The sequence below is a fragment of the Durio zibethinus genome, chromosome 22 (genome assembly GCF_047325235.1).
Source record: "Durio zibethinus cultivar Kanyao isolate XHJ-2024 chromosome 22, ASM4732523v1, whole genome shotgun sequence".
NCBI classification, from domain to species: domain Eukaryota; kingdom Viridiplantae; phylum Streptophyta; class Magnoliopsida; order Malvales; family Malvaceae; genus Durio; species Durio zibethinus.
In genome coordinates this window covers 7,362,038-7,506,216 of record NC_143183.1, presented here as the reverse complement: position 1 = coordinate 7,506,216, position 144,179 = coordinate 7,362,038, and the positions used below count along the sequence as shown (strand labels likewise).

Sequence of the window (144,179 nt, the reverse complement as noted above, 5' to 3'; positions counted from 1 at the left end):
ATATTGTCGTTTTATTCATAGTTGAAGATTTAATTTTATTGCAGCATCCGGCTGTTCATTTTTCTGAACAACTGGAGAGGAGCAAGAGAAAGCAGCAAAAGACTTACTACATCATCTGAAAGTAATAGAAGAACAAGGACCTGGAGATTAGAAATTTTTTGGTGGGGATGCTATAAATCTATTGGACATGTCATGTGGTTAGTTGGTCATTCAAGATTTGGAGGGAGTATAATTGCGGGAACCAACAACTATAACTCGATCGAATGAATGGGGCTAAGAATTATAATGAATTATAATGACTATATAGAAGTACCGTTTTTGGTAGGGGGAGTATAATAAAAATCTATCAGATATATATAAATGTTTAGATATTAAATAATGAAGAAGAAAAAAATTTTTCAATCTTTCATGCTATGTTATGTATAGTATTTTATATATTTTGACAAAAAAATATTAAAATTAATATATATATAGTATTTTGTATATTGTAATTATAATTCTTTTTTTAATTTTTTATGCTACCTTATGCATTGTATTTTTATTAATCATTTGATTATATATATTATTTTTCAATTTATTGTAAAATATAATTTTTTTGTGAAAATTATTTAAAACAAAAAATAAGAAAAGTAACTTAATTTTTATTTTTTTTATATATTCTTATATTTATATTTATTATATATTTTTATTTTTCATTTTATTATAGATAAAAAAATGATAAAAATTCAAATCTCATAATATCTCATCTAATTTCAAATCAATATCAAACAAACACTTACATTATTTCTTTTAAATCTAATTTAATCTCAACTCACTCTATCTCAATTCAATCAAAGCCCAATATTAGCTCCAAATCCAATAACTTATTTCACTTCTTTTATCAACCCATAGTTATTTGACAAATGAAAAACAATTTAACAACTTATAATTCAATTGAGAATTGTCCTTATTTAGAGATAATTTTTATTGTATGTTATTAATTAATTTACGTGTATAGAAAATGTTATTAGCCTCACAACATCCATCTAAAAATAATACTAATTAATTTTATATTACCTTAAAAGGATCCTAACTAAATGATATTTTATTTTTAATTAAATTTTATTAGTTAAAATATTAAAAAATTTTAGATATTCTCCAGCATTATAAAAAAATTATTAGAAACTTCTCTCATTTCAAAAAGTATTCAAAAAATTTATTTGATTTTTTAAAGAGGTTCCATTTTTAGATTAATTTAATATTTTATGAAAAAATTTTAATTATTTTTATTTTTATTTTACCAACATTTATGTTTACTAAATAATTTATTAAAAAATAAATAAAAATATTTATTGGAATATTTCCAAAATCTTTTCAACACTTTTGATAACAATTTTATTTTAATTTCTTCATAAATATTTATTTATTTTAAAATATTTATAAAATTTACATGATACAAATAAATAAAAATAATTATAAAAAATTATAAATTTATTTGTCTTAGTTATATTTTTAGTTTTTTATATTAGAAAATAATTAAAATAATACTTAATATAAATATTAAAATATTTATGTGAATAAAAAATAAACAAATAAATAAGAAAATCAACAAAAAACAAAAAATTAAAACTAAGAAGAAAATTGAAAAAAAGAATAAAAATAAAAAAATAAATTGATAACTTTCATCTATGACAAAAACAATTCTATGCTTAAATATAAGAAAATTTAATAAATATTTCTGTTAAAACGCACCCATTTTTTTAAAATTTTCCTTTTTTTGTTTAATTCATCAAAGCCATTAACCTTTCAAGGGGCCTAAAACGCATTTGAAATACCAAACAGACCCTGCTCAATTCATCAAAATATTTCTGTTAAAACATTCTTTGTTTTTTTTACAAGAGCCAAAATGTTGGTATTAATTAAAGGAAAGAAAAGGAAGTAAGAAAGTAGAAAATATTGAAAGAGCAAATCAAAATGCCTTTGAGGTTTCCTGGTGAAGAAGATTCAATTAACAAGAGCCTGAAAGGACAATCAGATAGAAAAGTCAAACTCGAAATCAAAATGTTTGAAAAAAATATAGGTTCACTTTCATGGGTATTAATTTAATTACTTGAAACTTATTGTCCAAGCAAGAATTCTCTGTTGATTGATATATATTGACTTTGGCCAGGCAACAGACTTTTCATCTTGAGCTCAACAAAACAAAGCAATGGCAGAAGTGAAGCTACACGGATTCTGGGCAAGTCCTTTTAGTCATAGAGTGATTTGGGCATTGAAAATTAAGGGGGTAGACTATGAATACATAGAGGAAGACCTTTCCAACAAGAGTGAACTGCTGTTGAAGTACAATCCTATTTACAAGAAGATCCCTGTCCTCGTTCATGGCGGCAACCCAATTGCTGAGTCCCCCATCATCCTCGAGTACATCGAAGAAACCTGGCCAGACAATCCATTGCTGCCAAGTGATCCTTATGAGAAAGCCATGGCTCGGTTTTGGATTCAATTTGGGGTAGAAAAGGTGATTTTGATTCCTTTCATCTTCGTTGACCCATCGTTCTTTTCCTTTCTATTTTTTTTGTTACCGTTTACACAGTTTTTCCCCCTCTAACACGTCTGACCTGAGGGGATCCATAAGTTCAGTTGTGATGACATTTTTAAAATTGAAAAATAAAAAAATTCAAAAGAAATTTTCTCTTAAATATGGTCAAAATTTTCCTTTAATATTTCTTTCACTAATAAAATTTGTAAACTCATTAACAATTTTTGTATATATGATAAGAGAACATAAATTCTAAATTCAATGGCTGACAGATTCAATGTGACAGAAGAGAAATATATAGTTACTCTTTCGTCTATTAATTTCTTGTTTAGAATAATCATATTGTATTATGATCTTAGGATCCGGTCTTCCGTGCATTTTTTCAATCAAGCGGTGGAGAGGAGCAAGAGAAAGCAACAAAGGAATTCTTGGAAGTACTGAAAATTATAGAAGAGAAAGCTCTTGGGGATAAGAAGTTCTTTGGTGGTGATACCATTAATTTAGTGGACATCACCTATGGGGTGCTGACCTATTGGTTCAAGAATGCGGAAGAAGTAGTTGGCGTCAAGGTGATGGACCCAAACACCTTACCTCGACTGTGTCAATGGGCTCAAAATTTCATGCAAGTTCCCGTCATTAAAGAAACCATTCCTGATCCTGACAAAATGGTGGCCTATATTAGACGCATCAGGGAGAAGATTGTAGTTGAACAGCTTAACAAATAGTAAAAATAAAAAATAAAAAAGCTTCATATACTAGCTAGCCTTCATGGAGAATCGATTTTCACTAGGCAACTTGGGATTGTTACCTATAGCTATATACGTAATGTGGTTGCTTATGTTCTATTGTACTTTCTTAGTTATCCACAGCTATATCCGTAATGTACTTACTTATGTTCTATTGTATTTTCTTTCTTCTATTCTTTCCTTTTTATTTGAAAAATTTAGGATTCTTACTTAACTATTAGATATCATGTGACTTTCATGGTCATTATACAATATATATCTTCTGATTTATTGAAAGATAATGGTTTAACACCCCATTTTGTTCATATTTTATTGATATTATTGGATTTCGAGTTTTAATTTACATTAGGTATTCAATTGTGTCTTGCATTTTAAGTCCAAATAAAAAAGGTTCAAAAGTGTTTATTTTATTTATATTTTGTTATTTGGTAAAAAAAATAACATAAATTTTGATTTTTAAAAAAATTATGATTTTATTTAAATTTGAAATTTAAAGGTTGAGTTTGATTTTGATAATGTTTAGGAATCAAGTTTTTATAAGACAAGAAATTTTGATAGGATTTTGATAGATTCAATTGGTATTAAAATTTTTCAAATTAAAAAAGAATTCAATCCTTATATAAAGAGTCCAATTCTTAATCAAAAGCACTAACAATTAAAGAATTAAGAAGCAATTGAGACAATCAGAATCATCAAGCAACATAGAATTTTAAGGGAGAAGTTTTTTGGCTAAAGAGAAAAAAGAGAAGGAAATTTTGAAGGCTTTAGTTTTTTTTACTTAAATATTCATAGCAAACAACAATGTTTGGAAGAGGCTTAACTTGTGCTTAAACTTGTTTGCCCCATGCGTTGACCTGCTTTTTGACTTGACTCATTTGCATGTTTTTTTGTTTCTATTTTTAGATTTTTAATTTCTTATTTTTTTGTTTTATTTTTATTTATTGTCCTTTTTTTCTATTTTTATTGTGATTGAATTAAAAGTTATGAGAAAAAAAAAAGAAAAAAAAAGAGAGGAAACTTTGGTAAGATTTTTATTATCATATTTATATGCATGATTTTTATTATATTTATTTGCATGAAATTTTTGCATTATTACTTGCATGATTTTTATTATATTTATTTGCATGATTTATTATGCTTTATTTTTTCATCATATTTGCATGTTTTGATTATAGTATTATTGTATGATATTTTTAATAAAATTATTGTATGAAAATATTTCGAAAATAAATAAAAGGAATTGATATTTGATTTTTTATAAAATATTTAATAAATTTGACAATAGAACCTCTTCAAATAAACAATGAGTTTATCTTGAATACTCTTAAGGTGAAAAAAAAAAATTTTTTTATGAAAGTCTAAAGATTTGACTTTTTTTGAATACTTTAAATATTGAAATTAATAAAAAAACAATCATATTTGATTAAGACTTAGAAAAGATAACACATAAGATTGACTTGATATGAATTTTGGGTGTAATAGGATGCTAATACTTTCCCTGCATATAATTAACTCCCGAACTTAGTTCTATTTATTTAAATTAGAACATATTCTTTTTAAAGATCTTTAGTCAAGTTTAAGATAATTTTAAAAAAAATGATTCACATAAGTGGCCAATCATACTTACTTAAAAAATTGGTGATGACTTCATATATTTTTATTCTAATTGGCAGAATGTTATGACACTACTTAATAAATGTTAAACCTTTTATTGATCAATTAAAAATAGAAAAGAGATTTTTGTTTAATAATTCATATGTTGAATTTGCATAATTAAGAAAATTTATCATATGGTGTCAAAGTTTTTGATTTAAAAACTTGCGATTTTCCTTTAAAGATTACTCAATATATATTATGATTGATTTTAATGTTATTGTTTGTCATCAATTCCATTTTGCAAGGAAAATTTAAAATTTCAATATTCTTTACAAGTTAATACTAGAATGCTACATGAAATCTCAAAAGCAACAATTAAAGTTTCCATTCTTTTTTTTTTTTATGTGTATCATTATTTTGAAACTACAATCCATTTAATTACAATGTGACTCATATCCTTACATGAATTTAATATGACAATAATAATATTCATTAGATTAATATATTAAAGAAATGTATAATATAAAAAGTTAATATTGAAATGTATAATTATGGAAATTATTTTATTAGATTAATATATATATTAAAATATATAATATATTGAAAGAGGAAATAACATAAAGAAAAGTTAATGAAGTTGGCATAATAAAGGTACGATAGAAGAAATGAATCTAACATAACAGTTATTAAATCATGAACAATATAATTAAATATTATGAATTTATTCCAATTATGAAAGTAAATGAATCTTTAACTATTTTATACCTATCTATTTATTATAATATTTATGTTGTATTGTACTATATATTAGGAATGCAATAATATGTGAAACTTATATATGATGGTTTTTAGGTATTTTGCTTACAAACAATATTAACAGCTTTCGCATACGTATATTTTGGGTTTTCATTATGCCTATTATTATTGAAATAATTGTTATAGCTTTTTTATTGGATATCTTTAATATGTATAATTTGTTAGTTATCAAAGTGATCAAATTAGAAAGTTTTCATAGATGCCAAAATAAATAAAATTATTTGATAACATGATTATGTGGTGCTATAAATGAAATAGCATGATTATATATATTTATGAATAACTTGAAGCTCATTGATTATAAAATATTTAAAGATCGCCCAAAAGTAGATTAATTAGTTTTATAGTGATGAACATGATCATGGTTGATTAATATAATTCATTAGATATTTTTACATATCCAAAGATAGCAACATATATAATTAGAGGATACATAATTGCCAATTATGTGAAATCAAAATTAAGTATCAATTATGCTTATTGTTGTTCATTGCTGGACTACCTAAAGGTGAACTTCAATGTAAATTTAATGTTTATGCGAACATTATTTGAATTTGAATTATGTATTTACATTATAATTTAAAAAAATTAATGTATGAGCATTCTATATATTTTGTAGCACCTTTTCTTGTTTCTCTTCATTCATAAGTTTTATTTATTATAAAGTTCAATGGGTTCAATTTTTCTGAGTGGTGTGAGCAAGTCTAATATCATCTAAGTGTTTTGGATCCTAATTGATAGGTCCATTGCTATTATTGATTTTAGCAATGTTTTTCATAAGGACTGTGAAGATTAAATAAACTAAGTTTAATGTTCATGTAAATGACAGTAACAAATAATATTAAGTCAATAATTCTTAAAATTGATAATGCTAAAGAATTTTTAAAGTTTGTGAAAAATGTATCTCAATATGACTCTGTTAATAAGTCACTTGTTGGAACCTTAATTTGTATGTTAACTACCATGAAATTTGATGGTTCTCATTGCATGAGCATGTCACTGAAATGTTAAATACAGTATCAAGATTAAGATACATGGAAATGCAAGTGAGTGAAAATTTCTTTATGTAGTTTATCATAAACGCCTTACCTTTTAAGTATGGTCCATTCTAAATAAATTCACACAATAAAAGATAAATGGAATGTGATTGAATTATAAAGTATATTTATTCAAGAGGAACCAAAGCTTAAAAAGCAAGGACTTCCATAACAAGCAATGCTTAATAGGCCTTTGTTTCATCTAATGGTAGTATGTAGTCTAGGATTAAAACCAAAAATCCATAAGAAATGGTCTTTAGTTTTTCTACTTGCAGAGGTAAACTTATCTAAAGTGTTCCACAATCTCTCTTTTTCTTTTTCATTTTTTTACTTAATACTCTACTTAAATGAGCTATAAGTCACTTATGGATTTAAGTCCAACCATCCATTATGGATAAGCAATGCATCTAGATATGGCATTTTATAGTGGAATATAAACCCCATTATTTCAAAAGTGATGCATTAGGAATTCCATATATCTGATATATGAATTTTTTTGGATAATTCAAGATTGAAAACTCTTAACTCTCATACATAATGTTTTCCCTATGAGAAAATTATTCTTTTCTTTGAAACGATCAATTTCTTAAGTGGCAACACTAAGATAAAGTAGGAATCACTCAAGATTATCTCTTAGTAATCGGTAATAATTCCATACTTCTCATAGTTTTTCAATCTTATCACCTATCAAGGATTTAGTTTGTAGATCCACTAATAAGAAGTTTCTTTTCTTCATTATAACATATGATTATTTCTTTTATAGCAAGTGATTGGTTCTTTTATTCATTCAATAAAAGGTATACTTTTTAATAAACCTTTTAAAATCAAAATAAGCCTTGTTGGTGTGAGACATATCATTAAGCTCAAATTTTATGCATGATAATGCCATAAACGATTGTTTCTCATAACAATCTTTTGATCTTTGTGAATCACAATTTGATCTCAACCATCTAATGTGATTACAACATTTAAGATAAATAATCAATCGCTTGTGATTTTGAAACTCATTTTATCCAAATTCCATTTCAACCTTATTCATTTTCACAATGATAAATTGCAATCTATCTTCTTTAAATTAACATACTTATAATAAGACTTTGGTTTTAGCCTATCATAATTCTTACCTTGTCATTTGTCTAAAGTACTTTCCTTTTCACTTGATCAATGTAAGTTTTCATTCATACCATTATTAAGACAACTCCTTTATGTATCCATTTGATGTATTTTAAGCTTGTATCTTATAATATAACTCTTATAGAACAAAACAATAGATTTTTAAGTAATTCAAACCATTTGGTTTGAAACTTGCATTTTAACAAGTTTAGAATAAAGATCTATTTTAATTCTTAAAGGCACACTTTAATTAGTGATTCATAACATGTTTCTTTTATATTTAATCATTCATTAATGCTTATAACTTCTCATTTTCACAAAGTGAATATTATAGACATGTCATCTCGTTAGTCACCATATTAATTTGTTTCCAAATTAATTGCCTTTTTGAAATGATACACTTTAGTAAATTGTTTATTCTCATTACATATTTTGTATGGACTTTTCCATAAATCTCTTGCCAATCTTTAACTCAAGATTGTGTAAAAAATTAGTATCATATAATAATGTAATCATATATTATAACTCATGAATCAATAATAATATATAAATATCATGTTTTTAAAAACTTAGTCATGCAATAAACCATGACATTAATCACATATATATAAAAATCATTTATCATTCACCTTGTATTTTAAAAATTCATGAGACAATAAAGCATAATGCTTAACTCAAGTTTAACCATGCATCAATAATATAAAAACATGATTAAATTATAAACACCAAACACTATTATTTATCATGTTATTTTGAATTCTCATATGACAATAAAAAGATATATTTTGCTCATATAAGAAATCATGAAAAATAATCATCACGTAACAATTAATCATATTTAAACTAAGATCACCAATATCAAATCATCTTGTATTTTAAAACTAATACTTTAAAAACTATTTGAGCTAGTCATGCTTGTTTTTATTAAATAATTATCATTATTCTAAAAATAAATTTTAGAACATTTGCAAGGCTATATTGACTTTACAAAATAAGAATTTCATAATTTCATACATACATCATTTTAAGATATATGCAAAACTTATGAATTTTATATCAAATCTCTTGATAACTTATAGCATGCTTTATATTATCAAATATTCTAACAACTATAATTTTCAAATTAATGAACATGCATTATGCTAATCATAATAACTATGCATGAATAATGTATTGATCTCAAACAATATGACAATTCACAATTTGTTATAATCTTTCAATAACATCATATTAAATCAACATTGTAAAAATATACATAAATCACTTAAATAATCTATAATACTACTTAACTTATTAGCCAATAGATACAATAAATTTTATTTGAATAAAAAATGAATAATCATTGTCATTGTTTTTGGTGTCTATTCAGTACCAATTAACTTGTTGTGATTTCTTACACAATTCTTAATGGGCTTGTTTCAATCTTTCCTTTATCATTTTATTTTGACATGATCTTTGATCAATATCAAATCATAATAAAATGAAAATTAAACAATGATCCTTTAAAAAATACATCGACTTTTTGAATAAACTTCAACAAAAGATATTTAAAAACAAATTTTAACAATATAATCATACAACCATTTAATCACATAAATTAATTGCAATGAAAAAATTATGTACCTCAATGTACCAAAGGTTAAACCATTTAGAACACTTAACTTTTGCTCCTTTATTCATGAATCATACTTACTTTTCTCAAATTTAATATTTGCAGGGGACAACTAATTTTAATCTTCCACAATCACAAAGATAGTTTTTCTATAAAATAATTTTTTGGTTTTGCTTTAACACCAATAATATCCTTTAGTATCTTTCATATAATTATTCTCCACTTCATAAATGTGAAACTTGATTGCAAATGTTGCCATTAGAGAAAAATTATTATCTTTAAATTATTGTATATGGGTATAGTTATAGCTACAAAACTAAAATGCAAAAATAGAGAAGAAGAAATAAACTCTTAGGCAAGGCACTTTTAGGAAACTATCTTAAGGATAGTAGTCTCTTCATTACGGTATAAATGGATTCTTGAAAATGTTATCCTCAAGGTACAATGCCTAAATAAAAGAAAATTTTGATTGCACTTGAATTCTTTTTGAACTCACATGAATCATGAACAAATAAAGAGTGCAAGAAAAATAAAATATGTTTTTAATCTTTAAAAATGAAAAGGTGTAAGATTCTATGAAAAATTAGTGTTTAAGAAGTATATATAAGCCTTAAAAGATTTTAAACATCATTTAATGAATGAATATCATTTGAATGAAGTAACACTTCTTTTGGAATGAAAAAATATGCCTAACGGACTTATTTTTTGACTTTTTAGGATGAGTGGTGTAGACACCCATCTTTGTCTGGGGTCAATAGGGTTGATTTTATTATTATTGTTATCAGTATAGTATAATTTAATATATTATAGTATAGTATAGTTTATTATTATAGTATAGTATATTGTAATATATTATTTTATTAAATTATTATTTATTATAGTTTATTATTATTATTATTATTATTATTATTATTTTTCTGCATGATCATGGTTTGAATAAGGAAGTTGAAACTAAAATCGAATCAGCTGAATCCAAGGAATCTACATGGTCAAGGATCATAATCTAGAATTAAATCAAAGATCTTAATTCAATCCAGACACATCACAATCCAGACACATCACCTAAGTCCTAGCCTAAAATCATGCTCGGGTAGAATTCAATCTCAAGATTCAAGCTTATATTGGTTTTGTTCGATCCCTAAGTTGAATGATGACTGCCTATAAATTGAATAATATTTTTAAAAACAAGATAGGGTGGATTGAGAGAGAAAAAACTCAATGTTTAAGTTTCTGAAATTTTGTGTTACTGGGATTTTATGTTCAATTTTCAGGAATTTTAGGTTTAATTTAAAATTTCTAGATTAGACTTAGGTTTCTAGGTTTAAGGTTAAATTTTTGGAATGGTTTTGAAGAAATCTGAAAAATCTAGAAAGTTTTAGTTTTTCTAGAAAAAATCCGGGTTTGAAAAATGAACTTTGAATTTTTTTGATAAGTTTTTCAATGAAGTTTGAGTTTTTTGATGGAATTTCGATCAATTTTCCAAAAACAGGTGACCAAACCCAATTTTCAATTGAATTTTTGGGTTTTTTTTTAGAGAGAAGTGAGAGAGAATTGAGGATAAAAAAAGAGGGTAGGGAATTCTGAATAAAAGCTGAGTGGTGTGGGTTTTATACTTCTCCTACATGATGCCGTTTTGGAAGTCTCAAACTCATGAGTAGACCCATTGACCCATGCGTTGACCTGTGTGTTGACCCACCTAAATCACAAGTTTTTTTTTCATTTTAATTTTAATTTATGTTTATTTTGATTTTAATCTTTATTCATTTTATTTTAGTAATTTTTATTAGCTATTTATTTTTATTGAGTGATCTATCATTTATTAAATATTTTGCAAAAATAAAATTTTTATTCCTGGAAAGCAAAAAAAATAAAAATAAAAATAAAAAATAATATTTTCAAATAATTTTAAATAGAATCCACCAAACTATTGAAAAATTTTATAAATAAATTTCAAAAAATAAAAAATAATTTTTATCATTTAAACTATAAGAAGATTTGCTTCTTGAATTAAGTTCTACTAAAGTATTGGGAGACTTAATGGACTTTCTCAAAAAAAAAAAAAAAATTGTTGCAAAAGTTTTTTATAATAAAATCTCACAAAACTATTGAGAGATATACCTCAAGGTAAGTTTTACCAAACTATTGGGAGACTTATTGATTTTTTTGAATAAAATACATTAATAAATTTGACAAAAAATCTCTTCAGAGTGGGATATTAGTCTCCATGAATATTCCTGAAGTCAAAGAGTTATCTTAAATTGCTATTAAACTATTGGGGAATTTTGAGATTAATTCTTAATATTAAATACTTCGATAAAGCATAAATATTTTTAAGGCTTGGATAATTTGAAATCAAACTGGTACTATCTTTGGATGGGCACTATGAGGGTGCTATAACCTTTTTCATGTGTAACTGTACTTCTGAACGTAAATCTGGTTTTGTAGATTAGCTTCAATCAGATGGCCAATCACATCTAAACAAAAAAGATTCGTAGAGACTTCTCTAATCCATATCTAACGGTAGGTCCACGGATCTATACGTTATGATAGTTTGGTGACTCTACTGAGGATATCAAGAGTTAGGCCAGTAAATAATTTCTTATTATCCAAGCTTTATTTAATAAATTTGAGATTATTTTCTTTCTTTCCTATTTCTTTCTTTTCATTGATTATATTTTATTTAGTTATTCAATTATATATATCTGTCATTCATTTGTATGTGTATAATATAAACTCTCTTCCTGAGCTCTACCTTTAGGAAGGAGTGAAGTATTTATGCCCTCATGAGATTTCATATCTTCGTATGGGCTTGCGAAACACTCTCACTCAAATTAAACCCTTTTCACTTGTAGCCTATAATGGGTGATGATCGAAGTGCCTTATTAGTCTGTGATAGACAATGATGTAAGAAAAATTTGGGAACCTTTTAAAAGTAATCCAAATCATATGTAGTTAACTTTAAGAGCCTAACCATAGATAGAGCCATGTCTTTCCACCTTTTATAGCTAATCCATAATTTAGGGTCATGTTGTTATTTTACTTGCTTTATAGTGTTTATTCTTTATTGAAATGACTAACTGATTTTCTCTTCTCATTTATTTCTTTTCTTCTTATGCATATTCATAAACATATATAAATTGTTTTACATTCATTCATGATCATTTATTCATTATGTCAAATCATGTCAAGATCATTTATTCTAGATTGTGATACCAAAGTGCAAGAATAGCTTAACATTTAAACTAGAGCCAAAAAGATGGAACTGGATAATGCAAACTATTTTGAAAGGTTAGAAAAGGCCCAGAAGATAATTGAGGAGAAACTAAGCAAGATTCTAAAAGCTCTGGAGAAAATAAACAAAAGGAAAGTAATAAAAAAAGATGTTTCACATGAAATTATTGAGTCACTGTATCCTTAAAATTTTGGTCTACACAAAACCACTCCAAGCTTTTAGCCATAGCAAAGCATGTTCCTAAGTCACAACTATCCAAGAATGCCCTATACATCCAATCAAGTAAATGTTCAGAGTTATATTGATCCTGTTTTTACTAAAAAAGCAATCGAACCAAATCAAATCTCCAATTTGGATGAGTCAAAAGAAAAAATGAAGTTAAAAATGGTTGGATCCTTAGAAAACTCTAAGATTGATTAAATAATAAACATGATTAAGGAAAGAATATGGGTTGTAGAAGGCATTGATTTCTATAAATCCATGGATGTTGTAGGGCTTTGTTTAGTAATAGATGTAATGATGCCACCTAAGTTTAAAGTGTCAAAATTTAAAAAATACGATGGTACTAAGGGCCCTATTATACATGTCACAATGTATTGTTGTAAGATGACAGCATACGCTAGCAATGAGAAATTGCTCATGCATATTTTTCAAGACAACTTAACTGGGTCTACTACAAGGTGGTATGTTCAATTGGATAAGACTCGCATAAAATCGTGAAAAGATTTAACTTGATCTTTCATCAATGAGTATCGTCACATCATAGATATGACTCTTAATCACCTTTCATTACAAAGAATAGAAAAAAAATCTGAGTCTTTCAAAGAGTATGCTTAAAGATGACGAGATATCATTGCTTAAGTACAACCTCTTTTAACTAAAAAAAATAACAGTTTTTTTTTTGTAAGCACTTAAAGTAGTCCTATTATAAGAAGATGATAGAGAATGTAACAAAGAATTTTACTGATATGATGGTTTTAAAAGAGATTATTGAAAATGCCATAAAAAATGACAAGTTTGAGAAGGAAAAGACTAACAATGCTAAGAAAGATGGGATGCCTAAGAAATAAAAAGATGAAACCAAGATGGTGAGTTTTGAGGGGCAGCAATCTATAAGTTATGCTCTATATCCACTATATGCTCATCTTGCTGACTAACCAGCCACCAATAATATTGCATAAGTTTCTTACCCATTTTATTTTCCAATTATGAACAACATTGCTTTAAGTCCTCATCAATCAACTTTTTAAGCACCTGCATATAAGCCTAACCCTGTTACTCCACCAGTTTCAAGGCCTAACAACCAAGCGAGTAGTTTAAAAAGATCTAAGGTAATAAAAAAAAAACTCACATTGATCTTATCTTTATAACCTATATTAAGCTATTTTCAGATTGATCAAGAATGACCTAGTATCTTTAATCTTTTTTGAGCCATTGAAGCCATTATATCCTAAATAATACAATGATAATGCCATAGTGACTACTGTAATAAGAATGTGGGTCACTCCATAGACATCTGCCTTACTTTCAAGCATAAGATATAAAGTTTAATTTGAGCAGATTTGATGAGCTTTAGTGAATTAAGAGAGCTGAATATCTATAAAGGCTCTTTACCTAATCATCTAGAGGCATGATTTTAGAAAAGTTGATTGAAACTGCTTATCATCTTAAGATTTTTTGAGAATATGGATTTCTTTTATGTATTTGGATATCATTTTATTTTTTATCATTTTAATAAAAATGACAGATTTAATACATTTTCATAACGTTCCTTTTTGTGTGAATCATCATTATTAACTCCTACCTTCTCATATTTTATTTTCATATCCATTATTTGATTTCAGATAATGAATGTTTAGACACTCATGATGATAATTCAAGATTTTATTTTGAAAATATCATTCATGATGATTTGGTTGATAGATAGAAATTATTGATTTATTGGGACTGTTGAATAAAAAAAAGACAAATCTGGTGATGAATTTCAAAAAAGATGCAACACACGATCTTTGTAATTGTTCATTCACAAATATGCTCTTGGTTAATAAATATTCTTCGTTGAGAGTATTCATGTTTAAGATGAGAAATTACCATTTTTCTTTTATCTTAAAAACAAAAAATGTAAAATTATCCTTTGCTACACTATTTGAGCTTGTTAAAAATTTTTTTTATAGAATCTTAACCAAAGATCACTCTCACATTGGGGGAAAAGTTTGAAAAGGCTGTTTATTTCAAGGGGTAAAGCCCTTTTGTGCTCAAGTTTTTCTTGAAAAATAAAAAAAAAAGAATGAAAAAAAGAAAAAATGAAGAAAAATTGTTAGGGCAAAATGGCAATGTGCTCTACATGAAAAATGATTCTTGGTTTGATAACCTTTCAAATATAATTTGAGCCTATTTTATCCATTTCTTTCATAACCCCTTACCATAGTTTACATTACGTCCCTTAAAAGTCCATTTTGATTGAATATGAATACTCGAGTTGGAGAATCATGAATTAAATGAAGACAAATTTACTATTAGATTGTTTGAGACTTTGATTAAAGTGATACTGATGGATAAAGAAAGAAAAAAAAATGAAAAGAAATATGAGAAAAAATTGTGCAAAAAAATAAAAAAATAAAATAACAAAAATGAAAAAAAAAGAGAAAGGTTTAAATTGAAAACCCGAAAGGGCAATTTAAATAAAGATGAAAACTTAAAGAAACAATATCATGTGAGGGTCCCAAGAATAAGGATGATGATTGATTCAAAGATTGAAGATATTGATGGAATGTGTTTTTGAAAGAGAATTCTAAGTTGGAGTTCAAAATTATTTGAACAATCATTATTTTGGGATGTTGATATCCCATTTGAACAGTGAAAATATTTTGCCTTTATTCACCTCTGATTTATTATTGACCATATTTTTTTTATAATAAAAACTCATTTTTCTTATCCTTTACCAAATGTACATCTCCTAAATAAATCAAAGAAATGTATTATGTTTGTCATTAATTTGAATGATGCTAAATAAATGAATGACACTGTTAATAAAAGATTTTTTTATTCTTTTGAAAGAAATCCAAGATGAAAGAAATGAAAGAAGCTTGAGAAAATTATTTAAAATGGGACAAACAAAGTGACCCAATGATGAATTCAGTGATAGATTGATTGACATGATTTGTGATTATGGCCAGATTAGGAGAATGACATGGCTTAACTGATAGAATTTGTTTGGAGATTAGTAATATCGAGAAGCTAAAGAGGAATAGTGGAGTTTGAAACCTTGTCACCATAATTGAAAGATCATTAGCATTGACAAATTGTATTTACATTTGCATCCTAGGCTTGCATTTACATCATTGCATTATCACTTATCACTGATTCAATCTTAGCTTAGTTCAAATCATTTTCCTGACTCGTGGTTTCATCATAATCATTCATTTTTTACCTTGACTTGGTATTGGTCGCTTTATCTTTTAGATTAGAGGTTTCATCTTAGTCAGTCGATCTTGGCTTAGTCCATATCATTTTTTGACTCGTGATTTTGTCTCAATCATTTAATTGTAGCTCAGTCTAGATTAATTTTTTGACTAGCGACTTCTTCTCGGTTATTCATTTTTTACCTTAACTCAGTCCTAGTCGCTTTATCTTTTAAATCTGTGATTTCGTCTCGATCAATCGATCTTGATTCAGTCCAAATCATTTTTCTGACTCGCGGTTTCATCCTGATCATTTGATCTTGACTCAGTCCAGATCATTTTTCGGACTTGCGATTTTATCCTAGTCATTCATTTTTGACATTGACTTGATCTTGGTCACTTTATCTTTTAGAATCGCGATTTCATCTTGGTCAATCAATCTTGGCTCAATCTATATCATTTTTTTGACTCACAATTTCATCCTAGTCATTCGATCTTGGCTCAATCCATATCATTTTTTTAACCTACGATTTTGTCTCAATCATTCATTTTTTACCTTAACTCAGTCCTAGTCGCTTTATTTTTTATACTTGTGGTTTCGTCCTAGTCATTCGATTTTGGCTCAATCCAGATCATTTTTCTAACTTGCAACTCAATCTTGGTCACTTATTTTGATCTCGGCTCAGTCCAGATCATTTTATTTTTTTGATTCACGATTCAATCTCAATCACTTATTTGATCTCAAGTCAGTTTAAATCATTTTCCTAACTTGCTACTCAATCTCAATCAATTTTGCTTATTGACTTGATTTTTGGAACAAAGTGGATATCTAAGTTTTTGCATGATCCCTGTCTAACAAAAATGTACAAATAGCGGCAGCTGTAGATAGCTATCAATGTCCGGGGTCAATAGGGCTGATTTTATTATTATTATTACTAGTATAGTATAATTTAGTAAATTATAATACAGTATAGTTTATTATTATAGTATAGTATATTGTAGTATATTATTTTATTATATTATTATTTATTGTAGTCTATTATTATTATTATTATTATTATTATTATTATTATTATTATTATGTTTTTTTTTTCATTTTTTTACATGATCGTGGTTCAAATAAGGAAGTTGACACTAAAATTGAATTAGCTGAATCCAAGGAATCTGCATGGTCAAAGGATCACAATCCAAAATTAAATTAAAGATTTTAATTCAATCCAGACAAATCACTTAAGACCTAGCCTAAAATCAATCTTAGGCAGAATTTAATCCTAGGATTCAAGTCTCGAGGATTGGTTCTGTTCGATCCCTAAGTTGATTGAGAACTGCTTATAAATTGAATAATGTTTCTGAGAACAGGACAAGGTGGATTGAGGGAGAAAAGACTCAGTGTTTAATTTTTTGAAATTTTGGATTGCTAGATTATGGGTTCAATTTTTGGGAATTCTAGGTTTGATTTAAAATTTCTAAATTGGGACTTAAGTTTCTAGGTTTAGGGTAAAATTTCTAGAGTGGTTTTGAAGAAATCTAAAAAATTTAGAAAGTTTTTGTTTTTTTGGAAAAAATCTAGGTTTGAAATATGAACTTTGAATTTTTTGATAAGTTTTTTGGTGAAGTTTGAGTTTTTCGATGAGATTCTAGTAAATTTTTCAAAAATCGGTGGCCAAGTCCAGTTTTTAGTTGAATTTTTAGGTTTTTTAAAGAGAAAGGAGAAAGAATTAAGGATAGAGAGATAGAAGGCAGGTAAATAAAAGCTGAGTGGTGTGGATTTTATACTTCCCCAACACAATGCCGTTTTAGAAGTCCCAAACCCATGGGTAAACCCATTGACCTGCGTGCTAACCCGATCTGAATCGTAGGTTTTTTATTTTTATTTTTGATTTATTTTATATTTTGATTTTGATTTTTGTTTATTTTATTTTACTGATTTTTATTAGTTATTTATTTTTATTGAGTGACCTAGCATTTATTGAATATTTTGCAAAAATAAAATTTTTATTCCTAGAAAGAAAAAATAAAAATAAACATAAAAATAATCTTTTCAAATAATTTTAAATGGAATCTACCAAACTATTGAAAAATTTCATAAATAAATTTCAAAAAATAAAAAAATAATTTTTATCTTCCAAACTATTGAAGGATTTGTTTATTGAATTAAGTCATACCAAAGTATTAAGAGACTTAATGGACTTTCTCAAAAAAAAAAAAAAAAATTTTTGCAAATGTTTTTTAGAATAAAATCTCACCAAATTATTAGGAGTTTTGTCTCAAGGTAAGTCCTACTAAACTATTAAGAGACTTGCTGATTTTTTTGAATAAAATACATTAATAAATCTAACAACAAAGCTTTTTTAGAGTGGGATACTAGTCTCCATTAATATTCCTAAAGTGAGAGAATTATCTTAAATTACTACCAAACTATTGAGGTAATTTTGAGATTAATTCTCAATATTAAATATTTTGGTAAAGCATGAATATTTTTAAGGCTTGGATAATTTAAAATTAAATTGGTACCATCTTTGGATAGGCATTATGATGGTGTTATAACTTTTCTCATGCTTAACCATATTCTCAAACCTAAATTTGGTTCATGGATCAGATTTGATTAGGTGACCAATCACATCTACACAAAAAAGATTGGTGGTGATTCTTCTAATCTATATCTAATGGTAAGTCCACGGATCTATACGTTATGATAAGTAATTGACTTCCCGATAAGGATAGTTGACTACCTTATGTTTTTTCTTCATCTAGAATATGGCCATTCGGATGCTCACATAACGCATTCAAATGCTTACTTTCTAACTCTCAAATTTTGTCATTCTTAGATAGGATAGTTGATTACCCTTGAAGGGTAGTTGATTGGTTTTTTAAATAGAATGCAAAAATTTGAATACTTTCTTTTTGAAAATCAATTTCTCACTTTTTTGGGTAGGGTAATTGGTTGTTCCTCAAGGGCAATCAACTACCCATGCAATCAACTGCTCATGCCTATTTTTCTATCAAAATATCAATTGCTCAAGGATAGTTGCTAAGGCAATCAACTACTCAAAGGTAATTGACTGCTCCCTCTTCACTTCATTCCAATAATTTTTTTTTTACTTCAAAAATATCATTTTTTAAAATACACATTACATACTAAATGATTTTAAAACAATGTTTTCATTTTAATAATCTTTATAAAACATTTCTTAGGTAATATATGCACCATAACGAACACAAATAAATAACTCTCAAAATTATTTTGGCTAGATTTCAAAATTAAATTTAAGAAATGATAAATTTATGATGTATTTAAATGAGAATGATTTAAGTAAATTGAATTATAACTTATTTATATAAAAGTAAGAATATTGAATATTTAGAAAAGAGAAAATATAATTAATTTAGTAGAAAAAAACTTTTATCTTGTAGTCATTTTGAAAATAAATGTAAAATGTAAAAAGAAAAAATAATAATTTGTTGTATGAATATTTTAAAATTTAAATCAAATCAAAATTACAATAATTAATGTAGACACATGGTATTTATTTTATACTGTAATATGTCAAAAAAATAGACAAATCACGTTGAATTTTTTCTTTTATTGTTAAAGATTTTGGTTTTTATATATTTATAAAAGACTAATGCAGGACACATGGTGTTCATTTAATACTAATACATGTTAAAAGAATAGATAATTTACATTAGATTTTTTTTCCCCAAAGGTTTTGACTTTTATATATTTATATAAAATTAGATAATTACATTAAGTGATAAAACTATTATTAATCATAATATATATACAATGATAATGTTCTCAACAAATGCAAAAATTTGTCCCGAAAGTTGAACCACATAATGTTAAAAAAATAGTATACACTATCTTAAACTCAAAATTTCAAACTCAAAAAACCCAAAATGAACCTTCAATTGAATTTTAAAAATAATTTCTCCAAAGTAACATGACAATAAAACAATCAACATATTATAATTCATGAATGACAATAAAAAAATATAATTAATAATAAATAATCACATAAAGATACCAATTAAAAGAAAAAAAAAACACTTGTTTTCTTCACTTGTACCTGTTGATTTTCTTTGATGCATGATATTTCTATTACCTCTATATTCTTCTCTTTCAACATCTTTGATTAGCATTCCTTCAATTTCCTCATTTCCTTTCATTGTTTATTATTAGATTTTTTTTCTCTTACAAATCTCAAGCGCAAGACACAAAACAAATCCTAAATTAAAAAAAAAAAAATCGTTGGCTACAGCACTTTTCCATCACCTTTCTCAAATATTCTCCTTAACTTTCCTCCTTTTAATTGTTCAACAACTAAAATTTTCATTGTTTTAAAACCCCAAACTAAATTTAGAAAATTAAAGAAGGATGGAAGATAAACAAGAGAGAAAAAGATTGGGAGATTGACGTAGAGGGAAAAAAATTAGTTTATCCTTTTTTTAATAAAAAATTCAAAAAGTAACTTTTGGCAAATAAAAAAAAAAGGTGAAAGTAGAAGGGATTATAAATGTTGATGTAAAGGAAAAAAAAACAAAAGAAAATGAAAAAGTAAATGAGATTATAAATGCTGATCTAAAAGGGAAAAAAAAAATAGGTGCCATTACAGATTCTGCCTTTAGGATAAAAAAAAATTATGAGACGTGATAGCTTCAGTTCTATAGCATGATCGATTCTCTTCCATAAAATTGAAAGAGAAAGAGACAAAAAGAGACAAAAAAAGAGTTAAGAGCATAATACGCTGATGCTTTTAGAAGAAGTCAAGATTTAGTCAAAATTAGTAAAACTACTTTCACTCTAGTGTTTCAATGGTAGTTCCCTTTGAGCTTTATTGTCTTTCGTTCACTCTTTAATTGACATGGAAGTTTTAGTGCCACGTCCAAGCTAAAAGCAGTGAAAGCAAGTCAAGTAGTGCCAGATGCTGATGAAATAACAGCTTAAATGGATCCATCTTCTTGAATTAAACTCCTACCCGGCGGTGACATCGCTAGCCTTTGGGCTTATGGTGTTGATTGATTTTCTTCCTTACCTTATAGATCTAGTTTTGTCTTCTAAGGAATTTTTTGCTCGTTACACTCCTGTGAAAGCTGCCTCAAGTCAAAATTTTTCAAGAGCTTGAACTGACTGTCTAATGGAAAATTTCTATTAATATTTCATTTCCTGATATGAGTTTTAAAAAGCATTCCCCTGGAGCCTGAACCCCGTCAAAGCTAGCCTTCCTTAATCCCAATCGCATTTGATCTAGAATTCTTCTTCTTCTTCTTCTTCTTCTTCTTCCCTAGCGAAACTACCAACAATTTATTTCAGCTTCGTTAAAAACACATGGGCTATGCCTTAAACTCTCTTAATTGGCCCAGGGGTTAACTAATCTTCGCATCAAGGAGAAGAGCAGAGAGATTTGTCGAAAACACCACGGCAATGCATAATCGCTAAACAAGACCACAAAAGCTATATCGCAAAGATTAGTCTAACTAATCGGCCTAAGGCTTCTAGAGGCTTACATTTTGCATATCTTACATATATATATATATATATATATATATGATGGAAGATGTAAGATGTAAGATTTGTCATTATATTTTGTTTTTTTTTTTTTTATGACTTTGGACCACACATAATATAAATGGAATATTTCATTAAATTGATTTATTAGTATATTTAATATTAATTTTGAATAAAATAAAATATAATGTGCATATTTAACATGTACAATTGTACACCTAATGTGCCTAGAAAAATTATTTTTGCTTTTTTGTGATATTTATACTAAAATAAATACTTTTCCAAATATTAATTTTAATGAAGTTTATAAAAATTAATTCTAATTTATCAAGTAAAAAGAAGTATGATAAAATATATAAAATGATTTTCTTAGGAAAAAAGAGAAATTAAGCTCGGTTTGATTGGTTCTTTTATTTTTTACTTGTTGCTATTTATCATTTGTTTTTAATTCATTTTGCATTTTTTACTTTTCACTTTTTTATTAAAAAACAAAAAGTAAAAATTACAACCAAGCCTAAATGAGAAAAAAAAAAATAAAGAAAACAATGGAAAAGAATTAAGATGGAAATTAGAATAAAATATTTTAATATCTCATTACTCTAATTTTTTATCATACTTTTTGATAAATTATAATTAGTTTAAAAAATTTAAATTTAATATTTAAGAAGTGTTTATTTTAGTATAAATTTTATAAAAAACAAATAATAACTTTTTAACGTGGCATTGTACTTTTTTACATGTTGAATATTTTTTATATTTATTTATAATTAATATGAAATATTTTAATGAAATTTAATAAAATATTTCACTTTCATTAAATATAATCCAAAATTATCAAAAAAATAAAAAAAATATTAATCCAATTAAAATGCAATGATAAATTTCAATTCTCACTTGATGACAAATTTGTCTTTTAAACCATTATTTTGGTAAAATTCAAAGTAAAAAAAATTCAATAAAAAAATAAAATAGTGAAAATTTTTTTGAAAAATAATAAATCAATTAATTTGTATATTTGTATATTGTAAAATATTAATAATTTATATATTTATATAGTATTTATATAAAAATTATGTATTATAATTTATATTTACATAAAAATATAAAATATATATTTTTTGTTTTAATAAATTTATATATAATTTTTATTAAAATTTTAAATCATATTATTTTTATATTTATTATTTATATTATTTTCATATTATTTTATAATATCATATTTTAAATTATCAACTTTATAAAATAAAAAGGAAGTTAACACTCAAGTCACCGGACATCATCAACCTCCCAAGATTCAAACGTGCCAAGCTCAAAAATGCGAGGTAGGACATTCTTTGATACACTAATAAGTGGGACTATCACTTCTACCCCACCCAAAAATTTCATTTTGAGCAGCTTACTAATAAAATTTGAAAAAAAAAATCCAAAAATAAGGAGAGGCAAAGAGATCTATCGAAAACAGAAAAAAAAAAAAGAAAAAAACGGAAAATATATATTTTCCCACGCTTCCAATAAGAAAAAAAAAGAAAACGAGACCAGCTCTCCTTTCTCCGATCTGATCGGACCTCCCGCCTACTTTTCTTATTTTTTGTTTCAATCTTTTCGTTTCATTTTAGGGTTTTTTTTTTTGGTTTACTTTCAAAAATTTCAAATTCACCTTACCGTTACCAATTCTTTCGTATTTTTTCTCGCTCATTTATCGAATTTCGTGTCTATTGATCTGCTTGGAATCTTTATTCTTGGGGTGATTTTCTTCGTGGAATCTTTGTCGGTGAAATCGAGAATTTGTTAATTTCAGTTTTTGTTTTTGGTTTTTTTTTTTTTTCATTTGGCATATCTTCTGTGAATTATTGGGGGTGAGAATTGGGGTTAGAATCGTTAGATTGGCGAGATTTTGACGGGGTTTTTGGGAAATGGCGTCGGCTCAGGTCTTGCCTAGTTCGCGGAAACAAGAACATTTAGAAGCTGGGAAGCGTCGGGTACTTTTTTTTTCTTTTCATTCTTAATTTTTTTTCTTTAAGTGGTTTCTGTTTTAACATATGAATTAAATTTTCTGGGCATATATAGTCAGTGATTTAGGATACCGATTTCAAAATAGGACTAGAATTGAGGGTATATTTTGGTATTTTCATGTATGATCTGTAGTATGTTTACATTGTTTAGCAATGTTTTGGTCCATCATGGCTGGAATTTACTTTTTGTTAGATTACTCCTTTGGGAAGTTTCAATGCTTTTTTATGTCTTAAATCTTATCTTTGCAAATCGTGTAAGGTGATGCCATTGGAACTAAAATAGAGAATCGGCCTGTGTTTTAGTTTTCTTAAATTAGATTTGTGAGTTTATTTGTGCCATTACGTTTGAATGGAGAGCAATGCTAGGGTTTGTATTCAAGCTAGAAAGGATGAAGAAGCTCCATTTGACACTTTAATAAAAGCAATGATTTCAAAAGAAGAGTGTATCTTAGTTGCGTTACTGATAGCATTGGAGTTTAAAGTTGCTGTTATGCTTTTGTTCCTGAGTGATGTGTCTTAGCGCCGTTTCGAATTTGTGTTGGGTTGGACGATTTCTGGTTGTTTAGAAATTTTCTTTTGATTTGTTCAGGTCACACTTTTATGTGGGCATTGGTTGACCAATTTTTGTATTCATTCCATTTTTTACTAATTAGGGCTCAAAAACAAAAAGAACTCCCATTTTAGAGTTGTATGTTTTGTCTCTGAATGCGGCATTTTGTTACATAGTTGATAAGTTAATATCCTCCTAAATAATCCTGTTGGTTGATTGGATTTTGTATAGTTATTACTCTGGATTTATGCCTACAATAACAGATTCAGTTATAGGTTTTTACTAAAATGGAATTTGTAAAAGAACAAATAATTCTTTGGTGTGTACATGCCCTGTACTGTTACAATTCATACCTCCTTCTATCTTGCAGCTTGAGGAATTTCGTAAGAAAAAAGCAGCTGAGAGAGCCAAGAAAGCAGCATCTACCACCCAAAATCATGCTTCCGATGTTAGCTTAAATGATAAACAGCAATTAGAAACTGAACATGTGCAAGTCACTGACTCAGATGGTGCTGGTACATCTGATGGTGCCGATCCCTCTTCCGTAAAAATAATTAACAACAACAACAACAACAACAGTAAAACAACTGAAGTTTCCTTTGAAAGTCAGCAAGTTTACTCGAGCAACATTCATTCTATCCCATCTTTTGTAGTGAATGATTATAATTCGTCTTCTAAAGATATGCAGATGCATGCAAAAAGTCAAGAAAATGAGAAATATGGTGCTTCATGGAATGATGGACCATTGTTTAATGATAGCGTACAGACAGAACATATGAGTAATGACTTTCAAGAACCCAAGTCAAAAGAATATGATGGTTCTTTGAAGGTTTCTGCAGTTTTAAATCCAAGTTCTTCTTTTGAAGATTTTGTAACTAAAATATCTCCACAGAATTCACAGCAAAGTAAGGCTAGTGAAGGCAGCTTGCCAGGTGGTGGTCATTTCCTATCTTCTTTCTATGAAGGTAATTTTGAATTTATGAATTCTTATTTTGAATATGCTTGTTTATACATTATATGACCAGAATTTCTATTTATCTATGTTTTAATAATTTTCTTTTGCTTAGGAACTGACACAGTATTTTATGTTCTGCGTTTTACTTGCAGACTCTGCTCAATCTACCTCAGGTGCAAGAGGTTCTATCCTTGAAGTTGGGCAGAATGTACAAGGCAATGCAGAATTTAGGGAATCTATGATTTTTGATTTTGGAGAAAGAAAATTTAGTAGTTCATCCAGTGGTTTTCCAAGTGTGCATGTTCCACCCATCCAAACATCTGGACCTTCAGAGTTCAGTTTTGATGCCAGAAGTTCCTCAAGTCATGTGCCACAGTATTCAGTTGCAAATGATACTAGTTCTAGGAGATCTCGTCCATCTTTCCTTGATTCTCTAAATGTATCCAGAGCTTCTTCTGGGTCTCTTTTTCAACATAATCAACCTACAAAGGATGCATTTGCCTCCCATAGTTCACAGTTTAACAGCATCAATGCCATAGGATCATCCCCTTTTGAGAAACCATCAATAGAGAGTGAAAATGTGGGAACTTTATCCAAGCTTGGGTCCCCCGATTTTCCTATTGCCAGTGAGTATTCTGATCATTCTTTAGCTCCTGCTAATAATAATGGTGACCTCTTGAAGCTGAATGTTGCTAATGCGAATATCTTGGAGAAGAAGCCTGAGTTCTACTCAACCAAACAGAATGAAGATTTTGCAGCTTTGGAGCAGGTAGTCATATTTTTTCTCATTGAGGTTGCTATAGGTGCCACTCTTTCCAACTTTCTAATGATTCTTGTGTTTTCTGGTTCATCCCTTGGGTGCATTCTACCATGTGTAATAATGAGTTCATTAGTCACATGAATATATATTTTTGAAGTGCACTTTTTGATGCCTTAGAAATATGTCATCAATTTATTGTTCCTTTATGGTGAAACAATTGATAAGTATTTTTGCATCCTTAGATCTCTGGTTTGTGTTTACCATCTTGTCTTTTGGGGTGCGTGAACTGGAATACAGTGTGGTTTGGTTGGGGAATTGGTAAGTTTGGATATCAAGAGGCAAGGAAGAGTAGACTCCTGAGCATTTTAGTTAGTATGCCCTGTTTCATACTTGATGCCTAATGACTTGTTGGTATCTTAGAGATGAGCAAATAATAATGGCTGGTCAAAGATCTCAAGAAAGCCATTGAGATGAAACCTTCCTTCTATATTTTGATGTTTTTAGTACATTATCACAGGTATCTTTTGATGTAGAACTATACTTTTTCATATGTTGTTTATCACATTGGTTCTGTTTATTGACATTTTCCTGGGTATCATTGTTTTGACTTTCTTTATTAATTTATTTATTCTTACTCTGCAGCATATTGAAGATTTGACACAAGAAAAATTTTCACTGCAACGAGCTCTTGAGGCCTCACGTACATTAGCAGAATCTTTGGCTGCTGAAAATTCATCTTTGACAGATAGTTATAATCAACAGGTTTGTTTCCGAATATGATAGTTGCTGCATCACTAGCGTGTCATGTTCATAGTATGTTTGTCTGTCAGTACATCGTGTTTCTTAATTGCAGCTTCCTTTATGAAATTATGAAAAGCAGTTAGGTTCTGTTTGTTTTGCAAAAAATGACATTTGGAAAATAATTTCTGGAAAATGTTTACATTTTCTGAATTGAAAGAGATTTTTTGTTGTTTGGATAAGCTAATGAAAAATATTTTCCGTTGTTTGGTTGTTTTCTAGAAATTTTTTTTCAAATAATATTAATATAACTATTAAAATATTAAAAATTATTTATTATTAAAATATATTGAAAATATTTATTATTAAAATTATTAATATTAATAAATAATTATATTTTTATAATAATATTTAATATTAAAATATTATGTTAATAAAAAAAATACATAAAATAAAACTATTTATTATTTTTTATATTATTTATTAATAATATTTTTAAATATTATATTAATAGTATATTATTTATTAATATATTAATATATTATTTATTAATATATTATATTAATAGTAAATTATTTATTAATAGTAAATTATTTATAATATATGATTTATTAATATAATATTATTTATGAATATATTATAATATTACTTATTAATATTATTTATTAATATATTATATTAATAGTATATTATTTATTTATATAATATTATTTATAAGTATAATTTATGCTCAAAAGTATTGATAAATAGTTTTATTTATAGACAGTTTTTTTGGGGAAAATGTCTTCTCTTTTTCAAATCTGTAAGACAATTTTAAAAAAAATGACCTCATTTTTCATTGATCGGGAAGTTATTTTTTGTTGACCAGTTAGTTTTTCACCAAACAAATACTAGAAAATGCGGAAATCATTTTCCAAAGTCATTTTCCGTGAAACAAATGGAGCCTTAATGTCATTTCATTGTTCCAATCACTATTTTCAATCCTTTTTATAAATTATCAACAATTCTTTTTATCCCCAGAGAAGTGTTGTCAACCAGCTAAAATCTGACATAGGGAACTTACAAGAAGAAATCAAGGCCCAACTGGTTAGTATTTTGTTATATTTAGGGTACTTGTAGTCAGCTCAAGTTTTTGGGAAATATTTGAATCTTGTGTGACTACATACTGCTTCACTTATATCATATGGTTAATGCTGGAGTGTGTGTGTGTGTGTGAGGTGTGTTTCATGTGTGCACATTTGCACATGGATTTTGGCCTTGTTTCTGCTTTGATAGATTTTTATCTGAAATTGAGATATCTACTACTGTCTACTGCATCTTTAGTCATACCTATTAACCAGAAAATGCAGTACAGAGAACACTGAATTTTATGAGATTTATTTATCACTTGATGCTACAATGCTACCAATGTTGCTATGCTGCTTTTTTCCTTTAGAATGGTTCAAACAGGTTTTTAAGGTTATGTTCACCCGAATACAAGATAAAATTTCATGGTTAAGCTTGGGCAGGGGGATTTGTGCTGAGACTTTGGGTTTTGGCTTAGGGAATTGGAGATTTACAGGGAGTTTTTATAGCAATGTTTTGATGGCCATTCTTCCTCATTAAAGGAAAGAAAAATAACATTCTTTTGTTTGAAGAGATATCTGTTTTACTTTTAATCTATAAAAATGATCCTCAAAGGTGGAGTTTGTCTGTTATTCCTGGATTCCACCTCATTGTTTACATAATGGCTAAGAATATGATGAAGTAAAAGCATTATATTGTCATTGCTCTTATCTTCATAGGGGAAATTAGGAAATGTTACACTGCTCAGTTTGGTGTTGAAGTTCTGCTCATGCAGTGGGTAGTTCTATAAGTCATTTGTCTGCAACAATTTTCTTTTGTTGCAAAAGAATGTTGCATAGGATGCAGCTCAGGTTTGTGCTGTATTATAAAATGCTATGCTGTAAGTGTGCCAGTCTGCATTTTATTTTCTCATGTTCTTTGTTTGATGATGTTTGAATGGGTGGGGGAGCTTTAGATGTCACAAATACTTTTTTTAAATGTTATTGACATTTTATTTCAATATATTCTTTTGCTGTTTTCTTGCTATGCCTGTTGTTTGATATTTGCAGGCAGAGCTTGAGTCTTTTAAAATGGAATATGCAAATGCACGACTGGAATGTAATGCGGCTGATGAGCGTGCCAATATATTGGCTTCGGAAGTCATTGGTTTGGAAGAGAAGGTAACAAATATTTTAACGAGTAAAGATCTTCTTTCTTTTCTGGTATCATTCTATTCATTGCAAAACTTCTACCTCTCTAGATAATAATGCTGAGAAAATGGCAAACTTCCATGTCTATATGTGAATGGTTATAATATGTACTACACATGAAAGGTGTATTTTGTACATGTAATAAAGCTGAAATGTTTTAAGTGTCAGTTTAGCTTGAGTGGCTCTCTACTCTTTTTTTTTTTTTAATATTGATTCTAACTTGTTAATTTGCTTGTTTTAACATTTAATAAAGGTGAAAAAATTATCAGCATTTGGATTATCTTCTGCTGAATATATTTCTGTATAAAGTTGTTGATGCTGGAGTAGCATCACTTTTGGCATCTGTTAGATCAAAATGTTGTTTTTTAATGTCCTTTTTGTAGGCACTTAGATTAAGGTCGAATGAGCTAAAATTGGAGAGGCAATTGGAGAACTCACAGGCTGAAATTTCTTCTTTCAAGTATGCTATAATTTTTCTTTGCTAAAGGACTTGTGATCTATATTTTCAGCATGAGTTGATTTCTTATTTCTTCTCCATAGTTTCTCCAATTATGTATGCCTTCTGTGTTTAAAAGTAATTCTGTAGATTGTAATGCTCATGCTTAATTACCTGGTATTGAATCAAAGAAGGTTATTGCTGCCATTCTAAACCAGTGCTTAGATTGTCTATGAAATATTTATCCAATTAAAGTTTTACTATTAAGTGGTCATGGCAAATGTATGCAAAAAGTAAAAAGAAATACAAGAAACAAAAGTGAAAAGTTTGCTTGTTAAGTGTTTAATCAATGCATTAAAATCATTAAAGATGACATATAGATAAGTCAGTTTTATTTGCATTTAAGATCTGATTATGCTATGTCATATTTTACCTAAAAGCATGCTTTGGTTAGTGACAATAGGAGGGTCGATCCCTCAATATGTTTGGATTTTGTTTTCCATTAAGTACTATATGTATAAACCACTTTGTTTCTTGGTATTAAGTTTTGCTGCTTATGCCATGTAAGTTACTGTTGTCAAGTGCCACATGAATAGACAAATTATTTATGGTTGTCATTTATTAGAAATAAAGAAAAAGAAAGGAAGAAGAAAAGAATTGGTGGTGGTGGTGGTGGTGGTGGTGGTGGTGGTGGTGGGGGGGGGGGGGGGATAGTGTTATAGTTATTTGCTTTTTGTTTCCGTGAACTAATAAATTTTGAGTTTTTGTAGTTTTACCTGGGGAATTTCTTTGATTTTGTTTCTTCCATTTGCTAAACTATTATCATGGATTAGACTTTTTTTTGAATATATTTTCTTGTTAAGTTCACTGATAGTTATAGGGGGCATCTTATTCCTTCTGAATCTCGCAGAAAGAAAATGTCAAGCTTAGAGAAAGAGCGTCAGGATTTTCAGTCAACTATTGAAGCTCTTCAAGAAGGTAAGTATGCCAATATTAGTTGTGTTTGTTATTATAGTATTTAATTATATATAAGCTTTTATATTTTTAACTATAATAGCCATATGTTTGCTATGCATTTTTCTTATTCATTTAACTCAGAAAAGAAAGTACTCCAGTCCAAGCTACGAAAAGCTTCTGCCAGTGGAAAGTCCATTGATGTTGTCAAGAATCCTACCAGTAAGAAGGATATGTCGACTTCAACAGAAGATCTAGGTAATTGTTGCTTTTTTGAGTTCTACATACATAAATTGTCTGGTCTTATTTTACTGAACTAAAATCCAGTTACATATGGCAGGAAACTGCTAAGCCTATTCCCAATTCCAAAACATATTATTGGTCAGAGACTCAGAGTCATATGAATTTTATGCAAAGTCAATTTTCACTTAATATTGGTCTACCCTTACTAGTTGAGTAGACAGATTGAAGCTTAGTGAGATGTAGAAACAAAATTTCTTCTTGCAGGTCTATAATGTTTTAACTTTGATTAGAGGGTTTGGTTATCTGGAATTTCTTGTATGGTATGTCTTGTAGAGGTTGTTTGGTGCATGAAATTAGATGTACTATTATTATTTACATAATCTTAAAGGGATGGACTTCTAGTTTTTATGCATGCCTTGACACCTTTAAGTGCTGATGGTGGAATATTACTTTTAAATTCCAAACTTGAGTTGCCAGGTAATCTATTCAAGGAATCACTTATTGACACATAATAATGTAGGATATTGCAAAAAAGTTTCTCTGTTTTTTCTGTCATCTTCTAGAAACTGTCAGGGATAACTTTCAGATATCTACTGTATCAAATATTCAAATTGAAAACGTAAATAAAATCATAAATTCTTTATTGGAAGCATTTGGTCTTGTGCAAGATTCGGAGTAGGTAGTTATCAGGATGACGATAAGTTACTTCAGCTCTGGAATTTTTGTAATGAATTTGTATCACATGAGTCAGATGCTTCAAAGTATGCATGGATATAAGCATATCATCCTATATAGCTGTACAAATAAGGAAACTTAAGGAAAATTGAAAGTACTTGTGCCAGAACAATAGCAACATCAATATTCAAACTTGAGTTTTGAGTTACATAAAAGGAAAATCGAATATATAATCGTTGCACTGAATCAAGATGCCAGTACTTAAAAGCAATCATTAGAAGTCTGATAAGCAATTATGGTAGTGATAGCGCTTTTTTAAAGTTGCTTTGATTTTCTATGGGCCTTTGTATTAATGTTGATTTTATTTACTTAACTCTTGCAGCAAGCGCGGACACTACTTCTGATGACAGGGAACTAAATAACAGCAATGATGCCTTTAGTTTGAGCTTGCTCCCTGAAGATGGACAATTTGAAGTTTCTTCTGTTTATATTCCTTCTGATCAAATGAGAATGATTCAGAACATTAATTCTCTAATTTCTGAGGTAGCTTCTGTTACATGATTCAGGTTTTCTGGTGGCTTTTATATGGTTTATCCTTGTTTAATCAAGAAACCAAGTTGTTGAAGTTGGTGGCCAGTCTCTGTCATGATCAATGGATGACCTTTTTCTTGTTGCAGTTAACATTGGAGAAAGAAGAACTGACACAAGCTTTGTCATCTGAGTTATCTCAAAGTTCAAAGCTGAAGGTAATTTTACCTGAACTAGGCATATAATCATAATTTTCGAGTTATTTGTATGAGTCTCATTTAGTTCTTGGTGCTAGGCATTGTATAAGAATTTACAGAAAGTTTCTAAAAGAAAAAATTTTCAACTAGAAAGTGGAATTCGAGGACATCTTTGTTTATCAAGGCTCCTTTCTTTTAGTTAGAGCCAGCTAATTAGCAGCCCCAGATTATAAGCATTATTATATTTCATGAGTTTTCTGTTAGAACTATATTCCTTTTTCTTCAATTAGGTCATTTGATCATTTCCAAACTTTTTCAAGGGCTCATTAAATGTTGATTGTTTCTACTTTTAATTTCTAATGTTCTTTTGAATGATTGTTTTTTATTGACCATGTCCTTGTCATTGTTATTGATGAATGAAGGAGTTGAACAACGAGTTATCCAGGAAACTTGAAGCTCAAACTCAAAGATTAGAGCTTCTGACAGCTCAAAGTCTGGCAAGTGAGCATATCCCAGCTAGACAACCCGAATCTCGGATAATGCATGATAATACTCCATATGCGGATGAGGGTGATGAGGTACCACTTCTCTCTCTCTCTCTCTCTTTTATTCCTATTCTATTGTATCTGGTTATTAATAGTCTCGCTCATTTGGACTTTAAGCCATCATATAAGAAGATTGAGCTTGCTGTATATGTTATTGTTAATCCAACTATTGATGAAAATTGAACAAGGAAATGCTTTGCTGATAACAGAGATATCTAGGACTTTCGAACCATTAAACTCTAAAAACATTTTAATTTCCTCGTAGGTGGTGGAAAGGGTCTTAGGATGGATTATGAAGCTCTTTCCTGGTGGGCCATCGAGACGGAGAACCAACAAGCGTCTTTCATATTGAATCCATATATCTTGGCATATGCTTTTGTTTGGGTTTGCCTTCCCTTGTTTTGATGATGCGAGGGAGGTCGTGATTTGTATATTTTGAGTCAATGATACAACCCATTCTTTTTGATATCAGGAAAATGAGTTTATCTTGATGGTTGTTACCATTGGTTGGCAAAGTCTAATTGCCAATTATTTGAGAAGGCAATAAAGAAGCCCCTTGTTGAAGTCGATTGGTTCTGGTTTTTGGGATCAAATTTTGATGGGGCAATCAGTCAATGTTGAAAGGAACTAAGAGACAATTGGTATAGGAAAAGAAGCACGTAAGTTTGAAGTGTGCATTTGTCGTATTGGTTAAACAGATCAACAAATTTCGCTGCTTAATCATTAGAATTTAAAACAGTTGATTCTATTCTGTTGTCTTGACTGTGTTTAGTCCAAGGCTTCTAGCCTTCGATACATATCCTTAGGCCATAAAAAATGGCCTTTGGTGCAATATCTATGTCTACTTTTCGGAATTCCATCATTAAAATTTCATACCAAATTTGATTTGATGTTGCTGTTCTTACTTTTAAATATATAGCTGATTATTAGCGTTTTTTTATATTGAAAATGTTTAAGCTGTATATTCTTACAATGTAATGTAATACACGTTTTCATGCACTTAACTAATTTTTGGGGGGCTAATTGAAGTTTTTTATTATATAAGGTGATATATTTGTATTGCGTTTTATTTTGTGTCAAATATAAAAATTAAAATGCTAAATTTGTTTCACACGTTAAATGTGAAAAATTTTTTTTTCAGTTTTTGTCAAATTTATGTAGATTTTTTTTTTAATTTTTAATTTTATTATTTTCATATTATTTTAAAATTATCGCGTTAGGCCTACTAAAGTTGTATACTTCCATTAAAAGAGTCAGCTAAAGTTGTAGGCTTCCGTGCAAAAGTATCGATTTTGTTTGAAAAAGTTACTAGATAATTTGGGCATTGATAATGTGAAGTTTAAATATTTTAGTGTATATATTAGATAAATTTTCTAGAGGATTGGGTTTGGGAAGTTTATTTCTTTAAAAATCCAAAACTTAGATTTAAGAAAAATGAAAATATAAAATCCAAATCACTTAATCAAGCTTTAATAGAAATTGTTTCCCTTGAAAACTTAAGTGTTGTGGAATATTACCAACTTACTAGGAGAAGGCAAATCACAAATGTTTTAAGGTTTAGATTTAGTATTGATGTGGTGGTTGAAAAAAATGTGTTAAAAGTATGATTTAAAAATTGTAATAAATATTTAATGTTATTGTGAAAAAGCTAGGTGATTAATTGCAATATTTAAAAAGATATATATAAAATAGTAAAAAATCTATAAAAATTACAATCCAATGCAAAAATACCTTTTCTTTATTTTTTTTTAAATTTGGATTTGCAAATTAAAATTTTAAGCTAAAAAATAATATTTTTTATTATTCAATATTGAAATTGAATAAAAAATAATTTCAAATACAAAAAATCACTTTTATTTTTAATTCTAAATTAATCTAAAACTAAAATAGGCATTGGCATTGACAACTTGTAGTATAATAAATGTTTTTTAATTCAATACTGGTCATTTTTGTAATTTAATGAAAGAGTGTGGGAAGATAATCCATAATAAATATGTGGTGCAAACTACATGCATTTGTTCCTTTCTACTTTCTTTGGAGCTTCAGTTTCTGTGTTTCTGCTGCCTGTCATGATTTCACTCATTCCCAGTTTCTCAAGACCCATATTTTCTTATGCTTCTTCTTCTTCATCTGCTTCGAAAGGTACCCTCAAATTTTTACACTTAAAATGCACGCATTCATTCATATCGCATTTATAACTTATATATTTATTTTTATTTAATAGAGTCAGACACTAATGCAAAGAAAACAGTGAAGCTGAGAGAAGACTGGAGGAAACGCTCTAAGCCTGTAGCTCCAGGAGGTATCTATCCAGCCAAAGACCATTGCAGGTTCTTTAATTTCTTTTTAACACACATCATTCTTTTTTTTTCTTTTACTCTTTGTTTGTTGGTTTTTATTTTTGTTTGGTTTTTTTTTTTTTTTTTTTGCTGACTTATGTGGCAGTCGGTGTGGGTTGTGTGATACATATTACATTGCGCATGTTAAGAATGCTTGTGCTTTCTTGGGAGATGGAATGTCCAAAATTGAAGTAAGTCATTCATATACTTTTTATGTTCCTTCTGCAAGTAGTCTGAAAGATTAGAAAGGGCTTGCCTTAGGACATACATAAAAAAATGTTAATAAGAAATAATGGAAGGAAGATGGTAGGTTGATAAAGCAATCACATTTTCAAAATACTAATTTAGTTATAAATATAATTTGACCATAAAACGTGATTGAAAATATTATTAGGGTTGTTATCTTGGACAATAACTATTATGAGAGCAAAGCTTTACATTAATTCCGATTTGCTTGCCCATTTTAAATTGTGAGCCAGGTTAACCGTTTGACATGTCTATTTAGTTGCATCTAAATGCTCCTTTTTGAAGTGGCTGAGGCAACAACCTAATAGTAGCTTTAGCTTACTTAGAAAAGGGAGGTCCTATGAAAACCTTATTTCTAGGATTTACTAGTAACTTATTAAATATATTGCTTTAGGAAACTACTTTCTATTTTGCTTTAAATAGAATTTGACAGCATGTATCCCCACGGAAGATTTAGAGTGGCATAAGTTAGTGACTTCTTGCTACCTTTTAACCTTCTTTCATTGGTTTATATGATATTCAAGTTGTCAACAAAATTATGTATTTGCCTGTTTGGTAATTTCAATTCTTTTGAATCCTATTTGATGTTTATGCAAGAAGTTTGACTAATTTACTTTAACATTCAGAGCTTAGAACCTGTAGTTCATGGTAGAGGGAGGAAATCAGATTCCATGGATGAGACATATTTAGGAGTTTATGAAAAGCTGCTATATGCTCGTAAAACTAAGCCTGTAGAAGGTATGTCTTTCTAAATTATGAAAACTTCCTATGTTCTGTTAAAGTTTTACAATTCTTTCTTTGGTGTTTTTTTGTTATGTTTGTGCATCAATCCTACATCCTAATTTTACAAATAAGGGGAATATTTCTTAAGATCATCCTAAAGTAGCTTTGAGGTTAAGGTCAATATTTTGAAATACTGTTAGCAACCAGGTCTTGTTAGCTGGAATTCAATTATGAACTGTCAAAATGTTCCTTATAACTTTAAAAGTGGGTAGAAATGAGAGTATTCTGCTGAACTGAGGGAGTGCTGGGTGCAATTTAAATATGCCCAGGAGGTGGATCGGTGCTAGTTTTGGAAATTCTAAAATGAAATCATAATGATCTGCCCATATGTTATGTTTTCTAATGTAGTGTACCTACATAATATGAGATTTTCTAGCTCTTTCCTTTTTTCAGCATTAAAAAGCCTATTGATAAATGTAAAATGATCTGAATTAAGGTGAAATAAATGGAAAAAAGGCAGTGCATGGATTTTTTTCCCTCTTTTTATTTCTCACCATATCTTTTTCTTTAAAAAACAAATAAAGGAAAACCTTGACTGAGAAGGGTGGTGAAGAAGAGGGAGGTCATAATAATTTGTATCATCCATAATTTCGATCTTTAGCCTAACTTTCATGCAATCTGCAACTTTCTCAATTGTTAGGAGCTCAGTGGACGGGAATAGTTACAACTATTGCAATAGAAATGCTGAAAGCAGGCATGGTTGAGGCTGTTATTTGTGTTCAGAGGTAGGAACAATTATTAATTGATTAAGGATGAGCTAGACATGGTTTATAATTGACTATGCAATGTTATTTTGCCTTTTTGTTTTCTGAAATTTTATTATAATGCAGTGATCCAGCTGACAGATTGTCACCAAGGCCCATTTTGGCTAGGTTAGTTTTTATTGCCCTTTTCCGAATTTGAATTTACTGACTTGGTTGTGTTACCTATTTTACCTTCTGATATCAAATTTCTTCCTTTTGACTCATTGCTTGCAACAGGACACCAGATGAAGTTTTAGCTGCTAAAGGAGTCAAACCAACATTGTCTCCCAATCTGAATACCCTTGCCATGGTTGAGGTGCTTTGCATTCTTGATGCTACCTGTGGAGGACTTTATAAGCTTTATACATCATTTATGCTTAAAAACCATGGATGATGGTGTTAAGTTGTCTTTGTTAGCTTATATTTAAAAGCATTTTTTAAGTGTGTCCATTTGACTTACCTCACTCCCAACCTCCATAGAAACTGAAAAAAATAAGTGATGAAAATGCCAAAAGGGCCTAGTCAAGTAGCAAGATGAGGTGACTCATTTTTCCTATGACACTTAAAAAAGCAACTCTAATCAATGAATAATATATTTAATGATTATTATACTTTGTTGTTTTTCTTTTGTTATTTCTACCATTTTCTGATTGCTAATTTGTTGTATGTATCAAAAGCTCTCATAATTGTGTTTTTTTTTTTTTTTCCAGTGTAAAAGTTAACTGAGATTGATCGGTCATATTTTCAATTATACAGGCAGCTGGGGTAAAGCGTCTCCTTTTCTGTGGCGTGGGGTGCCAAGTGCAGGGTATCTTTGATGCTATATACCAACAGTTTCTATTTATGCTTATTTCTATATTATGACTTGTACTATGGTAATGCAGAGTGATTTCTTAAACTGCAGCATTAAGATCTGTGGAGCACCATCTAAACTTGGACAAGCTTTATGTCTTAGGCACCAATTGTGGTAATTGAAAGTTTATAGCATCTTATTTTATTTTATTTTATTTTTTTGTTCTTTTTAATCCTTGCAGCTTTAATTTTACGAAACCATGTTAGACAAATCTAGCTAATACCTATGTAACTTATGAACAGTTCATCTGGAATTTTGTTTTATTAGATATTCACCTATACAAAATCAGTTTTCTGTACTAAAAGAAGTTGAATGATTTTCAGCTAGATTTGCTATCAATTACTATGAGATTAGAACTATTCGAGGTTATGCACTTTGGTAACAGTCAGGTTTTATAGTTTCATCATTGCACAGTTATCTCTTCTAAATTCATAGGCCTTAGATGGATAAGTGATAAGCACAATATTAGTTTTGGCTGCTTAGTACCTGAATTATGGGACATATCTCAGTCATTATGAACACCCTTATTCAACAGTTGATAATGGAACTCGAGAAGGTCTTGATAAGTTTCTAAAGGCGGCAAGTAGTGATCCAGAAACTGTTTTGCATTACGAGTTTATGCAAGATTACAAGGTTTGTGCTGAAAAACTCTTTTTATTTGTTCTCAAGTTACGCATAGTAAGATATTTGTTTGTGGAGTGAAGCATATCATTGAGAACAACATTCTGCACATAGTTCTTATAGTAGTAGTAAAGTCTCAATGCATTTAAATTAAGGAGAGGTGTGAGCTTTAGGTTACATGGTGCCCTGAGGTTGTACTAATGGTATATCCCTTGCCTTTCACCTTAACACTATCTAAAAAAGCTTACATTATATTGTTGCGGTTGTTAATTGGCCGTCATTGGGATAAACAGTAATTATAGTTGGTTTTCATTTGTTCATAATAGATATCAATAAATTCAGTGACTAAGCCATTTATCTTAAAAGAGCTTTGGACTAACATTTTATATCATCAATCCAGGTTGATGTCTGATTACTTAAATGTTAATATTGTGCTAATTTTGAGTATTTGTTCAACTGCTTGTGACCCATTCCAAAAGGCATGATATAAATACCAAAAAAAGCACAATACACCTTGTTTTGTTTTCTTATATGGCTATTGTTATATTCTGCTAGGTCCACCTAAAGCATATGGATGGCCATATTGAAGAGGTAACAAAGTTCTTGTACTTTCAATCTGCTCTGGTTCTTGCATTCATCCTGCTTCATCCATTTCAACTTTTAACTAAAGCAGGTTCCTTATTTCTGTCTACCAGCAAACGAGTTAGTTGATGTCATTGCTCCATCTTGCTATAGGTAATTTCCTGTTGTCTCCTTATGATTTAACAAATTTGGCCTTTCTTTAGGCAAAATGCTTGGTAGAGTGGAAAAGTGGAAGGATGGATAGAGGAGAGTGGAAAAGAGAAAAGAAAATGAAATTGGGGTGTGCTTTGCAAGAGAGAAATGGGACGAAAGAAAATAGGAAAGATGACCATTTCCACCCTTATTCACGGAAACAAATCATTCCTAATTGAAAAGATAAGAGGAGAGATAATGAAAGAGGTGTGAGTCAAGTATGACATATTTACAAGATTGTCTATCATGTTTAGATTTTATTTTTCCATTTTAATTTACAAAGGCTATAATTATAAAATAGTATAAATTTTTTTTTCTTTCCAATTCTCAATTCTACCTAGCAATAGATGGAAATAATATTTGCTTAGATTTTATTTACATTTGAAAAGATAAGAGGAGAGATAATGAAAGAGGTGTGAGTCAAGTATGACATATTTACAAGATTGTCTATCATGTTTAGATTTTATTTTTCCATTTTAATTTACAAAGGCTATAATTATAAAATAGTATAAATTTTATTTTCTTTCCAATTCTCAATTCTACCTAGCAATAGATGGAAAGAATATTTGCTTTCAACTTTTCCATCTTTTCTACCAAGCACACTAATAGAAAGAAAAATTTTCTAAATGGTCATATAAATGTTTTCCATCTTTCCATTTTTCTCATGTTTCAATTTTCTATATTTCCCTTTTTCTATCCATCCTACCAAGCAAAGCCTAAAAGTTGTGTGGGCCAAAAATTTCTCCAACTGTCGTTGGTAGGTCTTACTGTTTCTTCATGAAAAGGTCATCTAAATGGATGGAATGATATAATTCTTTCTAGTTATTAAGATATGTTGTAAAACTGTTATATCACGTTTATCATCACGCAGAACATTTTTCTAACTAGCCAAAGTTTCATGTGTTTTGCAGCTGTTTTGACTACACAAACGCATTAGCAGTGAGTTTTATTTATTTAAGCAAAGCTTATATTCTGGATTTTATAACCTGTGCTAGAGGATTACCTCTGTTATTTACTTAATATCTTTACACGGGAGGGCAGTGAAATTACTTTCGTTCATTTTATGATGGCATGGTTAATAATTGCCTCTAAATCTAAGTTGTCTATGGATTCTTTTAGTGCAACATAATTAGATTTGTTCCTTATTTGTTATGAGAAATCCATGAATCATCTACTTGGCTATCAAGTTGTTTTCGCATGATTGCTGAGAACATGATTTAACCTATAGTTGATCGGAGTTTAATCAATCAGTCTTTGACCCTTAACTCATTTTTTTTTTTTTTTTTCATATTTCGGTTATTAGTTCAGTTCTTAAACATTGGTTTCCATTTCTTTATTTTTTTAAAAGGAAAGAGTTTTATTATGTTAATTAGTGAGTAATTAGTATCCCCAATCCATGCAATTCTTTGCCTCCATCTCTCTCCAGGTTCACCTGGTCAGGGGTTTTCACAACTCTGATTAACCGAAAATTGCCAGCATGTTGCTAGATATTGTACTACACACACTAAGTTGATATCTATGTCGGATCTTGCGAGGTTAATATTTGATCATAGAGACTCCAAGGAAGTTTTCTTGCACTTGTTGCTGACTTGAATCAACTTGGAATAATCCTTTCTTTTTTGGCCAACGCAGGATCTGGTGGTTGGATATATGGGTGTACCAAAATATTCTGGAATCAGCATGACACAGCACCCTCAATATGTTACAGTCAGGTACCTTATGATGAAGAACTCTCTTCCCAGTTTTGGAAGAATGTTTATTTTATATCATAAATTTAGGAAATAGGATTTACTTCGTTAGTAGACTTGTTTTTTGGGCTAAGTTGGTTTAACTTTTATTAGTCTTTATTTGGGCTAAGTGGGCTTTATTTTCCTATGGGTTTAAAACTAGAGTTTTGAAACTTACATATTTAGGTTTTATAATGTTTGGAGATTTGCTTTTGATTATTGAACAATTTTGAATAAAAATTATTGAGCTACATTACTTTATGACATCAAGTTAACAAGCTGCTTGCTAGAGCTAGCTACTTGTGCCCCTCCTCTTTCTTCTCTCTCCATGCATTTCTTTCTTTGGTTTTATAACATTGACATTATCATTTTCATCTAGTTTTTGCATTCTTGTATTGGTAATGATACTTTTGTTGCTTCCAATCTCAAGAGAGCTGATTTCTCATTTCAATGCTTTATACTGTAGAAATGAGCGTGGCAGAGAAATGCTGAGTTTGGTGGAGAACCTTATGGAAATCACTCCAACAACTAGTAGTGTAAAATTCTAAGCTATATCCTCTTGAGCTGCTATAAGATTGGGGGAAAAGAACTGATTTCAAAAATTTTTTCTTCAGGGTAGTCGGCAACCATTTGTTATGGAGACTGTAAAAGCAGATGATAATGCTAAGTTGGGTATGTATGATGTCTTCCATTTAACCATGAAAATTATTTTCACTTCAGCTGCAGTTCATAAGCCTGACTTTCAAGGAAATATGGTACAGGTCTTGTGAATAAATCAATCTATGCTGCTAAGTGAATTATTTTCAAGCTTATTTCTGTATATTAAAAGTAAAACTGGATATTAATTTCTTCATACAACTACTGCAGATGGAGTGTATCGAGTACTTATAGAAGTTTTGATATATATAATTTTTTCCTCTTATTTTGTTTTTCTTCAAAATGAACTAAACTATATTTCGATGATTAACAGCCACCACACTTTATAATAATTTTGTTATTCAGGCATTTTTTTTGCCTTCAGGAAAGGGTCCTTCTCAACCTGCACCTAGGTTTATTGGAAATTTGATAGCTTTTGTCCTAAACTTGGTAAGGGATTTTTCCATGTGATGCAGTTATTCTGGAAAGCCAACTGAATATGTAATTTATTCTTAATTTTTCTCTTTTTTTTTTCAGATTGGACCAAAGGGTCTGGAATTCGCCCGTTATTCACTTGATTACCATACTATAAGGAACTATTTGTATGTGAACCGCACCTGGGGGAAACCAAGGTATGATCTACTGAGCAACTAATTTGTATTGTGCCATCAATCAGGATTGCTATTAATTTTGAAAATGTCAAATACATGCAGAGCTGATAGACACATCCCTTCATACGCAAAGAAACTTGTGGATGGATACAACCAGAATGGTCAGATTGATCAAATGCTTACCCATGAGTAACCTTTCGATGGTGAAAGTTTCCCTCCATGATGTGACATACAAATTTATTTTAATGAGAATGCTAGTGTATTATCTGATGATATTGTGATCTAAATGAAGTCATGTGTACATTAGGCTATATCAGTGTCTTGAGGCCTGTTAGTTGACCAATGAATTAGTTGCCCTTGTATAAAAATCACTTTGGTTGTCAATGTACCATCTTCCTCTGTATCCTCCTGTCCTGCATTACTGGCTGGGAAATGCCATATCGGCTGAGAAAATAATGGTTGCCAGTTTTCTGGTAATATAGTGAATCGTGTTGGTTTCAGGAAAACTAACATATTCTTCACAAACAAATATTTTCTTCTCTGGAATTTCTTGTTTTGTTAGTGAATATTTTATTTCCTAAAAACAAGAATTAAAAAAAAGAGGGAAAAACATAGAAGAGTTGCAAATCGGAAAATTTCAATTATGGCTCAATCTCGGTTCCAAATCCCCCCTTCCCCCTCTTTCCTCAGTTAAAGCAAAGAGTTGCAATAAGTAAAAAATGAAATGACCGAGTTTAATTCAATGATTCATTGAACTATTTTTCAATCTTCTATGAGTTGAATGCATAACTTTGACAAGGTTTTATGAAAATCGACTTGACATTAATTGATAAAATCAACTTTTTAATCTTTTGGTTGCTTTTATATAACATTAATTGATCAGCATTTGAGACTCAATCAGCTGGCAAATTTTGAGTAGCACATTGTATCCTGCATTGTCTCTTCTCTTAATTTTTTTTTTCTTTTTCTTTCACAAGTTCTGATAAATTGAGATGATATTGCTGCTGTAGATTGGTTTTATGGTTTATATAATTCTAAAGTTGTTTCGTTGACATTGTATATGCACATGTTAAACCACCAATGAAATTCTAAGAAGCAACTTAAATGTGAGGTTCTGAGAAGCAAATTTACATTTTTGGGCATCCATCAATGTTGAAAATGATATTCTGCAACTTGTCTCTGAGGTTCTGAGAAGCAGCTTCTGTTCTTTATCTAGCCTGGTTTAGCCTCACACCATATGGATTGATCTTATGATGATTTGCACTTTTTTTCTTATGGATTAAAAGGCTTGCTTCTGTTTGTCGTCCAGTCAAGAGCCATGACTAGTTGGTTTCAGTTTGGTTTGGATGATCCGGCCTGGATGAACTTACTGACTCAAAGTTCTGGTTGTTTTCTGTTGGCGGGTTTTGATTCATAGTATCTAAGAATGCTTTGGTTTAAATATTTAAATGTGCTTCTTTTTCATGAAATTTTGGATATTTTCTTTCAATAAAGACAGAATATTTATAGGCTAGGGAGCTTTTAATCCTTAGAAGTTAGAATTGAATTAATCATGATTTGAGAATTATGTTTAAGAACACGGACATGTTAATATTTTTGCTCTCCAGTTACTTGGAAAAAGCCCTCTGTCTGACATCAAAATCTGAGGCTCAAAATGCATTAAATTATTTTTTTTTCTCTCCCATTCATGCATGCAGAAGCAAAACATGCATTCAATGCATAGAAATGCAAGTATATATGCATGTATCTATCCATTCATGACAAAAAAATGTAGAATTACTATGCAACAGTTATCAGTAGCTAAAACAGTCACTCTTTTACTATCCAACAAGAAGGAATGGGTCTTTGCCTGCCCCGGAAGTGAGAAGAGATATAGGATATGACCATCCCATGTGATCTTGTTTTCTTGGTAGCTGTGATGTCCAAGTAAGGGGTTTAGGAGTAGTGAGATCATACATGCACGGTTGGAAGTTTTAATGTTGCAGGCTAGAAGAAGTACAATTTTCAGACTGTCATATCTTTGCCTTTTCTTTTCCTTTTGCTTGAAACTAGTTTAGCAAGAAAAACCTTCAGATGGTTACGAGGAATGAGACTCAGTACATCAAATATTTTATATGGAAGATTAGATTATGCGGTGTTGAAGAATTTCTGTAGGGGCCATTGAGTTAAAGGTCTTTCTACAAGTTTGAATCAACAGTATGGGTAGTCATATGGCGTGTCTATTTCTTTTTTTTTTTTTTTTTTTTTTTTGGTAGAAAGTGGAAGTTTTCTCCTTACTTTTCAATGTCAAATGGGAAGCCAGCTCTAGTTGAACCAGAGTGGAGAAAAAAAGGTGAATCATGGGAAAAAGAAGAAAAACTTTGCTGCATTTGGCTGGATTGTAGTTCTGAAAAGACATGCTTAGCAACTCCTACATATATGATTGCTTATTATACTTAATAGGATAATCTTATTCTTATACTTAATAGGATAATCATTTTCTTATACTTAATAGGATAATCTTATTCTTATACTTAATAGGATAATCATTTTCTTATACTTAATAGGATAATCATTTTCTTAACTTTGGCTTCCTAGAAGTTGCAATTCAGAGTTCCTAAACAGTTACAATGTTAAGCTAATGGAGCTAAATTTCATGTGTAATTCGAATAATTATTATAATTAGATTTAATAATTTGTTTATGTATATTACGCTTTGATTTGTGTGAAATATGTATAAAATATAAAAATTATTATATTATAATTTATTAACATATTAAATATATTTTTTGACTAAATTTGTATATGATATTTATCGAATTTAAATTGTCTTATTTATAATTTTTTTCATATCATTTTTTTATTAGATTATAAATTATCACATCTAATTATAATTCATAATTAAAGGGTTGGGTTTTTTTTTTTTTTCAGTGAAAACAAATAATATCAGCTTGTTTTGGCTTCAAAGAGATAAAAATGTGAACAAAAGATGTTGAGAAATCGTAGCAGAAGCTAGGTATTAAATATTCCAACAGAAAGTTGAACCTGTTTGACTCAGAGGCATAGGTACGTGTTCAATTCAAGGGCATTAAAATCTACGATTTGATGGTTGGGAATAAATAATTAGCATAATCCATTCTCATGTTTCGTGAACTAATTTTAGAAGATGAGAACGAGTCTTGTTACCATTTTATCACCTGCAGATAAAGAACGAAAAACTGTTCAATCTCTCGTCTGTGCTTGCACCTGCATTGACACACTTCATTTTTCAGAGATTAGATTTTCCTATCCTTTCTTCTCATTGTGGGCTTTAGCCATGTTTCTAATTTAAAAAAAAATCAGTCAGAATCAAGCCATGAGGAGGTTTGTATTGCTAGGATTAATGGACCTGCGGTCCACCATATTTAATGGGCCTTAGGTGAGTAGAGCCCATCAGTTTGTAGTTATTAAAGTCTTGTTGGACCAAAAAGAGATAGGAAAAGGGCAATAGGATTAACTTCCCATTGATTTGTGAATTATTAATGTTGTGGTGCAAAATTTTTTTTTATAGAATAGACCAAATACCAAAAAAAAAAAAAAAAAAGTAAATTAGCCTCATCTTCCTTTGTAAAAAAAATTAATAAAATGCCTACTTATTGGCAAATCTTGGGTTTTTTTTTTTCTTTTCCTTCTAGGAGAGAGCTACTTCCTGTGTTATGTATGCTCTACATTATTTTCTGCACAAATTGATCATAGTTCTGATCAATCAATTGCCAAATAAAAGAACTAGAGCAGATTTTAAAAAAAGGTAAGAAAAAAAGTTTTCCTTAACATTATTACTTCAAAATGGTCATAGAGTTTTAGAAATGTGATATGCATCTTCAATGCCTTGCTGCCATAGATTTTTTCTTCTGTTTTGTTTCTTCTTTCCAGCTTTTGGCAATGTCATGAGCTACACTGATGGCGTCCAAAGATGCACCAGAAAGTACTCTCCTTGTGAACCCAACTGCATATAGCCCGTCCTTGCCTTTCCACCCATTAGGAAATGGATTCTTTGGGATTCCATCATTTGAAAAGAATTCATTTTCCTGTAAATCACAACCGTTCGGAAAACAGAGAAAATTAGACTTACTCATCTCTTATTTAGAAAAAAAAAAAAGAAACATTATTCAAAAATAATACAGCCATGTCATCCGTTGATAGATTGCTAAATTTAATTTCAGTAACCAGATTCAAATTCTAATAGCCTCAAATATATATATATATATATATTTAAAAGAAATATGTGTTGAGAAGAAGCAGAACCTAAACTACTTGACAGATTGCCAAAAATCCGGTTGACAATAACCAAACAAGGAAAAATGAAAACTGCCAGGTTCTGCTTGTTTGTTAGATATCCAAATCATAGATGATAAGAAAATGACAGAGTGGGGAAAAAACCTTTCATTTCCCTTTTTTTCTTTTACCTTATTTTGTTTACTATGGGAGACAGAAGCAAGTTAATCCATTGTTTCCTATTATTAGTATACAACACCTAATCTGAAGAAAAATACAATTTGATAACTTAAGAAGCTTCTCAAAATATTATAAACTAATCAGAATTTTGATCCATGAATAAGACAAAAGCAAACCATCAGACAAGACTAACAATGGTGACAGCGGTTCTGAATTTTCAAAAAACATGTGAATGTCTTAATCAGTTAAAAAGACAGTAAGTATAAAACAAAAATAAAAGGGAGGAAGAGAATCTAAAAAGAGAGTCACAGCGTTCCATAACTGTCACATGAATCCCAGAACAGAAAAAAAAAGGAAGAAAAACACATCAATCTGAAATAATTAAACATAGAGAATTTGCCTCACCTTGAGCCATGAAGGAACATTGCTTCGATACCCAGTTGCAAGAATAACAGAATCGATGTTAAGAGTTTCTCCATTTACAAGCTCAACTCTGGCCCTGGAGAACTTTTTTATCCCAGGGACAATCTTGATTTCTCCAGATCTAATCTTCTGTAATGCACCAATGTCCAATACAGGAGTCTTTCCTGCAGTGTCTTTGAGCTTTAAAGGTCCTATAGAAGGCCTTTTCAGACCATATTTTTCAATATTTCCAAGTATTAGACGCGCAATAATGAGCATTATCTTATCGACAAGCCACAGGGGTAGCCACTTCATCATTGTTATTGCCAATTCAAAAGTTGATTTACCAAAAACTTCCTTTGGCAATACATGGACCTGTTGATCAAGTAAAAAGGACATGGTTATCTTTTGAAATATTTTTACTCGTAGCATACCATGATTCGGTGAAATATTTTCACTTACCGAGCTTCGAACAACCATTGATGGATTTGCATTGTGGTTACGAAGATCCAGAGAAATTTCCATGCCCGAATTGCCACAGCCAACTACTAGAACACGCTCTCCACTGTAACTTTGACCAGATTTATAGTCACAAGCATGTGTAACATGGCCACCAAAATCTTGCAAGCCTTCAAATTCTGGAACTACTTTCTCTGCATTCTCTCCTGTGGCTACTACAAGCCACCTGCAAATATATTCAACTTCAACAGGATTAGGCCCGCCTGTTGAAATGGTTCTGACTCGCCACAGACCAAAAGTTTCATCATACTTGGCAGATTGCACCGTCTCATTGAAATGTGGGTTTATATCAAAGTGTTTTGCATAGGATTCAAGATAGTTTATGAACTGATATTTGGTGGGGTATTCAGGGAAGTACTCTGGAAATGGAAAGTTGGGTAGCTGGCAAAATTGTTTAGGAAGGTGAAGCTTAAGGCGGTCATAAGTTCTTCTCTGCCAAAGAGGGGCAATGCAGTTTGCTCGTTCAAGGATTATGAATGGCACACCTTTGTTTTTAAGGCCAGCGCCAACAGCAAGACCTGAGGGACCTGCACCAACTATCACAGGTCCATTCACCCATATGCATCGACGACTGAAAAGGTCCTCAGGACCAAATGTTTGAAACATGGTCGGTACGTTAAAGCAGGAGTTAGACATGTGTGTATGTCTGACTTTTTGGTATGGTAAAAGTTCGAAAAATAGATTGAGAGGGACAGGTTTTGAACAATATTTAGCAGCCAAATTTTTGAGGGAAACACAAAAAAGAAAGATTAGAAAGAATAATGAAGATATTGTTTTTAGGGAAGGGAAGAAACTGGTTTGATATGTATATGGTAAGATGGGCTAGGACAAGGAGTATGCAGAGGAGAATAAAATGGAATTTGTTTGAAATGATGTGTGTGGAGAAGGAAAGAGGGATGGAGGGGGTTAAATAGAGAGGGCCTTGGTCATGAGAGAGAGTAGCATGTGATTGGGATTTGAAAACGATGCTTTTAGGGTCAGCCTCAAATGATAAGCTTCCAGCCACCTGCTATTATTTATTACTTTGATACTATGCATAATTAAATCAACCCCAACTCAAATATTTTATATGAGTTTCTCATACTTACATTTATGGACTTGTTAGGGACAAGCCAATGGACAAAATAACAAATAATCAATCAAGAAACACTGCTGATCAAAATTTTCAGCACATTCATTTTATATGAAAGTTATAATCTTGGTTCCTTGCAACATAAGAAATGAATATATCCTAACCAGAATCCTAGTAGAAATTAATATCAGTTTTAAAGGAAATATCTTTCAACCTAATTACTCTAAGCTGTAGAGCATAGAGTAACCAATTATTAGCAGCAAGCCAGCTTTCTGTCTGTATCTTATGCAAAAGCAACGGTCATATTATGTTTGATTTATATAACAAGGACCTTTCAATCTCGGTTTAAATTTTTTATTTAATAGGGAACATCACGAAATTCACCTAAGTCTTTCCCTGGTTGAAATGTGGCCTTATCCGTCTAGCTTCAATGCAGGCTTAAGCTTCACAGCTTTCAGTCCTGAGGTCCAGCTCTTCTGGCCAATCTTTCTGTTAAACTTGCTTTCATTAATTAAGATGATATTGCTGCCTTGAAGCTTCAAAGAAGTCATAAACAGGGCAAGTTGGATGCTAAGTAGTAATTATATATCTTTACCTGCCAAATAGAATGTTTAATGAAGTCTATATGAATGACTAACACTTAAATAGGCCAAGAAATCTCCGAAAATTATTCTCGAGGGAGTTGAGTTGACCAGTGGCTGCTGCAGCCATACATGGTCTTCACGAGAAATTCATTACCATTGGTGACATTTATACGTGTTCTTGGATCAACTGCTGGTTTCGTTCAGTTTTTGAGTAGTCCATCCGGTTGAATCTAGGAAAGATGCTCCGAGGGTTCACTGAATACTCGGAGGTTGGTTGAATTCTTAGAAGAATCACATAATAAATGCAATGAAGGGGCCAGTAAACTTTACACCCTGTAGATAAACTTGGTTCAGCTGCAAAAAAACTTGTTCTAGTACTGTAATTAGCTTTTTTTATTTTTTTGGCCAGAGTACCAGAGCAACCATTTAAATGAAGCCAAACATTGACCAGGATCTTTTCCACTTCATTTGGACCAACAATCAAATCCTAATTTTACTAGAAATTTAGAGTGGTTAAGGAAATATTTACCTATCTCTGATTTGATAATTCAAGTATTGAGTTGATTTATCTCGAGTGATTGGCTTACCAAAGCAACACATAATTAAATTTGAGCTTTGAAAATTTTCAAAGAACACCATGTTTGACAACTTTGTGTCAAATTAGCAGAGCTCGAGTTCACATTCTAAGATCAAACTGAACTGAATTTTCATAGAGCTAATTCCAATTTGATACAACTGCTCCAGAGCCAGGCTCAAGTTGATGCTGTTTTGACCTAAATTCACATCAATCTGACATGCATGTCAAATTTTATTAGCAAGTTGAGCTTTAAGCAACCTTTGGCCAACTAGGCTTGGTTGTAGCTGCTAAACATCACCATCGTTATTTTGAATGTATTATGCTGTTCTTGGTAAAATGCTATATTAGTTTGCAAAGCCACATTTGTCTCATGAACCAGGTCTCAATCATCAATTGCAATTCTGAGCTGAAATTTTTGCCTTTGTTGCATGATCCTAAGAACTGGATTAAGCAGAGACCAATTACCAATTAACAGTACATCTAGGCTTCCCCTTTCTGGATGAAATAGTGATGGGTTACCCTATGATACTCAAGAGTTTTTACCCTGCAGGTTTGATTATCTTGTATTCCAAGGAAATGAGCCCTACAAAATCACAGTTTCTATGGCTTAAAAACGTTTTAACTACTAAATTATTGAAACCAAAACAATCTCGATGTCATGGATCCCAGCCCCAAATGGAATCACATTCCACAAATTTTCAAATTCCAATGATGTTTTAGATGGTTGGGCCCATGTTCAAGTGGCTACACATTCCACAGACTTAAAGAATTCAGGAAAACGCGTATTGGGTGAAGAAATTATAATAAACGAAGCCATGGTGTGACACTTGAGGAATTTTGGTTTCTTTCCAATTTCACATAATTTAACATTGTCGCTCTCATCAATTCATCTTTCTGGTTTAATTTGTTACCTTTAAACTGACAAAGCATAAGCAAGTACAACTGCAATTGCAGCTGTTTCTATCCCCTTTTTTTCCAGCATTGCTTCAGAAAAACTTAAAAACTTACAATTTCCTCAAAAAGAAATGTCCTCACATTCTAATTAACTGATTTTAAACAACAACAAGATGCATTAGGAAACCTTAAACTCTCAGGACAAACAAATAGGTTCTGTACGATAATAACTAATTACATTTGACAATTTATGTATTTGTGTTGAGTTTACTTCGTGTTTGTCAAACACGTGTAAAACACAAGAATTGCCGTGTCAACTTTGTGTTAACGAGCCAAACACCTAAGATAATTTTTGGCTTTTGTCAAACCAATAAGTTTTGACTAAAATTTTAAACTACACCGTTTTGGAGTCTTTTTTTTTTTTTTTGTATCATTTATACCATAATAACTAATTATCAGACTTAAAAAGTTTAAATTGATATATAATGTTTAAACATAACAAAAGGGTGAATTCTGTTAATGAAATTCCGTTGATCTCTGCACTACACATGCTTAAGACATAAACCATCATAATCAGGTAACAATAAGTTTGGTTCAATCTCTAGCTAGTTCTGCTGCAAAAGGAGGCAGCTGCACTTAAGACCAGTTGCTACCTGTTTCCAGTTATTCAATTCCAACCCAGTACTGTATTATTGCTAGGTTATAAGTTGATGTTCATAATACAATACCTTAATATTCCAACATTCTTCTTGGCTGTCATGTTCATTAATTAATAATTAACTTCTGAAATCACAAAGATATACTGTCAAGATTAGTTTTATTGAGATTTGCTACTATGAATCCTACTATAAATTTGTAGTTGCACTATTCTTTTTCTCGATGAAACAGCATATTTGGAACTAAATCAACCAGTTATGAAATTAATTTCGAGGCCCCTAGAAGTCCCAAGTACAGGCTGTGACTGTGCTCCAAAACAATAAATTATAGGATGCCATGCCAGAGATAGATATTGTAATGGGCCAAGATTTTGCTGGACAATTAGCAAGGGCTGCAGTTTTCTAGACATGGAAATTAAAGCGGTATTAAGCTCTAGGAAAGCTAGATTTTGAAAACTTAGCTGATCTTGTAACAACTAGGTAGATATAAATTTGTATTAGTAAAGAGCTTCTTGAATCTACATATGTACACATCAGGAACTCGATGATCTTAGAGTTGGAATTTGGAACCACAACTATATATATATATATATATATATATATATATATCTATGTTCTATGTTCTAATTGCATTGGAACAAGTTGTTTCATGGACCATAGAATTAAAGTTCATTTCTTAGATTTTTGTCAACTATAGCATCAGAAATGAGCGCATCACACACAGCTAATTAAGTACTCTACTATTCTTGAAATTCATGACTGATCTTTGGAAAATGTGGTTCATCATTTTCATTGAAAAAGAGAGGTGCCGCACGTGCATGGTGCCATTTGGAGTCCGTCTCTTTTGATCACCAAATCTAGCATATATGAAATACAGCTAAAGAAAATGAAGTTAGCAAACTTGATAAGTTTGAATCTTAGGGCTAGACGAATTTAGGGGACAATGGCAACCGATTGTATTTGGCCAAGTTAGTTTGGTTTCAGTAATTGTGATTTAATTGTTTTTTATTTTTAAAATTAATAATTGAACTGATTGAATTAATTAATTTTTTAAATGAAATTTTAAATATAATATATATTATTTATATAAAAATATTTTTATTTGTATTTTAAGAATGACAAATATAATATTAATTAGTGGCAAAATTATAAGATGAGTTTTATTGGATAAAAATTATTATTTAAAGTTAATGACAAAAGAATGGTGAAAAAATTAAAAATTTTGACTTTGTCAACTGATTTTATGTTGATTCGATATTATAAAAAATCAATTAATTTGATTAAATTTTTTAAAAGTGATCGATTAAATTATTTTCCATGGAACTAATTAAATTTATCCAATGCTTAATGTTAACTACTCTAGTTCAATATTGTCATTAATTCATGCAAGTGGAACATAAAGAAAATTTCATGAGAAAAAAGAGGAACAGCACGTGCATGCATGGAAGGAAGAAGGGACTTAGGCTTCATAAAAGTCTATATATTCTTTTCACGCAAAGATTATAGAGTTGTTTGGTTTCTTCTTGGGCTATATATATTTAATCTAAAAGTTTTGGAATGAGCATTACCATCATTCCAATATTGTGAGTGACGGCCTTCCTTTGCAATACAAAATAATTTTCAAGCAAAAGCATATGAAGAGACATATCTATGATCAAATTAATTGCTATAGGTACGATTTGTAATCATTCCACCAACACTTGAGCCAGCTTGGGATATGGCCTACTTCTAAGCTATGTCATATATAAATTCTTCTTCCCCAAAATCCCATTCAATTTAGCCTTGAAATATATAAAATTATTGCTAGAAGATTTAAACCTGCAATAAGAGTTCAATTTGATCGATAGACTATGATATTATATAAAAAAAATTGATAAAATTTTAAATGCATTAAGTCAATGTAAAAAAAAAAAAAAATACAAAATTGAAATTATTAAAAAATCAAACTCAACAAAATTTAAAGACCCTTGATCGTATTTTAAAAATTTACTTAATAAGATTTTAAGTTGATAAGTGAAAATTGCAGAATTAAGTTGTAATTCAATTATTTTCGATACAAATATATGTATGATTATTAGCATGGGATGGTCACAAATTGTTTCTTTTAATTAGTAAGTACTTATTTCATTTTCTTTAAAGATAGCATAAAGAAACCAACAGGAATTATTTCCACGTGCAACAGAAATGTGAAAGTAGAAAATGTGGCAAAGGAAAGACAAAGTAGGTTTGCAATTTGCATGAAGATGAAACGAATGTCACAGCCCACTGGCCTCCTAGAAATTAACAAAATGCAGAGTTGAGCCTATTAGATTGAAACACATCGAAAGTTCATTAAATTAGGGTTCTTGAATGATATAATCACCGTCCTAATCCTCGTAATCATGATTAAATTGGGATTCCAAAAGATCATATAATCAACTTCTAGGAAAGTCCTGCAATCTGCATTGCTTTTTAAAAAGTAAAATAAAAAAAAGAAATTAATTCAATTTAAGTTTTAGAAAAAAATAGACAATGTACTTTATCGAATAAAAAAGAATTATTTGATTTTATATTACAAAAACTTATAGATATTTCAACGTATATAATAAGAAAAAAGTCATGTTCAGTGCATATGGGCAGCTAGATTAACGTCCTTATAACGGCTGTAGGTCTTCTAAGAATAAACTTTGAATAGTGAAGGGGCTAAAGATATTAGTACATATTGATAGCCATAAGCATTAAAGTACTTTAATCCCATCTTCTTTTATATTAACATTTTGATAATTAATTAGCTGGATATTTTGGGAGTATATCAACTATAATTTTTTTTTATTATAATTTTATAATTGTTCAATCATAATATAAATTTATGTAGAGATTCACCATTTATAAATATATATTCTACATAAAATTTTAATAGATTTCATACAATTTTACATTGTAATTGATAAATATACTACGATGGTTATATGTGAAGTGCTTCCAATTTAAGAACTTTGAAGAGCCCCTATTTTAAAGCAGCATATTTAATAGCTGTTGGCAATAAGGAAAATTATTTCATACACATAATTGAAGTTTTTAATATGTAAAATTGGTATTAAAAATTTGTCATGTATTTATTTTTTATTATTTTAATTTAAAATATGCTTTAACGACACATGTGTAACATAGATGGTAATGATATATTTTAAAAACTATTTAAATTAGTGTTAAGATTGATTTCGATTATATTGAAAATAATGACGGTGAAATTGAATATTATAATAATAGAATTAAAATTTGTAGTGTAAATATTTGTATGAATGCAAACACAATAATAATGATGAGATTAAGTATGATATCACAAATCCACTTAACTCTTTTCTCTCCAATAAGAGATTGCAGGGGCAGTGAAATTTTTTATTCTCAACTGCATTGTTGGGGTACCATTCAAATAAACCCAAGGGGTGCGATGGAATCCCTAAGTCATTTTTCTTGCACAATAAGCATATTACTATTGGTAAGATTGCTTTTATTAGAAAATTCAGCATCTCATAACCTTAAGATACTCCGGCATGTTTTTTTTAGTACAAGAAAAAGCTCTCCAAATATTCAAAACTAGGATTATCATCCACCATCACTTCACCTAAACTCAAGCGGCAATTATTCAAGCATTTTAACTTGAAAGAGGTAATAGTTTTTAACTTCTACGAATTGGTTAGTACTTGTAAATAATTAATGGAAACTAAGGTAATAAAATCATCATGGTGCATATTACAATTTACAACCAAATGTATATATATTATATGATAGGAAACATTTTTATATGTTACATATTAATCGATTGTTGGGGAATATGTAACTTTTGTTTTTGGGGTTAAAATCTATGCCTTTTGGATGAATAATTTATCGAAGTTTGTAGTATTTCCTTTTCAATAATGGGAAATATGTTGCATTTCCTTTTCGATAATGAGAAATAGATAAAATCTTGACATGCATAGATAAAACTAGAGTTGATAAAATTGAGTCCAACACAAAAAATTCATCCCAATCTGATTTGATAAACTTGGACTGAAAATAATTTGAATTTAAATCTAAAATAATCTAAACTTAAATGATACGAAAGACTAACTTGAAATAATATTAATTAAATTAATTTGATTTTAAAATATAAAAATTTAAATTTGAAATAATCCGGGCTCAAATAACTTAAGTAGCAAACCGGAAAAAAATTTTGAATCCAAAGATAAGAGACCATAAAAAAGGATATGTGGTGAGAAATGGGTTATTTCAAGATTAAATTGCAAGAGGCGGCACTAGGGAAAAAAAATGATGATAGAGGACCAAGCCTAATCCAAATTTATCTTAGACCTAGCAAATTTGGATCAAACTCAATATTAATTTAAATATTTTAATCTATTTTTTAAATTGTTTGAATGTATTTAAATTAAATTATTTTAAGAGAATTTTTAGTACAGGATGATCCATTTAAACAATACGATGATCTATACTCAGCAATTATATCATCTTGTTTGTAGCAATTTAGAAATTGTATTCCTAAATGGCAATGATCTTAAATTGTTGATGTGATAAGATTATTGCCTTAGGGACTAATCTAATTTTTAACTTAAAAGATAAGAAAATTTTATCATCATGAGAAAAAAATTTATAATATTATTTTTTGGCTAATTTATTCTTACAAAAAATATAGTTAACATTACCCCAAAAAACTAGCCACAAATTTTTTTTAAAAAACTGACTTTTTAAATCCCTTATTTTAAAAAAGTTTTATGTTATAAATTTATATTGACTAAAAAAGATAATAAATTTATTTAATAATTTTTTAGAAATTATTTTTATCAAAATTAATTTGTACTTTGTAATTTTCCATAAAATGATGTTTTAACTATTTTATAAATTGTTGATTTAATAAATGTTAACTATTTTTTTTGCAAGTTTATTTTAGATATTTTGTGTTGTATGATTTATTTTTCAAACATAGTTATTTAAAAGTACTAGTAATTTATAATTTTGTACCAAAGATGATAATTTAATATCACTATTGATTAAATCATCTTGATGATCTTATTACCATGGTAATTAGATCACTATGATGATCTTAAAAATGATACTAAATGCTACATAAAAAGGGAAGGAATAAAAAATAAATAAAAATTTTAAGCAATTAAATTATATATTATTATTAAATTTAAAAAAAATAATATTTCAAAATAATTATCTTTTTATTATGATTGTATTTATTTTTAATAAATATTATTATTCTTTATAATATTATTCAATTTAAGATAATTTTTGATAAATTAAAAAAAGGCATAGCGAGGGGCATAATTCTAGTTTTATATACAACTTTTTCTTTAATTTACTTTTTGCTCAACTATTAGAGATTTAGTGAATGATTTGGTTTTATATAAAATGAATATTTAAAGAAAAGTAATTTTGGTAAATATTTTGTTTATTCATTTTATTAAATATTTTCTTCATTTTTCGTAAATATTCTTCATTTTATATAAAACAATACATTTGATTGTAAGGTATTATAACTAGAGAGTGATTGAGTTTCCTTCAATTTTTTTGTTAAATAAAGTCAAAAGTATTCCAAATTTTGTTTGGATCTAATTCTCTCTATAAGAATTTTTAGAGTTGTATCTTGTGACATCAATATGGTGCATTTAAGATCTTATTTTTGATTAAGAAATCAAATTCTGATTGAGAAAAAAGAGAACTTCTCTTATTAAATTGAACTAACCTTAAAGAAAGGTTTCTTAAGGTGTCTTTGTTTGTTACAATTGGTACTATATTTCTTTACTCATACAATTAATTGTCTTCCTAGGCAATGGAAGAGTAGCTGTTGCATTAGTTTGATCTCATTTACTATTATGGATTGAAGGTTCAAATTCAACTTGTGATTAAGGTTAAGAGATACATGTACCTACTATTAAACCACATATTCGGGGTGTGTTCTTAAATTGATCTTGGTCAAAGAAGAAGTTTGCCAATATAAATTATAAATATAGTTTGAAGTACAATTTTGAATAAATAATGTTAGGTTCAAATGATTAGGAGATGGCCACATAAGAATATTTGGTTTAAGGGCCTATTTAAAGTTTGTGAATCTTTTGAGAAATCTTAATTTTATCACTTCTCTTTTCTTATTATTATTTTTATATAAGTTAAATATATGGTCACAACACTCATTGCAATCCTACCAAAACAAAGAACAACCATTGCAATAATTTTGTAGCTTCTTATGTAGAAGAATCAACTTATATTAGTATAAAATTAAAAAGTTTTATATATTTTTTAATCGTTGATTTCAATATAAATTGGTAAGATTAAATTTTTTTTTTGACTTGCAACTTTATCTTTGGATCTGTTGAAATTAAAATTAAAAAAATGTAAAACTAAAAAATTTTACTTTTATGTAAGTTAATCTTTCATATATATTACACAGTATAAAACTTTTTTATTTTTATATTTTTTTAACTTTTGATTTTAATAGATCCAAGAGATGAAAAAGACAAATAAAAAAAATTTAATTTCATCTTTTGATTCTATTAAAATTAATGATTAAAAAAATATAAAACTAAAAAAATTTTACGCTATATAAATTCATCCCTTCTATATATATTCTTTTGACATGTGAATGTGGAAATGTTTTCTTCAACATAAAATAAGGGTCACATGGAAACATGAGGAGTTGACAACCAATGGAATAAAATTCCACAAAAACAAAAAAAGCTACACATTCACCTACAATATAAAAGCCAATATTAAGCATCATTTGCGCAAACACACATTTGCCTTAGAAATGTAGTAATTACCATCTTTGTTCAAATATGGCAGTCTATATCATCCTTTTGTTTTTGAAAAATTCATAATTTTTATGCATGTGATGATATTAAAATTCACTATTTTTCCGATGCAAGAATGATTTTACTTATGTATTAAAAAAATTATCTTATATACACTATAAAGTTTTTAAATTCTATAACAAAATTAAAAAATTATCACATATTTTTTAAATTTATTAAAATATAAAAATATAATTAAAAAACATATGCTAATTTTAAAAATTTTACTAATATCGTATAAAAACGAACTAGATATAAAATGATTGTATTAATTAAAAAAAAAAGTAGTAAAACCAGAAAAAAGAAGAGAGGCTATGGTTGAACGTAAAAGATGCTGACCTACTGAAGACTGTAATCTTGGAGTTGGTCAAATTTGGGTCGTTCCCAGCAAATCAATTATTTGGCCTATTATGCCAAAAAAAAAAAAATCATCTGGCATCTTATTGGAATATATATAAAGAGAGCAATTTGACAATCATTTAAGAATTTAGAATTATTGATGAAATTAAATACCCAAAATTGTGTTCTTTTTCAAGGAATGTGAATTAAGTTAATCAAAGATCAGTTATCAAAAAGGAATCTGAGCTAGAAGAACCAAGAAGTAATGTTAAGAAATTAGATGAAGAAGTTAATTAATTAAATTAAAAAGTGGAATAAAAACAATGATTGGTTTTGGTGGGCTAAGGGTCTCTGTTTCTCTCTGTCTATTAGTTTGTAAATCATTCACACATTAATGAGACGCATATATCAATGAGGAGATTCAGTTAATGAGGTCGGTCGCTATGTATGACTGAAATAAAATGAATGAAAATATGAGAGATTCATATGATCATGGCAGGAATTGCACTTGCTTGTCTGAAATCACCAAAAATATATCTATCCTCATGATCTGCTACCATGGCTTCCTTTACAATTATTTTATTTGTTTGTATCTTCTTATTTGGCTGCCTACCCCACATGCTTGGCTCCAGAGAAATAAAGATAGAGAATCAGATTAAAAAGAAATGAAAAAATGTTGGTCAATATATTATCATGTGATGGTTTCTGATATCTGATGATCAGTATTCATGTACCAGAGATGTTTATCTACTTACCTAACTAAAGCTTGATTGAGTACTGAGTATCTCCATCACCATTTCTATACACTATATGCTGGGAACATGCTCCATAAACCCCAAGATTTTCGCTATCAAAAATTTGTCCAACACCGGTGAAAATTTACTTACGGAATTTATAAACAAAATTTATCAATTTTTAAAATAAAATTATAAATTTATTTAATTAAATTTACTGATAGAATACTTCAATATTATTGACGAATTATCATTCATTATAGACAAAAAATTTTGTCAGTAATTTTTGATAATTTTTTTTATATTGTTATCAAATCCTATTTCCAGCAATCCTAATACTAACAGACTTATAGCCCTTATTGATGAAACTTGAGGAGGGGAAATTCTAACCCGTTCACAGTTTTGTTTATTTATTATTTATTATTATATTTTTTTTTTATAAGAAAAAATCCGAAGATAGATAAGCTGTTCAATTCTTCAGGTCATGGTAAGATGTATCATACCTGACAGCTTAAGACAGGTGGCTATAGGTCGTACATTCGAGATGATCCCATCAAGTGATCACTGGTAAGACTCGAATCTAAGACCTCTTCATCGAAGAAGACGAGTCTAATCGATTGAATCAACTACTTGTTAGTTATTTTTTTTTATTATTATTATTTGAAGAAGGAGAATTTATTTGAATAAATTTTTTAATGATAAAATGCATGTACTTACGATAGAGTGACATACTTAAATACAATTGCTATTTGAGGGTTAATCAATTGTTTTCATTATTGCTTAAATTTTTTGAAATTATTATAGAATTATAAAGTGTGAATTAATTCTCTCTTAATTGACATATTTACCCAACTCGTTATTAGCATGACTTGAATCCTAAACCACAAACTTAATTCAAGAAATAACTATATATATTTATATATATCGTCACATCGCATTATCCTTTTAGCTTAAATTATGTTTTATTCTTCTCAGTATCAAAATTCAAATAGATTTATGCATATAGATGCTGTAATCCACCATGACATCATATTCCTTCTCATATTTGAATGTCCTATATGATATGAGTATATCAAGACACTATTCGGTTCATACTTTTAATGTTATTATTATTTTTGTTTTTCTTTTGTAAAAAAGTAATATATAAAAAAATTTTTAAAAAAGAGTCAAAAGTGTCAATCAAACTTTTATTCCATGTATTCGATACCCACTTTTTTCTAAGACAAAACTAATAATATATATTATTTATGACATTTTTATTTCCAATTTTTTTATAGTATTAGAGATGGTTAGCAATTGAATTTGTTTGTATAGCTATTCATGATGGGTAAAATTCTAAAAATACAAAAAAAAGAAATTGATCATGATAAAGATTGAAAGTTTTCTCAATATTAGTGCTTCAATGATCAAATCAGCACTTGATCAAAGAATGGAAAGAAGGATAATGTGAAATGTAAGCTAGAAAGCTAAGAGTTTTAGTTGGCTTAGAAATACCTGGACGAGGCTACTTATACTTGTGTGATAGGAGACCTTGGGCCTAAGTGGCCTGAGGTCGACATTGGGCAACTAGGGTTGATCTCGTAAGCTTAAGCTAAGCTGATAGATAATTGTCAGGTGGATGACAAGTTAGCACTTTCAAGTGCCAACATGTGGGTTGTTGAGGTGATCGAGCTAATGTAGAGTCTTGGATTTTAAGTCGACTTGATACATTAGCTTGGTCGAAATGATTGAAATGCCCTTGCTTTTCAATTGATTTAGACCTTGAGGGAAAAAATTCATTTTACACTTTAGACATTAAAATGCCATTAATATTCTATCACCTCACTGAGTAGTCTGAGGCATCAAACTAGGGAAGATAGGGTTGGCTAATTTGTTATTGTTTTAATCGAGCTACAAGTTTAGCGTGTGTTTCTTTTGGAGTTTTCATGGCATCATTTTGATGAGGAGTTTACATGATTGTCCTAATCTCAATTTGTTGAGCTAGTCATGGGGCTATGTTGACATGGATAAGGTGGTGTTATTTTCTGGGTTTAAGGTGATGCGATCGACATAGTGCTTGTATAAGATGATCAATGTGATAGTTATAGTGTGTGTAAAGCATATCTGATGTGATATTATATGTGTGGTTATTTATATGAATCTACATTTATTAAGGAGAAAGAAATTTTGGTGGTTTTTTTAATTAGGGTTGAGAAGTTGAAGACTCATCCTTGGTAACCATAATGGTGATGTGGCTTAATTTGGAATGTTCATTTGATCTAAGACTTAGCTATCTAAGGTCCTTCTGGGACTCCAGTTTTTCATTACTTAGATTTCTTAGCTTTTTAGCCAACTAATTTCTATCGATCTTAAAAGTTTCTAGCATTCTTTTGTCTGACTTTCTTCTTAAAACTTTTTGGTATGTTTTTTTTTTTTTCATTATGTCTTCTAATTCTAGCTTGTCTAACAATTTTAGGATAGAAATGAAAGGTCAACTTAACAAAAAAATTTCCTTTTGGATGATAAAGTCTATCTGTTATTGTAAAAAAAAACTATTATCGAGCTACTTACTGGTTAAACTTAATGCTTGCAGAAAGCCAAAAATATATTAAAGATAATGCCTGAGTAAGAAGAAAAGGGTCTATCATGAGATGGATGAGCCTCTGGTGGCAATTAATTCCAACCTCAAAGACCTTCCAATCCCAATAGTAGTGGTTAGTTTGGCTCCTCCGTTTGACCATTCTTCTATTTTCCATACTCCTCTCCAAACAATCCAAATCTTTTTCTTTCTTAACCTTTTAATAGTCTAAGCTTAAAGCCTAGCTTTGGCTCATTTTTTGAGTCTAAAAAGTCTTTTGACTCATTTTCATCTTTTTCTTCCAACAACATAGTAGAGATCCTAACCCTTGCTCAAGTTTTAAGGCCTACTCACTCTTTAGAAGTCAAGTAAAATAGTGATAATGATTTTGAGGCTAAGCAAGCTTGGAGTTTTGAATAAGCCGAGGAGTCTAGCTAACTCAAAGAGAATGGTGAAAGTGGGGGGAAAACAGAGGCTACTGACCACAACAATAATGATAATGATCTCACCATTTTCTACACCCTTAGCTCCATAGGTATAACCATTAAGGAGGTGATGAAGAGCTTAAAAGGTTGAGAAAACCTTGAAGATTGACTTAATATGTGCTCTATTCATCATGTCTCTATGGTGAAATTAAAATTTGATTTTTCTAATAAGGGGTATAATATAATGATGCCGACCTCAGAGGATAAGGTCATTACCCCATTAGAGTCTTATAAGATTTAGGTGCATTGGGACTTTATAATGATCGGCCTTAGATTTCTTTTACATTTTTTTTTATTGTTGAACTTATTTTGTCTTATAATTTAACTATCACCCAGCTCGCCCCCAATTCTTTTAAGTATATAGTAGGATTTATTATTCTTTGCAAAGATTAGGTTTTCTTCTTTCTATCCATATTTTCAAGGAATTTTTTGCCTTTAAAAAGCATCATCATTAAGAGTTGGCTCTATGTAATAGCTTGACCCATTAATAAGATTTCTGCTAACTACTTGAGCTCAATAAAGACTTGGAATGCCCTCTTCCTTTGTATAGAAAAGGTTAAAGGGGTTTGAGAAATTAATAATGGCTCGAACATTTTTTAAAAAGCCAAGGCCAACCCTTTAACTATGGATAAGCTTGGTGCTTGGGATACAATAAACAACTTTCTTAAGATGGGGAAGTTAGTAGTTGATACTTATGAGCTGACATCCCTTAGTGTCATTAAGGAAGGTAATTACTGGGGTAGGTGTTATTAAATTTGCATAACTAATTTGTTTGTATCAACTTTATTCTAACTTTTAGTTTGATTTTATTTTGCAGACATGATTGGTCGAGGTGGAGGTGGCTTCGACATATCTTGTTTTGTATTGCCTTCTATGAAGAAAGAAAGGGGTAATGTCCATCCTCAACTCGATGTTCCTTCTTGAAGGATCAAAATAATAGACTTACCACATTCTCAGCAAGGCTATGTTAATGGTAAGAATTTTGTCGCACTCTAAAAATTGAAATAAAAGACCGTGACTTAGAGGCTTAAAAAAAGGCTAAAGCTGGAGCCTTTCACTTTAACATTAGTGATTTATGACATAAACATTTTCATATGACTAGCTCAGACAACTTGAACATAAGAACTTTGCTCGTTATTCATATGTCTAAAGTCGATTTTTGGTTTCATTGCTCATGTAAGTCTAAGCTTGGGCCTTAGACATTTTAAATATAACATTATTAGCTTAACTTAAAATGAATAAAAAAATTGACAAAAGATGTTTGAACTTTAAGCTTTTATTCAACTTGAAATCAAGTAGTACATGTAGATCTCATAATTACAAATTTATTTAGCTTGAAAGCCTTTATTGATAATAAATTTTCAAAATTTCCATATTCCATGTCCTTGGGATGGGATTTCCATTCAAGTTTTATAGTTTACAAATCCCAACTAGGACTACTTCTTTAGCTATGTTAAGGCCTTCCCATTTCAAGGCCAACTTCTCTCATCGATCATCGATCATCGACTCCATAGTCTTTCACTTTTTTGAGTACCAAGTCCTATTTTTTATATTCTTTTGTCAAACTCTTTTGTTATAATAATTGGAAACCCTATATTAATATGTTGTTATTTTAGTGAGAGTAATGTCTATTTGCTCTTCAATTAAATCTAAATAGGCTTTTAAGGCCTATTCATTTTCTTTTTCAAAGCTAAACTTGACTCGAAGGCTATGGAGGTTGATCTCAATTAAGACCACGGCATTTATTTAAAAAGCTAAAGGATCTCCCCTATTGGGACTTCGATGATCATCCTTAGAGCCTATAACATTTTAGGGAGCTCTTCGACCCATTTGCCCTTGACTTCATCTAAACTCTTCTTGAGGGCTTTAAGTATGGTTTTGTTTACTGCCTTGACCTAACCATTAGGCTGTTGATGGGATTGAAGTGAGGCTTAGACCATTGGATAACTATTAATATCATTTTGATATCAACTGTAATGGTCGGTACATTCCGGTTATAATAAAATATGATACACTTAAAGATAATTTTTTTGCATCGAATTTGGTACCTAATAATATTGGTTCTTTTCATTCATTTCGACTGATATTGTTGAATTTTGGTGGATTGGCTTGTTTTGGCTGATATGTGAATATGAAACATATTTTATAATTTATAATTTGTCTTTTGTTGTTTGAATATTTTTAACCTAATAAAAATAAAATTAATTGACAAAATAACTTTTAAAAGTTGAGTTTATTTTTTTAATACTTTATTTTTTAAACCAAAGTTTATAAATATTTCAATCTCTTTCATGAAAGCAATTGTGTTCTATTTCTAAAGTTTAACAATTATAAAACCAAAGTTAATTTTTTCATTTCTTTGTTTTTATCTTAATATTTGCATAAAAAATATTTGTTTAAATATCATATGATCAAATTAAGTGTTTAAAAATATCATAAAAATTTTATGATATTATTTCCTATACTTTTAAGCATATTTATTTGATTTTTGAGGATATTGTATATATATTTTGTAAATTCTTAATATGATTATAATGTACAAGTTCATGTATATTTATAAATATATTTATACTTAATTGAAAATTCTGAAATAATATGCCAAAACAATTGGTACCGGCATATACCATTTGTTTAAAGAAAACCAAAATGTTGTTTAGAATAATATTAACAACCTTGGTTGAAACACCATTATTTAAACTTTGGGTTTGCAAACTATCTTCCATTGTCTGTTATTATGGATCAAGCTATTTGTGAGGGGTAAAACCCTGAATACACGAGAAAAAGAGATTAGTCAACAATAAAGGCTGGGAGTTTTTTCAGTGTTTGTGCTCTGACGCTCAAGTCAGTGCTCAGTTAAGGAGTGAAAAAGAGAATAAGGTGAAATGTAAGTTGGAAAGCTAAAAGTTTTAGTTGGCTTAGGAGTACTTGGATGGGGCTACCTTACTTATACGATGGGGGACTTTCGGCCTAGGTAGCCTGAGGTCGACATAAGGGGACTAAGGCTGACTTAATAGGCCCGAGCTAAGCTGACAATTGACAGTACATTCGGGGGATGATAAGTTAGAACTTTCATATGGCAACAGTGGGTTGTTGAGTTGGCCAAGTTGATGTGGAGCTCGAGATTTCAAGTTGGCCCGACACATCAACTTTGCCAAAATGATCAAAATGCTCATGCTTGTTAGCTGACTTATACTTTGGGAAAAATATCCATTTTACCCTTTAGACACTAAAATGGCCCTATTAGAACTTAACTATAAGAATTAAAAATTCAATAATTTATAAAAAAGCCTCAATACCTTATGAATTCTTTATTGAAAATAAATCTTATGTACTTAATATTTCTAATAAGAGACATATGTAACTTAATACTATTGATATGATATAGGCCTTTATGCCAATTTATTTTACCAATTTTAAACACCCAATGAGCAATTTTGTCTAAAATTTAAAATTTCTTACAAATTAGTTCATCCTTTATTAAAAGTTTTTTTTTTAGAATGGAAATATATTCACATGAGCCTTCATACCCAAACCTAAAAAATTTGCCCAAGTACATACGAACTCAAATTTGCTCAAATCCAATTTGATAAAAAAAAATCATAATCCAAACTCATTCAATTGAAATTGACATGATTCAAACTTAAATTAACTTAATTCTTAAATGATCTAAATCTGGATGACCCGAAAGTCTAATCCAATATTAAATTGATTTATTTAAAACTTAACAATTTGGATCTGAACCTAAATTAATACAAACTCGAAACAATTCAAAATTTTTTTCAACAATTCGATCCACAGTGATCCAACCTAAATCCAACCAACATCTCTAATATTGATTAAAGGGATCAAATGATAACATCAGCTTCAATGCCAATTAGTATCAAATCTAACCAAATAAGTTCTTAATTCAAATTACAATCTAACTTACCTTCACTCTATCAATAACTGAGTCGGATCTGGTGTATCATAAGGGATTTGCCTTTTTCTATTGATTCCTAAGGATTGGATCAAAAACAATTCTTGAATGAGGTATTCAACTCCAGGGATAAATCGAAAAAGAAAACTTTACTGGTTCTACCTTTTATTTTTTATGAAGAAAATGAATCTTTTTATTGAAAGATCAGAAAAAAATGGGTCTAAATCTCCTACAGGAATGATTTGGAAGATCCAAAACCCAAAATAGTGGTATTTGCTAGCAACAACATAATGAAGGTACCACTTGCACATTATGTGGGTGTTTTTTTAAAAGAGAATGTTTAAAAAGAAATGTTATGTAAGTAATTTTTTTTATGTAAAAGTAGGTAATTTTTATACTTTAAATAAAAATATTTTTAGTAGAAAATCTAAAATACATAAATGTCTTTAATTTTATATTTATTAAATTATTTTTAAATATATTTTATAATTTTTTAATTGAATTGGTGTTACATATTGTTGCAAAATGCAGTCTAAGAACTCAACCATAGGACAAAAATTTTGAAATCAATTAAAAATGAAGTCACCACCATTTTTTTTTGTAGGTGTGATTGGCTATCCAGGAAAATTTTATCTTTTTAATAAAACCAAAAACAAATTTAAGGATGATCAAAAAGATATTTTTGGTCTTTGAAATCATAAATGGGTTCTAGTATTCAATTATGTGTGAAGAGGGATCAACACCCCGACAATGTCTATTTTAAAAATGGTACTAATTAATTACATCTTCTTTGTCCTTGAATTTTGAGAAAATATGATCCTAACTTTAATATTTAAAGATAATTCCTTGAATTTCATTTATTTTCATATATTTTCATTTTTTATTATTTTTTAAAATAAAAAGGCAAATCTTTTTATTTTTGGATTAAAATGGAAACCTTTGATATTGGAACATTTTCTTAACTTGCTTATATTTAGGCAGAATTTTAAAAATATCTATTTATTTTGGGATTTCTATGGTAACCCATCAAAACAAATATAATATTCTTTATAAAGATAATTGTTGAGAATCTGCCCTATATTTAGTCTAGATCTCAAAAATTATCTTTACTAAGAAAATTACCATATTTATTTCTAAAATATTTTTCATTGTTAAAATCATGAATGTAACAAAATGAATGACATGAATCATAAAATGAAAATGCATGAAATGTAACAAGATCTATCATGTGCATGCTAATATAAAATGCCAAATATAAATAAAATAATATGAAAATGACAATAAAAAATGATGATGCATGTGTAATTAATTACCAAGTAAATGCAAATGCATGTGAATGTAATTTGGATATAGGGGTTTGGGTTAAACTTTACATTTTTAAAGGTTTAATAAACAAGCTTAGGGTTTGGTTTGAGATTAGGATTAAAGTTAAGGTTTAAGGTTTAGGGTTTGAGGTTAGGGATTAGGATTAGTTTTAGGGTTAAAGTTAGGTATAGGGTTTAAGTTAGGGTTTAGGGTTAGATTTAGGGTTTAAGTTAAGGTTTAAGACTAGGTTAGGGTTGGGTTTTAGGTTTCGACTAGTTTAGAGTTAAAGCTTAGGGTTTGAGCTAGGTTAGGGTTTAGTCTAGGTTAGGGTTTAGTTTAGGGTTTAGGCTTGTGTGAAGGTTAGGTTAAGGTTTTGACTTGATTAAGGTTTAGAGTTTAAGTTTAGTGTCTAGGTTAGGGTTTTAGCTAGGGATAGGGTTAGGCTAGGGTTAGGGTTCTTTTTGTGAAAACCTAAAAAAATTGAAAGTTTTAATTATGATACATGATATTAATGCTTCGATTTATCAAATAAATCATTTTTTCATTTTGTTTTGTCAGGATCAAAGTTCGTCTTTCAAATGAATAGAAATTCATCCCACGTAAGAATTTAAGTTTAAATCTCTTATTTTGTTTGATTAGATGGAATGGTCATTCCATTATGGTCTATTTTGGGTTCTTTACAAATGTAATTCTATTCAATAGTTTGGTTCATTATAAATTTTATTATATGATATATATAAAGTAATTAAAATAATATTAATTTTGATATATTAATTTAAATTCATAATATTATAATTGATTAATATAAAAGATAATAATAATATTATTAATATGATATTATTAATAGGTAATTATATATAATAAAATATAATATATTTCTAAAAATATTTTTATATTAGAAAGACTAAAATATTTTTAAAATTTAATATTTTTAAAAAATTAAAAAAATTCTAAAATATTTATTATATTAGATGAAGTATATTTCAAATTTCGTGTGAGTATGATAACTCTTTACATAATTTAACAACTGACTTTATTCATCCAAATTACCACGTCAACAAGTGAACATCATATCAACAAAGTCAATGCCCAAGTCAGTATTTTTGATTGCAAAAAATTAATAAAATTAATGATTAAATTAAAATTATCAAATCAAAATAGTATAAGAACTAAATTTATATAAATTATAGTATAGTATCTAGATTCTAAATTTTCGCAAAGTATAAAGACCTTGGCATAATTTGGCTGAGGAACAAATCAATTTTTATGCATGGGTAACAAATATTCTATGTCTTATCGTGCTGCAGCATCAGCTACACACTGAACTCTCATGGGTCCAGTAAAAAATTGTGAAGTTCTACTTTTTAAACCTCCCTTTGTTTTATTTTTTCTAACACTTGTCTAATTTTCTTATTTTGATTTATTTTAAATTTTTTTATTTAGAAGTTTTTAAATGATTTATTCTTTTTTACAAGATAAAATTATTAATTTTTAGTTATTTATCAATAAAAATATTATTTGACAAAAAATAATTTTTAATTATTTATTAATTTATAAATTTTAAATAATTTAAATTTTTTATTATATATAATTTTTAATTTAATGTCTTTAATAATTATTTTCTTTTTCTATTATAATTTACCTTATTGGTACCACTACTTTCACATCTAAATACATATCCACCATTAATTTTAATTTTATTATTATAATAATTAATTTTATATCCACTATTATTTTTTGTGTCAACAAAATTAATATTATCGTATATTCAAGGGAAACAGCCCAAGGGATGGCAGTGAGCGGATTTTATTTGGGTATCCGACCCCATTAAATCCAATTAAAATTAGTTTTGAGTAGTTGTAAATAAATATGGATAAGGATAGGTTATGTATATGGTTTTGGATAAATCATAAATAGACTTTTACCTCTGTCTCAATGAATGCAATAAATGTAAAAACCCTAATATATAATTAATCATGATTTCAGACAGTACAATAAAACCTAAAGAAACAATATAAGATTGCACACATGTCGTTGCTATATATACATATAAAATAGTATATGATGATATTAATTAATGTAATGCAACTAACTTCATAACCGAAATAACTGAAATGGTTCTTTTTTATGTTATTAATTTATCAGTCAAACATTTGGGAGAATCAGATGTGAAACTTGGGAAGACATGTGAGATCACTTGAATGCCGGAAAGAATTAGACCATTGGTGGAGAATGGTCAAACCAAAACATATGGCATATTGCATGTGCTATCCAATTTTTTTTTCCTTTTGTTTTTTATTTTTTAATTTACATGCAACACAATCATACATACAACTATTTCAAAGTAACCTTCATTCAACTCTTGCAAAAAAAAAAAAAAAAAAAGAACCAAGAGACAGAAAACAAAAAAACATTAAATGCAAAAGGTGAAATCTTTGAACTTCTTAGTCTAGTAGTTAGAAAGATTTAAGAAGACATGTGAGCTGAGACTTCGAACCCCTCTATCCCTATTCCTCATCTCTTATTGAATAGACAAAAAAATTGTGAAAATTTACCTACTTGTTGCCGAGAAATGGAACAAATTATTTCATAATTGTCCTTTTTTAACACAATTGAAAAGTAAAAAAATTGATAAAATTTCATTTAGATAATTCATTTATTTGTGTCGTATAAAATATTAATAATTTAATAGCATGCGTTGTGTGTTTGAGTTTATCCTGCAATGAGCCAGTATAGTGTAATTAGAGGAATCGCCAAAGACAACCATCAACTTTTAATTCGAAATTTAAATGCAATAAGGTGCCACAACTAATAAGCAGACAGGAAAATTTCTGTTGGTGGCATGTTCAAACTTCAAACAACGTTAAAATGCCACCTTCAACAGTCATTAGTCGGAATTAAAACTATTACGTCTTCATTCGCTTGGGCACACCATAGCTCCAATTCAGCTAAGCCGGACTGTTGGGAATATTGACTCAAATCCCATAAGAGATTTGTTTGAGATTTGTTTGAGATTTGTCAGATATTGCTTGATGGACAAGAAGACTTGCGAAAGAAGAATTTCAAGAGAAAGGAGATTCTTAATAGGTAAGTTTGACTTGCAAGAGAAGAATTCTAAAAGGAAAGAGATTCTCAATAGGCAAGTTTGACTTACAGGAGAAAAATCTAAGAGGAAAGGGATTCTTAATGGGCAAGTTTGTATGGTTATAAATAGGTGAAGTCTCTACAGGGTTAGGTATAAGAAAAAGATGTAAGAGAGTTGTAGAATTTTTGTGGGATAAACACCCCATAAGAGTATTGGGGCTCTACGTCTTATGGGTGTGTATGTTTGTTTGTAAGTGGACTAGAAGAGATTGAGAGGGTCCACATAGGTATGATGTATGGAAGCATATGGGTATGTGTTTGGTTATGTTGAAAGGGTGCTCAAGGGTTTGGGTTTGTATTTGTTTAGGTGAGAATACTCCATAGGACTAGAGGAGATTGAGAGTGTCTTATGAGTATTGATTGTTGAGTGAGGTTGATGATTTGACGTAAGTTTGTAATTCTATACAACTAGTGGATCTTGTTTCTCATCCGTGGATGTAGGTCAGTTGGATCGAACCACGTTAAATTATTTTCTCTTGTGTGTTTGATTTATTGTTTGATTTCTCTTCCGCTGGTGTGATTGGATTGGAGGCTTTTAGCCCAACAAATGGTATCAGAGCTATGGTGTTCTCCAACAAGTGGTATCAGAGTTGAAGGTTCGAAACGTGAGAAGAGTTGAAGATTCAAGATGTGAAAATAGCTGATAGTTCGAGACATGAGAATAGTTGACAGTTTGAGATATGGGAAAAGAAAGAGGGTGCACAAGGGTTTGGGTTTGTATTTGTTTAGGTGAGAATACTCCATAGGACTAGAGGAGATTGAGAGTGTCTTATGAGTATTGATTGTTGAGTGAGGTTGATGATTTGATGTAAGTTTGTAATTCTCTACAACTAGTGGATCTTGTTTCTCATCCGTGGATGTAGGTCAATTGGACCAAACCACGTCAAATTATTGTCTCTTGTGTGTTTGATTTATTATTTGATTTTGCTTCCGCTGATGTGATTAGATTGGAGGCTTTTAGCCCAACAAATGGTATCAGAGCTGTGGTGTTCCCCAACAAGTGGTATCAAAGCTGAAAGTTCAAGATGTAAAAGAGATGTAAAAGAGTTGAAAGTTCGAGATGTGGGAAGAGCTAAAGGTTTTAGATGTGGGAAGTGCATGGTTTGAGACATGGGAAGAAGCAAGTCCAGAGGAGCTCGATTCAAGAAAAGAGTTCGAGTTCAAGTTTTGAAGATTGAGGATTGGTTTGTATGAAGCGTGAAGACAGAAGAGAAGAGAAGATGATTGTAAGACTTTCATTGCAGGTGGAGCCAAGCACGTTTAGCATGAAGACAGATGATTGATGGAATTTGAGTCAAGGTGGAGATTGTTGGGAATATTGACTCAAATCCCATAAGAGATTTGTTTGAGATTTGTTTGAGATTTGTCAGATATTGCTTGATGGACAAGAAGACTTGCGAAAGAAGAATTTCAAGAGAAAGGAGATTCTTAATAGGTAAGTTTGACTTGCAAGAGAAGAATTCTAAAAGGAAAGAGATTCTCAATAGGCAAGTTTGACTTACAGGAGAAAAATCTAAGAGGAAAGGGATTCTTAATGGGCAAGTTTGTATGGTTATAAATAGGTGAAGTCTCTACAGGGTTAGGTATAAGAAAAAGATGTAAGAGAGTTGTAGAATTTTTGTGGGATAAACACCCCATAAGAGTATTGGGGCTCTACGTCTTATGGGTGTGTATGTTTGTTTGTAAGTGGACTAGAAGAGATTGAGAGGGTCCACATAGGTATGATGTATGGAAGCATATGGGTATGTGTTTGGTTATGTTGAAAGGGTGCACAAGGGTTTGGGTTTGTATTTGTTTAGGTGAGAATACTCCATAGGACTAGAGGAGATTGAGAGTGTCTTATGAGTATTGATTGTTGAGTGAGGTTGATGATTTGACGTAAGTTTGTAATTCTATACAACTAGTGGATCTTGTTTCTCATCCGTGGATGTAGGTCAGTTGGATCGAACCACGTTAAATTATTTTCTCTTGTGTGTTTGATTTATTGTTTGATTTCTCTTCCGCTGGTGTGATTGGATTGGAGGCTTTTAGCCCAACACGGACTTCATATACTCACCATTTCTAAATGTGCAGCACTCTTGATGGAGAAGAAGGCTGCAGCAAAATATATTAACATCATATTTTGTAATTTAATCTTATTATCTTATCTAAGGTAACAGCAAAATAAAGAAGAAACATCGGTTTGCCTATTAATGAGCTATACATTAATATTTGCAAACATTTGAGTGAAAATCTTCTGAACAAGTATTGGAGGCACCTAAAATATTTGTAAACATAAGTTCATGTTTCATCAAAAAGATGGAAATACTCCACTTTAATATTATCAAAATGGCAAATTACATACAAAATTTTCTTTTAATGTGCACAGTAGCCTGTTCAGGCACTCGATAATGCTCTGCCAGTGACTAGCTGGAGAACTATCACTTTATGACGCTTCAGAAGTTTTAAAAGCAGTTCCTTTTGATGTCCTGGGTTCCTGACATGTAGGGCTATTCATTAGCAACATAAAGAAATTGCAATTCCAAGATAAAACTAGTTGCTTCTATGCTTATAAGTCAGCATAGGATATTAATATCAAGAATGGCATTTTGCCACTATCAATTGACATTACTTTTGAAAGGAACGACAGACAACTGAAGCTCACGTAAGAATAATCCTAAACACACAAATCCATACAACTTAGAGAGCAATTCAAACAACTTATACACCACCTGATATCCTTAGGTAGAAGCTAACTAAGTAGAAAATGGGAAAATAAGCTTAACATGTAGAGATGTCTCTTTATAAAATTAATAATGAATTAACTTTCCGTGCTCAAACAATAAATCATTCACTTTGAGAATTTCAAACCAGGCAGGCATCAAGAAGTAAATTGCAGGGAAGTCGACGGAGAGGACATTTTGATAGTTTCACATGTACAGTGCAACCAACAATAAAAGATATGATATTCACAAGAATAATTTAAATGTATAGAAATAGGAAATAAGCTGAAATTGGAAAAAAAAAATGTGAAACCAAGAGGAAATTAATTAAGGTTATTGCATGCAATGTTGAAATTTTACCCAAGGCAATAAATTTCAGTTTACAATACAACAAAGCACACATTCTACAAGTTCAAACAAAGCAGCACAGCAAACTTAAGAGTGTGTGAAGCAATATAGAAGATGGGAAGATGGTTTAAAAAATAAGCCTCAGAAAGACCACAACATTTTTTCCTGTATATAGCAACTAACATAATTTTGGAAGTTAACAAACTAAGAAAACTCGGTGACTGAAAAGCATAGCTCTTTATACCTGAATACAACGACAAATAAGTTGTGACAAGTCCTTTTCAATGTTGCCTCTAATGATACCATAGATCTTTTCTACATATGCTGTGAGATGCTGCCTGCTGCTTAAAATGCAGAGCTGGATACTTGGCCTCAACCTGGTGCACTACACCTACCGAAGATTGGCGGAAGACGAACAAAAACTCAGAAAGAATAACAGCATATCACATAATTTTCCTCTATAAGCTCTAGAATCATTCAACAATAATTGATAATGATCATATCACAAGATTTTAAAAGAAGAATTAGAGTTCTTTTGTTCTTTCTTTCTTGTTATTATTATTATTATTATTATTATTATTGTGATATATTTTAGAGATATGTAAACCATGACCACTTCATGCAAACAATTTAGAGACATTGAAAATGAATTATCTTAATACTTGGGTCATCCTTGAAAATAATGAAGTCGGAGTAGTAGGTTTCTGTGCTGCACTAGAACCAGAGTCTTTTAGACTACATTGAAGCAAAAACAACAATACAGATGTTTCGACAGCCAATAAGCCAAGTGATCATTATATGCCAGAGATCCTTATATTTTGTGAAAATTTAAAATTTAATTCATATATTATAATTCACACAAATTTAGTTCTCATACTATTTTGATTCAATCATTTTAGTCCAATAATTAATTTTGTCAATTTTTTTCGTCAAAAATGTCGATGTGATCATTGACTTGATGACATGAAGATTAACTTGTAGATGTGACAATTGAGATGAATGAAATTAGTTATTAAATTATGTAAATGATTCTTATTCTCACAGAAAATTTGAAATTTAATCCCTATATTAGCACAAAATTTGAAATTTAGTGCTTATACTCTCACAAAATTTGAAATTCAGTCTCTTTAATATAAAAAATATTTGAAATTTAAAAAATTTTTTTAGCTTTTTTAAAAATTTAAACTTTAAAAATTGCTATAATATTTTGTCACAATATTCTATCACAATATTGAAAAATCTATCACGATATTCTGTTAAAATTTTCATATATTGTCTTTTAAATCTATTATAATTTTATCACCCATGTGAAATGCTGTTATTAATTCCATCACTATTTTTATTACATTCCATCATAAAATATAAAATTACTAATTTTGTTATACTTTTCTATCACAATGGTAGTATTGTGGCCATATGAAAAAAAAATATTACACAAATCTATTAAAAGTCTATCACAAATTGTTAATATATGATACAAATATGTCACTATTTAATTTTAATAAAACTATTATTTTTATTAATTTATTTAATAAATTAGAATTATAATTCCATTCCATGAAGGTAAACTAATCCATTAAATATTGTTTTAATTTCTTTAAATTAAAACTTATTTAAATGATTCTTTATAATCAAATCTAAGTTAAAGATTCTAAATACATTAAAATAATTTACTAAATTCATGTGTCTTAGCTTTAGATTTAACTTTATTATTTAATTTAACATAATTATTTAGATAAATTTTTTTTTTTGCGAAGACGAAAAAAATTGAAAGTTCTCATTGTTATACATGGTATTGTTATTTTAGTTTATCAAATAAATCTTTTTTTTTTTTTCATTTTGTTAGGATTTAAAGTTCGTCTTTCAAATGAATAGAGGCTCATCCCTTGTAAGAATTTAAGTTTGAATATCTTATTTTGTTTGATTGGATGGAATGGTAATTCCATTCGTAATCTATATCGGGGTTATTATAAATATAAATTTTTTCAATAATTTGATTTCGTTAAAATAATTTTGATTTTGATATATTAATTTAAATTATTAATGTTATAATTTATTAATATAAATGACAATAATAATAATAATAATTAATTATATAATAAAAATAATATTTTTAAAAAATATTTTTATATTTATTTCTGGCTATCTAAGTCGGAGGCACAAGTACGTTGGGTGCGATAGCAAATAATAACAACAATAATAATATTAATGTTATATTAAAATTGAGAGTTCTTGGATAACAAAAAGAACATCTAACTGCAAACTTTATATTTAAATCGGTGTTAACTTTTTTGTCACTGTCTCATGGTTAACCAAATATGATATTGCCTTTTCCAGGTGCGTTTGCGTTTTAGGAAAGAAGTTGCAAAAGCAAGTAGCAAAAGCAAAATTGAAACTTTTCCCCACTTTTCCCAATGCTGCTCTAGAGTACTTTTAACTTTCATCCATTTGCATAGAGAAAACACAAGAAATAAATACAAATATTACTAGCTTTCTTATGATAACAACCTGCAAGGCTTGTCTTCCGCTTCGTGGCCTAGTGGCCACAGAAGTTTTTAGGAAGATATAAAGGTTGGATTTTGAGCCAAACTTTCTTCTCTCCTCTTATAATAGGGCTTTGCCCTCCCCCCTTGAAACCAAAAAATAAAAAATAAACCTGCAAGGCAATTTCTATATGTGGATTGAACAAACTACAATCACAAATTGCTGCACTAGCTTTTATTATAGACAATACTACTGTAATGGATTCATATTGATGACCAGGATTTGAGATTATACTAAATATGAGCTTCTTCAATAAACAAGTTACCTCTAGCGCTGAGCCAATCATCTGAACAAGACGATCAAATACACTTGTCCTTTCTGCTTTGAATGATCTCCAGTGGAGAAGGCATTTGTACATCGTAAATTCTGCAACAGGCTTTTCTTGGCTGAACCCAAGATTCTGTGTCATGCATTTGATAAAAGCATCTACACTATCCCATGGCAGAGGTGACACAGAAAACAAAAAATTAATCCCTAGAATCAAATACTTGAAAAAAAAAAGAGACAAAACCAATTCCACATTATTTGAATTCGTATCTATTGCCTTTCACTATGGGATCTCCTCATTTTACTATCTTCTCTACCAAACCTTTTTGATGGAGCAGAACCTAGTTGTGCCTGTCAGAAAAAGCATTCCATCTCAGGATGATAGAAGCAACAAAGAACCCCAAGTATGCGGATATATCTGATAAATTGAGTGAAAAGAAATTATGGTGTCTACATTCTTCACTTACGAGATGACCATTTTCCAGAGGCTGCAAAGTGAAAATAAAGACAAACAAGGAAAATGAGAATAGTGAAAAATAATCAGAACCAGCAAACCAACTCAAGAAAAATAAGGAAAGCATGTTTAAACATAGCTTACTGCAGATGTCACAATTGAGAAATGCTCTGACACTTTTCTACTAGATGTACCAGCAATGCTTTCTGCGGCAAAATCTGGCCCTCGATTTCCATGTCCAAAATCTTCTCTACGAGCCTATGAGGCACGGACAGTTCTAAACCGCTTGCGTACCCGTGCTGTATTCGGGTCTGATATTTTGATGCTTGCGACATGTCAAAATAGTGCCGAACTTGGTCCAATACGAAAACGAAGAAAAAGATAATTTTCATGTGGATAATAATACTATATGATTTTTTATTATTGTGTCTATCATCAGTTTTTTTCATAAAAGTAAATATCTTTTAAAAATCAGTTCAATATCTACTATATATTTTTAATTGATTATTATAGTATATAAAAAATATTTTTTATTGTCGTGTCCTATCTTATACATATTTTTTAAAATTATAATGTCTTCGTATCCGTAGATACTCGTATCCATTATTCAGATGAAAGAAAAGCAATTACTGTCAAAGAATGAAAAATCCAATTGAATAAACATTCATACTAACATAAACATCAAACACATATTACAATTCAAAATAGAGATAAACCTCTGCATTGCAGTTTTTAGCTCAATTATCTTCGACCCCGCCTCCAAAGCCTGCTTTAGTCGCTCTTCACTAAGCTTGTTTGATTTTTCATATTTCCTCTCTGTTTCATCAATTTTTCGTTCTAATGAACTTACCAGAGCCTGCAATGGCATTGTGGCAAACAGGATTTCAAGAAACATAAAGGCAAAGTTACCAAATTTAAAAAACACATCAAGCAAGCCTTATGTCTAACCTAAGGTCTTATTCAGAAGCAACAAATGTCTGACAATACCTTCAGCTGTTAATTTTCAGCAGTAAGTTTGTTCACCAATTCATCATCAATAACAGGGACCTCCTGAAACAGGAACTTGTTCAACGGTGTTCTTTGCAGCTTCCCGTTCCTTGATTAGCAACTCTTTTGTTTCCTGAATCTCAAGTTGCATCTTGCGCAAAGCAGATTGCAACCTTGGAATTTCTTGGTTTTTGGATTCCTCTAGATCGGCCTGCCCTAATAAAAGAATCCATTAGAAACAAGAAAAAACCAAGTTGCACTACAATTTACAAAGTAGGTTTAAAGGATAATATATAATTTTCCCAGTGGTTGTCATCCTTTTTTTGCAGCAAATGTCTAACAATGCCTTCAGCTTGTCATTTTCAGCAGTAAGTTTACTCATGAATTCATCAACAGTTTTCTTTGCAGCTTCACGTTCCTTGAATAGCAACCCTTTTGTTTCCTGAAAATCAAGTTGCATCTTCTGCAAAGCAGATTGCAACCTTGCACTTTCTTGGTTTTGAATTCCTCTAGGTCAGCCCGTCCTAATAACAGAATATGTTAGAAAAAAAGAAACAAATTGCACTAAAATTTACAAAGTAGATTTAAAAGATAATATATAATTGTCCTAGTGTTTGTTATCGATTTTTGCATGTTTTGCTATAAAAAATTAAAGAAAGGTAGAATGGGCTAATTCAAGCAAGGGTACAACATTATTAGTAGCCTTCTGATGAAATTAAAAAAAAAAATGCATCTGCTATCATAACCTGTAAGCAAACAAAACGAGTCGCTAATTTAGTCAAAAAGAAAAAAAAATCACCCAGTACTCTTTTATTGAAGAATGTAGGAAATATTATTTGAAGCTTCTTTTAATATTGTGACAGTCACAAACATGGAACCAAAAATCTAAATGTACTGAAATAATTTAATTTAATCCATGAAAATATCAAGTGACCGATTACTTCTAGTTGGAGCTCTGATGGTTAATGCCTAATTTGAGTTATGAAATTATCACAGGCTGGTTTGAATGAGTTGCATTTGAAGTTAAGAAAAACCACTGTCTTGTTTGTTTGCAGTGATGGACAATTTTAAAAATGTGCCACAATATCTTTACGGTATTAGTCCTTCACACCTTTTAATCTTTGTTGATATCTAAGTTCATAGATGATGGTTGATATAACAAATTAATGTTAGAATCAAAACCATTTTGCTATTTAATTTTTTTTTCCAATAACCTAGAACTAACTTTTCCAACATTTTTCCAGAAAAGTGTCTCATCTGCTAGGAACTATTTGGATAGCGGAGGGATGTGCAGTATGTCAGGCATTAATGATAGAGGTCCTTCCAAATACAGTATGAGTGTAAGCATGTATAGTGGAAGAGCTAGAGGATATGGAAGGCCTACAACAACAGCTCCTCCTGATTTGCCTTCTTTCCAGTTAGAAGCTCGGATATGCTATCTTGGCATGCCAGTGAGTCTCCATACCATATCTCGCTCGTAATCTTGCTTGGTGGCTAATTTTTTAATTTGTTGATTCTTTTTTTAATCTTGGTGCTGCAGATTGTATCAGCAGTGAATGAGCTTGTTGTTGCTCAATTAATGTGGTTGGATTATGATAACCCTTCAAAGCCTATGTACTTATAAATTAATTCATCTGGGAGACAGGTTAGAAAAACGTTTGTCATTCTGGATCGGTCCCCTCAAGTCTCAATGAAGCATTAATCCTACTGTGAAATTTCTGAATTATGTAGTACATACTGCATTGGAACTTCGCATACCTATCTATGCTAATTGATTGCTTCTGTACCATATAGAATGAGAAGATGGAGATTGTTGGATCAGAAACTGAGGCATATGCTATAGCTGATACCATATCTATAAGTATTGTGATCAACAATTATTTCCTGTTAATAATTATGAATTTATCGTACCTGGTATGAGGTAAACTGCCGAAAAAGTTTATGACCACATATGTAGTTTTTGTCTGATGATTTTTGTTTTGTCATGCTCAAGGATCATTATGGGGTCCATTTCTCTGTGCAGTTATGATTTAAAAGGAATAATCTCAGTTAAATTGTTTGTCGGTGTAAGTTATTAGTGTTTTGGATCATCACTCCTCATTTAGCTGTTGAATGTGCTTTAAATTTAACTTATTCATTTTTCTTTTTCTATCTGTCTACCTGAAATTTGCTAATTGTTGCTTATTGTATATTTTGCATGCGCATAAATCAAATAATGATAATGGAAGTATTTCAATATCGTCTCTCAAAAGATTATAGATTATAATATTAGGTTGCTCACAATTACCAATGGTGAAATCTTAGATTCCTATGTCTAAACAAATGAAAGATTAGGGTTGTTTGCAAAATAAAGGAAAGAAATATTGAAAAGCAGTGTAGACTTAGATCTTAACTTCACCAACTGTCACTTAGAAAGTAAAAGAGAGTAGCTAAAAACTAGATCTAAAAGAACAAGAATGGAAATCTTGAAAACAAGAGATAGTGATTGCCGAATGCTTGAAAAAAACTTGAAACAATGCTTGCATAAAAATAAACTTGTAGATCATTCAAAAGAATAGTGGCCAAAACTTGTAGGAAGAAAAAGAGATTGTAAATCAAACTTATAAAATAAAGAATGCTTTGCCAAAATTAAGAATGTAAAAACAAGATTTGAAACAAAAACAATGAAAGAAAAGATCTTGACAAAATACTTCTTTAATTGAGAGAAAATAAATTAAAGAACAAGACTTTGGTTATTGGCAAATTTGTTCCATAAGCCAATAACTCAAACTAAAAAAGAAAAGAACCAAAGAACTAAAGAAAGAATAGAAGAATGAGATGAAGGATGATGGAATGGGGTGAATGGCCTCCCTATTTACAGTGAGGGATTAAGCCAAGGGGGATAAGTTTTTAAGATTTTTATTTAAATTCAAATACTAATGGATGAAGGATATCTTGATCTTCAAATAAAGCATGACCGAATGGGACTCTTTCTTTTCAAGAATGCTTGGCCGAATGGGGTGTCTATGAAGCAATCTTGGCTTTTGATCAATGCTTGATGAAATCTTGATAAATCCTCTTCTTCTTGGTTTAGCTAAGATGAGTTTTATGAGCAAAGATTTGAATTTCATCCAACTCTTGAAAAGATAAAGTCCTCTTTCAAGCAAAACTCTTCAAAGCTAAGCCAAAGTGTCATGATCCCTTTTAAACTCTCATTGGTCGAATGTATCTAGTCTTTATATTGGAGAAAATTGCATGAAGTCCTTCTTAAATTGAGTCTTGGCTGAATATAATAAGGATTGGAGAGTCCTTGAGCTTGCAAACTAATCTTCATCCTTTTTTGCATTTGAGATGACTGAATGGATAGAATTCTTGTGCATGTTTAACTCTTCTAAAAGCAATCAAAAGAGTTCTTCTTGGATGAAAACACCTTTGGTTGATCATACAAGAGTTCATGGTAGCTTCAAATTCTTCAAAATGGCACATGAAAACTTAATCACTTCTTGAATTTGAATTAGCCAAGTGCATGTAAAGTCCTTATGCAAGCAAAATTAAATTTTAGCTAAGTAAACTCATGGACTAAATCTCTTTGGTCGAATACAAGAGACAGTCCATGCGCATGTAAAACTCTTCTTTTGTTGCATGGTTGAGGGAATTGTACCAATGAGGTTCGACCAACCCTTGGTCTTGCATGGCTAAATATGCCTTTGCATGTATGGGTTGCATGTTTTCCTCATACATAAGTTTGAAACCCTAAAAATCATAAAATAGGCATTAAAGCACTAAAAATCAATCAAAATTTGAATTTTTGCACCCATTTTAATATGTAAAAACTATATTTTTTAGGTATTATCACACCCTCACACTTAAATCTTTGCTTGTCCCCAAGCAAAAACCTTAAATTACCAAAACTAAAAACTATTATACATACTTAAAAAGTTAAAATTACATAAAATTCCTATCATGCACTATTGCATAATACAAAGCTAACTATAAATATAGGGTTACAAGAAATTCCTTCAAAAACAAGTTCCTACTATCTTATGTTTATTGCACATATATATTTATTCAATCTTTAATTCATGCATATAACTCAAGTAAAAAAAATGCAAAACATTTCATCACATTTCAATTCAAAGATAGAATAGAAGTCATATATTTGTTTTCCCCTTCCTTCTCCACTAATGTAAGACTTACATACTTGACTCAAATCAAAAGGTCTTTTAGGCTTGTAATGTAAAGCTTGGGTAAGGTAGGAAAAAGAAAATTTTGGGCTTAAACCCTAAGCTTACTTTCTTTAAATTTCATGAACTTTGAACAATTGAGAGCTCTTTTTGAAGCTTTGACTTTTAAGGCATCACTTTATACTTCACAACATTTTTTTTCCTTTTTTTTGGGAAAAATATAATCATTTTTGGCTATATTAGACTTTGCCGTTGTTTTTGTCATTTTCTTTTCTTTTCATTCCTTGCACCTCCCTTCCTCCCAAATGCATAAAGATGTCCATAATATAAATAAGCACAATTGGGTTAGGTAAACAAAAGAAAGGATAATAATTAAAAAAATGTTTATTGGCTTATTATGTGGCTAAATAAATAAAGAGAAAGGAATAATATAATAGGCTCAAAATAAAAGTACTAGGGATTCATCATAATAAGGTGGCTTGAAAAAGGCTCAAACAGTCTAAAAAATTACCTAGATAATCTGTTGAGCCAAATACAGTTTAGGATTTTGCCTCAAGTGTTGAGTAGGTGAATTCCAGAGCATTTAGTCATATCCTCAAATCTCATTCAAATCTACGTCTCATAAACTTTCAAAAAAATCAAAGCATTTCATTAAAAGAGAATAGAGACATATGCATAAAAATCATATCCGAAGAGAAACATGCTTAAGAATTCCTTTCAAGTTTTGCCATATTCATAATTAAACTTCATATCTAACTTTAGTCAATCTTGGAAAATATATGCAAAATCAACTAAGTATACATAATAATGACATTTAGCCAATTAAATTGGTTTGAAAGCAAAAATAGGATCATAATTTCCAAAAAGCATTTAAGTTCAAAATGCTTTCTTTTTTCCCTACACTTAAATTGAACAATGTATCAAACAAAAAACAAGGGAAAAAGAAATACTCCATTAATTTCTTAAGGCCAAATTTCCATTTGTATGAGGCATCATCTTTGTATTATTTCATCTCTACAAAAAAAGAAAAAAAGAAAAAACTCAAACAAAACATTAAAAACATACATGTCCTAAAAATAATGAAAACATAAACCATAAGAATAAAATTTGGGTTGCTCCTCAAATAGTACTAGTTTTTGGTTAAACTAGACCATCCTAGATCTATGGCTCAAATAAACACATAACTTTTTCCACTTATCTTATGGTCCCTTTTTTATATACTTTTAATTAATGCCCATTAACCTTAAAAGGTTGCTTTTTTTCCTCATACATGATTTCTACAACTCCATAGAGAAAAACATGGGTCACAATAAAGGGTCCATTCCACATTGACTTTAGTTTTCCAAGAAATAGTTTTAACCTTGAGTTAAAGAGCAACACTCTTTATCCAAGCTTGAAATTATTTTTCACTACTTTTTTGTCATGCCATTGCTTCATTTTTTTTTATAGCTTGGTATTTTCGTAGGCTTGTAGTTTGAATTCTTCCAATTCATTTAGTTGTAGCAATTTTCTTTCACTAGCTAGAGTTTGATAAGGTTCAAATTTTGGATGGCCCAATAAGCTTTATGTTTCAACTCCACAAGTAGATGGCAGGCTTTCCCATAGACTAGACGATAAGGAAACATTACCAAAGGGCTTTTTTGCCATCTTGTAAGCCCATAATGAATCATCCAATTTGATTGCCTAGTCTTTCTTAGAAAGATTGACTATTTTTTTAAGAATCCTCCTTATCTCTCTATTAGAGACCTTCGCTTGCCCACTTATTTGAGAATGGTATACGATGGGAATCATATGGGTCACTCACTTTATATTTGGCTAGTAGTTTTTTAAAGATCTTATTACAAAAATAAGTATCCTTATTACTTATAATGGCCCTAAATGTTCCAAACCTTGAAAATATGTTCTTCTTCAAAAATTGAAGTACTAGCTTAGCATCATTAGAAGTTGAAGTGATTGCTTCAACCCATTTTGAGACATAATCCACAGTTAGCATGATATACAGATTTTTATAAGATGACACAAACAACCTATGAAATCTATCCCTCAAATGTCAAAGATTTCAACTCCTAAGATGTTGTTAAGGGGCATCTCTTGTCTCTTGGTTAGGTTTTTAACCCTTTGACATCTGTCACCCTAAGCACAAACTTGCATGCATATTTAAACAAGGTAGGCTAATAAAAATCGCATTGCAATAACTTAGCTGTCGTTCTTTCCCCTCTATAGTGCCCTTTATATTTTGAGGCATGGCATGTTGCAAAATGCTTTCTACCTCCTCCTCAAAGACACATCTTTGTAATACTTGGTCTTTGCATTACTTAAATAGGAAAAGGTCATCCCAAATGTAATATTTAATATCATGCAAGAATTTTTCCTTTTACTGATAAGTTAAATTAGGTGGGAGAACATTACCTACAAGATAATTTACCAAGTTAGCATACCATGGTGGTCTTTGAATGGCTAAAAGTTATTCGTCAGGGAAGAATTCTTGAATAAACTCTTCATCATTATCTTTTTTTTTATCCTTGACAAGTCATCTGCTACATGGTTTTCATAGCCTTTTTTTTTTTTTTTTATTTCTAGATCAAACTCTTATAATAATAACACCCATTTGATTAATCATGATTTCACATCTTTTTTTGTATTCAAATACTTGATAGCCATATGATCTATGTACATAACCACTTTTATTCCCATAAAATAAGGCTTAAATTTTTTAAGAGCAAAGACCATAACAAGCAATTTTTTTTTTGTTGTAGCATAATTAAGCTAGGTATTTTTTAGAGTCTTACTTGCATAGTGGATGGGGTGAAAAACCTTGCTTTTTCATTGCCCTAATGCAGCCTCTACTGCAAAATTATTTCCATCGTATATTAATTCAAAAGGTTGTATCTAATATGGCTATGAGAAAATAGGTGCAATGATCAACTTATCTTTTTAAGTCTAAAATGCTTTTACACAATCTTGGGTGAACTCGAACTTGGCATCTATTTTCCAACAATTGGCATAATGGTTTAGAGATCTTAAAGAAATCATAAATGAATCTCTTATAAAAACTAGCATGTCCCAAGAAACTTTTAATCTCTTTGATTGGAGTTGGTAGGGGAAATCTTTCAATCACATTTATTTTTGCTTGATTAATTTCTATTTCTTTTGCAGATACTTTATGCCGAAGTATAATCATTTCTTGCGCCATGAAATGATATTTCTCCAAGTTTTGTACTAGGCTAGTTTTTTCACATTTTTTAAGTACCTTAGACAAATTAACAAGACAAAGCTCAAAGTTATCACCAAAAACTAAAAAATTATCCATAAATACCTTTAGGATTTCTTCTACCATGTCTAAGAAGATTGCCATAATATATCATTAGAATGTTGCATGAGCGTTGCACAACCTAAAGGGTGTTCTTCTCAAGGCGAAAGTGCCATAAAGACAAGTGAAAATGGTTTTCTCTTGATCTTGAAGGGCTATAGGTATTTGATTATAACTATAATACCTATCAATCTTTCAAGCATCTGGTCTACAAATGGAAAAGGAAAATGATCATTGCGAGCAAGTTTATTTAATTTTTTATCCATGCAAACTCTCCATCCAGTTACAGTTTACATAGGGATCAGCTTATTATTCCTATTGGTCACCATTATCATGCCCCCTTATTGGGTAAATATTGAATTAGGCTTACCCATGAGCTATCCAAAATAAGATAAATAATCATAGCATTTAGCCACTAGATGACTTTTATCTTAACCACTTCTTTCACAGTAAGATTTAAATGCCTTTACTATTTAATTATTACCTTGTTCTTATCTTCTAGTAAGATCTTGTGTATGTATATAGTAGGTTTACTACCTTTGATGTTTGCTATTGACCAGGCAAATGCCTTTTCATGCTTTTTCAGTACTTCTAGCAACCTTGCCTCTTGCTCATGGCTTAAAGCTGAAGAGATAACAACTGAGATAGTGGATGCTTTATTAAAGAATGCATACCTCTAATATAATGGTAAAGGCTTCAATTCCACAATTAGGGGCTCATCAATAGATGGTTTATAGTTGTTTTCACCTTGCATTCTATTTCTACACTTGTTATTATGACTCCAATAGCCTCATGATTTATTCAAACATCTTTATACACCTTCATGTGAAAGATTTCATTTTGATCAAGCATGATCATTGTTAGTTCCTCCTTTTACATATCAATTATGACTGTTCTTATCCTTAAGAAAGATCTTCCTAATATGATTGGCACTTTGACTTTTTTATCAATTTTTAAGATTGTAAAATCTGTTGGTAGCATTAGCTTTCCTATTTGTACCATTAAGTTCTCGGCCATAACTTCAAAATGTTTGATAGTTTTGTCAGCCAACTGTATTATTGTAGTTATTGGTTTGAGTTTTCCTTATCCTAGTTTTCTTAAGACAAATAAAGGCATTAAATTAATACTTGCATCAATTTCACATAGTGTTTTATCAAAATATTTATTACCAATAATACAAGGAATAATAATGTTTTTTGGATCACTTAGTTTTGATGGTACCCCTTCTTGTATAATAGTACTGCACTCTTGAGCAATTGCCATCATTTCATGATCCTTTCATATTCTTTTCTTGGATAAAATTCCCTTAAAAAACTTAGCATATTTAGGCATGCATCTTATTACTTTAGCAAAAAGATTGGTAAAGAGTTCAACAAATCTTACAAATTATCTTTTCTCTTTTTGTCACTAGAATATTTAAAGAAATGGAATTTTTGGATCTATTGACCTTGAGGGAGCTTTTAAAGGATGTTTGTTAATTTTACACTTTTTTTTGGCAACTTGGGGGTCATTTTTAGAGCAGGTGGTTAATCAAGTAAAGTGTTTTCACTTTTCAAAGTTATAGCTATTACATTATATTATTGCTTCAAAAGATCCTTGGCCAATGTGGTAACTTGAGATTCCATGTTTTTAATGGATTTGGCTTGATCTTGTAAGGAAGCTTGTTGGTGCACTACGATTTCAAGGATAGGTATCATGTGATGTTGAATAGATTGGATATTTCTTTCTTAAGCTGACATTTTCCATTAGAATAGGGTCCTTTACATATATCACAAGACATAAAGAGGTTTTGGATTGCATTCACATGGTTGGTTTGGGGTTAGTTTCCTAAGGCTTCCATATTTTTGGTTAGGCGGCTAACTAGGAATTGATGAAGGTGATAGCATCTATCTTAAATAAGTAAGCAGACCTTTTACTTACCTTTCTTTCCATGACCCACTGGTAGTTGTTAGCAGCCATTTCTTCAATCAGCTCATTTGCTTTTCAAGAGTTTTGCTCATAATAGCCCCTTCAGTAGCTGAGTTTAAAATGGTTCTTATAAGTGGTGTGTGATCATTGTAAAAAATATGTATTTGCAGCCATTGGGGTAACTCATGATGTGGGCATTTCCTTAACAACTTTTTGAATATTTCCCAGGCATCTATAGTGTTTCACCATCTACTTGTAGAAATATGGTGATCTCATTCCTTAGCCTTATTGTTTTGGTTGGTGGAAAAAATTTTGCTAGAAAGTTTTATACTAGATCATCCTATATGGTGATTTAGTTGGGTAGTAATGATATCAACCAATTTTTTGCCTTATCCTTAAAAGAAAAAAGAGATAATTTTAGTCTAATAGCTTCATCAAAAACATTATCATAGCAAAAAGTATCACATTATTCAAGAAAATTAGAAATGTAAAGATTAGGATCATCGTTTGGTAGTCCTCCAAATAGCATAGAAGTTTGGATCATTTGTATAATTAAAGGTTTGATCTCAAAGTTGTTGACTTGAATAGATGGCCTTTAAATAGATTATTAAAAATTATCAGAATTGGGAACTACATAGTCCTTTAAGGTTTTTTAGCCCTCATTGTTTGCATTAGTTATTAATGTTGGTGCATGTGGTATTGATTGCTTTATCTTTCTTTTTCTAAAGATTTTTTTAATTTCTTGATCAACTGAAGCTAAGTTAATACTTTTGGATTTGTGCATGTAAACAAGAAAAGATTAAAAAAAAGAAAAATAAAATAAGTAAAAGAAAAATGTTTTAGATGATAACAATTTAAAAAATCCTTATTGATATTGAGAACACTATTATAATCCCTAATAACTGCACCAAAAACTTGATTTACTTTTCGTATATTTTGTAAGTGCACAGATCAAGTAATAATAATGAAAGTATTCCAGTATTATCTCCCAAAGGGTTATAGATTGTAATATTGGGTTGCTCACAATAAGCAATGGTGAAATCTTAGATTCCTATATCTAAACAAATAAAATATTAGGGTTGTTTGCAAAATAAAGAAAAGAAATATTGAAAAGCAGTGTAGGCTTAGATCTTAACTTCACCATCACTTGGAAAGTAAAAGAGAGTAGCTAAAAACTAGATCTAAAAGAACAAGAATGGAAATCTTGAAAACAAGAGAGAGCAATTGTTGAATGCTTTTAAAGAACTTGAAACATTATTTGCATAAAAATAAACTTGTAGATCATTCAAAAGAATAGTAGTCGAAACTTGTAGAAAGTAAAAATGATTGTAAATTAAACTTGTAAAATAAAGAATGCTTTGCCAAAATTAAGAATGTGAAAACAAGATTTGAAACTAGAACAATGAAAGAAAATATCTTGGAAAAATACTTCTTTAATTGAGAGAAAATAAATTAAAGAACAAGACTTTGGTTATTGGTAAATCTATCACCTAAGTTAATAACTCAAACCAAAAAAAAAAAGTACTAAAAAACTAAAAAGAGAAGAGAAAAATGAGATGAAAGATGATGGAATAGGGTGAATGGTTTTCCTATTTATAGTGAGGGAATCGGCCAAGGGGGATGAGTTTACAAAATTTTGGTTTAAATTTAAATACTAATGGATGAAGGCTATCTTATTCTTCAAATAAAGAATGACCGAATGCGACTCTTTCTTTTTGAAAAAACTTGGTCGAATGGGGTGTCTAGGAAGCAATCTTGGCCTTTGATCAATAATTGATGAAATCTTAATAAATCCTCTTCTTCTTGGTTTAACTAAGATGAGTTTTAAGAGCAAGAATTAGAACTTCATTCAACTTTTAAAAAGATAAAGTCATTTTCAAAGCAAAACTCTTCAAAGCTAAGCTAAAGTATTATGTTCCTTTTTAAACTCTCTTTAGTTGAATGTATCTAGTCTCCATATTGGTAAAAATCGTATGAAGTTTTTCTTAAATTGGGTCTTAGCCAAATATGATAAGGATTGAAGAGTCCTTAAGCTTGCAAACTAAGCTTTATCCTTTATTGTATTTAAGATGGCTAAATGGATAGAGTTCTTATACATGTTTAACTCTTCCAAAAGTAATCATAAGAGTTCTTCTTGGATGAAAACACCTTTGGTCGATCATGCAAGAGTCTATGGTAGCTTGAAATTCTTCAAAATGGTGCATGAAAACTTGATATCTTCTTAAATTTGAATTAGTCGAATGTATGCAAAGTCCTTATGCAAGCAAAATTCCTTCACAGCTAAGTAAAAAAGTTACTCATGGATTAAATCTCTTTGGTCGAATAAAAAAGAGAGTCCATGTGCAAGTAAAACTCTTCTTTTATCGTATGGTTGAAGGAATTGCATTAATAAGGTTCAGCCAACCTTTGGTCTTGTAAGGCCGAAAATGCCTTTTTTATGTATGGATTGTATATTTTCCTCATTCATAAGCTCGAAACCCTAAAAATAATGAAATAGACATTAAGGCACTAAAAATCAATCAAATTTTAAATTTTTCACCCATTTTATCAAGTAAAAACACTATATTTTTATGTGCTATAATTTGCAAATCAGACATCTAAGTTGTAAATTATGGCATGGCATATGTGCTGGGATCACGGTAATTTTGATATTAGTTGTTAAGGTAAAAAACCTCTAATCTACTGAACATTTACATTAATGAAAGCAAAACCAAATAATCAATCACACAAGAGATAGCAATTTAACATTGTTTAGCCCAACCAATTTACATTCATGGATGAGAAAAAAGATACACTAGTTACATCAAATCAAATACTCATAATTAATATCCATAGATCTTCTTATTTTCCTCTTCTCTTATATAATATTCTCAACCCAAACAAATGGATACCTATATTCACCCATCCACCATACCTATATGGATCCTCTTATTCTCTTTTAGTCCACTCAAACATACACACTCATAAAAATATTTTCAATCTCCTCTAATCTTATAAGGTATTTATCCAATAAAATCTCATAACTCTCTTATATTTTTTTTCTATATCTAACTTTATAGAAACCCTACCTATTAGTAAGCCTACTAACTTACCTATTATGAATCCTTTTCTTTTAAAAATTTTTCTTTTGCAAGTTTTCTTATCCATCAAGTAATATCTAACAAATCTTAAACAATTCTTTTATGAGATTTGAGTCACTATTTCCTATAATCTTTATCTTGACTCAAATTCCATCAATCATCAATCATCATGCTAGACATGCTTGGCTCTTCAATGAAATTCTTGCATTTATATTTTTTTGTGTGTCTTTATCACTTCATGCAATCAATCTCTCAACACATGAGCTTGAACTCCTCTATTGAATAAAGCTTATTTAAGCTTGCTTCTTCATATGTCTTAAATTTTCATTTTAATACTAGTTGTTAGGATCACAACAGCTCGAATACTAGTTGTTAGGTAAAAAAACCCCTAATCAATTAAACATCTAAGCTAATAAAAGCATAATCAAATAATTAATCAATCAAGAAACAATAATTTAATGTAATTCAGCCCAACCGGCCTACATCCACCAATGAGAAAAAGATTTACTAGTTGTAGAGAATTACAAACATACAATCTCAATCAACCACACAACAATCAATACCCATGACTCTCTTATTCTCTTTTAGTCCTGTGAAGTATTTTTAATCTAACATATGCATGAGAACTCATGCATCATATCTATATGAACCATTTTCTTTATCTACTCAAACATACACACTCACAAATACCTTTTCAATTTTTTCTAATCTTATAAAATGTCTACCCAATAAAATTGTACAACTCTCTTACATCTTTTTTCTCATACCTAACCCTGTGAAGACTCCACTTATTTATAAGCATACAAACTTACTTATCAAAAATCCTTTCCCTTTTAGAAATTTTTTTGTAAGTATTCTTATCATCAAGTAATATCTAACCAATTTCAAAGAAATTTTTTATTGGACTTGAATCACTATTCCCAACAATATGGTCAAGTAGAAAAGCCAAGGGTTTTCGTGCAATATAGCTAGATTCATCTAGTATTATTCAACTCTTTTTTGTAACATACAAAATGAGCATAAATTCTTTAAAAATATACACATTTTCTTACTCTATCTATGGTTGACAAAGCCATGAGTCTGGAACTAATTTTCACCGGCTTGTCAAAAATTATTTCTTTAGGATTTTCTAATTCTACCCCTAACTAAATGGTTTGTTAAAAGACTACAAGATCAAAAATTTGAGCTTGCTATCATTTGCTTACTTCATTCTTGTACCAATAGTGGAATTGTTGTTTTTCTTTTTGAACTTTAAAGAACATGTTATCTTCTGAATTTCTAATTTGATAATTTCAAAAAGAGCCACTAGTTTGCTATAAGATTTTTGGCATCCATCCATCCATCCATCCATCTATCTATCTATACAATAGATTTTGCTCATTTTAACTAAGCATTTACCATTTCTAAAGCAAGCGATGTGTCACCTCCTCAACTCCCTCTCTAACTATTTCTTTTTTTTTAGTCTTTTTTTTTCATGTTTTTTTCAAAACACACTAATGTGCAATCCCAACTACATTAGGGATTAATTTTTTTATTTTAAAATAAAAATTATTTAATTTTTATTTTAATAGAAATTATAATTATCTAACTTACTTGATCATTTAGTTTTGATTATTTTTAATAAATTGTAGCATGTCAAATTCTATAAAGCAATGGTAAAGATATTTTAATAATTTAATATGTGATTAATTTTATAATATGTTAAAATTTGATAAGTAATTTAATAGGGCACTATAGTAATTTTGAAATAAAATGTCACATATCAACTTCCCTTGAAACACTTATAAGAGAATTTACGTAATTATAGTATAAAGGGGTTTATAGTAATTTTGATCAATTATAATGGGAAGGGCATTTATGTAATTATGATAAGAGAGCATTATAATAATTTTGGCTAATTATGAGAAAAAGGGTATTTCGTAATTATGGTAGAAAATGTATTATAGTAAATTTAGATCTATCAAAATCATATCAAATAAATAAAAGGGCATTATAGTAATTTTCATGAGAATTGTTTTGATATATGTTATTTAATATTTAATAAGTAATTTAATAGGGGTATTATAGTATATTTCAAATAAAATTTCACATGTCAAATTTTTATGAAGCAATGGTAAGAGTATTTTAGTAATTTAATATGTCGTTAACTTTATATTACGTTAAAATTTTATATGTAATTTAATAGGTGTATTGTAGTAATTTTAAAATAAAATGTCATATGTCAAATTTTTATAAACCAATGGCAAGGATATTTTAATAATTTAATATGTAGTTAATTTTATATTATGTTAAAATTTAATATAATTTAATAGAGGAATTATAGTAATTTTGAAACAAAATGCCACATGTCAACTCCTTATAAAATACTCATAAAATCATTTCCATATTTATGATATGAAAGGTATTATAGTAATTTTTGGCTAATTATGAAGGGGGTATTTTTGTAATTTTGGAAAAAGGGCATTGTAGTAAATTTAGCCAATTATATAATAAGGGTATTTTTGTAATTATAATAGGATGATATTATAGTAATTTTAAGTAATTATAAGAAGATAAATATTTTCATAATTATGGTAGAAAAACATTTTAGTAAATTCGAACACGTGTTGACATCAAATCAAATAAACAAAGAATTATTATAGTAATTATTAAGAAATTTGTTTTAGTATATGTTACTGATTTTGAAACAAAATACCATATGTCAACTTTCTATTAAACATTCAAAGGGTATTTCCATAATTATAGTTGAAGAGGTATTATACTAATTTTTATCAATTATGAGAAAAATGTATTTTACAATATGATAGGATGGTATTATAATAATTTTTGTCAACAATAAGAAAAGTGGTGTTTTTGGAATTCAATAATAAAAAAATAATATTTTCATAATTATAGTATGAGGGTATAGTAATTAATTTAAGAGAAATGATATTTTTATAATTATGATATAAGGGTATTTTAATAAATAATTATAAGATAATAGATATTCTTGTAATTATGATATGGGGACAAAATAATCAATTTGGCCACGGATTAAATTCTTATTAAACAATGAAAAAGGTTGTTTGGTCATTTTCAAGCATATTTTTTTCAATATATGTGTAGATGAGTGTGACATAAGCAAGAAAAAATTACAAAATAAAATAATATAATATGAATATGCATTATTTTATATAATGATAAAAATAATTAATAAAAATTTTATTATATTTTTTATTATGATAAACAATAATTGATTAAAAGAAAATTTAAATATAAAAATGAATTAAAAAGAATATGTACAATTAATTGACAATTACAAAGTGTTAGGTGTTGTAATGAGATTATTTAGCAATTAATATCATTACAAAAACTAATTAATGAAAAAAAAAAATTTTTAAATTGATAAAAAATTATAATTAATTTAAACCCTGATGTTTAATTAAATATAAAATTATAATATATAAACAAAACATATTAAATGTATATTTAATAAAAAAAATACAAAACTACCTTATAATATATGGGTGCAATAACCTTAAGAAATAAAAGTAATTATATATATTTAAAAGTGAAACTTGATAGGTCATTTATTTTAATATATTTTTTTATATTTATTAATAAATATAAAATTTTAAATTTTTATCAATTTGCAATTGCCAAACTAATTACTAATTGTACACAATATTTTTTTTATTAATTTTTATATTAAAATATTTTGAGTAATTATTTTATTTATAATATAAAATATAATAAAATATTTTATATATTTCTTACTAATTTTTTTTATTACGATATAAAATAATAAATACTTATTTTTCATTACCATATTTTATGATTTTTTATTTGATAACCATGAAAAAAATTTCCGAAAGCCATTTTCCATGTTTTTCTATGTTTGGAATGAACAAAAATATTATGGTCAACAAAAAAAATTTTCGAGCCAAAAAAAAAAAATTAAAGTAGAACACGCGGAGATTGTCTTCTGCTCGTCTCAAACGGAAGATAATTTTCACAAATTTCTCCTGACAAGTCCACCAATCTCTCTCAAAGTTTTAACTATTTCACAATCACATGCCACCATATTCTTCACGGTTTTTTTTTTTTTTCATTTCCTTTGCCTTTGCATCATTTTTTTTTTGTTCGTGGAACATTGGTAAGCAAAAAAGAATTCTAGGATGTTTCAATTTTTTGTTTTTTTGCCAAAACTTTGTCTCAGCTTCAAATTTTCATTTTTGTTTCAACTCCTTTGAAAAAACCCACAACCATCTCCAAATTCTTATCTCTTTTCCTTGAATTCTTCCACCATAAAAAATCTCCCATAATTCTTCATCCTTTTATTTTGTTTTTAATCTTTCTTTAATTATTAACAAATAACTCTTGTATTTCAAAAACCAATAAACCACAAAAGTCTTTAGCCAAAGTCTACTGCCTATAGGAAAAAGCCTTCAAATTTAACAATTTTGATTGGGTTTTTATCAATTTGAAGTAGGTATCATGAACTGATATGAATTTTTATGATTTTTTACTTAAATTTTTATGAATATGGATGTGGTTAAGTTTTGAGTTGATGGATTTGTTCTTGTTAAAATCATGAAACACTTTGATGAAAGATTATGATTAAAATATGAAATCTATACATTTAATTTTACTAATGTATGGTACTCCTCCCCCTCAGCACATTATTTCACGTGGTACAACCTCCTTCATTTCCTTTTTTTTTGTTTTTGCTTTTTAAGTTCTTTTTTTTTGTATTTTTTCACTTTTTTTATATCCTTTTAAAAATTTTTATAAGTAAATTTTTAAAACTCAATATTTTTGTAGTATCTATTTTACCAAATTTTTTTTATTTTTTAATAATTTTTTAAAATTCATCAATTAGATAAATTTTATTTTGTACGGAACTTAACTGGAATTTCATGTGGTGCTTTTAAATTTTTTATGAAGATTTTTTGTTTTTGTCCTTTTTAAAATTTTTCTATGTACAACCCTTCTAAGTTGTGCTACAAGACATTTGCTCGTTTTTGCGCTTTTTTTCTTTTTTAACTTTTTTCTTTTTTAAATATTTAATAAATATTTTTTAAGATTTTGATTTTTAGGTGGGAACACTTTATATCAAAACTTTTCTGCTTTTTAGATTTACCTTCTAAAATTTCTTTCAATAAATATTTTTTAGATTTTCATTCCTTTTTGTGTGAGACCTATTTACACCATGGATATGCCGCGTATTTACAGTTTTTCTTTTCCGTTCTTTTTTAGTTTAAAAACCTTTTAAAAAGGAAATTCTACGTTTTTTTTTTTTTTCCTTTTTTAATTATTTTTAATTTTTATATATTAAATAAATTAATTTTAAATTTCTTTTTTTTTTATTTTGGAAACTTGATGCTAGAGGTATACCATTTGTTAAGTTGCTTTTTTTTAATCATTTTTTCAATTTACTTTTTCTTCCTCTTTTTCTTTTTAAATATTTTAATTTTTTTAATGTGTGATCTATTTGATATTATTGATTAAAAACTTTAATTGGAATTAACTTGAGATAGGTCAAGTTCTTTAAAAAAAATTTGGATAAGAAGCGTATTTAGGGTATTTTGCCTTTGAATATTTCGAAAGTATATATAAAAATATATATTTTATTATTTATTTAATTTTATACATATATATATGTATTATATTAATAAAATTATTTTTATCTTAATTTAAGAAATTAATATTTTAAAATCATTATGGGGTGTCAGTGTAGAGCACGCTGTGAGTTTTTTTTTTATTTTTTTTGTTTTTCCTTTTTTGTCATTTTTTTTCAAATTTTTTGTATTTATTTTTTTTATTAGATAAATTTTATGAAAAAAAGGCCGATTAAGATATTTGCATGTCATTTCCATCTATCCTTTTTTATCTTTCTTTTTTTAATTATAAAAAAAATGTGATACAAAAAGATGGCAAAACAAAAAAAAAATTTTATCTGCAGCAACATGTAGACATTTTTCTAGCATTTATGAAAATTGCTAAAATCATAAAAAAAATTCATGAATGTTGGTGGAAAATAATTTTGGTTTTATCATCTAAATAGCAAAAGATATTTTCATAAAATTCTCCAAGTAATAAAAAATATTATTTTTTATAGAAGAAAATTCTCATGGAAAATATTTTACTTCGTGAAATTATTTTCAAGTTACTAAACGGAGCTTTAATCTTTACCAACATGATTAGATCTTTCTTTTTCCCAATTCTTTTCTTCTTTATAAATATCATCAAATCAATAATAAAAAATAAACGAACTACTTTCTTTTTTTTTTCTTCTTCTTTATGCCTTTTTTTTTTTCTTTTACTCTAGGCATGAGTTAGACATATATGTATCCGATGCGACTTAATTCAATTATTTAAATTTAGTATAATTTTCATAAAAAAATTAATTTTTAATATAAATTATATTTTAATAATATATAAACATAATATTTTTATTAAGTTAATTTTTTAAATTAAGGTATCAAATAATAATTTTATTAATATAATACATATATATAATTAAATAAACAATAAAAGATATACTTTTATATGCACTCCAGTGTGAGTCAAGGTAAAACACTCTAAACTTGTTTTTGACTTAGCTTCATTTCTTTTGAAAAGAACCTCGACTTGCCTCAAATGATCTGATTCAAAAAACTTACCTCTTATCGGATATGAAGGGATCAAAATTCGTTCAACATGAATTATTTTATCATTGCTATTTATCACCTATTTTTGTTGTAAAATTTATCTAATTTAAAAAATTAAAAAACAAATAAAGAAATAAAGTGCCACGTTAAAACTTTTTATAACTATATTTTTTCACAAAATTTATTTAATTAAAAAATAAAACCTAAAAAAAAACAAAAAAGGAAAAAAGTTGTTTCCTTTCTTCTAGAGAGGCATTACTCTCACGTGAATTCTTTTGCCTTTAAGCAAAACATCCTTTGATTTGAAATATGCAAAGGGGTAGGTAAGATACATCCATGTGTCACCTAGTTGACAATCTCAATTTTCTTTTTTATTATCAAACTCACATTTGACTTTTGAATATTTTAAAAAATTAATAAAGAAAAATATGATGAGATGGATGAATAAAGATTTAGAGAAAGTTGATTGAGAAAAAATGGATGGGATGGATGTATATTAGAAAAAGTAAATGGAAAATAAAAAAAAATGTACAAAAGAAAATGAAGAAAGAAGATGAAAACACTTTCAAGAGACATTTGGTTCAAGAAATCTTAGATTTTGGAAGAGAAAATGATTTTTGAGAAAGTGTAAATTCCTAGTAAGGAGTAATTATCCTGTCTTAGGAATGTTAGATTATTGTATTTAGTTTGTGGAATCTTAGATTATGTAATAAAAGCTTTTTATTATAATGTCCTTCATTACATGTAAATAATATGTTAGCAACATTACATGTGAATATCACATGAACATTTTAACTACCAATCATGTTATTAAATAACAAAAATAAAAAAAGTTTTTATTCTTATATCGTTAAAAATAATGTGGTATGCAATGAAAAATATATATAATAAAGTCAAAGACTAAGTTTTTTTAAATATAAACACATTTTTTTAAAAAATAAAGCCAAATATAAAGTAAAAAAACTATGTTTTTTTAAATACAAATGCAATAATAAAAAGAAATATAAAGTCAAAGACTATGTTTTTTTTAAATATAAGTGTAGTCTTAAAAAACAAAAAGTCAAATATAAAGTCAAAGACTACGTTTTTGTTATATAAATGCAATGTTTATAACAAAAACTACATTTTTATGACAATAAATGTGGCATTTGAAAAACAAAAAACCACTATGTTTGGTTTATAAAGAAGCTACAAGCACCACATTTTAGTTTACTAAATGTAGTCGTTTAATTAAAAATGAAGTTTTTGGAGGAGGAAATGCAATCTTTGACAATTAAATGTAGTCTTTCATTAAAGACAATATTTCTTCTCAAAAAAAGGTAGTGTTTGAATGAAAAAAAAAATCATTTTTACGAGCACTACATTTATGAAATGATAAATGCAGTCATTATTTTTTTCTTGTAAACTTATTTGTTTCCAAAACTTAGAATACTAGTCTTTCACAAATAAGTATCTTTAACCCTAAACCCTATATCATTGATTCACCGCTGTCATTGCCACGTTCGTCACTGTTATTTTTGGCATCATCGTTTTAGGTAACAAATCATTATTTACTATGTTCTTATGTTATGAAACAATATAAATAAATAGTATTCGAATGTTGTTCTTGTCATTTTGTCAATGTTCTTATTTTATTTGTCTTTTCTATTTTCTCTTATATTATTATGTTATATGAAACAATGTAAATAATAGTATTTGAATATTGTTCTAATCATTTTGTAAATGTCCTTAATTTATGTCATTTTTATTTTGTCCTATGTTTTTATGTTATGAAACAATTTAAATAATAATATTCAAATTTTGTTCTTGTCATTTTCTCAATGTTCCTTTTTTCGTGTTTTTCCAATTTCATATTTATTTGTATAGATTAGTTGATATAATGGATTTTGAAGAACATGTGTACCTTAACCAAATATGAAGAAAAACATTTAGTTGACACATCATGTTCAAAAAAAAAAGAAGTTAGGGGACGATCTAAATTGCTTTAAGCAATTGAGAAGAAATTACATGTTGAGTTTAATGCCAATGGCCAACCTGTCTTAAGTGGAGCATCGAAGATGGTTAGCCATATTGGATGTCTTGTCCAATAAATGATATCCATTAACTACAATAGTTAAAGGAACATTCCAATAGAGAAAAAGGACCATACATAGGAATAAATTGTGGTAAGTTATATTAATTAAATTTAAATTATTAATCGTTGATGTCTATTGTTTACGGAATGCAATTATACTACCTTGTTCAAATGTATTAATTTATTCTTTATATAAAAATTCTCTGACATCTTAGCTAAGTATAAGAAAGTTGTATTGCAATATGCTCGGCTGAAATTCAGAAACTTTAAAGGCAAATTGACTTAGAAATATATATTACCTAATGCTAACAATTCTGAACTGTCGACTCATCCTCCAACCATATTTTTGGATATAATTAGTGATGTAGAATGGAAAATTTTTGTAAAAGCTTGGCTATTAGATCAATTTAGTGTATGGATGATGTTTGATATACATAGATGATGTTTTGGTATGAAAAAATGCAGTATTTGACAACAAAGAAGTTGTTTTTATGTAAAAAAAAAATGTAGTATTTTACAATTTATCAAAACTTCATCAATTTCATGCATTAAAGACGATGTTTCTTTGCTCAAAACACATAGTCTATGTCTTTACAGATGATGTTTTTATGCCACAAAAACTTGCAGTCTTTGTCTGATTATCAAATTTTAAATTGAACTCGATCAATTTCATGTTAAGTAACAATGACGACATTTATATGTTAAAAATGCAATGTTTGTTTCCAAAGGCTATGTTTTCATGTTTAAAATGTTGTCTTTATTTGTACGTTAGCTTTTAAATTTAACTTTGTCAATTTTATGTAAAATTACAATCACAATCTATATAATTTTAAAAAAATGTAACAATAATATTTTAACAATACAAAACATTACATTGTGTTTAGAAATTTGAAACTATCTACCATTACATTATGTAATGATAATATTTCTATATACCATCTTCATAATTTAATGAAAAAATTACAATATTTCAACAATACAAAGTAAATACCTTGTCAATAAAATAAACTATATGTATCTTGGAGGAAGATAGTTAAATAATGGTCGATAAGCATTACATTAATTCAATTGCTTTTGTATGTAATCCTTTCAAATTCATTTGGTAGTGCAAAGAAGAAATCAACTTTATGAATATCTTTCAAGATATACTCATTAGCAAAAAGCATTTTATCTTAAGAAAATCTATCTAGTTGCATGATTTCGTGAAAAGCAACATTCGCCTATCACTTCCCTCAGCTTCTTTCTTGAAAAAAGATGAAATACTTTTGATTTTTTACACTGCATCATAATATGTAGTCCCAATATTGCATATTTGCTCAATCAATTTGGCTAATCCATCTGAGCTTCTAGAATGCCTCTTGCTTGATAACATTCTACTTGTGGTAAGGGTTGTCACACAAAATGAACCTTTAACTTCCTCATCATTTAATCTATCCTCCTCTTATTGGTGCCAGCCTCATTCTCATTAAACCCAAAGTCAAAATCATCATCAGTAATTCAACTGCATTAGCTATTGTTTTAGCTCTTTTGATCAGTGGCTTTGTCAAAGCCAAAAATCTTGACAAAGTCATCATAATGAGGGAAAGATTTGTTCCTTAACCCTCTAGCATGAAGGTGAGTTTACACAAAAGTTAAATTTAAACAATTTGAAGTATATATATCAAATATTTTGAATATAAATCAGCAATCAAAGTAACTTCTACATCATGTTAACTACACTCAAACCCACTGATTAAAAACATCTTTATCAGTAGTTACACATCTGTCCTTATCGTTCCCATCAAATCCACTTGCATTGGCTACCATATCACAAATAACATAATATTATCTTTTTAGTAACTTCATTTTTGCCTCAATGTGTAGATTTTCTTTTAGTTATGCTTGGGGAATTCTAGCCTCAAACATCCTTTTTAGATATCCTAGGTAGCCAACTCTGAAGGTTCCATCATCGGCTATCCATCTAGGATCATCAACTAAAACATGTAGGCATTGGACAAATATGGCATCTTCAACCTTTGTCCAAGTGTGATTACCAATTGATGATGTTTGTTTTCTTTTTCTGGATATATTTCTTATGTTTGTACTAAATGATGACATTTTGATATCATAATCATATAGTTAGACATCATATAATCATATAGTTAAACATCATATAACAAATGCATATCAAATCAAAAACCAATGAAGATGAACCAATAATTAATGCAAGAAGAAAACCAATTGACATGGTAATAGAATAAATATTATTGCAAACAATAATTAACTACATTGTACCAAAAAAAGAAAAAAAATTACAACAAATGTAGAAAATAAATAGTACACTTAACCATATCGTACACATAATAATTTCAACAATAGAAAAAAATTATCCTTAACCATTGGATTGTAACTAATTCATGAACATCTTTGGTCGGCTTTTTTTTAAACTTAGTCCAAGCATCACTTGACTCAACATGCCTGATCAAATCTTGATGATCATTTCTTTCTGCTTGACTATTACTCATTTCAATAACATCACTTTTAATAAGGTCAATTAACATTTTAGACCTAATAAAATTATAGAAAAAGCAACAAGAAATAATTCTACATTGTGTTTTAATTGGATAAACTAATTTCTCCCTTAAAATTGTCCATCTAGTTTTCAATATACCAAAACATCCCTTGATATAATTTTTTGCTTAAGAATATTTCTTATTGAAGTATTCCTGGAGTGTCATAGGTTAGTAACCTTACCTCTAATCATTCAAATGGTATCTTTGACCTCTGTAAAGTACTAAAATTTTTTTCTCATTTATATATGTAGCATCACACAAATAGTAAAAATCTAATCTAGTGTGACAACATTAATAGATATTTTTAAAATGTATTTGATGCATAACTTAAACTAAAATATTAAAGTTAATACCTTATGGGATCCTTAAACCATTTTTACATAAAATGGCATCCCTGAGCAGCCTATTATCTAATGCAGAACCTTTTCATCTCGGTAAAACATAGATGAATTGCATGTTTGGTGTGCAAACACCAAGAACATTGGTAGCAATTTCATTTTTCATAGTCTTAACCTAGACCTATCAATTAAGCCTACATTCACCCTTATGTATGTTCCATCTAAGGCACTCAGATAACTCTAAACCCAAAAACTTTTATTAATACATTATACAAAATTTAGATTTATAAATATTTATTCAAAGCAAGCAATGATTAATGTGTTACCTTGAATCATTTCCATATATTATCTACTGAATTCTCTATTATCGATTATAGTTTTTTAAATAAAAAGGAATACAGTCTCCAAATAGAATTCAACACAACATGAAATTGTTTATTAATTATCTTTTTAGATCTGGCTACTCGATACTTCATAATCCTATTTTTCGTATGATGACAATGATGTGGGTGAAGCTAATGATCATTTATTCTATTGACAAATGTTTAGATGTCTTTAGCACTTCTTGTGTTTGAAACAATTGACATAATTTTGTAAAAACTTTTCTATCCATTCTATAATTATCACACTGTATATCACTCTTAAAGACTTTTTTTTTTTTTTTAAGTTCAATGACCTAATCTGAAGCCTATCATGAGTTTCATTAGAGTAAGATATTCTACATCTTTTCCTAAGTTTCATAGCAACTAATGTCACAGTAGAAACATACTCCCCTTTTGGTTCATTTGCAAAATAAGCACTGTTACCAATTGTATCTTTTTTTCTTATTGATAAATGAGCCATAACTGTTTATAAGAAAGATTATTGTTAATGTTGGAAACAAGTGTTAAAAACAACAATGTGCATTTGGTATATCGAGATCTAAGCCACATCAAACAAAAAAATAAATAGCAAGAAAACATTTGAATAGGTCAAGAAATAGCAAAAAAAAATTTGTAAATCAAGAACAAAAAACCAAAATAAGAACACATATGATAGATTAAAAAGTTTTCAATCAAGATCTAACGTAGATCTACCAATATAACAAGAAGACATGTAATATAAACAAATAATACAGAATAGATCAAACAAAACAAAGAGTAGAATAATCGTATAATGATAAGGATAAGTGAAAATGAATTGCATAAAGATGAAATCACAAGCTAGAAGGTGATATTGTGTGAAACAAAAGAAAATGCGATATAAGGTTTGACTAGAGTTCTGTGATGTTGTTTAAAAAGAGAAAGAGGTTTATTTTGTATTCAAATGTCGGTTTAGTTTTTTATTTTTTATTTATTATCAATGACATTTTGAAATACAAAAATGTGGCCTTTGGTTTTTTTTTTTTTTTTTTATCAATGACTATGTTTCTATATCCAAAAACGTAATTATTGATGTCAAACACTATGTTTCTTACATAAAAAATGTAATTAAAATATTCATGAAAAATATAGTTAAAACTATCCTTTTCAATGACTACGTTTTTAACATAAGAAATGTAGTTTAAAATATTATAAAAATTATATTATAATATTATATCAATTATGATGTTTCCAAACTAATAAATGTGTTTGATATGAAAATATCTATTTTATTTTGTTATTATTTTACTTGATCTACTATATTTCATATATAAAAATGTAATACTTTTGAAAATTAAAAAAAAAATTCAAAACCATAAATTTGTAGTTATTTACTATATTATTTTTATTATATGTAATCTACTACATGTCCAATTATGTACCAAGTGTCCAATCCTATGGTTAGAATTGTAACTTTGCCCAATTGTGTGGCTATGAATACCCATTTTTGTGTCAGAATAGGTTTCAATTTATTATGCAATTATATTGATTTTTAAGGATAAAATAGACAAAAAATTTTATTATTAAGGTCAAAAGTGGGACAAAATCAACTTTTCTCTCAAAACTTTAAAAAACCACATGGAGAGGTGAGTTTTTATTCCAACCTATTTGTCACTGTTGGGAATCTTAAAATACCCTCAGAAATCAGACATCGTAAACCAAACATGAGAATCAGATTATGAAAAGCAAGATTTCAAAAAGTAATCTAACTTTTACCAACCCAAAATGTCCTTTCATCTTTTTCTTCTTTCTCTCTATTATTTAGGCAACTTTCTATCTTCCTTTGAATTTTTTTTTATTCTTTCACTTTATCTTATACATTTTTCTATTATCTTTATTTTTTTTCTAGTGGAGGGGAAACGGATAAGAAAAGAGGGTGAAAAAGAAAATGGAGGGAGAGAAGGAATGAAGACTTGCTTGAATCTAACCAATTTGATACTATTTCCAATAATGACATGATTGGATCAGTTGTTGGCTAATTAGGCCTTTTTTTTTTCAAATTTTAATTCCAAAGTGAAAAGTTGGGAGATTTGGTTTTGAGGCATTTTTGACAGTGGAAAACACAGAAGAAAAGGAATTGAAAAAAAAAAAGAAAATAAAGGTGATAGCAAAAAGAACATTTAGATTTTTTTTTTCTAAATAGTATTGGTCATTTTTGCCACTTTGTTTTTTTTCTTTTTATTGTTCACTAAAAATATCATTGTTTTCAATTTTTATTTTTATATATATTTTTTCAATTTTAACTATAACATTTGATGTCTTTAATATTTGTGTTGTAAATTTTTTTATAGGTACAAATATGAGATTCAGATGTAAAAGAAAAAATATCCTTGAACTTTGTTTTTATGTTAATATTTCCTTATTTAAGTTGTAATATATATTATCTTTTATTGATTTTTAACATGTGTTTAGCTAAGTTTCAAATATGTTATTGTTTAAGGTAATATCTATTTTTTTACATTATTTTATTTCCTTATTCCATTATATATATATTTATTTAAGATTTTGTAGTTTGAGTTTATTGTTTTTATTGTGATAATTCACACACTTGCATAAAAGTAATGGAAATGGTTGTAAATTTGATTATTTACCTCTAATTTGTATGATAGAAAAATAAGATTAAAATTAGATTACTATTGTGAAAAAAGGCATTGTCTCAATGGTAGTGATAATAGGGGAGGCTTTAAAATTTATACGTTTCTGATTGAAAACCTCACCATCTGTAGGTTGCTACTTGATTTAACTTTATATTAAATGTTTTAATTATATCTTATTTTATTGGTTTGTTTGAATTTTTATTGTTTTATTTTGTTGAGTATCAAAATTATATTATGCTATATTTTAAGAAATATCACCGCTTTACAATTATGAAAAATTATATGATGTCATGATCTTTTAAGAGTATAAATGAGTATGTTATTCTTTTTATTTAATTATAACATACATAAAAGGATCTAAATTATATGTTAGTAGTATATGTATAACTTTGTTCTACGTAATGGCCTACATTTCAATGAGTAATGGCTTAACTATATAAAAACTTGGTTTAATCAATCAACAACAAAAATTGAAAAAGAGGATTTCTCACTTTGGGTTTTCTTTTTATTTTTATTTTTTTTTAAGAATGATGATCTTATTGAATGAATAAAATTAATTTGTAATGGAGTTTGGAATTTGCAGCAAGGAAAAAAAAAGGTAATGAGCATCTTTTGAAGAAAATGGTTGGATTGCCAAACATTGAAGTTGAATATGAAGCCGGAGCTATAAGGGTTATGTTGTTAAAAGCCTTAAGGTATGATGTATGATGGTTCGATGAGCAATATTAATTTTGCTAACTGTTCGCATAATGTTCATGTTGTTGTTGATCTACTAGTGTTATAGTGGTCTTGGAAATTGTTAAACAAAATTTTAAAAGGTTTTAAAATAGAGAAAGTTTGCCATCAAATTTTTTTATTAGGTGTGATTGGTCACTTTAAAATGTTTCTTTTTTTAATAAAACAAAAAATGTGGGATTTGAAGTTTATAAAAAACATATTATGGTTTTCGAAAACAGAATTAGGTATGGGAATATTGTTTTACGTGAGAAAAGATTAGCGTCCCCCGTAGCACCTATAAAAAACAATACCAATTAATCATGTGTTATCTTTGGTGTTGAATAAAAATGGTTTCTCTTTGAAATTCAATAATAATTTCCTTAACTTTAAAAAAGAAAATCAATTTTATTAAAAGTCTTTGTTTATGAATATTGAGATCAGTTAAAGAATTATGTTAAAATTTTTCAACATCTAGGCAAAACTTTAAAGAACTCTTTTTGCCTAAGATTCACAATGACATTCCTTAAAAATGAAAATAATAATCTTTGTAGATGATAATTGTTTGTGACTCTCCAATATCTAGGCAAAGTATCAAGAATTATTTGTCTTAAAATTTTATTTTAATTTTATTTTCAAATCCATTTTTTAATAATATTTTCATAAAAAGATACTTATGCAGAAAAATGATGATACTAAAATTAATGAACAAATAGTAACAATTCAAAGACATAAACACGTGAGAGGAATGCAACCAATAATCTAGAAATAAACATATGCAAACTAATGTAGTGAACTTTAATGAAATGCAATTTTGGGATCGAGTCCTTAAATATAAAGAGACCACTTAAACTCCCCAGCCTCTAGGTAAAGTTTAGGTGCTATTATTTATATTTAAAATCTTTTTTTTCTTTGTTTTATCTTATTATTATTATTTGGGTTAAGGAATTATACAAAAGAAAACTTAATGAGATAAAATTTCCTAAATACCTCATCTTCTAGGCAACACTTAAGAATAAATTATTTTATATGAGATTTTTCATGCACATTCTTTAAAATTTGGAATGGTTTTAGTGTTGACATTGGGTTTAGGGGAAATTTAGGGTTTTGGCTAGATTTTAGGGCATAGGGTTTTGTTTTGGGGTTTCATAGTTTTCAGGTTTCAAAATTTAAAATTTTAGGGTTTCAAGGTTTCAGGATTTTTTTTTTGTGCGTGTTAAACCTCTCATCTAAGCGGACTTTCAAAGCAAGCTTGCTTTTCATGACCTTTTAAAAAATCATATTTTTATAGATTTTTTTAAAGAGTTTTAAAAATGCAAATATCAAATATAAATGTATGAATATAATTAAAGATGACATGCATGATAATGCAAAAAGCAAATATATTATTATTATTATTATTATTATTATTATTATTATTATTATTATTATTATTATTATTATTATAAGAAAACCTTTTCCTATTGTGATTTGGATTAAAGGCCTATAGAAAGACCCCATTAGGATCAATTAGATACAATCAATAAAAAATAAAAAAAATCAAGAGAAAAAAAGTAAACGAAAAAAAGTAAAAAAATTTAAGAGTTTTTTTTTTATACTCATTTGAGGTGTTTTGGGTTTAGATAATTAACATTTTTTTTTTAGAGTTTTGTGTTGGAGAAAGGAATTGAGAATAAACATAAAAAAGAGGCATTCAATAAAAAGTTTTGGTAGTAATTTCTATTTTTTTCTTGTTTATTTGTATATTTATTTATGTTAGCTTAAAGACTTGAAATAAACCAAGAGGGGGTGAATTGGTTGATAATAAATTTTTGAAAATCAATACCTAATAAGCACTAATTTGTAAACCAATATTTCTAAGCAAATGAAAACAATAAATGTAAGCAAACAAACAATCTTAAAAACAAGAGATAGAGAATTAAACACCAAGATTTATAGAGGTTCGGTGCTTTCTTTAGGTACCTACGTCCTCTCCTTTAGCTTCATTTGCCAAGGAGTTCAATCCACTACATGTTGAAAGTTACAACCTAGCTTCTCAAAGCTCTTTACAATCAACACCACAAACTCTTAAGAGTTATCCTCCCCATTAAGCTCACAATCTCACAATACAAAATTTTTAAAGTGTTTTGCAAACTTAAAGAACTTCTCTAAGGTTGGGTGTTTGCTAACTTGAAGTACAACACAATATTGAGAAGAGAATTAAGAGAAAAATTGATACAATAAGGAATTTTTGGCACTTTTCTCTCTTGAATTGATTTTAATGCTTTGAAGAAGATGTAGATGGAAGCAATAAGTTCTTTTGGCTTTGCTTGCTCTTGATTTGTAGTGGAAACCTTCATTTATATGGGAAAAGGAAGAAATAGTCATTGGTTGCATTTAATGCTTCAAACCTATAAAATTTCAAACAAGAAACAAGCTATTTGGGGCCTTTTAGGCATCAGGGGATTGATTGGGTCAATGAGAGGAAAACCATTTTTCGTGTGTAAAACCAAGTACCCAATTGATCAGGTAACATACCAGATTGATTCCATGCTTAGGTGATCAATCCTTTATGTGGGGGGATCAATCCTTTTTGCTAATTTTTTATCTAACTTTGCTTTTTGTATAAAAATGGATCGATCCCTTTAAAGGGGGATCGATCGGGTCATGCTCAAAATCTCAACCAATCAATCCCTACAGGGAGGGGATTGATTGATTTTTGATAAAATGGATGAAGATTAGCTATTGGAAGAAAAATGGATTGATCTTTTCAGCCAGAGGATCGATTGGGTAAGGGAGGGGATCTATCTCTCCTATCCAAAAAAGCACAAAAAGCATTTGTTTCCAAAATTCATTTTGTTTTAGTTCCAAAATAATTTTTGGCAAGATAGAAGGATGGAAAAAAGTTCAATTTGAGATTAAGAGAATTTGATTTAAGTTAGAAAAATTTTTGTTTTATCAATTCAAAACTTTGATCAATTCAATGCTAACAATCTCACTTTTTTTGATATGATAAAACCAAGTGAAAATTTTACTTAAAAAAATTTTTCCATTTGAAAAATAAGCTCCCTTTGAATTTAAGCATAAAGAAATTTTAAGAGATTATAAACAACTAAGAACAATGATATAACCATCAAAATCAATATCATCAAATAAGAATTTTTCATACCATCAATATCAAGATCATCAATCAAATAAGAAATTTTCATATCATTTCCTCTCCCCCTTTTTGTCATAGCAAAAAGGATGAAGTCAATCAAAATAGGATGGCAATCAATTCAAGGTAATAAGAAACTCAATCTATGTTTAAGTGTCATACCAACTTAATTCCACAACTTAAGGTTATACCAATCTTAATGTCATATAATCATCAAGCAATATACTAATTTCACATGACATCAATTATAAGCCAATTTCAAACTAATATAGCAAATGTCATGATGAAGATGAAATATATATTTCATATAAATAGCAAATGGCAAAGTTTGAGAAGAAAACATAATGCAAAGTGTTTTTAAGGAAAAATTAAAACATGAAAAGATAAATATGTAGGAAAACATCTGAGGTATGGCATTAGGATGGATCATTGAGAAAGATAAGGATGAGGAAAATGAAAAAAAGTGTTACTCCATTTGCTCTTGTAGTCTTAAGTTGTTAAACTTGTGAGACCAGCTTATTTTGGGTTAGTTCCATATTTTCCAATCTAGAGTTCATGTCCCCAACCAATTAGTGTAGACTGTTCACCTGAAGCATAAGTACTTCTAAAGCTCTTTAGGTGCCAAATGGTGGGGTAAAAGGTTCTTCTTAAGGTGCATCAGGAATATCTAAAAAATATACTCTTTTTTTTTTCTTATACAGCCCTAATTTCAACTTTTCTAATCCACAAACCAACTACATTTTGTGTGTATCCCATATTATACAGAGTAAGAGCTCCAAAAATGCTAAATGGATCATTGAATACAATCTTTTTATCACCTCTAGTATTAATCCCCAATTTCTTCAAAAGATTATTGATAGTAAACCCATAAACTAAGGTGTAATCTCTATTTTGCACTACTCTCATCATGTCATTGAAAATAAAGTGCACTAGATTGGGTTTTTTTCTCATGTTTGATTTTGTACATCCACCAGAAATCTTATTTTCTAATGGTTAAATATTGGGTGCCAAGAGGTGTCAATACATGAGTAACTATAAGATACAACAATCTGTCATGCATTGAAAGTTTAGTGGCTTAGGTAGGAGTAACTCTCAAATTTTTATTTCTAAAGATATCTTGTGCTAGATCCAACATTTCATAACTAGTGTTTGTGTCCCTCTCATCATCTAGCATAAAGATTTCAACTAATAATTGCTTACTAACCACAATCTCTCTACCCATCACATGGGTTTTGAATCTGTAAAGTTAACATCTGTTTGTAGACTCTTCAATGTCAATACATTTAGCATTGCTATAGAACATCTTAACTAGATTCTTATACACAATTCTATCCATGCACAAATAGTTCATCCAGCCAAATTCCTTAAATGTATGCAAATAAGGAAACTCAATAAATTGTAAAAATTCAAGAGAGATTACCCTTTTATGCTTGACCTCCCTATGAGCAAACTGTGCTTCATATCTTTCTTTAGCATTAAGATTTACAAAATTTTGATTAAATGAAGGGCTAATTGATGAACTAGAGGTCTCCCTTGGAGTATTTCTCCTTTTTTCAATATTTCTTTTGGTTTTTAGTGCCATTAAAATAATAGGGTAGTTGAAATAGGTAGGCCTATTTGAAATTGATGAAGAGATTGGTGATTATAGGTGATAAGTAGTAGAATACGTTTAAGAAAGGCAAGAAAATTGAGTGAATGTAGTAGTTTCAAAAAAGGAATCATTTTTCTATAGTGAGAAGAATGAATGGAGATTTTTGTGTGATTTGAAGATTTTTAAGGATGATTTGTGCAAGAAACCAAATAGAAATAAAGCAATTTGTAAAAGATTTTAGTTGAAAGTGATCAATTTTGAGAGAAAATGAAGCAAGAATTCTTACAGTTTGAGGAGAAGGTATTTGGGGAAGAAAAAAAAGAGACGAAAGAACTGGAATGGTCGGCCAAGGAAAAAGAAAGAACCCGATTTTGAGAGGACAAAACTATACGCATAGGGCAATTTTTGCATGACCCGATTGATCGGGTGTCAAGGGGGATCAATCGGGTAAAGGCTTGCCATGGATCAATTGATAAGATTCATAAGGGGATCGATTGGTTCCCCAATGTTTTCCGCTTAATTTGCTATTAGATGGAAAACCAATCAATTCAGTCTAAGAAAGATCGATTGGTTCACTTGTAGCAAAAAAATTATATTTTTTTTAAATTTTAATTTAAAACCATGCAATATGAACATTCAAATATGTATCATACAATTTACAAATATAATCATACATAAGATTTAGAAAAAAAATGTCAAGATAAACACATATTTGATCAAACAAGGTAGCAACATTCATTATACCATCAAGAAATTCATTTCAATAAGCATTCATCATACCAAGTTTGCCTCTAATTGTATAAATTCTATCCATATCAAGAGGCTTTGTGAAAATATCAACTAATTGATGCAAAGTATCTATATATTCAAGCACAATATCACCTTTTTTAACATGATCTCTAATGAAATGATATCTAATTTCAATATGCTTGGTTCTAGAATGTTGAATTAAATTTTTGGTGAGATTGATGGCACTAGTATTATCACATTTAATAGGAATGTGATCCATAGTAATTTCAAAATCCTCCAATTGTTGCTTAATCCATAAAACTTGAGCACAACAACTAGCGGTTGCTATGTATTCGACTTCGGTTGTGGATTGAGCAACACTATTTTGTTTCTTGAAAAACCATGATATAGGTATATTCCCAAACAATTGACAAGTACTGAAAGTGCTTTTTCTATCAATTTTGCAATCACCAAAATCCACATCAAAATAGGCATGCAAAGCAAAAGATGAACTTTTTGGATACCATATTCCTCAATTAAGAGTGCCTTTAAGGTATCTAAAAAATTTTTTGACAGTAGATAAATATGATTCTTTAGGTGATTATTGAAATCTAGCACATAAACAAACACTAAACATTATATCTGGTCTAGTTACAGTAAGATATAGCAATGAACCAATTATAGACCTATATAATTTAGATTCAACACATTTACCTCCTTCATCATTGTCAAGTTTTGTTAAAGTGCTCATAAGTGTTAAGCAAGGCTTTAATTCTTCTAATCCAAACCTTATGAGTAAGTCCTTGATGTATTTACCTTGATTGATGAATGTACTATCTTTTATTTGCTTTACTTGTAATCCCAAGGAGAATATAAACTCTCCCATCATACTAATTTCAAATTCATCTTGCATAGTCTTAGCAAATTCTTAACAAAGAACTTCATTAGTGGTACCAAATATAATATCATCAACATAAACTTACACTATGAGAATGTCATTTCCTTTTGTTTTAATAAAAAGTATAGCATCAACCTTCCCTCTATTAAAACTATTTTCAATTAAAAATTTTGACAATTTTTCGTACCAAGCTCTAGGAGCTTGTTTTAAACCATATAAAGCTTTTTTTAATTTATAAACATGATATGAAAATTTAGGATTTTCAAAACTAGGAGGTTGCTCTACATACACCTCTTCATTTATAAAGTCATTTTGAAATGCACTCTTAACATCCATTTGAAAAGGCTTAAAATTTTTGAAACATACAAATGCAAGCAACATTCTAATGGCTTCTAACCTTGCAACCAAGGCATAGGTTTTATTATAATCAATTCTTTCTTCTTGACTATACCCTTGAGCTACAACCTAGCTTTGTTTCTAACAACATTGCCATGCTCATCCATTTTATTCCTAAAAATCTATTTGGTGCCTATAGTAGGATGATCACTATGCTTAGGTACAAGATTCCACACTTTGTGTTTTTCAAATTGGTTCAATTCCTCTTGCATAGCTAATATCCAATGATCATCTCCTAAGGCTTCATCTATGTTCTTGGGTTTAATATGAGATATAAAAGCAACATAATTACACATATTACAAGAAGATCAAGTTCTTACCCCTTGAGTTGGATCACCAATAATCTCACTATCTTTGACATATCTCATTTCTCTATGGTGATTTGGTTCTTTCTCTATATGTTGTGGCTCTTCTAGAAATTCATCATCTTTCTCTCGAATGTTTTCCTCAATGTCATGTGATGTATCATTGATATATTCTTGAAATATACCTACATCATCATCATCAAGATGCACCTTTCTCGAAGGTGGATTAGATTCATCAATGATAACATGTATAGACTCTTCAATAACTAATGTTCTTTTATTAAAGACTTTATAGGCTTTTGAGTTCAAAAAATATCCTAGGAAAATGACTTCAGCACTTTTTGCATCAAATTTCCTAAGATTATGTTTTCCATTGTTCAAAACAAAACATTTGCAACCAAAAGAATGAAAATAACTTATGTTAGGCATTTTTCCTTTTAAAAAGTTCATAGGGAGTTTTCTTCAAAATTGCCCTAATCATTGATTTGAGTTCTAAGAGCAAAAAAATTATGGCTAAAACCATTTTCACTACAAAACACATTAAAGCCAAGGTTTTCAAATTCTTTTCCGTGATCACTTCTAATACTAGAAATTGAATAACTTTTCTTATTTTGTATTTGCTTGCTAAAAGTGATGAATTTTTTCAAAGCTTCATTTTTTGAATGCAAAAAGAGAACCCATGTGAATCTAGTAAAATCTTCAATAATAACAAATGCATATTGTTTTCCACCAAGACTCATTGTCCTAGTAGGACCAAAAAGATCAATATGAAGTAGTTGAAGAGGTCTAGTAGTTGAAATAAAATTCTTAGGTTTGAAAGAGATTTTTCTATGTTTTCCTTAAGCACATGCATCACAAACCTTGTCATTTTCATATTTCAATTTTTGTAAACCAATAACTAAATCATTTTGAGAAAGTTTTAAAATTACATGCATGCTTGCATGTCCAAGTCTTCTATGCCAAATTCAATTTTTATTTTCTTTTTGAGCCATAAAACAAATATTTTTAGAGAATAGATCATCTAAATGCACTACATAAATATTTTCTTGATGATGTTCAACAGAAACAAGTTTGTTAGTATTGATATCAATCACTTGACAACACATGGATTCAAATATGATTCTAAGTCCTTTGTCACATAATTTACTAATACTAAGTAAGTTATGCTTGAGTCATTTTACAAGTAAAATATTTTCAATAGTAGTAGAATAATTGTTACCAATGGAGCTAATCCCTTCAATATGGCCTTTAGAGTTGTCACCAAATATAACATCTCCTTCATATTTAGCTTTTAAGTCATTGGAAAGAGTCTTGTCTTCGGTCATGCATTTTGAACATCCACTATCAAGGTACCATGGATTGTTTTTGCTAGAATTTGCTTTGTAGCAATGCTCATCCACCTACAAAAGCACAATTAAATTTTTGTTTTGGGTACCCAAACTTTCTTGGGTTCTTGAGTGTTAGTACTAACAATTCTTGTGCTTTTTGGAATTTACTTCGTTTTAGTAATCTCATCTTGAGATGTGCTAACTCTTTTTGAGATCCATACTCTCCTAATGAGTTTACCTCTATAAGTGACTTTCTTAAAGGAACAATATTGTATAGAATTATTCAATTTATGACAATAAGCACATATGCTAGATAAATCATTTAACTTAAAAATTCTTTAAATAAGTCTCTTTGTTGCCACCATTATAGCCTAATCCATTTTTATCAAAGAATGCTCTTTGTGTTTCAAGCATGCCATTAAGTTTTTGATGTCCATATAAAATCTAAAAAATGAATTATGCAATTCTCATTTTTCTTAGTCAAATCATTAATATTCAGTTTTAAAAGCTCAATTTCCTTTTCTAAGTCATCATTAGCTTTAGTTAAGAGTTCATTTTCTAACTTCAACTTAGAGACTATTTCCTATCTTTCATGTTCATGCTCTCAAATTTATGGTTAATTCATCATAAGCATCTTGCAATTTATCAAATGTGTATGAATTTAAATCATATGAATTAAAAAGTACTTAGGCTCATCAAGAGCCATGAGACATAGATTGGCTACTTTTTTCTCATTTCATTCATCATCGGAGAAGTCACTTTCACTTAATGTTACAACCATTACTTTCTTATTTAGCTTCATCATATTTTACTTTTTCCACAAAGGACAATCGAATTTGATATGAACTGATTTATTGCATTCAAAGCAAATAATCAAATCTCTTTTTCTTCTACTTGATTCTCCTTTGATCATTTCCCTTTGTGGTTTTTTTTTATTTTAAAACTTGTTCATTTTCATGAATTTCTTGAATCTTTTTGCAAATATGGCCATTTTTTCATCTTTATCATCCACATTTTGTTTAAGATTTTCTTCATCTTCTTGTAAGGTTGATTTAAAAGCAATGCCACCTCTCTTAATTAGTTCTTGTCTCCTTTTTAGCTTCATCTCATAAATAAGGAAAGAGCCCATTAATTCATCTAAAAAAAATGTGTGTTATTTTTGGATTCTTTAATGGCTATCACTTTGGCTTCCTAACTCTTTGGTAGACTATTTAGAATTTTCTTTACGATCTCTACATTTGAGTAAGTCTTCTCACGAGCCTTTAAACCATTAATGATGTTTCCAGAATTCATTTTGTTTTAGTTCCAAAATAACTTTTGGCAAGATAAAAGGCTGAAAAAATGTTCAGTTTGAGATTAAGAGAATTTGATTCAAGTTAGGCAAATTTTTGTTTTGTTAATCCAAAACTTTTATCAATTCAAGGCTAACAATTTATGTTACTTAGCTATTTTTTTTTCTTTTTTTTATGCATATTTAAAATAAATTTTTATAATAAATTTATGATTCCTACCAAGTGATTGGAGGATTTAAATTTTGAATTATGAATTCTACCAAATGATTGGAGAATTGCATAATGAATTTTAAAAAAATAACTTTTCAATCCTACTAAACGATTGAAGGATTCAAATTTTTATTAAGTTTTACCAAACTATTGGAGGATTTAATGACCTTTTTTTCAAAAGAAATGTTAAAGGTTTTCAAATAAAAATCCCACTAAATTATTAAGGGATATGTATTGATATAAAATCTTACCAAACGATTGAAAGATTTTATTATTTGCTTTTAATAAAATAATTTCTTAGAAAATATGTTAATGAATTCGATGACGGAGCCTTTTTAAAGTAGGACATGAGTCTCTCTGAATACTCCCGAGGTAAGAAATTATCTTAAATCACTACCAAATGATTATAGTAATTTTAAGATCAATTTCCAATAATTAAATTTACTTGGTAAAAATTCAAAAATATTTTAAGGCTTGGATAACATAAAATCAAATTGTTACCATCATTTGATGGGCATTGTAAGGGTGCTATAACCTTTTTCACATGCAATCGTATTTTTATATCTAGTTTTGGTTTCGTAGACATAAAATCTACCTTTTAAAGATACCTAAGTTAAGCTTAGGATTTCTTTATAAAAAGGGATAAATTCACTTAGGTGGCCAATCACACCTTAATAAAAAAGATTAATGGCAACTCCTTAAGTCAAGTCTAGCTATAGGTTTACAGATTTATACATTATGACAAATGGTTCTTGATTCTATATTTTCTTGATGGTTGACTAGTCCTTTGGAAAATTTTTGCTATGTATAAGCAAGTTAGGATTTTGGCTGGTAGTGGCCTGGTGTTGGTTGCCAGATGGTGTAGAGTAATGGATTCGTAAAAATAGGTTTTAGAGTAATGAAGCTTGTTTCTATAAAAAAAAGCTAGTGTTTGTCTCCTTCTTTTTTATTTATTTTGTTTTGTTTGCTTTTCTGTGGTTTTTTTTTTGTATTTTTTTTATTTAATTAAAGCAATTAAACAAAATTGGGTCTAAAATTTAAGTTTTAAATTGCACTACATTTGAGCCATTAATAACAAATTTGGGCTTTAAAAAGTGTTCTGAGCCTCCTTTTATCAAATTTGGGTTTTAAAAACTATTCTAGGCCTTCATAATCAGATTAGGGCTTTCAAGCCTAAATAATTCAATTTTATATTGTATCTAACAAAATTAAATTTAACCTAAAACAAATAAAGCCCAAATGATCTTAGAAGATAAATTTAATTAAAATTTTCAAATGATCCAAACCAAATTAAACAAATTCGAAACGATCCAGACAAAATTAAGTGTTTACAACTAATTGAGTTTTGTTTCCAATGTTATATTAATAAAATTCAATTTTGTGGTAGCTTTTATGAACATTTATGCAAATTGGCAAAGTTATCATTTTTAATCAAATTAGTCTCTCCACTTAGTCCCTTAACGAAATGATAAAATTACTGCATGTTATATTTGTTATATTATGAAATGATAAAACCATAATATCTTTATATAAAGTTTTTTAGCTCATATTTGCCATGCATTCCTTCTAAAAGTTTTTCAAAATCTACACTATTTGTTGCATCTATATTGGTGAATTTTAATAATAGCATGCTAAAATTAATCTTTTTCAAAATTTTATAGGCGGCTATATCACAATCATCAATTAAAGCTCTTTCTTTCAGAGTAGATCATACATGTACAAAGTTTTAGAATGACTGTGTTTGTATGATAAGCTCCACTTTTGTGGGATATTCATCTATCACTATAACATGAAATTTTTATGAGATTTTTTGTTTCTTTTGCAATTCCTAACATATAAGAACTCTAAATAACTTTTTTTTTCATTTCTAATCTATGTACAGCATATTTTATTGTTTAAACGTAATCATTTATATTAAGAAATTGGTATTATTAGCTAGATGATATTTCTTTTCCTCGGTTTTAAATCTTAATAGTTATTAACTGACTTAAAATTTTAAGTCTTTCAAATTATTTGTAGTAAAATATTACATTTAAATGCTTTGTATTATATCATTCTTTGATTATATTTCATTATCCTTTTTTATAACCACTTATTATTTTCGAACATATTTCAATAGTTAGTCATAATATATTATTACATACTTAATTTTAATTTCATTTTTAGATCCATTTAATAGGGATAATTATATGATGTAATTTTTGGAGATTGTTATTGAGATATGTTTATCATTCATTTACACAATTAACATGTTTGTATTTGAGCAATTTTGAGATAGTGGGGGAAAAAAAATCTTACATAATAAATGCAATTAATTAATGCTCACATGACTTGGTGTAACAATATTCTTTGTTTTCCCTTTTAAATTGACATTTTTCACGGCTATTTGCTAATATCTTTAAGATTAACAATCATTGCCATCTATTTATAATCTTATGCATAAATTTTTGGTAATGTACGAATAACAGTACATGAGAGGTGCCACTTGACAATTGCTTCTTTTAATTTTTTTCCTTTTTTGTAATTTTTGGCCAAATCTTTTTATATTTAATAAAACTTTTTTAAAGATTTTTTTTTAGAGTGAGACCCATTTTATATAAACTTTTTTTTTTCTCTTTACTTTTTTTAATTTTAAAATTATTTTTATTTAAACGCATTTGATATTAAGAATATGTGGTGTATTTATTTTTTTTATTTTTATGTATTTAATAAATATTTTTTATATTTTAAATGTTTGTCTCACAAATTTAATACCAAAGGTATGTCATATGAAAAGTTATTTTCTTTATTATAGTTTATTTTTTTCCTTTTTTAATTATTTTTATTTACCTTTTTCTTTTTTCTTTTTAAATATTTATAAATTTTTTACAATATTTTACCTTAAGATGGGTTGAGTGAGTGTCTGGTCATTTTATCTTCAAACAATATATCTTATCTTGAGAAAGGTCAAGCTTTTTAAAAAGAAATGAGATAAATTTGAAGTATATTTATGATGTTTTGTCTTGATTCATTTCGAAGTATATATAAAAATATATATTTTATTATTATTTAATTTTATACATATATATTACATTAATAACATTATTTTTATCTTGATTTAAGAAATTAATATATATTTTTTATCTTTAATTTTCTATTTTCTGCACTTTAATATTTTATTACACTTAATTTTAGCTACTGTATTTGTTTAAGTACATATTTGTGTATCTAAATTAATATTCTACATAGTTAGAAAAATTCTGCATATTTTTCTACTTTACTTTTTAAATTCTGCACTTAGTTTAGCTTAATGTTTTAGTAAATTGTTTTATGTTTACTGCATCATATCTCTTTTTCTGAACTAGTTTCATTAAGTGTTTGTAGTTTACCACATAGTTTAGGTTTACAATTTTATTGCTAAATTAGCAGACTGCTTTTTGCATTTAATTAATTTACTGCATTAGGTTTTATGGACTGTTTTTGTTTACTGCTTTAATTTATTGGACTGTTTGAGTATTTAAATAATTTATTGCATTCGTGTTAAGTTATTATTTTAAGTTACTGTATTAAAATTTATGTTTTTGCATTGTTAAATTCAATGGAATTTAAAAAATAAATTTTAAAAATTAATCCTACCAATTCATCAAAGGTTTTAACTATAACAACAACAAACTAAGCTTCATGTATCATAATTTTGAGATCCACTGTATAAAATGCAAAAAAAAATCATCTTAAGTCATAGTTTTGAATATTCTTATATCAAACATTTTCATCTACTTCCTTAACTTTCATATTATTTATTATTACTTGTTTCCACGTCTTTCATGGTCTTCCTTAAAAGTTTTGGTTTTTCCTAAATCTATAAAGCTTATTTCTCCTAACTAGTGCATAAATTCACATGTTCAAACGATCTCAAACGATCCTCACTCATTTTTTCCTTAATTCGAATTACCTTTAATTTTTCTCAAAACTTTTAATTTTTAATTTTGTATCTTATTGTTTTACCACCTATCCATCTAAGCATCCTTATTTCAGCTACACTTATTTTATTCTAATATTGTTTCTTAATGGCCTAACACTCAGTTTCATATAACAATGTAAGCCTTACAGTTGTTTTATACAACTTCACCTTTAACTTTAAAGGCATGTTGCAATTACATGACATACCTGACACACTTCACTATCTCACCCATATATAATTATTCATAAAAATTTAAACCATGTTACTTTTGTATCTTTTATTTGTATTGTGTTCATGTCGTATTTTAAATTGTCAGATCTATAATAAAAAGAGATAGTAAAACAAAAATATTTTTAATTGCGACAACACACGATTAAAAATTTGTAGCAATAATTAATGATCATTTTTTCTTTTCTCATGTTTTATAAAATTAGTAGCTAAGTTATATCTACCCAAAGTCAACAGATCAAATGGGGCTATCATAGGTATGTGGATAAAGGTACTCTCTTTCTCATTACAATAAAATGGAGATTTAGCAATCCTATTTTGCAATGACTGAAAATGTTATTGCGAAATATTGTTATATTTACAACAACCTTTTATAATCGTTGTGTAATTAAATTTTTTAATATTTTATACAATGATAAAATTTATCATTGTGAATTCCTTTACTATATGTAACAACCACAAAAAGTTATTGTGAAAACTTATATTATTAGTAATAATTTTTTAATGTCGTTGCTTAAGTCATTTTTTAATATTTTATATAATGATAGAAAAAGTTGTTACAAAATTTGATCATATTTCTAAAGACAACAAAAAGTTGTTACATAAACTTGGTTTTTTTGCAATGAGTTTTTGAAGTTGTTGCTTAAGTTAATTTTTAATATTTTATATAACGACAAATAAAGTTGTTATGAAAATTTTGATAATATTTGTAACAACAACATAAAGCTATTATAAATTCTTTTATTTGTAACCATTTTTCAAAGTCGTTGCTTAAGTTATTTGTTTAATATCTTACACAACGACAAAAAAAGGTATTACAAAAAATTTGATCATATTTGTAATGACAAATAAAGTTGTTATGTAAGTTTGTTTTATTTACAATGATTTTTCAAAGTCATTGTTTAAGTTATTTTTTTAATATTTTATACAATGGCAATAAAAAGTAATTACTACAAAATTTATAATATTTGTAACTACAAAAAAAGTTGAAGTGAAAACTTATTTTATTTACAACAAATTTTCAATCTTGTTGCTTAATTTACTTTTTTAATATTTTATACAACAACAAAAAATTTGTTACAAAATTTTTATTATATTTGTAACGATAAAAAATTATTACCGTGAAAACTTGTTTTATTTACAATGATTTTTCAATGTTGTTGCTTAATTTATTTTTTAAAAATTTTATACAATGAGAAAAAAGTTGTTATGAAAATTTTTATTATATTTGTAAAGATAAAATATTAATGTTACTAAAACTTGTTTTATTTGTAATGATTTTTCAATATCATTACTTAATTAATTTTTTAAAAAAATTGTTTACAATGACAAAAAATTTGTTACGAAAATTTTTATCATATTTGTAAGAATAAAATATTATTGTTGTGAAAACTTATTTTATTTGCAATGATTTTTTAATGTGGTTGCTTAATTTATTTTTAAAAATTTTTTTATAGTGATAAAAAATTGTTACAAAATTTTTTTTCACATTTATAACAATAAAATATTAGTGTTGAGAAAACTTGTTTTATTAGCAAAAATTTTTAATGTCATTATTTAATTTATTTTTTAAAAATTTTATACAACAACAAAAAAATTGTTAGAAAAATTTTTATTATATTTGTAACGTAAAAAATTATTGTTGCAAAAACTTATTTTATTTGTAACGATTTGTATTTGTCGTTGCTTTATTTATTTTTTATTATTTTTATATAATGACAAAAAAAGTTGTTACAAATTCTATGTTTCATATTAATTTTATTTATGAAGTTTAAAAATTTTACCATAGTGAATGTGATAATTTCTATCACACACATACACACATAGAGACACACACACACATATATACCATAATTCAATTTTGGGATACTAAATTTATGCAATTTGTGAGATGTAAGATAAGTTAAAGAAAAAAAATTAACAACTATCAACCATATTAAAGTTGTAAAATTTACCCCAACTTCTATAATTCCAAGATTAGGTTGTATAATCACTTTTTTGTTACAATAACATTTGATATTTCTTTTTTTAAGATGACATCCAATATTTATTCCAATTAAACAAGATAAAATCATATGAGATTGCTAAGCATATTATTAAATAAGTGAAATTATTAAAAAAAATGTTTAGGACACTCATGCTTGCCATCGCCCCTTAAAAATAATAATAAATCAATGTATAACTTGTATCATATAAATAATATCCATAGCTTTGAGAACCAAGGAAACTAATATATGTTTAGAAAAATTAAAATCGTATTATTTGATAGAAAATTTCACTTTAGTTTTATTAAAAAATATAAAAATAAAAATAAATTATAGTTTGTATTATACAAGTAAATTAATGGAAGCATCTATCAATTGCACCTCTGCACGTGAAGGGTTTGTTCAATTCAAATTAGTTTAAGATAATTTTGGATTTTATGTAAGATTAACAATTCCAACACGATATTTTGGATCCGAAAAGTTTTGATTTTAGATTATTTTAAGTTTGAATAGTTTTGAATTTTAATTATATTGGGTTCAAATTTTTTTGAGTTTGAGTTTTTGACTTTTTAATAAATTATGCACGTGTTTGTTTGCTATTTTATATTTTTGAGTTGTCATTTTTATGCATAATTTATTTTAAAATTTATAATTAAGTGGTAATTTTTTTTTCGCTAAAAGATTGATAATAATTTAGGACACATATACGATAAAATAAAAATATCATAAATGTTAAAAATTCATTTTATTATAAAATTCATATCTAACTTATCAAATCATTAATTAGATATAATAAATAAAAGTTGCGAAGTCATAAATATAAATATATATATATATATATATTAGAGGTTTTGTAGGCATAGAATAGATAATAGTTTTTGCAATTTTTGTACTTTTATAATTTATTAATAATAAAACTGAAAACTGTTTGACAATTAACATATATAACCCTAAACTAAAACATTAAGAAGAAACTAAAAAAGGTTACAACCAAAAAACGTGAAGGGTGGCCTTGAGAGCGAAAGAAGGAAAAAGATAAACAGCTCCCTTTCTTACTCTTTCTTCTTCCTAGGGTCTTTTCTACTCGTTTGTCCTTCATTTATTTCACAGATACTTTGGTAATGAATGGTAGACTCTCAGCGCACTCTCTATTTCTCTTTTAGATCTTGCTTTTCTTTGTACATGTTTTTTTTCTTATTTTTGTTTTTCGCTTTTTATTTTTATTTTTTGGGTTTCAGATTAGATTGTAAACTTGTTCTCAATGTAAGGAAGATGACGTAATTGTTTAGTTTTTTTTTTTTTTCTTTTTTATTCTTCATTTTTTATTTATTTCTTTATATTAGATATATTAGTGGATTCATCATTTTAAATATGACATGTAAAAGATAATCATTATGATTTTTAGGCGCTTTTGGCATTAAGAGGGGTACAACATATTAGATCTGAAGAGAATTAGAGACTTCCTAAAAACATTTGCAGGTCTTTGGAATTTAATAAAGTTTGTAGAAAGTTATTTTTTAATACATTAGTCATGTTGCAAAATTCAATATGTTGGATATTCTTGCTGGTTTTAGGAGTTTCCTATTTCTCGTAATTAGTGTTTGAAGTAAGATTCTACTGTTTTAATAGAGTTTTACAAATAAATAAGTTTGAGTTACCAATATTTTCTAAGAATGAAAAGATGGATTGTTTAAGTGAATTAGTTTGCTAAGAAAAGTATTGACTATTTTGTCCGAATGTTTGATGCTTGAGAAAGTTTTGGAATTAGGAACTTTGAAAGACCTTTGGTTTTTTGGTTTTTTTTCCCCAAAAAAACACGCCTGGTTGGGTTATAATTTTCTATACGTTGTAGTTGTGCTTCTAACTTTAGACCTTTTTCCTTGGTTTCATATTAAACTTTAGATTTTGGAATTAGTTTGTGAAATGTAATGGATTAAGGATCTGCTCCACGTGCAAGTTTACATTAAACTTAAAGTATATATAAATCTTATAATTTCTTTATATACATCAAATTCTTTGTTTATTTCTTTATGCATTTTTATTGACATAAATAGATTAACTTAATTTCATATAAAAAAGTAAAAAAGGTATTTTGTTTTGCTTTGCTGCAAATTCTTAACTTAATGCCTATTCCAGGTCTACTATTGAACACTGCTACAGATTATAGAAAGATCATGAAACTGCATAACCTAAAATTGCTGAGTCGCAACAAAAATTTGAGGTTTCAAAGAGGTTAAACTAGGCTTCTTTCTTTTTATTTCTTTTTATTTTATGTTAAGAAAAAGCACATTGTTTACATCTTTTTTAAAAAAATACAATTGCATTTGTCACTTAAGCATTAAGAAGCTGTTTTTATTTTTACACTTAATTACAATTTTGTTTTTGTATTCTATTCTCTGTTTAAGAAATTATAAATGTTATATGTGCTTTAAGCGAAATGTATTGTAATTAATGACAAAATGTATTCTTATTGTGTTAATATTAATTTTATTATTTTTTGACCAATTATTGTATTTAAATAAAATGCTAGGATTAATATTTACTACAATAAAGAAAAAATATTAGTTTATATAGTTGAAACATTTTTAATTATATTTATGAATAAAATAATAAATGAAATGATTTTATGATTAGCAACAATAAAGTTGTTGCAAAAAGTATAAAGAAAATTTTAAAAATATTTATGTAACAATAATAGTCATTGCTACAATTAATTGAATTAGTTATGTTAAAAATTTTGCAATGATAAAATTTACTATTAAAATTAAAAAAACCTATTATAAAAATAATTTTATCAATGATAATAGTAGATATGTAAAAGATTTTTCAACGATTATAGTTGTTAAAATTATTTACAGAAATGACCAAAATCATGATCTAAAGGTAATTAGAAACTAAATAAGATTATGTTACAAAATATCATAAGGCAATAAAAATAATATTGTTACATAAAATGTTTTTGTAATCGAAATATAAGGTTGTTAAAATAAAGTTAAAACAATAACATTTAATCATTACGAAATATTTTATGTAATCAAAACAATATTATTACATAAGAGTTTTTGTAATCAAATTTTATGATTGTTAAAATTAAGTTTATATAACGTTATTTTGTTGTTGCAAAATGATTTTTTAGCAATTACATTTTTCTGTTATGTAAAAAATTTGATGATCAAAATAATATTATTGTACAAAATTTTTTGCAACCATAATAAATATGTTATATATAATTTTATGTAACCAAAATTTATTGTTAGTAAAATAAAATTTTCATGACTTTTATCATTGATCATTGTGAATATATGATTTATATGGCAACAACTAAAACTTGTTGCAATATCTATTTTTTATCAATGATACTATAAATTGTTGCATTAACTCGTAAATAATGAAGTTAATAGCAACGATCCCTCAATGACAAAATATCATTTCAAAATAATTTTAACGATGATAGAAATCTATTTAACAACGATTTTAACTATTGCTAAATCTCTATTTTCTTATAATATCTCCATATTTGTTTCAGCTTCTTTTCTGATATATGTTTTTCAGGCCAAGGAACTTGGTGCAAATACTGAATCTTACATTGATCTATTCGCAAAAGGAACCGGGAAGACCAAGGAAGAAATTACTAAAGATGTGCAGCGACCTAAATATTTTCGAGCACATGAAGCCGAAAACTATGGCCTTGCTGACAAGATAATTGACTCCATATATGTTGCATTTGAGAAATGGGTTTGTTCTTGTTACTGTTCACTATGCTTTTTCCTTTGATTTCTTGCACCTATAGCCATCTTCTTGATAATTTTTTTTTTCTGATCAAAATTGTGATGAGATGCTTGCTCAATCAAATGCAATGAGAGGACCTGGAGCTGGTCCTCAAGCTCCTCCTTCCGGGTTTAGGTGATTAAAAACTGTAAGTATAGCAAAGAACCATTAATGATATCTTTATTAATCTTGCCATCACGGTGCAGTTCATGTTATCATATATTATCCATAGAACAATGGTATTAAACTTAAAAAGCCTCTTAACATTGCCCAGCTCACAAAACTTAGTTGGAGGTTGCTCAACAGTCCAGAATCGATATGGACAAAAATCATGTGTGCTAAATACCTTCATTTCATAGGTTCCCGAAAGAAAAACTCCGCCTCCATCACATGGAAATCTATGAAATTTTCATAGGAAATTCTGCAAAAAAATCCGCTGGATTGTTTGAGATGGCGCTGAAATAATTTTTGGGATAACAATTGGACAGACCTAAGCCCGCTTCGCTCCTCAACTATCTGTCCCTTAAGCTTCAATGTAGAAAAGCCCACTGTTAAGGACTCTCAACAAGCTTTTCAAAACACTTGAGTTCCTCCCATTTCCTTTAACCTTCCTAACAGTCTCCTTGATGCTCTACTTGTTGTTCCCTTTCCCATAGCCACTCGAGCCAAGATACTATCTACTGGAACCTTGAAAGAAATGACACTTTCTCTTTATCGAGTGCCTATAAGCTTGCCCTGTTGTACTCCCCCACTTCCGACAATCCTGAGTCCCCCAACTGGTTATGGGTCTGAAAAAAAATATATCATCCCCAAGCTTAACTTATTTCCATTAGAAAGTATGCACAAAATTCTTCCAACACGGGACTTTCTATCGAGAAAAGGAATCCTCACTGAAATATGTTGTCATTAAACCTTGATGGCAACAGATAACAGTTCCCTCATCACTGCTTAACACTTTTTCCCTACCCCTGTCTGAGTGGCTGAAACTGCATATGACCTCCGACCGACCTTACGATGCCCATCCTATCCCATGGAAACTCAAATTCATTCATCTCATCTGGGAAATTTGGTTAGCTAAGAATGCCATCATCTTTAGAGGAGTCTAACCTACCGCCTCCATAGTCCAACGTGCCATCAATCAAGCTGTTGAATACTTTGCCGTCTCTGACCATAAATTTAAAACCAAATTCCCCCCTATTATCCCTGTGCGCTGGTACCCCTTAGATTGGACTGGTTCAAGCTGAACACTGATGGCTCAGCCATTGACAACCGAGGTAGAGCAGGTACGGGGCTATTATACATGATCATAATGGTAGCCGGATTGCTAGCTAACATTGACATATTGGAAGAGCTACGAGTGTTAAAGCTGAACTTTGGGCCAGGAATTTAAAATGCGATCACAGCCCTTTTTTCTTGGCATCTCACGTTTATCGTGCTTACGGACATAAGAGATAAGATAGCGATCGTCGCACTCATTGTCATTGTGAATTTTTTTAAAATTTTCACAATAAAGCAAATGAATAGTTTGATATAATAATATTTATATATGACATTTAAAGTAATTTATAATGTTTTGATCTTACACTTGATAGACTATAAAATTCATAAATATATTTTTTAAAAAAAGCAAAAATAACAATTTTAAAGTTTTGTTATAGCCACAATTTTCCGTTATACTACTATTTGCGGACATAATACATCATTATTTGTATGAATGATGATTCACATCTCTATTGTGAAGAACAACGATGATGATGGTGGTGCTACCGCTAAATAGCAGTCACTATATCACGTTGTGGACAATCTTTAAATCCATGCTCTGGCCCTTAGGGATAATCTCTTACTTGCTTTTGTCAAGCAAATTCAATGCCTAGAAATTGAACTTGATGCTATAATGGTTATCAACCTCATAAATATTTCAAACCCTAGCCCTATTAACCATGTTTTAGGACTTCTTATTTGAGACTTCAAGACTTAATTGAACCAACTGCAGCAGAAGGGGGTTTTTTCATATTTTTGTGAAGCCAATCAGGGTTTTGATGCATTGGCAAGAAAAGGCAGTGAACATACCCTAAGAAATAGGAATTGTCATAACGGTTTTGGAATCGTTAGATGAATTTAAAAAACAAAAGTCACCATCAATATTTTTTTATTAGGTATGATTGACCACCTATTAAAACTTATCATTTTAATAAAATCTTAAAATTAATTAAAATTTATTAAAAAAATAATTTTAAGGTCAACAAAACAGTTTGAGTTTGAAAGTCAATTATGAGTGGAAGAAAGATTAGCACCCCACATTGCCCACTTAATACGATACCAATTAATTATATGTTATCATTTAATTTTGACAAAAAATCTTAAATTTGGGTATTTAAAAAAAATAATTTCCTTGATTTCCCTTATTTATTATTTTTATTATTTTTATTATTATATTTTTTTGTTTGCTTTCTTTATTATAAATTTTTATTATTCTATTTTATTAGAAAAAAATAAATTAGAACCTTATTATTGAAAGAACTCTAAAAATGTTCTAGTATGTTCGTAACATTAAAAAAATTTTCATATAGAAATTTTTTAGGCATTATTACTTAGAGTACTTTAAAATCTTATCATCGAAAGTTCATATTTATTTATTTTTTAAATAAGGACATACATGTAATGCAAATGACAAAATACCGATGTACCTACTTTATTTTTCTTTTTTTAAAATTATTTTTTTTATTATACACGTTTTTTATAGATGAAAAAAAAGTTTTTATTATATTGAAAAAAATTTTATAAATACTTCAATGCATTAGTAATATTTAAAAAATTCTCATATAGAGATTTCTTAGTAAGGAATATCTTAAAATCTCATCATTAAATAAAGATTTTCTTTTCCTCATTTTTTATTATTTTTATCATTTTTTATTTTTTCCAAATTTAAAATTACCAAAAGTTTAGAAATTATTTTCATTTTTTATTATTTTTAATCAGATAATATATATTTATTTTTGAAATTTAAAATATTAAAATGTGTAAAAAAATAAATAAATAAACAATAATAATAATAAATAAACATTAAAAAAATCATAAATTTAAAAATTACCTAAACCGATTGGTCTGAGAGTGGTTTCCTAAGGTCTGGTCCGATTTAGATGAACTAGTGTCAATTTGAAAGTAAAATGGTCGGTTCATTGGTAGTCTAATTGGTTTGGCCGATCTTGAATAGATTCAGCTGGATTGATTTGAGGCTGGCAGTAGCCCTTGGCCAAGCATATCAACCTTAGGTCAGTTTAGGCTTGTGCATGGGTTGCCTGGTAAGTTTTTTTTTTTATGCTGTAAATGCTAAATGTTTTATTTTTATCATTTTAAACCTCCTTTCTACAAAAAAAAAATTAGAAGCTCTCAAAAACCTAGAACACTAGCCATCCATGTTTCCCATATTTTGGTCATGTCGTATTCTGGTCACACCTCTTCATTGGTTGCCATTTGCTGGCATTGGTTTGCCTCTAAATTTCACCTAAAAGCTCTTTTTGACCCCTTATTCACTGTCTCAGCCTTTGTTTCACCAAAATACCTACCAAAACACCTAAATCTAAGTCAAAAGTTTCAATATCAACCCAAAAAAAACAAAAATCCTTCTTTCACCGTTCTAATGGCCACCATTTTATACTATGTTCATATCCTTAGTGAGATATTCTTCTTCACCCAAAACAGAGCCTCAAAAAGCTTTCCAAACAACTTAAATCTACTTTAACTAAAACCCTTCTATGATTTTTTATTTTGGTGTTTGCTTTTTTTAGTATTGTCTCCTCATTAGGGATGTGTTTTTTTTCTTTAGTGGTGTATTGTTTTTGTCGTTTGTTGAGTCTTAGGTTATGGGCGATTTTAGGTGTTGGCTAGAGAATGGAGTGAATAGTGGCGAGGTGATTTAGGTAGCATTTATGCTAAGGCTGAGAGTAGTGTTAGGGTGGTGGAGGGTTGATGCTCAGGGTCAAATTGGGGCTGGTAACATGTGTGCTAGGGGTTCATTGGTCGAATGGTAGTGGTCATGGTTGGTTTTGGCAAACTTTCTTTGGTGTCTAAAATTGGCCTCCTTGTGTTGGTTTTTGGTTTAGTTTTAAAAGGATTTTAGGATCAAGCAAAAGTTCAAGATTTAGGTGATAAACCAAAAAAAAAAAAAACTTGCATGAATAAGGTGGCTGGCTGATGGGGGGTTGGTAGAGTAGGTGCTAGGTAGAGGGATAGGTAAATTTTTAGATAAAATTTTAATTAACAAAATCAAACAATGTGGGCCTCAATTAGATTTAGATCTTAGGCTTTAACATCAAGCTTGATTGACTTAAATTGAATTGGATCTATTGCAATCAAGCCCATTTGAGCCTAAACAAAACCTAATTGGGATATTCAAACGGATATGAAGTGAAGTCTATTTTAAACAAGTTGGACAAAATTAGGTGTCAATAGTTACCCCACTTTGCACATTGCTGATAATAATGAATAAGGCAAAGACATAGACGACAAATTTGTCTGGTCTAACAATTCCAAAAACTTGTTTTTTGCTTTTATTATTTTATTATTTTTTTCATTTTTTTTCATTTTTTTTTTATTTTTTTGTTTTTTTGTATTTTTTTGTTTTTGTGCTTTTTTTAAACTCCTCTCATTAAAATTTGACAACTTTAAAAATTAAATTGAAAAGCTCAACTTTAAAAATCAAACTAAAAAGCTTATCTCCTTAAAAGCTCAACAACTTTAAAAATCAAATTTAAATGACTTGAAAATTATGCCTGAAGGACTTAGAAATTATGCTTGAAGTCTTGCAAATCTTGATAATAAAACAGATTTAGCTTGAAAGATTTACAAACCTACTTAGAGGACTTAGAGACTATGTTCAGAGGTTTTATAAATCTTGACATTATAACAAATTTAGCTCAGAAGACTTAAAATCTTACCCAGAATACTTAGAGATTATGCTTAGAGGTCTTACAAATCTTGATACTAAAATAGATTCAACTCGAAAAACTTACGAATCTTGCCCAAAGGACTTAGAGACTATACCCAGAGGTCCTATGAATCTTGACACAAAAACAAATTCAGCTCGAAAAACTTACAAATCTTGAACGGAGGACTTAGAGACTATGCTCAAAGGTCTTATAAATCTTGACATGAAAACAAATTTCAAAAAACTTACAAATGTGGACATCTATGAATACTTCTTTCATTAGAGGCTCTACAACATTAAAATTTTAAAATATTATACCTAAAGGACTTACGAATCATTTTAATCTTTGCCCAAAGGTCTTTAAATTTTCTCATCTTAAATATCTAAAAAAGATCTCATCATCTTTTATTTAAAGAAATTTTCTTTCAAATCTTTCAATCATTTTATATTTTTTCCTTTAAATTTCACTTTTTTTTTCAATCCTTCTTTCAAAATTCTTTTTTCACCTAAACATTTTCTTTTTATTTTTTTTTCAAAAGCTTGAAAATTGATCATAATGATACAAATGCAAATCTACAAATATTGAATGCGAATGACTTTACCAAGATATAAATGTTCACTAAATGATGTGAATACATAAATCGAAGATGATGCAAATGTTTTTCTAATGATGCAAACACAAATATCCTACCAATGATGAAAATGTTTTTTCCATGATGCAAAATGCCTCTTACACATGTAAATGAAAATTCATTGCCATGGATACAAATGCTTAAAAAAATATTTTCTTTTTCTTTTCAGCTCTGAATCATTCGATTATTCCTCTTCCTTCATCAAATCATCATTTTCTTTTCCCTTCCATCCCATCTTTCTCTTCATTCTCTTTTCACTTTCATTTGTTATTCACATTTTTAAACCTAATCATGCAACATACATATGATTAGTGTCAACTTTATACGCCGTGGCAAATTTAAGAAAACAAACCACAATGTTCTCATTTTTCTCTGAATGCATTTTTATGGAACATATCTTCTCATTTTAGAAAAAAATATATATTTTTCAAATATCACATGCACTTATTCACCTTTTCATTAGGAAATAATCTCATTTATTCTCACTAGAGTTGATTTTTCCTTATCTTTAAAAAAAAAATTACTTTAAAACATTTTATTTCGTAAATCAAAACTCACTTATAAAATTCTCACCAAATGTATTTTTTTTTTACACCAAAATTGATTTCTCTACTCTTTACAAAAATGCCTAACAAATAACTCAAAATTGATTAACAAAATTGCCCTACATAACTAAATCTCATGATCAAAGAAAAATAAAAAATGTGACTTTCAAATCTCTCAAGAATTGGTGTTCACTATTATGAATGAAAGAGGTGCTTTTTTCTGAATGGATTGAACAGTCCATCATATCAAGGTTTTGGCTCATTAGGGAATGCCTCACAACTTGACAAGAAATGAGCAATCTTTCATCTAAGCTTATAAATGAAACATGAATTTTTAAAAAACCATGAATTCTTTAAAAACTAAACATGTTTGATACTTTCTTTAGTATCCAAATAAGGCATTTTAATTGATGTTAAGATCGACTATGAAGGGTTAAAATTTTGAAGGGTCATTTAGGAATGGAAGAAAAAGGCTCAAATTTTTAAAATTCATTTCTTTAATAGGTTTCAAACTTTCAAAGCATCCATATTCTCGAACCTTTCAAAAACATGGGTTACTTCATACTAGCTTCTCTTATTTCATTAGACACCAAGATTAGCTTCAAATTGCACTAAACTATCTTTTTTTAAGATTTTCACCTTAGAGCCACATCTTTTTCTTTCTTTTTTCGATTGTTTCATCATGCACTTAATACAAATTTTATCCAAAATGGGTAAACAGTTCAAGTGGTTGGACCGTGAAAGAAAACAAAATATTACAATAGTGATCCCATAAGGAAAAGCTTTTCAGTTTAAGCATTCATACTTTTTCAAAATAAACTTTTCAAAGCATGTAATGTAAGCCAAAGTTTGGGGCTTTCAAAGAAAAAGATAGATAGGCCCAAAATAAGTGTTTAAAGGTGATTAAACCAATGATAATTTCAAGATGCTTGTCTTTTTATTTTCTCGTTTTTGCCACTTCATCATTTTTTTTCTTATCCTTTTTTTTGTTTTTCCTTTTATTTTTATTTTTTCTTTCATATTCATTTTCCTTTTATCTTTTTTCCTTTGAATAGATTTCAAACTTTTAAGGAACATCTTATGGAACATTTACCCTCAACATGGAGAGTTTCTTTGTGAACTTCATCATACTTAACCCTTGAATGCACTTATCTTTTGCCCCACAATATGTAGGATGGTTATTGGTTAAGATTCATTTAGAATGAATTCATCAAACTCAAAAGGGTAGCAAGGAAATAATTTTTTTATTTGTGAAAGGATAATGAAATATGGTCATTTATCATCTAAAGCACAATCACTTAAAGTGAAAAACAATTCCTTTTAAGAAAAAGAATTTAAAGAAAGATTTTTTTTCAAATTTTTTTTTCTCTCGAATTTTTTTTTTTTTTGCTTCCTAATTTTTAAGTTCTTTGATTTTTCTTCTTAATTTCTTTCAAAGATTTGGGCTTTCTTTTTCAGATTTTTAAGTTTTTGTTTGGATTTATTTAAACTTCTTGAGTGCATAATGTCATAATCATGTTTATTTTTCATTCTTTTTTTTTCTTATCATTTTTCTTATGCCCATAGAACTCATACACAATTCATCAAAAGGTGCTCTAGTTTGATATGCCATTCGAAAAAGATCCATATAATAGGAATCATGTTGAAAAGGTTTTTAGATTGTTCATATCGTCCCACCAAAAAAGCTAGTTATGGTATAAGCTAGGTTGTCTTTAAAGCTTCAATTAATATGCCCTAAAACATTGAACACTGATCACTTTGGGAAAAGAATTAAAACATTATGTGTTTATGGCCAATTTATGAGAATTGGGTGAATGGCTTTATTGTTGAAGAGCAAGTATAATCTTGACACATATCAAATTACCAACATCAAATAAAAAAAAAAACATTATCTTTGCCAAATTTTTAAGAAATCCAGAAAGTTTTTTTCAAAGTAACCGTTTCATCGATCATCACCTAAAAGAAATTTTCTCCTTTTATATGTCATGATATGATCAGATGAAGATGGGATTGAAAATTGTGCCCTTTTGAAAACTTAAGTTCTTAAGTAGTTTTCATGAAAGAGTTGGCAAAGGGTATTTTCTTAGGTAGGTTTATTCCAAATAGTGATCAACAATTTTTTGAGACCCATCATGATGAATTTGAAAACCATTTTTTTATTTTTCACTTTTCATTTTTCCTTTATTTGAAACGTATGCTATGTGCATTTTATTTTGAACAAATAAATAAAAAATAAAAAATAAAAACTATAAAACACTTATTCCAAAGTCTAACAATATTGATTACGCGCAATAGATACAACATAGCAACATCATGTGTATGCCATGCATATGTATACCAAACAAAATTCCAAAAGCTTAAGAACTACTCTTTCTTAATCATCCAAGACCCAAAATTCCTTTTCATTTTCTAACTTCTTAAATTTTGCAATTAGACTCAAGACAAAGTAAATTTTCATTGCTTTATATGCTTTAAAGTCAAAATACAGCTATTGATAGGATCCTCAATCTTTTCTTTCAATTGCCTATATTTTTCAGTTGAATGACCAATCTCCTCCATATGAAAATTGCATTTGCTATTTAGATCATATCTCTTTATCGATGAATTTAGGTTTGTTTTCAAAGGCACATGAGTGAGGTATTGATTTTTTGCTAACAAAGGCAAAAGATGAGAAATAGGGATAAGTAGTTTCTCTTGACTATTTTTTAATCTTCTTTGGCTTTTTCTTTGTTAGGTAATAAATCCAAATGCAAGGGATGGATCATGAGCAATTATTTGAGGTTGAAGATTTGTTTGAAACTTTGACAGGCATGGGTAATGATTTGATGAGGCATTGTTTATGACAAGGTAATAGGGATGTTAGACTGGGTAAGGGTAATATGTGGCAAAACCTCTACCTTGTTTCCTTCCATAGGTTATAGTTTGTACATCTTATTCTTTTTTGAATGCCTTTTCTTTCTTGATTACCTTTTTTTTCTTTGCCTCTCATATATTGAGCTTTCCACTCTTGATTGTATTTTCTATTACTTTCCCAAAAATTACTATGCATGTAAAATTTTTCATGGCTTTTCCAATCATTTATCATAATAGTTGCTCGAAAAGTGTTAACGAATATGACAGTGATTTTTTTCTTTATAAAAGGAAGTTGAACATGGGCAGCAACATCTTTCTACCTTTTAGCATATTTTTTAAAGTTTTCAAAAGCTTTTTTTTTTTTTTCATATTTTGCAAAGATAGGCGGTCTGATGCCAAATCTATGATTTGCTTGTATAGTATGATGAAAACCCTAGCTAGTTCCTTCTGCTAATGGATCTGACTTCTATCCAGTTACATATACCATTTAACGGTAAATCTTGTCAAGCTATCATGGAAAACATGGGTTAACAATTTATCATCATAGGCATGAATGGCCATTTTTTTACAATACATGATAACATGAATAACTGGGCATTTACTCCTATTGTACTTTTTAAATTTGAAAACTTTAAACTTTAGTGGAATTATCATATCTGGCACCAAGCATAATTCATCTGTATCTATTGATCCATAAATATCCATCCCCTCAATGGCCCAAAACCTTTCTTTTATAAACTTCATCTTATGCTAGGACTTTGAATCCTCTCTTACTTTTGTCGCATTTATTTTAAGCTTTTCTTGTTCCTTTAGATTGCTCAACTTAGAGACATGAATCAGATCTGATGACTTCATCCCTATGGGTGTTGCAAAATGCCCTAAAAATTGAATAAGTCATTGTGTTATCGACATAGCAGTGTAAGTGGATGGGTGTTCTCTAATGAAGGGCATAGATCGCAGCTATACCATTTGAGAAGTCTAGGCTTGATGTGGGGCGAAACTTGGTGAACATAAGGGGTCGTCATCATCATCTAGTCATTGGTGCACCTCTTAGGTAGCTTATTCCCTCATTATTTCTTTCCCTTTACTCATTTTGCTCATTATTTTCATCATCATGGTAAGTTGTTCCTTTATTTTATTTGCGCCTTCTCGATCTTATTCATCCTATTAGTCTATTCCCCTTCCATAATCCTAGCTCGAGTGTTGCACAAATGATGGACAAGTTGATTTGAAACATTGGATGGTTGAGCTATCCCCAAAACTTTTATTACCGTAATTTAAAAATTAGGCCCTCATTTCATTTATTTGTTCATGCCATGACAAAAAAAGTTTTTTTATTTCTCATGACCCAAAAAAAGAAAATAAAAAATAGGAAAACATAAAACCCTTTTTTTTTTTTTTACAAAATCCTTTTAACGTGTAAACTTTTAAAAAAATGCTATTTACAAATGTACAATGATGCATGATATGGATTGATGCAATGATGAATTTATGCATGAAAGTGTAAGATGATGCAAGATGATCCTAAAATTAAAATCTAGAAACAATGAATTTTCATATATACATGATCATAAAAGATCTTAGTAATTTAAAATCCTTTTATTTTCTTTTTCTTTCAATGAACCACCCTTTCTTTTCCCAAAAAAAAAAAAAAAAAAAACTTTTTTTTTGTTTTGAACAAACAAATGACAAATGAAAAACATAATTCTACCAATTTTTTTAGATTATAACACTTTTTCTTTTAATTTAGAGGAAAGACCTAAAAAATTTCTTGTTTTGAGAAAGAAAAGTTTATCCTTTTGGTTTTTTTTAGGAAAAAAACCATTTCTTATAACTCATTTTTTTTAAATGCAAAATATTTATAAAAAAAAAAGCCATGGAAGATACAAATATTTAGACAAACATACAATAATTTAAATCAAATGAAAAAATAATAAATAAAATTTTTTTTGTGAAACTTTTGTTTAAATTTTGGTAGTAATATATAACCTTTTTATTATATGTCAAAAAGAAAGATGTTTCTTCACACATCATAATTCGAGTAATTCACATAAAAAGATTGACTTGACTTTATCTAGGGTCAAACCTTTAAAGCTCATTATACGCTTGGTTTTGATTGATACATATCTAGAGGTAGGATCCTAAATCGTTCCTTATTTTCATTCTTGTCAGACTAGTAAAGCACCCCAATTCTCGCCTATCATAGGCTACGAACGAAAAAAGTTCAATTCGAGCAAAAGTATTTCGGTTGCCATCGCAGATGTTATCGACTCACGAGAGTATAGGTACTTTACTTCCTTTTATAAAGAACAGAGCTCGGATATAGAACTCGTACATAAGGTGCAATGTGTTATTGTGTGTACAAGTGCCTTATAATTTATTGAGGATAATGTATACAAAAATAAATAAATAAATAATGAATGAGTGGCATAGTTAAAATGCAATGCAAGAGATTTAATTATTATTATCATCATCATCATCATCATCATGTAAAAAAACAAAATTAAAATCAAAGAAATTAAGTTAAATACCAATTAGGACCCTTAAATCAAAATTAAGGATAATACCTAATTAATTTTTTGCCTAACTCTCAAAAAATTGTGTTCCCAGTGGAGTCGCTAAATTGTTAATGGTTTTAGGACCGCTAGATGAATTTGAAAAACAAAAATTGTCACCAATCTTTTTTGGTTAGTTGTGATTGGCCACCTATTAATACTTATCATTTTAATAAAATCTTAAAATGAATTAAATTTTATTAAAAATAATTTTACGGTCTATGAAACAGTTTAGCTTCGAGAGTCGGTTACACATGGAGAAAGATTAGCACCCCCACAACATATATTTAAAACAATACCAATTAATTATATATTATCCTTTAATCTTGAAAAAAGATCTTAAATTTAGGTATTTAAAAAAATAATTCCCTTGATTTTTTTATTTATTATTTTATTATTTTTATATTTTTTTGTTTGCATTCTTTATTATATATTTTTATTATTCTATTTGATTAGAAAAAAATAAATTAGAACCTTATTATTGAAAGAGCTCTAAAAATATTCCAATATGTTGGTAACATTGAAACAATTTTTTCACCTAGAGATTTCTTAAGCATCACTACTCAGAATATCATAAAATCTCATCCTTAGAGGCTTGTATTTATTATTTTTTATAAAAAAAAAGACTTGCATGTAATGCAAATAACAAAATATTGATGCACTTACTTTATTTTTCTTGTTTTTAAAAAAAAGTTCATTGATTTTTTTATGACATACATTTTTCAAATAAGAAAAGAGAAGTTTTTATTATATTGAAACATTTTTTATAAATACTCCAATATACTAAAAGTATTTAAAAAATTCTCATTTAGAGATTTTTTTAGCATTGTTACTCGAAATACTTTAGAATCTCACCATCGGATAATTTTTTTTTTCTTCATTTCTTATTTTTTATTATTTTTATCATTTTTTATTTTTTTTGTAAATTTAAAATTACTAAAAGTCTAGAAATTTTTTATTATTTTTTTAAAAAATAATATATATTTATTTTTGAAAATTTGACTATTAAAATATATAAAGAAAATAAATAACAAAATAATAGTAATAATAATAAAAAAAAACATAAAAAATCAAAAAATATAAAATTTACCTAAATCAATCGGTCTTAGAGCAATTTACTGGGGTCTAGTCCAATTCGAATGAACTAATGTCAATTTGAAAGGAAAATGGTCAATTCACTAGTGGTCTAATTAGTTCTGCCAATTTTGAACTGGTTTAGCTGGACCAATTTAAGGCTAATAGCATTTCCTTGGCCTGGGCCAACACGCAAAATGGCTAGTAAGGTTTTTTTTTTAATTTTGATGCTATAAGCATTAAATGTTTTTTTTCTCTCATTTTAAACTTCATTTCTACAAAAAAAAAAAAAAAAAAACTTTAGAATCTTTCCAAAACCTAAAACACTAGCCATCATTGTTTCCCAAATTTTGGTGCTAGCCTACCAGTTCTAACCACAGGTTGCCATTCGTCGACATCTATTTACTCCAAATTCCACCCAAAAACACCTTTTAAGCCCATGTTCACTGTCTCAGCCTCCATTTCACCAAAACACCTAGATCTAAGCTGAAAGTTTCGTCATTAACCTAAAAAAAATCATCATTTCACCACTTCGATGGCCACCATTTTATACTATGTTCTTCTCCTCAGTGAGATCTTTTTCTTTTCCCAAAATGGAGCTTCCAAAACTCTTCCAAACACCTTAAATCTACCTTGACTGAAACCTTTTTGTGATTTTTTTTATGGTGTTTGCTTTTTTTGGTGCTATGTGTTCGCATTGGGGATGTGTGTTTTTTTTTTATATATATTTAATGATGTATTGTTTTTGCTACTTGTTGAGTCTTAAGTTATGGGTGATTTTTGGTGTTAGCTAATAAAGGTAGTAAGTAGTGGTAAGGTGATTTGGGTAGCATTTTTGCTAAAGCTGAAGGTGGTGTTGGAGTGGTTAGGCTCAAGTTAGTGCAGGGATGGTGAAAGGTTAATGCTCAAGGTCGGTTGGGGCTGCTAGTGTGTATGCTAGGGTTCATTGATCGAATGGTGGTGGGTACAATTGGTTTTGGTACAATTTCTTTGGTGTCTAAAATTACCTCTCCCCCTATTTGGTATTGGTCTTTAGTTTAGTTTTAAAAGGATTTTAGGATCATGCAAAAGTCTAGGATTTAGGTGATGGACCAAAAAAATGATGTTGCCTAAATAGGATGGCTTATTGATAGGGATTGGCAGAATAGGTGCTAGGTAAAAGGATAGGGGAAGTTGGTGTCGTGCACATCACCAAGTTACAAGTTTTTGTATTTTTTGTGTTTATTTTATTTATTTTGTTTTTTAGATTTTCAAATAAAATTTTAATTAATAAAATTAAACAATGTGGACCTCAATTGAACTTAGATCTTGGGCTTTAACATCAGGCTTACTTAACTTAAATTGAAATGGATCTAATGGAATCGAGCCCATTCGAGCCTAAATAAAAATTAATTGGGATATCTTGATGGATACAAAACGAAGTCTATTTCAAATAACTCAGACAAAACTAGGTGTATACAGGGATTTTTGTAGCCTCAATCCTACTACTATTAGTTTAAACCCTTATTTGTTATGCATGTTAAACCCTTTATCTTTGTTTAGCCCCTATTTGTGGCTAGCACTGCTGAAACTTTCATGTATGTCATTATTTCTTAATATTTAAGCATATTCTTTTGAACAAAAAAAAAAAAAAAAAAACAGCTACCCCATTGAGTCATATAACTATTTATATGTAAAGGTAAGCTTGCTTGAACTAGATGTTGAGTTTAATTGATTTATAAGTTATTTTTAAAAGTTAGACATCAAGGTTTAGAATTCAAATTTCACTACTTGCAATCCCTTCCTTTATCCCTAAATCATGATTTATTGACGCAGAAATGTTTTAAAAAGCTAAAATTCTCTAAATATTGTTGAAGTAGAGAACAGTAAAAATAACATTTGACAATTTAATATAGAATTGTTTAGAATATTGAAAAAAAAAAACTATTTGATAGTATTTTTATACATTTTTAATGAATAAAAAATAAATAATTAACTTTATTAAATTAAATTACAAGTTTTAGGTAAAAAATAAATAAAATTAAGAAATATGTCTATTAATTATAATAAAAACAAGTGAATTTAACTAAAAAATAAAAAAAGCAAAAAATTAATGTGAAATAATATAATCGTTCTTATAATTTTGTGAATTATTAAAAAAATAAGGTAAATATGTAAAAAAAATTTATTAGAAACTTATTATTAAAATTAGCACTTTTTAAAAAAAGTTTTGATTTATAGTTTCACCTAAATACTCAAATCCGCTTCGCGTATAAGTTAAAATTTTTAAAATTTTAAGAACCAAACACTTAACTTCTGCTTCTACAATAAATAAACTATTCCATAAGTTGAGCCAAACATTATCTAAAATCCAAAAAAGCTTTTTTTCCTTTTTCTTTTTATTAGGAATGAATTATTTGAAATTTATTATATATGTAAAGTTTCCCATCCCCAACCTCACTTGCTCTTTCATAATATCACTAATAAAAACTTAATTTTACTTTAATCAAATTTGAGTTTAAGCAAAAATAACTATTTCATAATTACTATATGAAATAGTTATAATTACACTTCCATCTCTACTTAATTCATGAATGCATGATGGAGAAGCTTCATGAATTGCATGCTAGACTTATGTACATAAACCATGCTCCCTAGAGTCCAACATCCAACTCCAACCACATGTGCACATAGGTTATCTACCTTGGTCTTTAGAAGTGTTCATGGATTAAGTCAGATTGAATCCAGTTAACACCTCAAAATCCTTGTCTATCGTCTAACTCAACTTGATTGACAAGTCTAAAATAGCTTGTTACTAAATATATATTGGTATTTTAATAATTTAAAATATATTTTAAAATTAAAATTAAATAAGAATAATTTTTATTAATTAAAATAATATCTTAAACTAGTTTAAACTAAGCCTTAGTGTAGACACCTAATTTTATCTAGTATGTTCTAGCCAATAGTGATACTTTAAAGTCAGGCCCAGTTCATGTCCAATATTTTTTTAAGATTTACAAATTTTTGAAAATGAATTTTGAGTTAAAATGATCAAAATATATTGTAGTCAAACATGGTCAAACGTGTTCAATATGATTAAAAATGATCAAATGGTCAAACCTGGTAAAACTTGGGTCAGCCTTGGAATTCTTAATTGAATAGGACTATTAAGATTTGAGATAAATAAAATTATGATTTAGATTCTTGAAAATCTTGATTGCACCTCATAAGGTGAAATTAATATAATGCTCTTTAATGGTATTTTTGTAATTTGGTCTTTTTAAGTCTATTTTTTTGTGAAAAAACTCTAGATCCTTTTTTAATATTATTCTATGAATTTTGATACATTGAAACCAAGATTGCATCTTAGAAAGGTTGAAATTACCAAAATACCCTTTAAGGGTATTTTCATAATTTGATATTTTTGAGGTCGTAAAAAACTCCAAATCATGTTTTAATATTATTCCATAAATTTTGATGCATTGAAAACCTTTATTGCTCCTCAAAAATGGTAAAATTATCAAAACACCTTTCAAGGGTATTTTCATAATTTGACCCTCTTGAGGTTGGTTTTTTACTCAAAGCTTAAGATCTTATTTTAATATTATTCCATGAATTTTTATGCTTTTGAAAACTTTAATTGCACCTCAAAAAGGGTGAAATTACCAAAATGCCCTTTTATGGGTAATTTCATAGTTTAATCTTTTTTAGGTCGATTTTTTACAAAAAGCTCCAAATCATAGTTATTTTTTTTTAATGAATTTTGGTTCATTAAAATAATGAAAACAAAAATTGGATCATAAGATTTTAGAAAAATCATGAAAAAAGCTTAAAAATAATAATAAGGGTAAAATGGTCTTTTCATATTAGGACAGTTGCACTAGAAGCTAAGATGGGTGCTGTATTTTTTCATGGCCATTGATCTTGAAAGGTTTAAATCCAATGATCCTTATTATAAGCTTAGCCACCAAGTTTGGCAAAAAAAGATAAATGATTTTACACCATTGGATGGGATCCAATGTATGGGCCATTGAGGGCATTTTTTCTAGCTTTAAATTAGAACTAAGGCAGTGCTGGTCAACAAAAAAGTAGTGAAAAAAAAAAGGAAAACAACCAAAAAAAAAGAGAAAAAAGTTGAAATGAGGGAGCTTTAGAAAGGGTAGTTTTTTTATGATCCTATCTATCTTTTTCTTTGATGTTCCTCATTCATAAGGTTCTAAAACCTTTGTTTCCTTCTTTATTTTAGGTGATTTCATGCTAAAAATGAAAACTTTTGAAAGCATGAAGTAAGATTTTCTTTAGATTTCTTTTTTTTTAAGCTTGTAAATGCGCTTTTTAGATGTAGTTTCATTTGTTTTCTTTGTGGTTGTTCATAAGTGTTTCAAGCTCTATTTTTCATTAGTGTTTGTTGGTTTAGAAAATGAAGAAAAAAAGGTCTATGGTAGAAAAAAAGGCTGGCGACACATAAAAAAAAAAAAAGACCAAAAAAAATTAAAAAATAGAAACAAATAGGATTCAAATAGGAAAGAAATGTTGTATGGGCTGTTTATGGGGGTTTAGCACTCCCTTTAATTTTGGTTATCTAACTTTAAATGGATGAAAGTGGGCAACCATGGAGTGACAACATATATGAGAAAGAAAAAAATCTTTTGGTTAAAAAAAAAAAGAGCCTACGGTAGCCTTTTTTTTTTTTTTACTTTCATCATACAATTTTATTTTTCATACATCTAGTTCTTACTTTTCTTGGTCTTTGTGTTTTGATGTATTTTTAGTGATTGGTTTAATGTTTTGATATGTTTATAATGCTTTGGATCTTGTGTTTAAATGTTTTTCCATCTTATAATCCCTTCTGATGTCTTTTGGTGGATGAAATAGTTTTCATTTAAGAAGTTTATTTTGTATTTGATAAATGTTTTTGTTAATAAAAATGGTTTCGTAAATATGATTTCTAAGTGTTTGATAAAAATTTTTAAAATAAAAAGTATTATTATAGGAGTTTTCTAAGTATTTGATAAAATGATAATGTAGTTATTTACAACGTTTTTAAGTTTTTGTGAAAATGCCTTAGTATTGTCTTGGTATTTTAATTTCATTCATCACTTGTAATACTTTAATTTCATGTTTAGCATTTAATTGTCATAAGTATTGTTATGCATTAAGCATTCACTCACACATTAAAACATTAATTAAATAAGATTGTAAACCATGGTTTTTTTGCTTACTTTGAAAGTTCGCCTAGATGTTAAAGATTTTTAGAGAAATTCATAAAAATCAATGCATCCCTTAAACCCTTAACTAAGCCCTAACCTTAAATATAATTGTAAACCCTAAATCCTAAACTTAAACCCTAAACAAAACCTTAAACAAAATCTTAAAACCTACTCGAAACCTTAAATTGCCCAAACCTTAAACCTAGCCCCTATTCTTAAATCTACCCAAACCTAAGATCTAATCCAAACACCAAAAATCATTCCAAAATTTAAGGGATTTGCATGAAAATCTCATATGAAACAATCTATTCCTAAATGTTGCTTGGAGGACAAGGTACTTAGGAAATTTTATTGCATTAAGTTTTTCATGTGATTCCTTTGCCAATAAAAGTAAGATTAAACAAAAGAACAAAAATAAAAATAGGATCCTAAGTATAAATAATTACATTTAAACTCTACCTAAAAGTTGGGGAGTTTGGTGGTCTCTTTATATTCAAAAACCCAATTTCAAAATTACATCTCATCATCATGCATAATATCTATTTGTATATGTTTATTTTTAGATTGTTGTTTGTATTCATTTCACATGTTTATATCTTTTAATTATTACTATTTATTTATTAATTGTAGCATTATCATTTTTTACACATGAAAAATGTTATTCAAAAAATATGAATTTTGAAATAAAACTAAAATAACACTCTAAGAAAAATAATTCTTAGTACTCTGCTTAAAGGTTAGAGAGTCACCAACAATTATCATCTACAAATAATGTTATTTTCATTTTAAAGGAATGTTGTAGTGAATTTTAAGAGGAAAGAGTTATCTTTAAATTTTGTCTAAATGTTAGAGAATTTAAAGGTAATTCTTTAACCTAAAAATTTTCATAATATTCCTAAATAAAGATTTTTAATAAAATTGATTCTTTTTTTTTCAAAAAGTGAAGGGAATTATCATTAAATTTAAAATTAAAACTATTTTTAACCAACACCAAAGATAATGTATGATTAATTGATACCATTTTTTAAAATGAGTACCGTGAGATGCTAATCCTTTTCAGTGTATAACCGTACTTTCAAACTCAGTTCTATTTTCAAAGACAAAAAAATTTCTTTTTGATGATATTTAAATTGATCATTTTTTTGGTTTTACTAAAAAATAAACTTTTTATGTGGCTAAAAACACCTAATAAAAAAATATTAGTGACGACTAGCTGTTTTTCTCAATTTTCAAAAATTTTTCATTCTGTAGTTCGATTTACTGACTTACACATTGCAACACTTAACTTTAAAATTTTTGTCCAAGACCCGAACGAGATCAAGTTCAATCCATTATC

General features: G+C 28.6%; 4 protein-coding genes, 1 non-coding gene and 2 pseudogenes across 8 annotated transcripts; 5 read left to right on the top strand and 2 right to left on the bottom strand.

The window, feature by feature from the left end:
• The first annotated feature begins 2,128 nt into the window (after positions 1-2,128).
• On the top strand, positions 2,129-3,423 carry LOC111307905 (putative glutathione S-transferase). Its single transcript, XM_089751300.1, has 2 exons — positions 2,129-2,497; positions 2,878-3,423. The coding sequence occupies exons 1-2, from the start codon at positions 2,189-2,191 to the stop codon at positions 3,241-3,243; spliced, it is 675 nt and encodes a 224-aa protein (XP_089607426.1). The 5' UTR covers positions 2,129-2,188; the 3' UTR covers positions 3,244-3,423.
• A 19,679-nt stretch (positions 3,424-23,102) lies between these two features.
• Positions 23,103-33,318, top strand: LOC111307903 (protein BLISTER-like). Of its 2 annotated transcripts, none has more exons than XR_016332157.1 (13): positions 23,103-23,559; positions 24,513-25,107; positions 25,250-25,866; positions 26,500-26,619; positions 27,616-27,681; positions 28,710-28,820; positions 29,234-29,310; positions 30,197-30,264; positions 30,344-30,498; positions 31,541-31,701; positions 31,836-31,904; positions 32,306-32,461; positions 32,694-33,318. XR_016332157.1 is itself a non-coding variant. In XM_022906233.2 (13 exons), exons 1-13 carry the CDS (start codon positions 23,494-23,496, stop codon positions 32,778-32,780), a joined length of 2,307 nt encoding a protein of 768 aa, XP_022761968.2. In that variant the 5' UTR covers positions 23,103-23,493; the 3' UTR covers positions 32,781-33,318. The 2 variants fall into 2 exon arrangements, 1 of the variants encoding a protein (XP_022761968.2); XM_022906233.2 differs by having other exon boundaries at positions 30,385-30,498.
• Positions 33,319-34,419: 1,101 nt separating this feature from the next.
• On the top strand, positions 34,420-42,290 carry HCAR (coenzyme F420 hydrogenase family / dehydrogenase, beta subunit family). Of its 3 annotated transcripts, none has more exons than XR_016332158.1 (19): positions 34,420-34,570; positions 34,653-34,758; positions 34,874-34,958; positions 35,640-35,751; positions 36,437-36,521; positions 36,627-36,668; positions 36,777-36,855; positions 37,296-37,347; positions 37,444-37,506; positions 37,928-38,025; positions 38,569-38,604; positions 38,687-38,748; positions 39,699-39,726; positions 40,420-40,499; positions 40,981-41,050; positions 41,129-41,186; positions 41,517-41,600; positions 41,688-41,782; positions 41,864-42,290. XR_016332158.1 is itself a non-coding variant. In XM_022906237.2 (19 exons), the coding sequence occupies exons 1-19, from the start codon at positions 34,438-34,440 to the stop codon at positions 41,952-41,954; spliced, it is 1,440 nt and encodes a 479-aa protein (XP_022761972.2). In that variant the 5' UTR covers positions 34,421-34,437; the 3' UTR covers positions 41,955-42,290. The 3 variants fall into 3 exon arrangements, 2 of the variants coding, with proteins under 2 accessions (XP_022761972.2, XP_089608143.1); XM_022906237.2 differs by having other exon boundaries at positions 34,421-34,570; positions 41,536-41,600; XM_089752017.1 differs by lacking the exons at positions 34,420-34,570; positions 34,874-34,958 and having other exon boundaries at positions 34,658-34,758; positions 41,536-41,600.
• A 3,014-nt stretch (positions 42,291-45,304) lies between these two features.
• On the bottom strand, positions 45,305-48,036 carry YUC3 (YUCCA 3). Its single transcript, XM_022905320.2, has 3 exons — positions 47,039-48,036; positions 46,580-46,951; positions 45,305-45,807 (listed from the first exon to the last, which is right to left on the bottom strand). Exons 1-3 carry the CDS (start codon positions 47,729-47,731, stop codon positions 45,601-45,603), a joined length of 1,272 nt encoding a protein of 423 aa, XP_022761055.2. The 5' UTR covers positions 47,732-48,036; the 3' UTR covers positions 45,305-45,600.
• Positions 48,037-72,613: 24,577 nt separating this feature from the next.
• On the bottom strand, positions 72,614-77,950 carry LOC111307079 (myosin-6-like; annotated as a pseudogene).
• Positions 77,951-78,547: 597 nt separating this feature from the next.
• LOC111307078 (ATP-dependent Clp protease proteolytic subunit-related protein 1, chloroplastic-like) lies at positions 78,548-126,455 on the top strand (annotated as a pseudogene).
• LOC149512520 (small nucleolar RNA R71) lies at positions 87,052-87,157 on the top strand. The gene has a single exon (XR_016332225.1). It is a non-coding gene; the product is annotated as a small nucleolar RNA R71 (small nucleolar RNA).
• Positions 126,456-144,179: the final 17,724 nt, after the last annotated feature.

Excerpts from the sequence above, each read along its gene's own strand:
- LOC111307905 (XM_089751300.1), top strand. The coding sequence starts at position 2,189 with ATGGCAGAAGTGAAGCTACACGGATTCTGGGCAAGTCCTTTTAGTCAT. Across the intron at positions 2,498-2,877 it reads TTCAATTTGGGGTAGAAAAG|GATCCGGTCTTCCGTGCATT; the intron begins GTGATTTTGATT and ends TTATGATCTTAG.
- LOC111307903 (XM_022906233.2), top strand. The coding sequence starts at position 23,494 with ATGGCGTCGGCTCAGGTCTTGCCTAGTTCGCGGAAACAAGAACATTTA. Across the intron at positions 26,620-27,615 it reads CAGATAGTTATAATCAACAG|AGAAGTGTTGTCAACCAGCT; the intron begins GTTTGTTTCCGA and ends TTTTATCCCCAG. Across the intron at positions 30,265-30,384 it reads TATTGAAGCTCTTCAAGAAG|AAAAGAAAGTACTCCAGTCC; the intron begins GTAAGTATGCCA and ends CATTTAACTCAG.
- HCAR (XM_022906237.2), top strand. The coding sequence starts at position 34,438 with ATGCATTTGTTCCTTTCTACTTTCTTTGGAGCTTCAGTTTCTGTGTTT. Across the intron at positions 34,759-34,873 it reads CCAGCCAAAGACCATTGCAG|TCGGTGTGGGTTGTGTGATA; the intron begins GTTCTTTAATTT and ends CTTATGTGGCAG. Across the intron at positions 38,605-38,686 it reads TGGATGGCCATATTGAAGAG|GTTCCTTATTTCTGTCTACC; the intron begins GTAACAAAGTTC and ends TAACTAAAGCAG.
- YUC3 (XM_022905320.2), bottom strand. The coding sequence starts at position 47,731 with ATGTCTAACTCCTGCTTTAACGTACCGACCATGTTTCAAACATTTGGT. Across the intron at positions 46,952-47,038 it reads CAATGGTTGTTCGAAGCTCG|GTCCATGTATTGCCAAAGGA; the intron begins GTAAGTGAAAAT and ends CTTGATCAACAG. Across the intron at positions 45,808-46,579 it reads ATGTTCCTTCATGGCTCAAG|GAAAATGAATTCTTTTCAAA; the intron begins GTGAGGCAAATT and ends TGTGATTTACAG.